The 129,779-nt window shown below is 35.8% G+C and overlaps 17 protein-coding genes and 2 long non-coding RNA genes across 54 annotated transcripts; 9 read left to right on the plus strand and 10 right to left on the minus strand.

Annotated features, from left to right (window-relative positions):
* Positions 1 to 1,095: 1,095 nt before the first annotated feature.
* Positions 1,096 to 2,800, plus strand: LOC7474200 (uncharacterized). Its single transcript, XM_002314655.4, has 3 exons — positions 1,096 to 1,823; positions 1,921 to 2,070; positions 2,221 to 2,800. The coding sequence occupies exons 1-3, from the start codon at positions 1,185 to 1,187 to the stop codon at positions 2,509 to 2,511; spliced, it is 1,080 nt and encodes a 359-aa protein (XP_002314691.1). The 5' UTR covers positions 1,096 to 1,184; the 3' UTR covers positions 2,512 to 2,800.
* Positions 2,708 to 5,433, minus strand: LOC7474201 (pentatricopeptide repeat-containing protein At4g14820). The gene is made up of 2 exons (XM_002315728.4): positions 4,840 to 5,433; positions 2,708 to 4,767 (listed from the first exon to the last, which is right to left on the minus strand). Exons 1-2 carry the CDS (start codon positions 5,403 to 5,405, stop codon positions 3,174 to 3,176), a joined length of 2,160 nt encoding a protein of 719 aa, XP_002315764.3. The 5' UTR covers positions 5,406 to 5,433; the 3' UTR covers positions 2,708 to 3,173.
* A 120-nt stretch (positions 5,434 to 5,553) lies between these two features.
* Positions 5,554 to 9,535, plus strand: LOC7498072 (uncharacterized). Of its 3 annotated transcripts, none has more exons than XR_002984445.2 (7): positions 5,554 to 5,719; positions 6,071 to 6,176; positions 6,394 to 6,438; positions 6,531 to 6,639; positions 7,384 to 7,621; positions 9,009 to 9,375; positions 9,464 to 9,535. XR_002984445.2 is itself a non-coding variant. In XM_002314656.4 (6 exons), the coding sequence occupies exons 1-6, from the start codon at positions 5,672 to 5,674 to the stop codon at positions 9,213 to 9,215; spliced, it is 753 nt and encodes a 250-aa protein (XP_002314692.2). In that variant the 5' UTR covers positions 5,554 to 5,671; the 3' UTR covers positions 9,216 to 9,465. The 3 variants fall into 3 exon arrangements, 1 of the variants encoding a protein (XP_002314692.2); XR_002984446.2 differs by having other exon boundaries at positions 9,469 to 9,535; XM_002314656.4 differs by having other exon boundaries at positions 9,009 to 9,465.
* A 1,628-nt stretch (positions 9,536 to 11,163) lies between these two features.
* LOC7474202 (uncharacterized) lies at positions 11,164 to 14,758 on the plus strand. Of its 5 annotated transcripts, none has more exons than XR_002984517.2 (3): positions 11,174 to 12,250; positions 12,817 to 12,900; positions 14,459 to 14,758. XR_002984517.2 is itself a non-coding variant. In XM_052456330.1 (2 exons), exons 1-2 carry the CDS (start codon positions 11,596 to 11,598, stop codon positions 14,530 to 14,532), a joined length of 726 nt encoding a protein of 241 aa, XP_052312290.1. In that variant the 5' UTR covers positions 11,164 to 11,595; the 3' UTR covers positions 14,533 to 14,758. The 5 variants fall into 5 exon arrangements, 3 of the variants coding, with proteins under 3 accessions (XP_052312290.1, XP_002314693.4, XP_052312291.1); XR_008060310.1 differs by lacking the exon at positions 14,459 to 14,758 and adding an exon at positions 13,022 to 13,334; XM_052456330.1 differs by lacking the exon at positions 12,817 to 12,900 and having other exon boundaries at positions 11,164 to 12,250; positions 14,462 to 14,758.
* A 1,672-nt stretch (positions 14,759 to 16,430) lies between these two features.
* On the minus strand, positions 16,431 to 22,462 carry LOC7474203 (protein OBERON 2). Of its 10 annotated transcripts, none has more exons than XM_024609616.2 (6): positions 22,143 to 22,462; positions 21,169 to 21,303; positions 20,428 to 20,808; positions 18,418 to 18,986; positions 18,228 to 18,294; positions 16,431 to 17,508 (listed from the first exon to the last, which is right to left on the minus strand). In XM_024609616.2, the coding sequence occupies exons 2-6, from the start codon at positions 21,209 to 21,211 to the stop codon at positions 17,069 to 17,071; spliced, it is 1,500 nt and encodes a 499-aa protein (XP_024465384.1). In that variant the 5' UTR covers positions 21,212 to 21,303; positions 22,143 to 22,462; the 3' UTR covers positions 16,431 to 17,068. The 10 variants fall into 10 exon arrangements, with proteins under 10 accessions (XP_024465384.1, XP_024465383.1, XP_024465387.1 ...); XM_024609615.2 differs by having other exon boundaries at positions 21,169 to 21,361; XM_024609619.2 differs by lacking the exon at positions 21,169 to 21,303 and having other exon boundaries at positions 22,143 to 22,461.
* A 1,406-nt stretch (positions 22,463 to 23,868) lies between these two features.
* Positions 23,869 to 27,154, minus strand: LOC7498073 (uncharacterized). 3 transcript variants are annotated; one of them, XM_024609613.2, is made up of 4 exons: positions 26,997 to 27,154; positions 26,767 to 26,901; positions 25,637 to 26,211; positions 23,869 to 25,131 (listed from the first exon to the last, which is right to left on the minus strand). In XM_024609613.2, the coding sequence occupies exons 2-4, from the start codon at positions 26,847 to 26,849 to the stop codon at positions 24,098 to 24,100; spliced, it is 1,692 nt and encodes a 563-aa protein (XP_024465381.1). In that variant the 5' UTR covers positions 26,850 to 26,901; positions 26,997 to 27,154; the 3' UTR covers positions 23,869 to 24,097. The 3 variants fall into 3 exon arrangements, with proteins under 3 accessions (XP_024465381.1, XP_024465382.1, XP_024465380.1); XM_024609614.2 differs by having other exon boundaries at positions 26,767 to 26,891; positions 26,995 to 27,092; XM_024609612.2 differs by having other exon boundaries at positions 26,767 to 27,097.
* A 2,206-nt stretch (positions 27,155 to 29,360) lies between these two features.
* LOC7498074 (uncharacterized) lies at positions 29,361 to 31,077 on the minus strand. The gene is made up of 4 exons (XM_002315731.4): positions 30,659 to 31,077; positions 30,497 to 30,588; positions 29,974 to 30,099; positions 29,361 to 29,653 (listed from the first exon to the last, which is right to left on the minus strand). The coding sequence occupies exons 1-3, from the start codon at positions 30,873 to 30,875 to the stop codon at positions 30,028 to 30,030; spliced, it is 381 nt and encodes a 126-aa protein (XP_002315767.3). The 5' UTR covers positions 30,876 to 31,077; the 3' UTR covers positions 29,361 to 29,653; positions 29,974 to 30,027.
* A 266-nt stretch (positions 31,078 to 31,343) lies between these two features.
* Positions 31,344 to 34,444, plus strand: LOC7498075 (pentatricopeptide repeat-containing protein At4g14850). The gene is made up of 2 exons (XM_002314658.4): positions 31,344 to 32,990; positions 33,937 to 34,444. Exons 1-2 carry the CDS (start codon positions 31,411 to 31,413, stop codon positions 34,400 to 34,402), a joined length of 2,046 nt encoding a protein of 681 aa, XP_002314694.3. The 5' UTR covers positions 31,344 to 31,410; the 3' UTR covers positions 34,403 to 34,444.
* Positions 34,445 to 34,966: 522 nt separating this feature from the next.
* Positions 34,967 to 36,325, plus strand: LOC7474204 (lactoylglutathione lyase). Its single transcript, XM_002314659.3, has 3 exons — positions 34,967 to 35,539; positions 35,934 to 36,009; positions 36,104 to 36,325. The coding sequence occupies exons 1-3, from the start codon at positions 35,228 to 35,230 to the stop codon at positions 36,136 to 36,138; spliced, it is 423 nt and encodes a 140-aa protein (XP_002314695.1). The 5' UTR covers positions 34,967 to 35,227; the 3' UTR covers positions 36,139 to 36,325.
* Positions 36,326 to 41,257: 4,932 nt separating this feature from the next.
* On the plus strand, positions 41,258 to 41,914 carry LOC7474206 (transcription repressor OFP12). Its single transcript, XM_002314661.2, has one exon. The coding sequence runs from the start codon at positions 41,258 to 41,260 to the stop codon at positions 41,912 to 41,914; it is 657 nt and encodes a 218-aa protein (XP_002314697.1).
* A 4,952-nt stretch (positions 41,915 to 46,866) lies between these two features.
* Positions 46,867 to 47,733, plus strand: LOC7474207 (ferredoxin C 1, chloroplastic). The gene has a single exon (XM_002314662.4). It carries the CDS (start codon positions 47,139 to 47,141, stop codon positions 47,571 to 47,573), a length of 435 nt encoding a protein of 144 aa, XP_002314698.1. The 5' UTR covers positions 46,867 to 47,138; the 3' UTR covers positions 47,574 to 47,733.
* Positions 47,734 to 48,488: 755 nt separating this feature from the next.
* On the minus strand, positions 48,489 to 59,572 carry LOC7474208 (uncharacterized). 7 transcript variants are annotated; one of them, XR_002984495.2, is made up of 5 exons: positions 58,610 to 59,572; positions 52,185 to 52,492; positions 49,332 to 49,704; positions 49,202 to 49,257; positions 48,489 to 49,118 (listed from the first exon to the last, which is right to left on the minus strand). XR_002984495.2 is itself a non-coding variant. In XM_024611325.2 (4 exons), the coding sequence occupies exons 1-3, from the start codon at positions 59,431 to 59,433 to the stop codon at positions 49,352 to 49,354; spliced, it is 1,485 nt and encodes a 494-aa protein (XP_024467093.2). In that variant the 5' UTR covers positions 59,434 to 59,572; the 3' UTR covers positions 48,489 to 49,105; positions 49,332 to 49,351. The 7 variants fall into 7 exon arrangements, 3 of the variants coding, with proteins under 3 accessions (XP_024467093.2, XP_002315768.4, XP_052312298.1); XR_008060312.1 differs by having other exon boundaries at positions 48,489 to 49,105; positions 49,255 to 49,704; XR_008060311.1 differs by having other exon boundaries at positions 49,255 to 49,704.
* Positions 59,573 to 59,630: 58 nt separating this feature from the next.
* On the plus strand, positions 59,631 to 60,981 carry LOC112329024 (uncharacterized). The gene is made up of 2 exons (XR_002984496.2): positions 59,631 to 59,795; positions 59,903 to 60,981. It is a non-coding gene; the product is annotated as an uncharacterized LOC112329024 (long non-coding RNA).
* A 359-nt stretch (positions 60,982 to 61,340) lies between these two features.
* LOC7474209 (imidazoleglycerol-phosphate dehydratase 1, chloroplastic) lies at positions 61,341 to 66,100 on the minus strand. The gene is made up of 8 exons (XM_002315734.4): positions 65,774 to 66,100; positions 65,565 to 65,692; positions 65,358 to 65,462; positions 65,022 to 65,114; positions 63,970 to 64,044; positions 63,651 to 63,713; positions 62,539 to 62,648; positions 61,341 to 62,006 (listed from the first exon to the last, which is right to left on the minus strand). Exons 1-8 carry the CDS (start codon positions 66,015 to 66,017, stop codon positions 61,979 to 61,981), a joined length of 846 nt encoding a protein of 281 aa, XP_002315770.2. The 5' UTR covers positions 66,018 to 66,100; the 3' UTR covers positions 61,341 to 61,978.
* An 883-nt stretch (positions 66,101 to 66,983) lies between these two features.
* Positions 66,984 to 76,642, minus strand: LOC7498079 (uncharacterized). Its single transcript, XM_002315736.4, has 8 exons — positions 73,918 to 76,642; positions 72,943 to 73,075; positions 72,759 to 72,847; positions 71,751 to 71,989; positions 69,605 to 69,691; positions 69,105 to 69,204; positions 68,758 to 68,968; positions 66,984 to 68,673 (listed from the first exon to the last, which is right to left on the minus strand). Exons 1-8 carry the CDS (start codon positions 76,183 to 76,185, stop codon positions 67,574 to 67,576), a joined length of 4,227 nt encoding a protein of 1,408 aa, XP_002315772.4. The 5' UTR covers positions 76,186 to 76,642; the 3' UTR covers positions 66,984 to 67,573.
* Positions 76,643 to 80,293: 3,651 nt separating this feature from the next.
* On the minus strand, positions 80,294 to 83,105 carry LOC7498080 (40S ribosomal protein S24-1). Of its 2 annotated transcripts, XM_052456339.1 has the most exons (6): positions 82,849 to 83,105; positions 82,684 to 82,725; positions 82,426 to 82,596; positions 80,822 to 80,905; positions 80,627 to 80,713; positions 80,294 to 80,523 (listed from the first exon to the last, which is right to left on the minus strand). In XM_052456339.1, the coding sequence occupies exons 1-6, from the start codon at positions 82,918 to 82,920 to the stop codon at positions 80,491 to 80,493; spliced, it is 489 nt and encodes a 162-aa protein (XP_052312299.1). In that variant the 5' UTR covers positions 82,921 to 83,105; the 3' UTR covers positions 80,294 to 80,490. The 2 variants fall into 2 exon arrangements, with proteins under 2 accessions (XP_052312299.1, XP_002315773.2); XM_002315737.4 differs by lacking the exon at positions 80,822 to 80,905 and having other exon boundaries at positions 82,849 to 83,104.
* Positions 83,106 to 88,686: 5,581 nt separating this feature from the next.
* Positions 88,687 to 92,117, minus strand: LOC18102518 (probable serine/threonine-protein kinase WNK9). 2 transcript variants are annotated; one of them, XM_006378334.3, is made up of 7 exons: positions 91,896 to 92,117; positions 91,752 to 91,789; positions 91,403 to 91,630; positions 91,048 to 91,268; positions 90,634 to 90,791; positions 90,110 to 90,551; positions 88,687 to 90,026 (listed from the first exon to the last, which is right to left on the minus strand). In XM_006378334.3, exons 1-7 carry the CDS (start codon positions 91,968 to 91,970, stop codon positions 88,969 to 88,971), a joined length of 2,220 nt encoding a protein of 739 aa, XP_006378396.1. In that variant the 5' UTR covers positions 91,971 to 92,117; the 3' UTR covers positions 88,687 to 88,968. The 2 variants fall into 2 exon arrangements, with proteins under 2 accessions (XP_006378396.1, XP_024466798.1); XM_024611030.2 differs by lacking the exon at positions 91,048 to 91,268 and having other exon boundaries at positions 91,416 to 91,630; positions 91,896 to 92,116.
* Positions 92,118 to 99,241: 7,124 nt separating this feature from the next.
* On the plus strand, positions 99,242 to 116,517 carry LOC18102519 (uncharacterized). Of its 11 annotated transcripts, none has more exons than XM_052456345.1 (10): positions 99,242 to 99,721; positions 112,463 to 112,557; positions 113,025 to 113,089; positions 113,270 to 113,313; positions 113,454 to 113,531; positions 113,660 to 113,813; positions 114,604 to 114,780; positions 115,093 to 115,161; positions 115,243 to 115,397; positions 116,285 to 116,517. In XM_052456345.1, exons 1-9 carry the CDS (start codon positions 99,597 to 99,599, stop codon positions 115,351 to 115,353), a joined length of 918 nt encoding a protein of 305 aa, XP_052312305.1. In that variant the 5' UTR covers positions 99,242 to 99,596; the 3' UTR covers positions 115,354 to 115,397; positions 116,285 to 116,517. The 11 variants fall into 11 exon arrangements, 8 of the variants coding, with proteins under 8 accessions (XP_052312305.1, XP_052312302.1, XP_052312304.1 ...); XR_008060316.1 differs by lacking the exons at positions 112,463 to 112,557; positions 113,025 to 113,089; positions 113,270 to 113,313; ... (3 more) ...; positions 115,093 to 115,161; positions 115,243 to 115,397 and adding exons at positions 99,870 to 99,964; positions 100,123 to 100,187; positions 100,368 to 100,411; ... (3 more) ...; positions 102,188 to 102,256; positions 102,340 to 102,501 and having other exon boundaries at positions 99,297 to 99,721; XM_052456342.1 differs by lacking the exons at positions 112,463 to 112,557; positions 113,025 to 113,089; positions 113,270 to 113,313; ... (3 more) ...; positions 115,093 to 115,161; positions 115,243 to 115,397 and adding exons at positions 99,870 to 99,964; positions 100,123 to 100,187; positions 100,368 to 100,411; ... (3 more) ...; positions 102,188 to 102,256; positions 102,340 to 102,494 and having other exon boundaries at positions 99,297 to 99,721; positions 116,276 to 116,517.
* A 1,252-nt stretch (positions 116,518 to 117,769) lies between these two features.
* On the minus strand, positions 117,770 to 119,128 carry LOC7474210 (uncharacterized). Its single transcript, XR_002984233.2, has 2 exons — positions 118,416 to 119,128; positions 117,770 to 118,053 (listed from the first exon to the last, which is right to left on the minus strand). It is a non-coding gene; the product is annotated as an uncharacterized LOC7474210 (long non-coding RNA).
* Between the last annotated feature and the right edge of the window lie 10,651 nt (positions 119,129 to 129,779).

Raw genomic sequence — 129,779 nt, forward strand, 5'->3', positions numbered from 1 at the left:
AAGTCTTTTGTAAGCAATGAAGATGTTTTAATGATATTTAAAAAAAAAAAATCTTTTACGAGTGACGAAGATGTTTTACATGCTTTTTCCATGAAAGAATATATTAAAATATCATAATTATAAAATTAATGACTTTGTTCGAGGCCAGGCCCGATCTTCAAGCCCGCAGAATAAAAAAGCACGTCATCACAAGGGACGAAAAAACATGCTTCTGCATTACGTAAAACATGTAGCCAAATAGTTTATGGGTTATGCAAACAAACAGAAGCTAAGAAGGTTCTTCAAGACCAAACAGGTAACTTAATTTCAAATGCCAGATGTTTGTTTAAGATCCTTAAATCATCAATGATAATCTAACTCCTATGATATCTCCAAAACATATCCCTTTTTAAGGCAAGTTTTTGAGGATTTTTAATCTTTAATTTATTCATATTTTTACTGGCTCTCATCTTACTCTTATCGGCTCATTACTATTTTTAAAATAATATTTTTAAAATATATAAAATTAATATATATATTACCATATCAAAATAATATTAAAATATAAAAATTAATTTTAAATAAAAAATTAATAAATTTTAACCACCTTCTATTTGGACCACAATCGAGCCTAGCTTAGATTCTCAACGTTTACCTTATTTGCTTCCTTTTTTTAGCAGTTATTTTATGTTAATTATGAATGTTGATGAATTATAATTTTCTTAATTTCTGGCTACGGTTGCTTTATATTTTGCAAGATAGCAAGAAGTTATTAAAACTTAAATTACTACCACTGTAAATTGTTTTTATACGTGGATTAATTTGATAGGAGCAAGAACAATAGAGGACAATAACAAATCATGCTTTAACTGTTTGCTTCCAATTATTAGAAATAAAGTAACAATTATTCTTCCTTCCATTAAACAGAGAACCTCTCTCTCTCTCTCTCTGCTTTTCCTTTAGTTATAAAGAAGAAAACAAGAGAATTCAAAAAAGAAAAGAAAAGAAAAGAAAAGAAAATTGGGAACATGAAGTAAAATGAAAGAGAATGGGGGCAATTTCAGTCATTTTGTAAAGCACGTGCGTCAACATAAAAATCTCCCTCACATGACCGTTGTATTCAAATTTCAAACGGTCTCCTAATCTCCTCCTCGCTTAAAACAATTCTACTGACCCAACCAGAAACAGAAACAATCGAGCCGGCCATGAAAGCATACAGTGCATCAACATCACAATCCTCTGTGAAATCAAGCGCCACCAACCCGAACACCACGGCCATGGAAGAGAGAGATAGCTGTTACTTCCCTGGTTGCAGAAAAGATGCCAATTGCAACTGTGATATTTGCTTGGCTAGCATCAATGCTACCCTTGACCTCATGCCAGTCACCATTCAAAAGTCCTCTCTCACCAAGCTTTCTACTTCACGCGCCAACGTGGAATGTACTCCCCCGTCTTTTGATACTTCAATTATCTCCACACCGAGATCAATTTCTCGTCCTAAAATGGATTCTCCAGCACTCAAATCAACAGCAAGATTGACCTTGAATCAAAAGAAAGTAAAGAAGAAAAAAGAAAGGTCTTTTGGTTCTTGCGGTGTTCTTTTTTGGCTGGTTTTGGGATCAAGCTTGCTTTTTAGAGTAGAAACTGGGTTTTCTTGGGGGGTTTACAGGGTTTTAAGGCCTGTGTTTTCATCTGATATGGTTAGGAGTATTGGTGAGAGATCTTGGGCTGTACAAGACTTGAACCGGAGGCTGAGGTTCTTGCAGAGTGAATTAAAAGGTTTTGTTGCAAATGGGAAGGTTTCAAATTGCAGCTTTATGGATTCAATATGGGAAATCAATCAGGTTTCATATGCCTAAATTCTTGAATAATTAAGTATAGCTCAAAGATTTGCTAGGTATTTTTCAATGCAATAATCTAATGAATAAACATGAACTGCAGGATGGGCTGCTTTTGAATTCACGGTGTGTCTTGTACAAGTCCGCAATGGAAGAGGTGAGCATATGGGGCTGGCCTTTGCAAACTGCAGGATTGCTCAAAACAGAATTTTCTTCGCGTTCATTTACAGTGTTGTCAGGCAGAGTTACAGAGGTAAACCCAAAATTTCGTAGCATATGTATGTTCTCTTATTAGTAGCAGTGTATTTCACCTATATCAGAAGATGCTTTACCTTTCTTAATCAAATTCATGATTTTTTTTTTTTTTTTTTTTTCTGGAATCTTGTCCATTTCTCTTTAAAAGTGGTCTGACGGTAGGATTGGGTACTCAATTCGAAAAGCCAACACTTCATGGGTTCACAGGAATTGGGCTGCCTCTGTTGTCCAATTAGATCCCAACACATGGATTCTGGAGTATGAGCGTAGCTTGATATTGAATAGCTCAACACTGTTTTCAGCAGTAGCAGAGATCTTCAAATACAGGATGTCAAGAGCTATGAAAAGTATGAATCCAGTATTCTGGTTGTTCTCTGATTTTGAGCAACAATACAGAGTCTTTACAGCAAAAGACCGTGTCAACATCATCCCAACTTAGTGGATATATAGTTAAAAGACGCAGCACCATAACTACCTCCAGCACTGTTCCAGTTCTCATTGCTTGTGAGAAGGGTTGCAGAAGAAACCTATGGATATCAAGGACCCGTTTTCTTCTTTCAAGATCCTTGCCATGTTTTGGCTTGAAATCATCGTTTCATTGTCTTGGTGCATAGTTCTATTTGGATACTCTAAGATGACAAAAGTCTCAATTTCTAAAATTCTTAATTTAAATTGTACATGATGATGAACTGATACAATATGACAACATAACCCGTGTTTGTACTTTTGCTGGAACGGTTATCTTTAATTGATGTTGGATTTCACATATATTGTAATGGTGAAGCTTGGGGGGCATTGGATGAAGTCCCGAGGTTGAGGATGCCCTTTGTCATACTCCCACCACACCACCGCCTCTCTCCTTAGGAAAGTATACAAGCATTGGATGAAGTCCCGAGGTTGAGGGTGTCCTTTTTCATACTCCCACCACACCACCGCCTCTCTCCTAAGGAGCATACAAGCATTGGATGAAGTCCCGAGTTTGACGGTGTCCTTTTTCATATTCCCACCACACCACCGCCTCTCTCCTAAGGAGTATGCATTTCATGATTGCTGATTGTTTACTGAAACTTTGACTGTTAAGTTACAGATTGGTGAAGAAAATCACCAATAGTCATTACAAGAGCACACGCCAGCTTTGTAATGGTGAAACCGAGTCCTGTCTCTAACAATAATCTCCATCCCATAAACCTTCGAGACCAACTTAATAAAGGTATGGCAATCTTCACAAACTCTCAGATTCTTAACTATTCGGATGCAGGACCCTTTTCCCTCACCCATCAGCCCATAACAAAGGGCCAATTTCTCACTGTGCCATAAAACTACTTCTTTCTTTCCTTCCTCTTCTACATCAACCAAAACACTACTAGTATTAGGAGTATAGCCAACTAGCTTCAACTCCTTAACCACCTCATCTAGCTTCTCATAGATTTTATCTGCTTGCTTATGCTTCTTATCTGCCATTACAAACTCGTATACTTGATTGTTCAATTCTATCCGACTACATCCACGTTCTTTAGATATTCCTCTTTGTTTCATTAAGTTCCTTAGCTCCCCTACATCTTGCCACCTTCTGTCTTTAGCATAAATGTTAGATAATTGCACAAGGGCTCCATCATGGTCTGGCTCCAGCTCAAGGACCTGCTTGGCAGCAAATTCTCCAAGCTCATTCTCTCCATGAATCTGGCAAGCAGCCATTAGGGATCCCCAAATGACAACATTAGGTGCCAAGGGCATGGTCTCCACAAGTTCTAGAGCATCTCTCAGTAGGTTAGCTCGACCAAATAGATCTACCATGCAACCATAGTGCTCGTGTTTGGGTGTGATGTTGTGTTCATTTGTCATTGAGGCAAAGGTTCTCCTGCCCTCCTCAACTAGCCCTGCATGACTACAAGCATAAAGCACACCAACAAATGTAACCCCATTTGGCTTGATGTTTTCATCTTTCATTTGATAGAAGAATTTTAGTGCATTACTGGCATCCCCGTGGATAGCAAAAGCATTAATCATACTTGTCCAAGATATCACATTTCTGCTTTGCATCTTCTCAAAAACTCCTCTCGCTGCTCCCAAATTTCCACATTTGGCATACATATCAATAAGGGCATTGTTGACAGGCAAAGCTCCTCCAAGCCCATTCTTGTCAACATACATATGAATCCATTTAGCTCGATCTAGAACACCAAGACGAGCACAAGCTGAGATTACACTTAGTATAGTAACTTGATCAGGTTTGATTCCGAAAACTTGCATTTCACTAAATAAATTAAGAGCTTCCTGAGGCTTATCACTCTCAGCGTAACCAGAGATCATTGCGCTCCAGCAAACCAAGTCCTTTTCTTCCATTTGGTCAAAGATCAAGCGAGCATCTTCAACTCTCCCAACTCTCGAATACCCGGAAATCATGGCTGTTAAAACAACTAAGTTCCTAGATGAGATCTTAGTAAACAATTTTTGAGCCATTTCCATACAGCCACAGCTTGCATACATGGTAAGAAGTGCACTCTGTAAGTAAGTATCAAGCACAAAATTATTTTCAATAATGAAATCATGTATAGCTTCTCCATAACTTAAATTTCGGGCTCGACCACAAGCCGATATTATGGTTGTCAGAACCATTTCATCTGGCTTCAAATTGGAACTCCTCATCTCTTCAAAAAGCTGCAGCACATCATCATAAAGTCCACTCTGATGATACCTGTTAATAAATTAACATCAATAAAAAGAAATATCTAATTCAACAACCAAAGAATTAAACTTCAATCCGTACCCATCAATCATAATACTCCAGGCAACAACATCCCTATAAGACATTTTATCAAACACCAATCGTGCTTCCGAAATCCGGTCACAAGAAGCGTACATACCCACCAGGCCCGTTTGAACAAACGGGTCTTTGTCAAAACCCAATTTAGTCGCAACCCCATGAATCTCCTTCCCTTCATTTAACCCAGAAGCTCTGGAAGCTGCTTTTAGCAATGGAGGAAAGCTAAACCTGTCAATACCAAGCAAGCCTTCCTTCAACCTTATTTTCTCATATGCTAAAAGAGCAGTTTCAGGCTTGGCGCTGCGAGATAAAGAGCGGAAGAGTTTGTTGGAAAGAGGAGTGTGGCATTTGGGGAGGTGTGTGAAGACGGAGAGGGCGTAGTCGAGGGAAGAAGAGGAGAGAAGGAGTTCGAGGAGGAGTGAAGGAGGGAGGTTGGAGCGGAGGACTTGGGCGTGGATTTGTTTGAGGTGGGGGAGGGAGGTGGGGGTGGAGGTGGAGGAGAGAGCTGCATGTAGGGCGATGGAAGTGAGTGGGACAGGTATTGTGGGCAGTGTGGTCACGGTGGACATTTTGTTTCGGATGGGGAGGAATGGGGTGGGGACTGGGGAGTATAAATTTCATATCTATTTCGTTTGGGCCTATGGATGTAAATAATATTTGGGCTAATTCTTGTAACTGTGGGGCCAGGCCTGATGGTTTTCTCAGACCTCTTCAACTTTAAAGATCTTACCAGTGTCAGCATTCGCAATTTCAAGCCTTGCGAAGAGCGTTGGCATTTTATGCGGGCAATTAAATTAAAAAGAAGAAAAAAATTGAAGGAAGAACTAAAGAGGGAATGGGTGAAGCGTTATTTGATCTTGAACAAGTCCTCAGGTCCCAAAAGGTATGTAAATTTCTCTCTTTCTCTTCTAAGCCTCTTTTATCTCTCCAATACAAATGTTTTTCTTTTTTTCCCTTTCTTTGATTTTTGTTCAGTCGGTAATGAATTTGAAGCTTATAGTTTTTGCTCTTTTCGTAATGGTGAGACGTCTTGATTTTATTTTTCTTAGACCTAGATTTGACTAGCATTCCATTTTAGGCTTTCGACGTATGTAGTATTGCTCGCCTCTTTTTTTAAGGTGAAAACAAATGGTGGCCTTTTCGGATGAGAGTAGAACCTATTTTTACGCTTTTATGGACTAAATCAATAGTGGGTTTTTTTTTCTAATTGTTTTTTTTTTGGTCAATTCTATAGGAGACGTTGACGCATCAAGAAATGAACATACTTCAATCTTGCAAATCGAAGGCTGTTAGGCAATTTACATTCGGTGTTCTTACCGGTGCCACTGTTGCCTGGGCAGGTGTGTATTTTTATTCTTTTTTATGCATATAGATATGCTCAATCAGCACGTCATTGGGGTCAAGACGGAACATCATGCTTGTCTGTTCTTCTTCTGCTGCTTTTCATTTTCCTGCTGTTAAGTTTGTTCTTTTACTCAGTAATCTGAAATCATTGCTGCCGACAGAATCATTTGTCTACTAGTACTGCGTATTTGATTATTTGTAGCATTCTGACAGCAACATGGAAGCTAAGTTGGTTTGCTCGAGCCAACATTTCAGGAGGTAATGCGGACTAACACCTTAATATTGCTGATTTACATGACCACTCCTTCATCTGTGTAGACAAAAATATGTAAGTTTTACCTTATTTGCAGGAGCTGCAATTTTTTTTGGATTCTGGAGATTTGGTAAGTCCTTAGATTCCGGTGTTGATCATATTCTTGCTATGGATGGAAGTCGGATGCAGAAGGAGTTGGCAAACATGTAGGTTCACCTTACCTTGCTTGTTTGTGGTGAACTTCTCAGTTTTTCTACAATGAGTTAGAATATATTGATGTTTTATTATTTGAACGAATTGGCATGTTGTCAAGCCAAAATTGGCTTTCAACGTTCTTTATTAGTTGCATAGTATTTTGGTTTATGTGTCCGGTGATCTAGCACATTCTGATTGTTCTGCAACATACAAGATTGAGATTGATACTAAATCAACTAAAGAGTAAAATCTGTCATTGACTGAATAGAACTTTGCTCATATGGGTGTGCTGAATTTAAACTGTACTAAAAACCTGACAAGTTAACATTGTTAAATAACTCTTTAGCATTAGCGTGTCCAAGATTCTAGCTTTGGCAGCCACTTCTACTGGTACAATTGCTGAGGTGCTTTTGGCCCATTAGGCTAGAACTATATGCTGTTATTTTTTCCTAACAGTTTTACGAGTTAACAAGCTTGGCCTGGCCTTTATGGCTGTCTGAATCTCTACTAAAATTCCTAAGATAAGTATCTGTCACATAAATAGTAGTTCCCCAGACCATGTTGGATCTCTTATCAAATGCTGAGTACTGTCTTTTGTTGTGTAATCAATGTCTCAAATGGTTATCGTTCTCTGTCAAACTTGTCCTGTATATTTCTGATTTTTTCCGTTATATTCCATTTTCCCATCATCTGTTTTCAATTGCTTGAGGAAGCATTATTTATTGATTCGCGATGAATAATGTTTCTATTTACAGAATGGTGAATAAATATCGAGATGATCCTTGGACAATGCAACATTTGAATAGGCGTTTCTATTCAGAGAAAGTTTTTGATGACTCAAACTTGCATAGGCCAATAATAAGCCTTCAATATCGAAATTCATTTGGTGATAATGTTGCTTATGGTCAAAGGACACATGACAGTGATTCTCACGATGACTCCCACAGTGACTCTGATATCAAAAGGGATGATGTGGAGTCCAAGAAAGTTCCTGTAAGTGCACTGACCAAATATTCCTATTTGAACATAGGCATGACTACTTTACTGGTGTTTGCATTCATAATAAAGTCAGTAATGAACATGCAAATAATGGATTTAATTACAGACAAAGACACCCCTAATGTTGCAGCTACGAATTTCATGAATGGACATCCATCTTTTTTATTTTGCTCCTTACATGCAATTTTAATGGTCCTTGGACACTTGTTTTTCATATATTTAATATAGCAGACAGTTCAGCTAAATGTGTAAAGATTACAAAGTTTTTAAAAGCAAAATTCATATATAAAACAATTTTTTTTTTCATTTATGAACTGATTTAACGAAACCTTACTTATTTGGAATTCATTAGGGAATTTATTTTTATTCTTTTCCATCAATATACTGAAGACAGAAACATCTAGAAGTAGAAAATCCGCATCATGTGGGAATAATTCATTTCCATTGGATATCTGATGAATCATTTAGATGCTTCTTATTTCACATTACATGTCTGTTAATGCTATGGGTAGAGTAACTCATAGTTGGCATGGTTTTCTTGGGCAAACAAAAATTTAGGCTATTGGTTAGGCTTCTACATACTGTTACAGAAACTGTAGTGTGAGGATAAGTGCATGTATACACATCCACCAGGCAAGAATTGGCATTTATGCAAAATCTCAGAACCATAGTTTTCAATACAGAGCCATTCAGGGTTTTGCTCGACTTGGAATGAGTAGATGCGCTCCCATGGAAAAGGAGGTAACCTTCTCCCTAGGTTGGACTGATTGTCAGCAGCATCGAACCAAAAATACCAGATTTTCTACTCCTTCCATGAGTCAATACATTCTGTAGTTGGTCCATTGTATACTGTAGTGAACTTGCCTGCTGGATATGGTATGATTTAGAGCAAATTAAGGCTTGAAAATGAAATGCATTTCCAGGGATGTGGTGCCAATTGTGGGATGCATTAGTTACTTGCCATGGTTTAGAAAGTTTTCCCCAGGTAGTTTTGCGATGGAAGGACAGTTGCAATTGAAATTCCTATGAACAAGCAACTGCATCTATTACAGGCTATTGAATTCAACACCTAGCATTATCTTGATGTGGGGTAGCAATATCTTAGAGCATTTTTTAATAGGCGCTAAATCCTTTGATGATGAATCTGCCCTCAAAATTAGCAACCAGTGAAAAAATGCAACCTCTACACTGTATTCCACATCCTTGAAAGAGCAGGCTCTCTCTCTGGTTTTTTTAACAAATGGGAAAAATTAAGAAAAGGGTCTCTTAGTTATCACATTATTAAAATGGTCTATTCTACTTTAGCGTATATTAAATTCTTGCTTGAAATTGTAATGGTTTCTTAGTTATCACATTATTTAATCTAATCATTCTGTTTTAGATGAACCTCGGTGCCAAAGTAATGGAAGACCCTCTAGAGAGTATTTTTGGTTTCATGGCCCCTGTGGAGGAGATCCATCACCTTGATACCTCAGGCAAGCCTGCCAGAGTACTTAATCGTAGCCATAAAAGATCTCATCGTAGGCATCGGATGCGCTATCAAGAAGCTTCTTTGAATTCTGAACGTTTGCAGCCGCAGCAGATTTAAGGTTGGTGATAGAAGACTTTGAGGAAACCGGAGAGAATGCCTATTGAAGATTTGGAAGCCAAACCTTTGTTAATTAGTTATCACATGTGCCATACTGTTGAACTGGAATTGTCAGACAAGTTCTGTAAGCATTGTTCATTTTACTCCATGAGCAACTCTGGTGAGCTTAAATGTCTATGTGGTATGTTGCAATGAATACTCCATACTGGAGAGTAGATAGACATTAATAATCGCATATGCCTTTGCAGCACAGGTGTTGGAACTTTTCTGTGTTTGATCAGGTGCCAAAGCTATGAATTTACCTTGATGGGGCGTTATAATGGTCGAAGGAGAATGATGCATGATGCATTGTGCAGGTGGTGATAGTATCACATTGTTAAGGAGATCATATTGAAATGTTTATAATATAAGATAGCAACATAGCTACCTCAGGTGATGGCTAATTTTTGCGGTCGCTGACCTGAAACATGCTCTTGCCATTTCTTGCATCAATCCCTTTGTTTCTGGGTTGGATCAGATGTCGAAATATTGCGAACTTCAGAAACAGTAGACATGCACCCAGTGATATGACCTATTGTGCCTCAGCTCACATAATTGAAGAGTAGGTGGCATCAGTTTGAATCTACTCCCGTGAAAGGAAAAAGACTCTTAAACATGGTTACAAGACCAGCTTGGCCTACAACTCGAGTTTCAAGTTGGGCAGTTGATTCATGTGCCAACCTTCAAGTTTTGATTTTTAAAAAACCAGAAACAATGTTGTTTTTGTTATAAAAAGAACTACAGTTTTTTTCACTTGCTCAAATTATGATAGGTCTCGGGTTGATAGATCACCGGGTTGTCATGCTAAGCAGGCTGGTCGGGTCTTATAATTAGGCTATAATTGTCTGCCTGAAAGAAGAGGTTACTGTTGGTAGCTGTGTAATTATGGGAGCATTTGGGGACATCGGCGCAAATGCCACCGGCTGAGTATCAAAAAGCTAGAAACTTACAGGCTTACAGCCATCTTGGGACCTTCCGTGCAGACAGGTTTTAGCCAAACGAAAAATGATGGAGAGTTTTATAATCGTTAAAAATTAAAAAATATATTATTTTAATATATTTTTAAATAAAAATACTTTTAAAAAATAACCTTCGTTATAATTTTAATTACAACCATAAAGAAAGTATCATGTAACCTTCATTTTCTTGTGGGCATCAAATTCGCGATCCCTCTTTATCTTTTTTTAAAAGAAAAGCCACCACAAAATGAGTTCGAGATTCATAAGTAACCAATCATTCCAGTAGCTTTTGCAATCCACGATGGAATACATTAATATAGGCAAAAAACTAGTGACCTTTTGCCATATGGCCGCCCCCTGAGTTAGATATACGTGTTTGTCCATGAAATGTGTACGTCGCTGATTGTATGTGCCGTACATTATTAGGTATTCATGGAACAACGTAGAAGCCACGAGTTAATGAAATATTGTGACAATATCATTATTTATGAAGGAGGGAGATGCGTGTATGGCTTCGGTTTAAAAAGGGTGAGCAAGGAGATCATCTTCTTCTTTTCTGCTCGTTGATTAACTAACTGATATATCTCAAGTAATAAAATCATGAAAAACTGAGAATTAAAGAACTTGGCATGCTGTTTCCTTTTCTTCTGTAATAACTCGTTTCATGACTGCAGTTTACCTGTTCTCTAAACACGCGTGTATCTTCGCATGTCACCTTCCTTTTTACCGCGTCCTTGGTAGGAAATCCAGCACCAATCTCTCTCTCCTTTTTTTTTGGTTTCCTGGGCGCTCTTAAACCGCCAAGCAACCTTCGCCTTGTAAATGATTTAGATTTTTCTCGTCACAGTTAGATAAGATCGGAGCAATGACGTAGCATTAACATTATGTAATGCATGCAAGATAGATCTGATTGATAATTGTGGAAAAATTAAACAAATGTTTTCAAAACTATACATTCTTGTTAAAATGGTAATTTACTTGAAGACCAGGGGCAATAAGAAAATTCCATTCTCCTTTATCTGTTCAGGGATTCGTTCTTCTTCTCCACACGCTCCCTGCACACACAAGAAAAGAAAAGGAAAGGAAGATTGATTCGTTTCATAGACAAACGTTTTTTCTTATCGTCGCCTCCCTCCAAACATTTCCCATCCAAATCCATCCTACGAAAATTAATTCTCCCCTTTTAGCACTCAATCAATCTCTCTCTCTCTCTCTCACTCACTCACACATATGTTGCAAAAGGCATAATATAATCCCATTTCTTTCTTTTAGGCCTTAAGGTTTCCCTCTGCTTCTCTCCTCTCCTCTCCTATCAGATACCAAAAGAAAAAGACACCCACAAACTCCAACCATTCTCTCTCTCTCTCTCTCTTTCTTAATATATGATCAACATTTTCTCTCCTTTTCCACTCCACAACCCCAACAAGATTTTGATTCCTATCGAGAAAATCAAGAAATTCTTACTTTCTTTAACCCTTATAGCATCTTTTGTTTCATTATTTATTTATTCTACCCATTTCACCACCAACGCACCAACAAATCGAGAAACCATGAAGGTGCATCCATTACCCAAGAAGAGAAACAACATAACAATCCAATTCTACGATCATAGAGGAGACCCTTTAGTATCATCTTCTGGTGGGTCCCAACACAAGAAACTCAGGAGGCTACCCCACATATTCAGCCGGGTCTTGGAACTCCCCTTCCGGTCAGATGCTGACGTGTCGGTTGAGGAAAATCCTGATTGCTTTCGATTTGTTGCTGAAACAGATAATAACATCGGTGAAGTGAGGGCCCACACCGTTGAAATCTATCCTGGAGTAACTAAAATTGTGATTAGGCCAAATGGGTATCTAGATATATCTCCACTTGATGATTTGGAGTTGGATATGTGGAGGTTCCGGTTGCCGGAAACCACCAGGCCGGAGCTTGCGAGTGCGGTTCTGGCTGACGGAGAGTTGATTGTGACGGTTCCGAAAGGAGAGGTAGTGGAGGAGGAAGGGAATGGTAATAATAACAATGGCGAGTTTAGAGGAGGTATGGGAAATAATAGTAGTAATAATAATAATGCTAGGCTTGTGCTTGTACAGTGATATGATAATGATAAAATCTACTGCTTTCTAGCTGCCTGCTTTTTTGTTATTTAAATGAATTATGTTATGGAACTTGGTTTTTTCCTTCCAAGGTTGGTGGTTGGAACCAGGATTTGTATGCTTACTTTTGTTATTGATGATCAATGAATCAATCAAGGTTTCTCTATTTTCTTGTTTGTGTGTGTGGATAACGAGTATGGTAGCAGTAGCATTGAATATGGAAGTTTGATACTATTGTTAGTTCATTATGTTTTGGCATGCTCAGGTACCAGATGGTTTTTCATTTTGATTTTAGTGTTAGTGTTAACATGAACTTTTGTTGATTGTTTGGTTTTTTAGCATTGTAAACTCCAGGTTTTTTGTTATGTACTCTTATGTCTTGTGTGGTTGCAGAGCAACGGAAATGGATGTTATGTGTTGTCTTCTTTCTTTCTTTCTTTCTTTTTGATAGTTCAGGTTCGAATTGTGTAATCTTTTGGTCTTCTTAACCTCCATATTCTTCTCCCACAGCTTCTGGAAGCTAGTTTCTTAAGGTGGTTGGGACTGGGATTTGTCTGCTTACCGTTGTCATTGATGATTAATAAAATAGTCGAGGTTTCTCTCTCCTTTTCTCTCTGTTTTTTTTTTCCTTGTGTGCATAATGAGTGTGGTAGTAGTAGCATTGAATTTTTAAAGTTTGAGACCTTGTTAGTTTATTATGTTTTGGCATGTTCAGGTACTAGATGGTTTTTCATTTTGATTCAGTGTTGATATTATATGATCGCGGGGAATGGTGCATACACATAGCCGACCTCAACTGGTTTGCGATTGAGGCGTGATTGTTGTTGTTAGTATTAGTGAGAGCTTTGGTTGGGTGTTTGGACTTGGTTTTAAGCATTGTAGCTTCAGTGTCAAATGTGGTTTTAGACAACAAGAGGAGCAGGCAAGAATGCCATGAATGGTACATGTGAAATGGCTTTTTGTTTATGTTAGATTAAGAATTGAATTGAGTATTTCTTTTGGTATTCTTGGCCTCCATGTTCATATAAGATTTTATACCTGTGTTCATGTCTTATAGCCCCTGCTTTGTGATCAGAAGATAGCCCCTTCCATATATGTATTCCTTCCAATTTCTCATATCATTCTCGTTGATTAGCTGGATACAATTCCCAGGCAATGTTTCTTTGATTGGTCTATAAGTCCTAGCACCAATGATGTTAAACATGCTTACAATTTTCTTTTCTTTTTTTGGTCATTGTAAATTAGAAGCATGATTCCATGCTTCACTGAAAACTGCTTCCATCGATCCTGGATGGTTGAGATTTGGGAATAAATGCTCTTCTCATCCACGTAGAGCCGCCTACGCTTGGACCCGGTTCCATTTGTCTTGCAGTTTAGCACTTTTGTATGCTTGCTGCTGTTAGAATTTCAAGTTTCGTAAAGGAATGCTAAATTATGTTGTCTTTCGAGACCTTTTAGTCCACTTCTTTTTTCTGCGTGACAAATCTTTTTTCTCTAACAGTTCTTTTTTTATTCTCTGCATAACTTTTAAGAGTGATGACCACATTTCTCGCACACTATATTCCTGGTTGACAAGGCAATCCACGTTGTAGGATATCTTTATTTGGCTGTTCTAGTGTAAGACTTTCCTATTAGATCAAATGCACTTCCATAGCTTTACACTTCATCATGGTCTTCTTTTAACATTTTTTTAGAGTTGAGCCATAATTACCTTGTTAGACCAAATTAAGTGATGGATTTGGATTTATTATATGACATTCTAAAGCTAACCTTTTCTTTTCGCAAAATGAAGTCTGCCAACTTGGCCTTCCACTGTAAGGATGTGTCAAACTCTAAGAAATCAACTACACTTGTATGAGCAGCAACAAAAACTTGATTTACCATGCATCCTTGTAGAATTTGCCCAGTTAATTTGGCTTAATCTGGCACTTGTTGCTGCACAGCCTTCTCGCTTTAAAACACAAAGAAATGGAGGAGGCTGTGCAGCAATAAGTGCCAGATAATGACCTTCTGGTTGCCTCGCATACCTAAGCAACAATTGGCGCCACTCATGGTGCTCTCCCTCTCTCTCCCCTTTATTATTAGTACACACGCTCATGATGCCCTTTGCTAGAGGATAACGCTGTGTCCCTTTCATTGTTTGTTTGTGCAGTAGATGCATATGCTTCATTTGCACAGTTAGTCATTAGCGGAAATGCAAGCTACATACCTTGCGCCTGGCCCTAGCATACACGATCTTATGTTTGACAATATGACCGAAGAAATGATTGCGTTCTTGAAGGCTAGGTTGGGTGGATCACAATAATTGCACCCACCTCCCCGCGTATATCATTGACTCGTCTTGGCGATTATGGCTCTTGAATTTTTTCTGCATCTTTTCGAAAAGTCGAACATTATGATCGGTTCTTGTAATGTCAATAATTTGTTGAAATGTAAGCTGAAACGTTTATTATTTGCGTTGTATGGTCATCATTGAGAATTCTGGTCACGCAATAGGAAACCAGGAAAGTGCCTGTGAGATATGCCCACGAGCTTCTCCTCCTTAGTCGCCGTATACAAGCCACGGCACAGCTTCGAGCGATCGCTATCAGTATCAGATACCCGACCCTTCATAGCAACTCTTTTCAACCGAAACCAAGTGGTTGTAGTATTCTATCTCAACGGAGGTTATAAATTATAATGGCTTGAGCAATTGTAATTCGAGACGACCACTCGGTGCACCCCTCATTACAGGGACATGCCTATCTAGTTTGAATATTATAGACGCCTTCATGTATAATTTAAAACAGTTAATTCAATTTCACAGAAATTTAGAACGTTGCAGTGTATTGATTTGACCCTAAAAAGATTTTGCAGTAAATCATTAATTAAAAAAAATGTATATTTTTTAAAGACAGATAGTTTTAGATGGATAGATATATCGTTCCCAGAAATTACACGGGTTAAAAAACATGGCGTTCTCCAAAACCAAGAAAAATATTGTTAAAGACCTAATCATATACATTTGCATTACGAGGTGACCCGATTTTGATTAAATAAATTAATTATGAGAATATTTTATATCATAACATACATAGCTTGTGTGTTCTGCTAATTAACGTAGTTTTTTATTTGATGATTTGTAATAATCAATGTAGTTAATTTTATCTATGTTGTTTTTACTCTGTGCGTGTGTGGGTGTAAAATGATAGAAGTGAGCTTTCAAACAATACAGGGGACCTTAAAATTGATTGAATTAGATTATCTCCGGTTTCTCTCTCCTTTGCTCTTCATAATTGTAGATCGATCACGTTATTTATAACTCATTTAAGATACTAATAAACACTAATAGATAATGCTATCATTTTACATATAAAGATAATCGGATAGATAGATTTCTAGTTACTTACCTATTTCGTTTTCTACAGTTTACTACACAATCATGCTGTGATTCATTAAAGACAAGATTTGACCCTGGAATAGAAGGAGTTGGTTCGGTAAAGAATCTATATTGAAATGCGAGGATTTTGCGTAGAACTAAAGGGTAACCTAAGAGATATCTTTCGATCATTAACAAGCTAGTTAGTTAAAACCTAAGATTTCATTAGACTACTTGCAACATACGATCTGGTAATCTAGGAATTCGCGACAGACTGTCTCTGTAATAAATAAAAATATAAATAAATAAAATATGATCCATAATATTTTCTTTTGAAATTTCTTGTACTTATATTTATTTAAAAATAAATTCAAAAAATAACTAATAAAATATCTCTAATTATACTCTGAATACCATAAAATTTTTCTTAAATGCACTGATGAACCAGCAAAAATCTTACATTATTAAGAAAAAAAATTACATGTACAGGAGGATTTTCGTAATTAAGAAATTGGGATTTTTATTAGAAAAGATCACGTTCAAACAAATGGACCGTGTAGAAAGTTAGAAAAGAAGAAAAACTCACTTGCAGTTGAATACTTTTATTGATTTAGTGCTAAATTTCTTTTGTGATGTGGATATGTTTTTCTTCTCATAATAAACAGGCATTACCCGGGGATGGGTGAGGCTAATCTTCATTGGAGAACTGCTGATTGTGTAATTCCCGTTCCTTTGAGCTCCCTTTGGACAAAAAAAAAAAAAGAACTATAATCAAATAAATCGAGCACTCTAGAAACCCACATCATCAAGTGGAGATTCATTTGACAACATATCAAGATGGGATTCAAGCTAAGACTACAGAGATTGAAAAGAAATGTTGGCGCTGGTCATTTCACAACCTGTCTGGCCAATCCTCATATGTACCATACACATGCAGCTTCATCTGCGACAGATTCATGCGTTATTATTCACCAGCTGACGGATAGAACCAACAACAGAATAAAACGGTATTAAAGTTGTAGATAAGTCATCCAATTCCCAATTTCTAGGCCTGTGTGTTGAGTCCTTGTAGGTATTTCCAAATCCTGGTCAAATCTACAAATCTTAACTGTGTTTACTTCTTATTGTGTATCATACTTTGTTTGATTCAGCATTAGCCTGAATCACTGTTGATTCAGCATCAAGGCACCAAGATCACTTGAATCACCCAAATTCCATCCTGTCTTGTTGAGCACCTAAAGTTCCTCCTTGACAGAACTGAATCTCTGCATGTGTGCTCATTCACGTGTCTGCAGATGAAAGTACCACAGCATGTACACTTTGAAAATATACAGCTGATCAGATCAAGAATGAAGGCAGACAGCGCACCATCAAAATTTGATGAACCCCTGACGAAGAAAAACCTCATTTCTCAACTTCCAAACCAAAGTGTTCCTTAAGAATATCTTTTGAGGTCCTTCCAAATCCATTGGCCACTTCTTCCATATCCTTGAGTTTTGTCACTTCCCGCTTTATCTGGTCCACCCTGCTCAACACAGCACTCAGCAAATCATCTGGGTTGGTTATCAACGTGCGACGTGCCAATTCAGACCTCTCTTTGTCCAACTGCTGGTAAAGGTTCTGAAGATATTTCTTTTGAGCATAAAGTCGTTCCTCTGCAATTTTGTACTCAGCTTCCTGTGAAACCTGTAGTGCCTGGAGGACCTGATTGATCTCATCCTCAAGTTTCAGAGATTCAGTCTGGCTATCAGAAGACATGGACACATCTGGTGAGCTCTTTCTAAAGTCCAGAATGTCTTGATGATTACTAACTTCCAGCATTGCATTTCCATTGGGAGAGACGGCTGTGTATGAATGATATAAACATGTTTACAAATGTGAGAGAGAGAGAGTCTGATCCACTGGAAGCAAAACTCGATGACAAGAGAGCTCCCAAATATATTACCCATAAAAATAATAAAAGCTGAAACAAATAAAGAAAAAGATAATTTGAAGTCATGGACACATTGTGTCTTAATGTCTTAAAATTAATGCAACTATCTTTTATGAGAACCATCCATGGAAAACAAGGTATCATTTATGTTTTGTGATACTTGCTAGAGATCTAGACCAGTGATTTGGATTTCTTGTTACTTAGTCATCAGAACTTAAGGCTTTTAACCATGTCCCTCTGTAACTCAATCTGAGATTGCTGTGTACAATAATTGAAACCCAGAAAGTTTGTTCCTGCAACTTCTCCAGTTTTCTCTCCTTTGCCTACCTTACAAAACAAGCACCATTGCACCTCCATTGTGGTTATTTATTCAGGGAATCCTTCATAAATAAATTATTGCCAATCCAATATTTGGAAACAATCATGGAAGGTGATATTGTTCCAAGACCCTACATGAATTACTTGTTAATGCTATCTTTACTGACAGCTCCAGAGTGTTGATTACACCCAATGGAATTGCTCTATCAAAAATCATATCTTAGGAACTGATAAACTATTAACTCAACCAATAGAATGTTGTTGCCAGAAAGAAAAACAGTTTGAATGAAACAGTTTTAAAAAAAACATTACCAGGCAAAATGGCTGAGACTTCCCCTTCCACTTTCCAGATATCTTCAAGAATAGTCCCACATTTAAGCTGGTGCCAATACCAAATCGTCATACTACTAATGGTTATAGCAACCCCAAGGAGGGACAAGGTTAAATTTTCTAAAAATCATAAAAGCCATAAATTCTCTTGCCTAGAGAACACCAGCTTTACCTTCGTGATGGCTACCTCAATGCGTTTCAGCAATCCCTTTGCATCAGCTCTCTGTGAACCTCGCAAAATGCAGAAACCAAGATTTAATATTTTCTCTATTTCATCCTGGGAATCAACAGTTTCGCAAGTTCGCAAAAGCCTTGTAACATGTGGCACTAGGTCTGTCCTTGCATCACAGCGCCGACAGTAATACTCAGCATCCAGACCGATGCTTCCTCCCACAGTGCCAGCCATATAGGTCCGAAGAGCACAATTCATGTGAGCAACATGGCCACATATATGACCCTCACTCACAATTGCTTCACATTTTATGTAGCTGTAACCTCCATGTTTTGAGCTTATAGTTTTGCAACAGAGGATGCAGCAGCAATAACCGCAGAAACCAGGTTCACTGCAACATATATCGCAAGACATGGCAGCCATGGGTTGATTTTCAGTTTGTAACCCAAGACTGGTGCACATCTTATTTCCAGCTTTACAACCCGCACTATCATGCTGGGAATCAGACAGAAAAAGTTCAGCTGTCTCTTCAGAAGGTACAGGGAAAAAAAAGTGCCCCTCGACATTACCTGCATTGTTCAGTTATCAATGAATAAAAACTTTTCCAAGCTTACACGCATTTTAGGAATATTTTAAACAATTAGAACTGAGAAACTATCCTAACCTATCTCAAAGATTGCCAATTCAAATATCAAGTGGCATAACACTAAGGAAGATGATTGAAGATTGGTCTAACATACCACAAAACACCCAGCAACCACATAACCATTTTAGATGTGTACTCGTCAAATAAAGCATGTGCATCACAAATTCAGAACTTCAATATCACCTCCTTTTTTGTCAATTCTTGGTGTTTGGGAGTGTGGTAGCGATTGTTTTTCAAAGTGTTTTTCATTCCAAAACACATTAAAATAATGTTTTTTTTATTTTTTAAAAATCATTTTTGACATCAGTTCATCAAAATGATCTGAAAACATCAAAAATATTTTAATTTAAAGCCAAAAAAAAATAAAAAAATTTCAAAATTGTTTAGAAGCACTTTCCAACTGCAGTGCCAAACACGCGTGCACGGTCTAAAAAACGCAGTTAGGTGTTTGGTAATACATCAAACTGCGTTTTTTACTGTGGGGCCCACCAAAAAAATTGAGTTTGCAACGCAGTTTTTGTAAAGTAGTTTTTACATGCTTTTTTAACTGAGTTTCGTAAAATTTTGTTTGTTTTTACGTTTCAAAAGCACTTTTTTCAAATTTTAAATTTTATTTTATTTTTTTCTTTACTTCAAATTAATTTTTTTTTTTTTGTATTTTCAAATCATTTTGATGAGCTGATATCAAAAGTAATTTTTAAAAAATAAAAAAAATTATTTTGATGCATTTCAAAATAAAAAACACTTTTGAAAAGCCACCACAACCAAACATTTTATGGGCAAGTTGAAATAGTGATATCATACTGAAGGAAAAGAAACAACTTGTCACCATTCAATGTGGTCAAGATAGCATTTCATTTTTAATGGCAGGCTATTTTGTTGGATCATTTTCTTTTGGAGCTTTTAAGTGCCTTTGCCATTTTGGGTGAAGAGAGAAATTTAAAAAAGCCACGTCAAAGCAAAATATGGATAAGGAACTGTTCTCAAAGATAAACCTACTCAACAATTGCACAGCAATTGGATAATTTAAGTTGACATCAAATTCAATTATTGATTCCCAGATAGTGCAACTGGAATTCAGCCTGATCAAATGGAGCAGCAATTTTTTATTTTTTATTTTTTGAAGCAGCAGTTCGAAATTACTATAAGCCATTGACAGGTAGTATTCACAGCCTCAATATGTAAAATCACTAGTTCCACAAAAAGTATCGAAGAAAGAACAACTGAGTGGAATGACTGGTATATATGTTCATGGAAATATGCTGAGAAAAATTTATAGCTCTAATAAAAACAAAAAAACTTATGAAACTCAAGATGGCACATATAGAAAATATGAAGATAAAATAGAATTAATTGTAACTAACCATTTATGGAGGATTGCTTTGATGGGATCTTCCAACTGAATGAAGCAAAAAATTTACCAATGTCTGCATTAGGAAATACAGATCGGATATATCGCTCAACTGAAAGCTTGCTGGCAAAACCATGTTTCTTACGTGTTGTATTCTCAAGATGACAAAGACGAATTGGAAGGTAAAGGTATCTATCCAAATAATGGCCAGTAATGGCAACTCGCCTCCCAACCCTCCAGGTCCACGTATCACCAAGATTTGGCCAATCCTCGGGAGCATATGGCAAACCTTCACCACATTCATCAGGTGCAACTGGCCTTAGATTCAAAATGTTTTCCCTTTCCCTAGGCGTGCTTCTATTACTTTCCTTATCAATCTCCATTAATTCCACTTCTGCTCATAAAGATCAGGCGGCTGAGTGAAATATAATGAATGCAAAATAAGCATGTATCAGAAAATAAAGGATTAACACACACTAAACTGAGAAGGAATTGACGGAGTAGCAATAAATACCCCACCCCAAAAGAAATTCAATGAATTCAACTTTATTGGTTTACTATCAACTTCCACAACCAACTTGAAATTTGAGGAATATATCAAGAAAATATTCTCCAAGGAACTTGTATTTTATGATAGAAGTAACACGTACAAGCCGGAAATCAATTATATTGGAGTGCCACCTTTGGATCCAAATAAGCACCAAACACAGGCAAGTGCATTCAAACATCAAAGCCAATACTCACAACAGCTCACCAAATGGAGTCCCAGATTCTGGTGAGCCATTGGATGGGGACATTTCACTTTGGATTGCTCACATGGATTAGGGAGTCAATTCGATGAGCCACCAGTCAGGGATTTCAATTTATTCTGATCAACATCATAGGATTTCTGTGTGGATTGCAATATCATCAGGTTTCCAAGCAGACCGCTGACGTAGAAATTTAAGCTACCATGTCACAAAATGTAAATTAATCTCTTCCAGGCTCATTTCCCTTTTCTTTTCTTGCCAAACTAAATCCTTAAAGATAGGGATTTCTCCAGCTAATTGCAATCATAGTTATAGTAGACTCACGCAACAAAAGCAACCAAACAATACAAATGCCAAAATTACAATTTAGAAAAACAATATTTAAGTGTTTTTGAACACTACTGATTTTAGAGTAACCAATAATTATTTTCTTTTTTGCATTAAAAAAAAAACAGCAGTCTTAATCAAACGGGAAAAAAAATCATCTAAAACAGCAAAACAAAGTGCTCGGCACCTCAACGGAATTAGCGTGAGATATCAGGGTTTAAACAGCCTAGAGGTCATTTTTTATCCAATACAGTAAGAAATGATATGCATAAATTAATAGAAGGTGGTTACAATACTTCAGGAAATCAAATCTTGAAAACGGAAACAGAATCAAAAGAGAATATTTATTGCTTATAAAAAACAATTTATGATAAAGAGAAGACAGAATGATCAAAAACAGAAAAAGAAAAACAGTTCCATCAGGCATTTCTATTTCTATTATCTGTAGTCACTGTAAAACAGGCATGAAGATGCTTGGTTGTGCACAAATTAAAAATGCAGATTCTTGATTTCACCAAAATGTTTTACTTAGTCAGAATAGAAGTAATTAGTTTTTCATTTGCATCTCTAAATCATGCACTCCTTTAATAGCACAAAAAATGTAAAGAAACCGGGAAAAAAAGAGTAAATATAAAAGGATTCAAAGCTTCACCTAAAAGAAACAGGGCCTCTGTTGGAAGAGAAGAGAGGATTTAGGGTTTGGAGTCCCGTAAAATCACCAGAAGACAGAGATCGGATTCGAGGAGAAGAGAGAACGTAACTTCTTATGCTTATAGGAAAAAACAAAAAAGAATGTAGAGACAGGAACTCGCTGAATGCTTAATAATCAGGGAAACAATTTGATACACAGAATCAATCGAGAGAGGAAAAAAAGCAGAGAGACGGGCCTGGTAAAACCCTAGGAACTACGGGGGAGGGAGAGAGACGGAGAGATAGTTCATAACGTTAACGCAATTGTTCACTCCCTGGTTGACTAGACAGCTGGGCTATCGTAGATTTGTAAATGACAGTTCTACCCTTTTATTTATGTTTATAATGCAATTGTTCACTCCCTGTTAATTGAAATGTATAAAAACTTTTTTGGATTTTTATTTTGACATCAATATATAAAAATTATAAAGAAAAATACTTAAATAAATACAATGTAAAATAATTAATAACTATATATTTTTAGTCATGTTATGCCACAGGATGGGTTAATTTTTTTCTAACAGAAAAAATATTCAAATGGTGATAACTTAAGTGAATTCAGGTTAACTTAACTAACCCATGATTTGAAATAATTCCAAAAAAAAAAAATGAAAAAAAATAGAAAGCTCAAAGCTAAATAACCTTATGTTATAGGATGAAATAAAAAAATATAAATTTAAATCGGGTTAATCTTCAAAACCAGCAACTCTAGTCACGAAATCGAGATAACCATACATAAGATAAAAAAAAATCTTGAATAAAATTCTTAACCATCAAAAAATTAAAAAGAAACAAATAGTAATCAAAACAATGAGGATCAAATCTAATAGAAAAACTAATGAAAAAAAATAATGAGAGACTTAATTGAGAAATAAAAGAAAAGTGAAAAAAGAGCAATTAAACCAAAATTATATAAAAAAAATTGAGGGACAAGATTGAAAGAAAAAAAATTAAGAAAATGATAAAAAAAACAATTAAAAAAATGAAGACTACATCTATAAAAAAAAAGATGAAATAAAATGTTGTGAGACTAAATTAAAAAGAAAAAAAACAAAAAAACAACAGTCGAGATAATGAATATCATGTGTGTGTATGTTTCAAATTGAAAATGATGAAGTTAAAAAAAATCTAGAAAAATCAAAAGAAAGAAAAATCACTTAAAAGAGAGAAGATCATAATTCAATGAATTTTTGCTCTATTATTTTTTTTATTAAAATAATATTATTTTTATTTTTTAAACGAATAAAAAATCAAAATTCATTAATTATTTTTTTGCTATTATTTTTTTATCAAAATAATATTATTTTTTTATCAAAATAATATTATTTTTGCTTAATGCTTTTCACCAACGCAATCAATTAGCCAGATGGTTCGCGCGCACAGATTGGTATTTTTTGGGGTTTTTTTTTTCCTTTTTTAAACACAGTTCATTACTTGCTTTCATTTGCCGAAATCCCCCAAGTTAAAAATTTCGGAGTTTTCTTGGTAACATGCGTTCTCCTTGGACCAAGCTGCAATGTAGTTAAATTGTCTAAAACTAATTCACCATGAGAGATATATATATATATGGGGCTCCAGAAAACGCAGATAAATGATGAAAAACAACCACCTTGTCTACCGTACCGAAGGAATTAGCAGAAAAATATTGAAAATGGCGAAACTTCTTTTGGTCACCCGACATCATATCATCACCTAAACCCAATTCATATTTAACCATAGATGTTACTGTTATAGGATTGTTCCCGTGCAGAAACAAGCAGTACAAAAGGGCATGTAGGGCATCTGCTGCTAAAAGTCTAGATAATTCTATGCAAGTTTCTAGGTGCAAGTCAACAAACACTAACAATATGGAGACATAAGCTTAACGCCATTACCTCGACTCCCATGGTAACCTAAAAAGAAAAAAGACAATGTCTACTACAAAGAAAACCCTTTTAGAGGGGCAAACTTTTCCAGAATTTCAGCTTCACGCTTTTCAGCATTTGTCCTTTTTAGCTCCCATTCTGAGATTTTGGAGTTGGCAACCTGAATATCACGCACAACAGTTGGAATTGAATTTGCCACCATCCCTTGAGCAGAGGCCACCTCAACCTTTGCTGCCTTGTTATTCTCAATTGTACTAACAAGCTCCCCTCGCCAGGTCTGAAGTTGAAAAATTTGATTGTCAATTTCCTGCACAGTCAGTAAGTTGGAATCAACCTGTGACTGGAGCTGGTCTGCTCTTTCCTTCAATTCATTATATTCATTCCTCAGAGAGTTAACCTTCGCCTTGTTTGCCTCAAGGATACCAAACAAATTGTTAACGCGCTCTATTGTTTGCCTACTCTCAACAAAAACCTCGCTGAACGATGGGATTTCCTCAATCAATTTTAACTTAACAAGTTGTTCAGCACTGAGGGTGGGATCCTTCAGTAGTTTGGAAGCTAGACTAGTAAGTTTGGAAATGTTTCTGGAAGAGACCAAAGTGGGAAAATCCATGACTAGAAGGGAACAAAGCTTGCTTCGATCTTTAGCCATATCACTTTCGGTAAGAGGAGTATCAGAGCCTGCAGAGTATGATACTTGGGTTTCAGGGTGAGGTTGGGTAAGAATGTCTTCTAAAGAACTGAGATAGTTATCAAAACCCTCCGGGATCACATTAACTGCAGGTTCAGTCTCAGTTATTCCAATTTCACCACCAGCAGCATGAAACACAGATCGTTTAGAAGAACGTGTAGCTTTTCGCTTAGATGCGGATGCCGATGTAGGTGTATCATGTTTTGCATCCTGTTTTCTTTTCCTCTGGCTGGACCGTGGTGTTTTTTTTTTCTTTTCTTCAGCTTCTTCAGTTAACTCGGGTAAAATCTGCTTCCTTTGCCTCCGACCATAACGGGGATTTTCTACATTCCCTTCTTGAACTTTCAAAGTTCCATCCTCAGGAGGATTCTCAAGAGGAAGAGGAGCAGGTTTTACTGAAACAAAGATGAGAATCAAGCCACTTGGTCAAAGCACCACTGTAGCTGAGCAAAACATTATCCAAAGTAGCATGAAATGGCTAGCCCAATGACATCAACAATCCTAAAAAAAATTTTAAATAATTCAAGCGCTTCATATACTGCAATGGAAGAAAAGAACCAACAAATATGCTTAAGGAATTTGTTTGTCCCTACACTAAAAAATAGCAAAGATGAAGCTAAAAGAAAATGCAGCATAAGAAAGGGCTTGAAAATCTGAAAGCCATGATCTAAGAAGAATATATGAGAATGTGGAGCTTTTAGTTGGGAACTGTAATGGGAGCTTCCTTATTTGAAATTCAGTAAAATTTAAAAGCTTTGCTGTGTTGAGTCTTCTTCTTCCTCATTTAATTTGGGAGAATGCCTTACGCTAATTTCTTGTAAATTTTCAGTTTTTTCATTCTTTTCTATACAAGAAAAATACAAAAGAATAGACAGCATCGGTGTCAAAATTTATGCTCACCTTCTTTTGGAGACTGCACTTTTGCTGGTATCTTCCATGTAAACGATGCAAAGAATGCATCAACATCTGCACTTGGGAATTTGGTTCGAATAAAACTTTCAAGAGCAGGCTTGCTAGCAAACATCTTCTTCCTTTTTCCATGAATGCTTTTTGGAGGGTAAATGAATCTATCCTGGAAGTACCCGGAGGAGTTAACCCTCCTTCCAACTCTCCATTCCCAATTATCACCAGGATTCGGCCAATCTATTGGAGCATATGGCAAACCTTCACCAGTTTCACCTGGCATAACTAGCCTGAGAGAATTGTTCACATCTATCGGGGTCCTGCTACCATCACTCTTGTTGGGGGTATCACTATCCATAAATTGCTCATTCTGCTGACCAGATAAATTGTGCTCATCTATCAGGTGCCCACCCCTATTTCTTTCATGATGGACATCATCGTCCACAAATTCCTCCTTCTGGTGATCGAAATTGTTTTTCTCATCTAGCAGGTGCACGTGACCGTTACTCTCATGGGGGATATCGTTCTCCATGAATTGTTGTTCATTCTGCTGACAGCTTGTTGAGCCATAACTATCATCACAATGACATGAATCCCAACATAACATAAGAATCAACTAATGCAAGGAAATGGCTGAATCATCTCTAGGTTCAAAGAGAAGACGTTAATGTCATCCATACAGTACGGTTTTAAAGAATATCATTTGAGCAATCATATCGTTGCATATCATCTACTATTGCAGAACTTAGAAATTCTGTAGCCCGTACACTTCTTCAAGTCTAAATTTATTCACATTTAAGCTGAACACTTTTAAGGCTCTTTGGTTTTACTATTTTCAAGGGTCATTTGGAAAACATGCAACATTTATACACCAATGGTTTAAGAGTCACAATTTCACTAATTAAGTAAAAAGGAAAAAAACTCTTCACTGGAGGTAGAATCTTGCTTTGCGTGTAGCGAATTGATTGTGCTTGATTTGAATCATCAGGAGGTTAATTTTAGCTCCCCATTTTCGATGCAGACAACATGTAAAGAATAAGAAACGGGATCTCCTGGGTTCTAATAAACAAAAGCAAAGAGAAAAAAAAAAGGAATTGCAAACAAAAAATTAAAGATAAAAAACATACTCTGGACCGAAAATCAAACCAAATGCAGTCCGTGGACCGTGATCGTGAGGTTTATTGGAAGGAGAGTACAGCGGATCTGACATGATTTAATTTATACACCCAATAGACCTTTCTTTCTTTCTTTCTTTCTTTCACCTGCATGGAGAGAAAAGATAACTGAAATCAAATCAAAATCATCAAGTAAAACAAAGAAATCATATGAATCTAAACAACACGTAGTCGAACAGAACTGTCTGAATTGTGATCCCTGTGAGCTAAGATGCTAGAAAAATTAGCAAAACGCCGAGGTCATGCTCTTGCATGTAGAAGATCGGACCTGGGAGGTTCTTTTTAGGAATTGTCGGTAAGTGGAGGGTGGAAATTATATTCCTAACCTTCTGGATAGCGAAAGTTTTGTGCTTTTATGACTATCATCTTGTAAATAAGTGAAATAACAAGGTCCAATTCCTAGTAATAATTTCACTTGTTGATTAGTGCGTGCTATAAACAACCAACAATGAGTGTCTTATTTTTTTTTTTTTGATTTACGTGGGATGTCCGGGCCAGCTTACGCGCACCACGACTATTCTCCACGATTCACTGGACATCCTGCAAGCCCAGGAGCAGGTAAGGCACCGCGGGGGTGACAGGCGTGCACATAGAAGGTCGAACCCGAGACGGGGACGGAACAAGTCACACGATTGACCACAGCAGCTAGACCCTCAAGTACACAATGAGTGTCTTTTAACTCCACAGGCGACGAGTGTCCAAATGCATGAAACGAAGAAAACTCCACTGTCTATGTTACTCCTCTGGAATTAAAGTTAGTAAGAATATATATTAGAATACTAACCAATGATATCGTAACAAAGCACGTTAAATATCCAAAAAATAAAATAAAAAATTCATGAAAAGATTAGAGTTTATATAAATTTAAATATATAAACATGTAAAATAATAATTTATAATAAATATATTTTTAATATAAATATAATAATAGAATATTTACATATATATTGTATTATCGATAAAAATGTATATACTTAAATTAAATCAAATGAGAGTAATTACTTCTTAAAACACCTTAAAATAATAATACTTTTATTGTTGTCAATGATGAATATTTTGTCCTTAAAACTTTATTAGTCTTCACTTGTACAACTAAAATATCTGCAGCATGTCTCACAAGATTTCAACAACACTATATTGGTTTAAATGCATTTTTAAACAAAGTTTTTGAGCCAAAGAATATAAAACTAAAAAAATCTCTTAACAAGATGAACCTAAAATCTAAATTTGAAAAGAGAAAAAAAGAATAAAAAAAAACACTGAAAACAAGATGAGAAAGAGTGCGTAAAATATGAAAAAATCAAGTCATAAGTTCTTTCTTCACTCCCCTTTTTATAGTGAATTTTAAAAGTTAAAAGGTTGAAGAATTAATTATTACCATTATCAATCTTTAATTAGCCGTCATAAATTAAGAATTAAATATAGAAAAACTAAGAATATTTTTGAATAAAAAAATAAAAAATTAATTTCTTATTTATCTATAATTTATTTAATTAAAATAAACTTTCAACAACTCCAACCGAACTAGTTGCCCCAAGTCAAATCATTTATGCCCAAACTAGCACAACTAGAACTAACTCACTCGGCTAAACTAAACTAATTATCAAAACTAAGAAATTAATGTTTTCCTCTGAAGAAAAAGAAAAAAACTGAATGCATGTTGCAAATGTGGTTATTTTTTTTTTTAGTTTAACGTGGGTGTCTGGACCAGCTTGTATGCACCTCGACTAATCTCACGGGCCCTGAAGTTAACGACCATGTAAGCTTCCAGTGGCCATCATATGAGCAACCACATGACTTGAACCTGAAACCACAAACAGAGCAAACCTCTTGGTTCCAAACTTTTATTATTGGACCACCACCTAGATGGGTAGTTAATTTTACTTTTCAATAACATGGTCGATGTTGTTTTCATAGTTCAGTGTGAAATTTTTTTTGGCATTTCTAACATGGCGTGTGCTTATTATATGTTATTTAAATTTCATTGAACATAAAGCAAATACAGCAACAGCTCATGTACCCAATATTGCTCCAGATTGTTTTCAGCTCTGCACCAGCGCTCTGTCCACTGAGGTATGCAAATCAAGCACTACAAGGCTCAAGCACTTGGCTATTCCGGTGCATGCGTTCAGTGCATCTTTCAATCCAACGCATTTTCACTATAAGCTCAGATCAGCGCGTGAAAATGAAATAAACTTGAGCAATGGTTACTTCAAGTGATGGAAGAAAAAACCCACAGCCCTGGCATTGATTGAAGCATGGCAACGGCAATGATTGATCAACTCAATCAAAAGGGATCGATGATCAACATGGCATGGCATGTCGAGGTCTCAAGGAAGATAAGAGATTTAGAAAGAACCCAGTTCTGTGTGGTATATTTAAGAAGATGAGGATTACCAGGAAATGCTTGAGCAAATAAGGATGTTACGCATGCAGACTAACCTGAAAATCACATGTTTGGATGTATCATCGAGGCGTCTACGATCCACTAATTAGCAAAGAGATCATCAAACTATTTACCCAGACACCAATTCTACAGTCTTGCGTTCTCCTTAAATATAGCTTTATCACTTCAATAAAATAAGGATTCTGTAGAGTACTCTCACCAGTGGCTTCTAGTTCTTACATGAATTTCTTAATCATTGCGCCATAAAAAAAAAGATACTAGCACACGCAATATACATAGATGTGAAACCAAATTCGTAGACGTGCACAAGCACTTGTGCGTGGGCAACACTACTGTGAATTATACAACAGAAGTACAAAACAACCCAAATGACGACATAAAAATATATGAAACAAGCTGGCTTGAACATTCCAGGAGAAATGCTTCCTGCAACTGCAAAATATCGAATCATTAGTTCTTAAATAAGCCTCATTCAATTTTCAATAGAAGGAATGTTCACTTGAATCTTTAGACGATAACTTTTAACCAGACACATATTTTATCTCTACTATAACTTAATGCGTCCAATCTGCATTGTGGGCTAGAAGGCTAGAAAGAGTAGTACTATCATGATTATCGAAAAAAAGAACAAGAACTTGATGATGAGTGGTAAGCTTTCAAACAGAGAAACACCACATGCTTGGTTAACCTCGGAGATCATAGCACATTGAGACGTGAAGGACTTTTAGGTTAGTAGATGTAACTCTAGTTACCTGCTCGAACATAATTTCCAAGAAGCTTAGCTTCTATTTACTGAATAACTGGATTCATGCAGAACCTTTTGAGTAATGATTCCTGTTCAAGTATTCTTCATGCATTATCATCAGCTGCTCTGCTACCTGCTTGGGGTTTCAATTATACGATTAGAAGTTATGACCAAGAAGTTATAAACTGCATTTATAACTTTATCAATAGAGTTCTATTGCCAGAATAAAGTAACACCTGATATTGTGGCTAATTATGCAGATCATTGCACTGTCATTTCTCTTATACGCATAGGTTAGGAAATATGAAGTCTAAACAAGAAGAACAATGTGCTGGTGAACGGTGAAGAGAAAGTCTTTTATCCGTGTATGTTTATCTATAAGGGAAGTGTGAATTCATTTTCAATAATCCGTTTGGAAAGGCCTCGAGAATGCTTTACATTAACTCACAAACAGAAGGATTTAGTAATCTATGATCAAAACATGATTCGAATTGTACATTAAGGAATTACCACAAAGAAGCAATTCATACCTCTTCAATGCTGCCATCCTCAATCTCTGTATTGAAAGAAAGCAACAGACTTTCGTGGAGCAAATTCTCTAAATCCTCAGCATAAAGTGTTCCTGCAAATAATTCTTATTAAAATTCAAGCTAGACCCAATTAAGATTTAAGAATAAAAGAATCAATTTGACCTTTAGATTGAGAGAACCAAGAGAAGATATCAAGAACTAGCTGGTGGGATTTCTGAAGGGAATCGTGGCCACCCCACTCATTTTGAACAGCCATTTGTAGACCATTCCATCGAGAAAGAAGCAGCGCAATGCCCTCCCGGAGATGAGAGACAGCAACCTCTGGCTTTTTCAAGGTAGTGGATACCTTGTTATGGCCGTTCTTAACAATGGATTCCATTTTATAGCCTGACTTGGCCTTTGGTTGATCTGCTCCCAGTCTCCTCAACAAATCCGCTCCTTCTCCCTTTTTATTTTGGAGACAGAGAAAGAAATGGCAGAGCAAGGAATGATTCCCCCCTTTTTTCCCGTCGAGGGTTTGTGCGCTAGAGTCTGGGATCAAAAGAGAGGGGCTCGGCGCGCGAGAACGAGGGAGGCGTTATTTTGATCACGTGCCATAAATAGAGGTGTAAACTGTAAAATCTACTCTTTCTCTAAAACTTCTCAAATAATGCAAAAATAATGAAGGTTCAGACGTGAAGAGTTAGATATACAAATTATAAAATAAAATACTTATTTTGTAAATCATCTAAATCAAACAAGTTGAAATTTTAGGTGTAAACATATTTTCCTTTTTAAAGAATAAGGGTCTAAATCGAATTAAATAATAGTATAAGGAGTCCTTTTTAAAAACTCAGCCTTTGTAACTGTACAGTCGATTTAAAACTTTAGACCTTTGGCGCCACCATACCAAACCATGACCACGCCTGCCACCCATGACCTTCCTCACCCCAAATTCACTCGCAACCATTCTCGAAACCGCCGTCTCAACTCACTCTTCTCTTCTCGGCCGAGCCACCCATGCTCAAATCCTCAAGACTCTCCAATGTACAATCCCTCCCTTCCTCTCCATCCACCTCATCAGCATGTATTCCAAACTCGACCTCCCTAACCCAGCCCAACTCCTCCTCCAACTCACCCCAACTCGCTGCGTCGTCACCTGGACCGCCCTCATTTCTGGCTCTGTCCAAAACGGTTATTTCTCCTCTGCTCTCCTTTATTTCTCTAAAATGCGCCGTGAGAACATCAAGCCTAACGATTTCACTTTCCCTTGCGCGTTCAAAGCATCCACTGCGCTTTGCTTGCCTTTTGCAGGGAAACAGATTCATGCGATTGCGTTGAAGTTGGGCCAAATTAATGATAAATTTGTTGGATGCAGCGCGTTTGATATGTACTCAAAAACTGGGCTTAAATTTGAAGCGCAGCGACTGTTTGATGAAATGCCTCCAAGAAATGTTGCTGTGTGGAATGCATATATTTCCAATGCGGTGCTTGATGGGAGGCCAGGGAAAGCGATTGATAAGTTTATAGAGTTCCGCCGGGTGGGTGGAGAGCCCGACTTGATAACATTTTGTGCGTTCTTGAATGCCTGTGCTGACGCAAGGTGTTTGGACCTTGGGAGGCAGTTACATGGGCTTGTGATTCGCAGTGGGTTTGAAGGGGATGTGTCGGTTGCAAATGGGATTATTGATGTTTATGGGAAGTGTAAGGAAGTTGAATTGGCAGAAATGGTTTTTAATGGGATGGGGAGGAGGAATTCAGTTTCATGGTGTACAATGGTTGCTGCTTGTGAGCAGAATGATGAGAAGGAGAAGGCTTGTGTGGTGTTTTTGATGGGTAGGAAGGAAGGGATTGAGCTGACAGATTATATGGTTTCAAGTGTTATCAGTGCGTATGCAGGGATTTCAGGACTTGAATTTGGGAGGTCAGTTCATGCACTAGCTGTGAAAGCATGCGTGGAGGGCGATATTTTTGTCGGCAGTGCCCTTGTTGACATGTATGGTAAATGCGGAAGTATTGAAGATTGTGAGCAGGTCTTTCATGAGATGCCTGAAAGGAATTTGGTTTCTTGGAATGCTATGATTAGTGGGTATGCACACCAAGGGGATGTTGACATGGCCATGACACTGTTTGAAGAAATGCAGTCTGAGGCGGTAGCAAATTATGTAACACTGATCTGTGTGTTATCGGCTTGTAGTAGGGGAGGGGCTGTTAAATTGGGAAACGAGATTTTTGAGTCAATGAGGGACAGGTACAGGATTGAACCGGGAGCAGAGCATTATGCTTGTATTGTGGACATGTTAGGGCGGGCTGGAATGGTAGAGCGTGCTTATGAGTTTGTACAAAAAATGCCAATTCGTCCAACAATTTCAGTTTGGGGTGCTCTTTTAAATGCTTGTAGGGTGTATGGGGAGCCCGAGTTGGGTAAAATTGCAGCTGATAACTTATTCAAACTTGATCCCAAAGATTCAGGCAACCACGTGCTGCTTTCAAATATGTTTGCTGCTGCTGGAAGGTAAGTTAATTGTTTAAAGCAAACCTTATTGTTTTTCAGAAATGCTACAAATTCAGGCTAGCTTTATTAGAAGGTTTTTGTATCTGCTTCCTTGAAGTTCCTGTTATTTTCTGCTGCTGATGTCAATGTACTTCTGTAGTCGGTGTACTGTTTTAACCCCATCATCTTGTGATGCAATGACTGGTTTATTTTGAACTACAGGGCATAAAAAATGGTATGTTTTAGGGTCATCATTGAAGAATGAAAAATTTTCACCTGAATCCATCTTTCTTTCAAATGCTACACCTTATAAATTGTTATGTTCGTGGGGGAATGGTGTTCTCTGTCTCTGGCCCTCATGCTAGACAATGGGAGCAGCCTTCCCCATATGTCGAATAACCACTCACTCATCTCAAGAGTGAAATTTAAAATCTTCAATGTGAAAGATCCAAGTTTAAACACCAGATCCGTTTAGGAACATGGCAACACAGTTCATGGAATCTCTGTAGCTACAAACACGGAAGTTGTCTTTGTCTGGACCTTCAGAATCAGGACTCAGGGATGATGCTGTTCTTGCAGGTAGAAATAATGCTTCACCTGTTGTGACTGTCTTAGTTTCTCTCCATTTATTATCTGAAAAGGTCGAAACTTCCCAGTCAAGTTTGCGGTTATATCTTAGCAAAACCTTGTAGCCCCTTCACCATTACTTGTAACCCAACTACCCTGGCCGATGTTTTTGGTAGCCATTATTTTAGACTTGATTGAGAGGGTCCCTATCCTGCTTGTTTGTTGCACATCTAATGTACTAATAATTGGAGTGGCTGCTTCCCCGTAATATACTAAAGATTGTTCGTTCACCATGCTGTTCTTCCATCTGCTTTAAGTAATTGGTTTTTCAAATTTAGCCTTCTTCTTTGTCTATATTTTCCTTCTGCTTGCCAACCAACTATCTGGGACCGTAATGCAGGTGGGATGAAGCAACCCTTGTGAGAAAAGAAATGAAGGATGTTGGGATCAAGAAGGGTGCCGGTTGTAGTTGGGTTACTGCAAAGAATAAGGTCCATGTCTTCCAAGCAAAGGACACATCCCACGAAAGGAATAGTGAGATTCAGGCAATGCTAGTTAAGCTAAGGACAGAAATGCAGGCGGCTGGCTACATGCCTGACACCAACTATGCTCTCTATGATTTAGAAGAAGAAGAGAAAATGACAGAAGTTGGGTACCACAGCGAGAAGATTGCCCTTGCTTTCGGGCTTATAGCCCTCCCTCCTGGAGTACCTATAAGAATCACAAAAAATCTCAGGATATGTGGTGATTGTCATAGTGCCTTCAAGTTTATCTCAGGCATTGTTGGGAGAGAAATTATTGTCAGAGATAATAATAGATTTCATCGGTTTCGGGATAGTCAATGCTCATGCAGAGATTTTTGGTGATGATCTTTTACTCAATTTACAATATTTTTACAGGTTCGATAATTTTCAGATAAGACCTTAAAAAAACAAAAAAAAACCTTACCCATGACAAACTTGTAACTGTATTTCAAGTTTTGAAGAATATTTAGAAGTGTGGTAGTATTTTTTTTTTCAAAAAAATATTAAAATAATTTTTATTTTTATTTTTTAAATTTATTTTTAACATTAACATATTCAAATCATCCAAAAAAAATAAAAAAATAAAAAATTTTAATTTTAATTTTAATGAGAAGCAAGAAGCAAGTTGAAAATTATTTTCAAATACCCTTCGAATTCAAAGAAATGATTCATAATTTTGGTGATTGATTTTCAATTTTGTTTTTCAACCAACCATCTGCAATTTTAGAGTTTACGTTTTTCTTCTTGTTTAGATGTGAGACTTACTAGTTCATCGACTACTCTGATTCTCTTGTAATTCCTTGCTTCTCTGTTCAGAGTGAGATTCCAGCACACTGGCGTTTCAAAATTCTGGTGAATTTTTTTATGAATATATTTTTTGTCTTTTAAAAATCTTAGATTTAAGAATAATTAACTCGCTAGGGTCACCAGTAATTTTCATGATGCCACAAATTTACAACATTAGCGGTGCAGCCTATTAAGCCACGTAAGCATTAAACGAAGTCGTTTTCCTATCTTCCGCCGTACCCTCTTCTACCTCTCATATCACCAAGGAGGAACCCGGTAGAAGGAAGAACAGACAGAGAGAGGCAATAGACAAGAAAGTGAGAAACTCAAAAGCATCCACCTGACATTAATTGAAGAACAAAAGGAAGAAAAAAGAAAAAAATGGCAGTCGCTAAAGGAGCGTGCCTGAACCACATATCTCGAGAATCATCAGATGTAAGAAGGCTTGCCAATTTCTACAAAGACATATTTGGTTTTGAGGAGATAGAGAGCCCAAAGTTAGAGTTCAAGGTTTTATGGATTAAGATCTCTCCAGATCTCGCTCTCCACTTAATCGAGAGGAGCCCAGATACCAAGCTTCCTGAAGGACCCTACAGTGCATCGTCACCGGTTCTTGATCCTACCCATCTCCCTAGAGGACATCATGTCTGCTTCTCTGTCTCCAATTTTGACTCCTTTGTCCAATCTCTCAAGGTATCACAAAGCTGCTTCTTTTTTTATTTTTTATATTCTTGCTTAATATGTTTGTGTTTGTTTCAATAGCAACGACCACTATCATCAATGAGTGGCATTTACTTCCACTTGACGATTATATCACTTTTAAGAAGTGTCCGTATAAAAGATTTTTTAATAATTATGATTTTTTATTTAAGCCATAATCTAAAAATTACTTTTTGTAAATAATTTATGATAAAATAAGTTAAAATGACTTTAAATTAAAAGTATGTTTGATTAAATTTTGTAGCAAACTTTTAATGTAAATCAAAAGTTACTTCTAGTCAAAATATGCTTATGATTTTTCTTTGAATCAAAAGTTAAACTTAAAATAAACATAGTGAATTGAAGCTAAATTTTATGGTGATTGCAGGACAAGGGAATAGAAACGTTTCAGAGGTCTGCACTTAATAGGCCAATTAGGCAGGTCTTCTTCTTTGATCCAGATGGTGAGCTTTTGCAACCCCTTTTATTAGGTTTGGTGCTCAGTTCGAAGATAAATGGTGTGAAAGACTTGTGCTTCATCTTTCTGATAATGTGCAGGTAATGGATTGGAGGTTGCAAGTCGTGATGAATAGGGTTGCTCTCTACTTGTGAGTATGGTTAAATGCTGGTAGGACTACGAGGGGAAACATAAATAAAATGTAATAAAAGCCCCAAATTTACATGCAGATAGTAGTAACTCTTATGATCATGCATTATTGAAGTTCTGGATCCTTGTAAGTTTTCCTTCCTCTTAAATATGTATCGGTTAGCATTTGAATATGGTTAATGTGCAGCATGCATTTGAATAGGGTTCATATATAGCGTTGTATAGCATTATGCATGCATTAATACATGGAGCAGAAATGGAACATAGTTGCTGATACTGGATTGGATACTTTGTATCATCATTACTCGCTGATATTTCTTCAAAGAGAAATTATGGACGGTCCCAAAGCATTGAAATACCACTATTAGCTTGATCTTTAGGGGGTTACCACCGTTTTTCTTTTCCCAAGTTGTTGAATCACATGAAAGGCTTTTAGTATTATGATTTGAACAATAGGTTTGATATTATCTTTTACATGGTGTTGTGTTTTATTCTTGCTGCTGGAAGTTGGAGCCTTTTTCATCACGGCTATGCTCATTCCTTTCATCTTACAGAACTAAAAACTAAAATTGTCACCAACAAACTTCATGTAAAGCTGCTGAAATCTGATGAATAAGTGATATGGTTTCATAGTGGCATCACCCACCTTTCCACTCTATTATAATCATTTTAGTATATTACTCTGGTACTCCGTAAAAGGACCGATGCGCTCTCTGTTTGCCACTAGCCATTCCACCGGCAATAGGCAAGTTTTAGAATGTTCGGTGGACATACTGATTGAGGATTAGAATCACTTAGGGTTCCAAGTTTGTTAGTGTTATTATACTGAGCACCGTTCATCTTGTGATGCACTTGTTGCAGTGAATAGCTGGAACTTAAGCATTACTTTGAGATGAGTCATCATTGACATCTGTATCAGCAACAACCTTTCAGGAGCCCTTCTAAAAAGTAGTACCAAAATCCTTTTGTTTTGGGATGAATTAGAAGAATTTTAACGACATTCTCTGAATAAAGTTCTTGGAGTTGAAGCCTGTTAGAAATTCAGGCACAGATAGTTTAGATGCGACTTTCATTTCATAAGCTTTGGCATTACTGTCGTTTTCTGCACAATTTGTCCACCATGCTGTACTGTCCCCTCTATGATATTTGAATCCAGCAGATACACGCAATTACTAAAATTTAATCCACTAAGAGAGGGGTCAAAAAGAAAAAGAAAGGAGAAGCAACTTAATATTACGTTGAAGATGAGTCAGGGTCAGCCAAGGAGGCCTCAAGCTGGTGGGCAAGACTACAACACGGTGGGCTTGAGCAAGATCGTCCTTTGAGATATGGCGACGTTTTCAACGTTTCTGGCGAGCTTGCAACCAGGAAAGTAGCACCAGAAGATGCTAACATGATGCAGATCAGTGCGGAAAGCACCGTACTTCGACAGAACCAGAAGGGTGGTCCAGCTGCTACCATGCAATCTGCTGCAACTCGCAATGAGCAAGCTGGTTTTGTTAGTCATTGGCTGGCCAGCGATGCTGCTGCTGACCAAGGTGTTACTGTAACTGAAAATGACATTCCAGGAGCCCGCTTTGTCACAGAAAGTGTTGCTGAACAGGTTCTCTAAACAACCCTAATCTGACTGCTCGTCCTGGTGGCGTTGCCGCGTCCTTGACTGTACCTGCTAGGCTCAATGAGAATGTTAATATGTGATAAAGTGATGCTATGTGATCTATTAGCGTTTTTTGTGTCTTTGTTCAGTGTAAGATAAGCTTGGTTTCTGGCTGCGTGGTTTGTGTACTAATAACTGTAGGTGGTGAAAGTTAGTTTTAATTGCATCCGGAAGGGAGTCGTTTTTTTATAGTGAAGGCAATATACTTTTCTGTAACTAGTCGTGTCTCGTCGAGTATATAGGTTTTGGGGTCCTAGGTGGTCACTATGAACTGAGCAGGCAGCTGGCAGTTGTTTTTCTTAGTTGCTTGCTGCTCGATCTGCAACAATAAACCACCGTTTCCAGTTTTGCTCCTTTTTCGCACAGGTGTACTGGCTCTAAATGTATGGGGCACAAGCTAAATTGATTCAAGCCTGTAAGACCTTGTTGTCTAAACCTCTAAAGCGTTGTAGGCTTGTTTGCATAAACAATCAGTTTTAAGTAAATTGGGACTCAACTTACTGTCCTTGCTGAGCCCGAAGGTCTAAATGCTAAATGCATTTATCACTGGAGAAAGAAAGCACATGGCCCAATGGTTACTGTCCTTGCCGAGCCCGAAGGCGATTGTTAAAGAGTTACTGAAACCCAAACATAATAGGACTCAACTTGTTGGGTATAATAAATGTTTACCAGTATGTATTATATTTTTCGGCATTGTTACCAAAGATGAGCATTCGATAGTGTTCTTGTTTTTGAAATCAAATTGTTGAACGTACCTAGAGGCTACATGATAGCACAGAGCAGGATTTGACTTGGACAAGAGTTTACAATACAATTTTCTAAGAGTATCAATATGATATGGCAGTTTTATATAAATCGACAAAGTTTAACAACTGCAGTCCAACAAGACGAGGGAGCCAACAGGCAACAACCCTAGAAATAGGAAAAGGATACTCGAGTGAGAACACCTTAAACCACTGTTTTTAACTTCTGAAAGACAGAAGCGCCTTTATATTCTGAAAAGCTTCTGGCTTTCACAACGTTATATGTTGGCCTCACAGAAGAGAAAGGACTTTGCCTCGTGAGCCACTTTTGTTTTACGAAAGTACAATCATGTGGCAAACAGGGTTTCGTAAGCTACCATGCAGGAAATAAACTGAAACCCACCTCTATAATGCCCACTATAAGGGCAAGATTTTTTTTTTCTACAGAAAATATGTACCATACCAGTAAGCTTTCGAGGATAAATTTCGTACGCTAGGTAGAGGAGTAGTTTGGCCTTTTGGACTATAATACTCTGCTTCTGAAGACCGCGCCATCAGTATGATCTGAGCTCGTGAATAGGTTTTGACTTTTTTTTGACTTGGTATGTTAGTAATGACAAAAAAGGGAGGTAATGGTGACTTATTTCTGGGCAGAGAACACTGGTTGGTGAGTGAGCAGTAGGGCAAAGTTGAAGAAGAGACACAATTTGCCAGCAGAGGCTGGCAAATAAGGCATAGTTTTGGTGAAAGGCTATACGGAATCGGAAAGCAAATTATCTGTAATGGTGAATATTAATTAATTGTTAGAAATTTGAGTTTTATATTTGTCTTTTAATTATTTTTTTTGCCCTTTTGAGATATCATTTTCTGGTGGTGAATAGGTTTTTTTTTAATTCATATTTTTTCAGATTCATCTTTTAGAATTTATTTAATTGGAGATTTTTCTTATTTTTAAAAAAATACTTATATAGCTTGGACATTTTTTTTTTATGTTAGGATCTAGTATAATATATACTTAGCAGTTGTGACTTCGCTTCTTATTCGAATTTAAAATGGTGATCTCAATATTATCAAAACTTGAATGTATATGTGAGGGAGAGAGAGAGAGAGAGACCATATCAATAAAAATTATTGAATGGAAAGACCAAATAAATAAATAAAAATTAAAGGGTTAATTAAGATGATTTTTTTATTTTTTACTTTTTTGTTCGAGAGGAAGAGGAGAGGCGTAATGTTTTTTTTCCTTCCGTTGTGAGCTACTGAAATATGTTTAATTAGGCCTAACCTTTGGAAAGGAAATGGTAAATTAAGAATATCGTATTTGTTATAATCATTCATCTCTACATTATTGGTTCCATTTTTTTTTATCTTATGAATGGAAAATATTACTGTTGTTCCTTTTTTTTTTTTAAGTACACAGAATATTAACCGTTGGCATTCAAGAGAAATTAACTACAAAACCAACATTAATTACCGTTAAATAATAAAAAAAAGCATTCATGTGGCAGAAAAGTAATAAGCAAGATGTAAGAAATTATGATGAATGCTTTTATTCTATAATATAGATAGATAGATGCTACAAGGCATGCAATGAATCAAGGCTGAGAGAGGGTACGTAATTAAACAGTCAAAATTGACCGATCAGTTAAAAGAACAGATTATCTAAAATCTCTTGTGCATTTAAGATCTGGAAAATAAAGAGAGAAAGGCATTAAATTCCTTGAATGTGATTGAAGCAACTGTAAGGTAATTTTACATGCATCGCTGAGATTGTCAATTATTTGGATGAGAGGTACTGTCATATCATATCATATCAGATCAGATCAGATCAGATCATGATGTTTGTTGGCCCAGAAAGATGTAAATGAGTAGTTGATCATGTTAAAAAAAATACAACAACACACAGAGACACACACAGACCATAAGAATTCTGAGGAAACATGCGCATGTGGTGATGTCTTTTGCAGCAATTTAATCTCAGATCATATATACTCCACAACATTTCAGTGATGGTGTTAAATAATTACCCACTGCAACGGCAACGGCAACGGCAACGGCAACGGCAACGAAACTACCCCCACATCACATAACATTTTCATACGTACGTACGTAGGCATGCACACAATACACAACTCAAATCTACATTACTCTACACAATATTTTAAGTCTAGAGATGTCCCTCTGTATATATATATATATATATATATATATATATACACACATGTAATTATTAAATTTGACTTGACTGGAGACCTGACATAAAAATATTATACGAGTAAAGCATGGTAACTCGAGTAAATATTTTTTAAAAATAAATTAATGTAATTTTGAGTTTTCTTTTTGGACTAATCAAAGTTATAAATCAAATGAGTGTTTAATTGAGTTACTTGATTAACTTGGATAATATTTTTAAAAAAAAACCAAAACCCTATTTAAATTAGGTTTTAGATTGACCAACTACAACTAGACAAGTTTAATAATGGTGAGACTGTATAATCCTCGCTACAAAAGCCTTGAATAAAGATAGGAGTGGAAGACAAAAATAAATGTTGCTTTTCTTACTCCTCCACAACCTTGCACTGTTGCTCTCTCTCTCTCTCTCACCAAATAAAATCTCCACCGTTCAACGTTCCTCTATTTTTATCCCCATTGCCATTATAGCAGACACGTTACAATCTCCCTGTCTGATCTCATCAAGAGGAAAAATGCCCACCATCTTCTGGAAGAACATTCTCAAATGCTTACCCACCATAACCCCGTCCTCACATCCATTGCCCTCAGAGTTGCAAGAGCATAGTGATCCATTACTATCATCCGCTACCGCCGCCGCCCCCACCACATCAGTAATGATCAAGAACTTCAACTCCCTCTATGACCTCTCCTCAGCATCCACCTCCAAATCCCTCAGTACTCCCTCCACCAACTCCTCCTCCTCATCTTACTCCGATCCTGACACCGACTCGACGCCTGATTTTGCCACCATTATCGCCTCACAACGTTTCTTCTCCTCCTCCCCTGGCCGCTCCAATTCCATCATTGAGTCCATGCAAGAGCTTCATACCCCAGTCAGTGGAGGTGTTGCCATTAAAAAGTATTCACTAGATCCTTACATAGATTTTAAAAACTCAATGCAAGAGATGATTGAAGCAAGAGAGATAAGGGACGTTAGGGCTAATTGGGACTACTTGCATGAGTTGATCTCTTGCTATCTTAAATTAAACCCTAAAAACACCCACAAGTTTATCATTAGTGCTTTCGCTGATATAATTGTTTGCCTATTGTCTTCGCCCTCGCCGGAACCCGACACCCACTGGAAACCTGAAGGCCTTCAACAACACAAGGTTTCACGTTTATTGGTGTGAGGTCAATTATGTACTGTGTACATCTTTTAAATTTTGTTTTGTTATTTTAAAAGAAGGGGCATATGTGATGTATGTTAGTGGTGGTACGTTTTTTCGTTGTTTTGTGGAATCACTTTGTATTTGGTGAGGAGGGATCGATGTTATCATGCATGAAGACACAGTAAAGGTCATTTGTAATGGAGGCAAAGTAAATTATAAATAATTTGGAAACCAAGGAATTCGCGTGGGATGTTAATGTCTCGATGATGTTTTAATTTTTAATCTTTGTCTTGTGTTGGGTTATATGCATGTGTTTAAGTTTTTCTTGTTAAGTGTTTCTAGGTACTTTGGATGGATGTTTGATTGGCCAGCAGGTGATTTTCCTAGCTAATTGGCTATGCACGGCTGCAGGCCCAAGTTGGTTTATTTGCCTTGATTTTTGTTGTGGCCCTGCACATCGACAATCAGGAGCTAACCTAGCTAGCTAGTTCTTAGCCAGGGGCGCGTTGCGATGGGATGGACCTTCGGGTAGCTAGGTTTGTGGCCTGTGGTGCGCATATCCCTTGCAACTGTCAACATTTATTTGGGATCTTAAATTACGGGTGAATGTGTGCAGAGGTACAGAACAGAAGACAGATCTTTAAACAAAGTATGTTATCTACGCTAGTTTCAGGATTGGTTTCTGTTTAGTCAAAGCCACTTTCAATTCTGGATATGTCGGGAAATCAGTTAATGCTTTCCCTTTCGGTGAATGATGATATTGTCATCTAACAAATTATCGATCTCTCTTATTAAAGGACTCTAAGAGGAGGTTTTAGATTTGCTTGTCTTTCTTTTTATGCATCCCAGATTGATGATATAATTACTTCTGACTTAGTATTTTGTTTTCCCTCTTGTTATAATGGAGAATCTTCCACTTGGGGCTAAAAATCACCGTTCAACACTTCAACTAGCTATTGCTTATTCACCCTCAAGTCGATTAATTAGTCCCAACCACCGCATAATTAGCTTTTGACTTCACAATTAGCACCGCAAATTAGAAAAATAACATCACCTATATATATATATATATATATATATATATATATATTAACGTGGGTGTTCGGGTCAGTTTGCGTGTATCTTGACTAATTTCACGGGCTTTAAAGTTAACGATCATGTAAGCCTCTACTAATCTCGAGGGAACTCAAATTCGTGACTATTAAAAAATAAACTCAAGACTTGACCAATTAAGTTATCACTTGGAATTATCCTTATATAAATATTAACCGTGAATAATATTATTTTTAGTGATAAAATTAATTAATGTTAGTCAAGCTAATGAGATCTAAAAAATTGCATAATCATTCGTATATATTTTGCGGCGTCTGTATATTAGCATTTAATTAGCACTAAATTTATAAATACTTGAATTTAGCAAATTCTTAATGGTCAAATGAGAGGTTATTGGCTCAATTAATCTTTCTAACCAAGTTAACAGTACATGCTCCGAGCCATCAACACGGTACTGCTCCAGACAAAAAAAAAAAAAAAGATTAACGACTTATCAACTTGATTTTTAATACAACGGAGTCCAAGTTTTGGACTGGCAAACTCGAATGAGTCCATGAAAAGCCCCAAAAAGTGCACTGTGAACCCCCATACGTGCATAGAAGAGAGGAAGAGGGCATGGCATTAAACATTGAGAGCTAGTTTTTTTTCCTCTTTTTTGTATGATAGTACAGTGGGGGAGACAAAGAAGAGGATCCAAAGAGATATATACTAACTATTATCGATAAAAAGAACGAGGGGTGCTACCAACTACGACAAAAGAATGAAATATTTTGATATATCACATATATGCTTGATTAATTAACTAATTCTTACCGTAAAGTTAGTTGGTTTAGGTAAGGTTAACACCGGACCATTTGTCCTTGTGTGCTTCCATTATTATATCTCACTCTTTAGGGCTAATCAGTTATGGCATTTGGAGGGATATGAGAGTACTATATATATAAAAAATTCACATGTTATATATATATGTATAGATAAATCGTGTCAGCTAAAGAGGTAACAATTGGACGGCCTTGATTTGTTTCTAATTATTCACCAGGACATGAAAAGAGATGAAGATGGGCGATCGATCAACGTAGATATTGAGGCCAAATGCAAAGGATAGTTACGTGTCGCAATTAAAACAAGTAGGGCCGAATATAAAAACCGATCCAGAGAATCTGAACGTTGTCTATCGTTATCTTTTTTAAATTCCAATAAATTAAAGACGAAGAGCAGGAGCAAAGTGTGAGGACGGCCTCCAGCATGCCTATAATTAATTATGTGAGTATCTAGACAAAGTTTATCGAATAAATTAGAATCCCTATTAATTAATCTTTTTGGCGGGCTAATTATCCTAGAATAATATGACCTTAAAAGATTAATTAATTACCAGTTCATCACCAAGACAAAAACTTCTATTCATCACCAGTTTGACCAATTCCCGTGTCAAACAAACCATTGAAGCTGTGTTTGTCTTCCCTTTTTTTTTTTCTCCTCTCGTTATTATTTAGCTAAGATGTTAAAATGCTGCGAGTATTTTATCTCTTTGGAAGTGAGAATTATATATATATATATATATATATATATAAGACTCAAGGATTCTTCTCCTCAAGTCAAGTTTAGCAGCTATATATGAAGCTGGGTCCAATATTTATGAGTTATATATGTGGGAGAAAGTAAATCCATATCTTCTTGAAAATGACCCTAGATTGGATTTTTTCAGGATCTTAATTGTATAATGATCTGACATGCCAAACCCCGTGTGTTATACCAGGACATGTGCATCATTAATCAGGGTAAAACTAGCTTACTAACTCCCTTGAATTTGGATGCTGATTTTGTGAAAGTCCTTGGTTAACCATTTACTTAATTATTGGTGTCGATAGAGATTTCCTATTGGAAGATTTGGCAGCAAGATGCATGCATGTGTGTGCGAGGTTCATTGAGATTTGGCTTAGGTGATAAGTAGATTTGTATTACATGCTAGCTATTACTTAGAGTTTGAATCTTAGCACGTAGCTACCACAAGGGGAAAAAAATGAATGACCTACTTAGCATAGCCATACAAGTATAAATGTCAAAGATTATGTAGTCTCGGATCCTGAAAATTAGTCTAAAAATACTTGAACTAGAAAATATGTCATTCTACTCATTATTTATTAGATCCATTATAATTAATTATGCACAGTATGGTTAATCAATGACATTTAATTATAGCACAGCTGTTTATTTTACATGACAGCAATTAATATCACACCGGGAACTGTTTGTGTTTTGCATTAAGCTTTGAGAATCACCCATGTTTTGTAACTCTTTTTTTGTTTTGTTTGTGTTGGCCTGAATAATTGAAAAACAATAATGCAAGTAGAACAGGCATTGATGTTGGAATGATATGTTTCTCAGGTTTTGGATATTTCATCTCTGTCAACTCAAAACTGATCTCCTGGATGTAGAGATCTTCGTTTTTGAGCCAAATCAAAATCCTGTTGATACATCCAAAAGTACCTGGCGTGTCACCGCCACAGCAACCGATCCCCACTATCTTACAAGAACCAGAGATGTGATGGAGGTAAAGCAGGTAAATCAAAACCTCAAACTCCAGAGAGAGACATAGTTTGGGTCTTGGAGAGTATCCCACTTTCCTTTTCCGTGGAAAAACGTGAGGATCGATGAGTCTGCCAAATTTGTTTGCTACCGCATTTAGATTTTGCTGCTTGTCTTCTGCGTCGTGGCTTGAGATAGTCCCGTGGCTTTGTGACTTGGGAATGAGAGGTCTGATGATTTAACAGCATTTCCTGTAGTTCTGGCTTTTGCAGTCCCATCCTTGACCGCATCCACAACATAGAGACAATTCCTTTGCTGTGCCTTCATCTTATATTAAAAAAGAATAAATAACACATTCTAATCCCTCAAGATTATGTGATTATAACACCAAAAATGAAAATTGTATATGATGAGATTCTGCAATCATCTAAACAAATGCAACTACTGGTATCTGCAAAGTCCAAAAGAAAAATAATTTGGTTAATAAATAATGGGGGTGGGTTAATTTGAGCTCGCCACCTGTACCCGTACACAAACCATGAAAACATTATGGGCCTTACGTTGTGAAGCCCAGCCCACACAACCTCCCTAAAGGCTAAACCCTTTCTCTTCCTTGTCCACCCACCTCCAAAAACATCTGTGAATCAAACACCCGAAAAAAAGAAGGGATTTTGAGTAATGTGGTGGTAAACAAGGGGATTTTCATGCCAAAAAGGGATTTTTCTAAAAATCGTTGGGGATCACTGTCCGATTGACCGTTCTTGTAATGTGATGACACCTGGCATAGTTTGTATGTAACTCGATGTTGAATGAGATGTGACCAATATGAGATCTAAGCATTGTTTTGAATATTTTTAGATTTCTGTCGTCGTTTTTATTATTAATGCCAGGAGGAAGAAAAACTAGCTGTTTTTTCCACCACCAAAAACATGGAACGGAAGGGATATAAGTCTTATTGATTACAAGAATAATACGATTTTCAATCCCTTTTAATTTGGGAAAATATGCACTTTACCGTAATCTATTTTTAATTCTGAGATATAAATATTTAGTTTCTGAAAATTAAAACACTCAATACAAGAATTATCAATATCTACCGATGAAGATTTTTTTATGATAATCTTCTTACTCTATTTTTCATAATCTTTACTTATAATCTCGCAATGGCATAAAATAACATAACATCATAAAATATTAGTCTTTGCTGGTTATGTTTGAACTACTCGACATATCAGTAAAATTTTATTTATTTTTCTTCTTTGAAAATATTCTTGGTTTTTGGTTATTGGCAACAGTTATTGGTTATGAGGCAGCACTGTCCATATCTTGTCTGCAGACTGTATATGGGCTGAGGAAGTGTGATTTTGAAATCACGTTTGCAGTAGCTTGAGTACCATGAATCTTTTTCCCTTGAAGGCAGGCGCCTGCAATTCCCAATTCGGAGCACTTTCTTTTTGTTTTTTGTTTTGTTTTTAATTATTATTAGAGCGTTGAGATTTTTGTTGCCACTGCCACTGCCACAGCCTGGGGCAATGCCCACCTAGAATGAAGCAAACAAATTTCCAAAGACAACCTTCACTTCCCAGCAAAACCTTATCCTATCAAACACCACAAATTACCTAAAGACTAACAAAAGCTTCCCACATTTCCCACCTCACAAAAAACCATGGCAGCCCTTCATTTCACCCCATCTCCTTCCTTCATCCTAACCAGACATAAACTACCCACCGAGGTCTCTTCTTTTAAGCTCCACTACAAAGCTGGCAGATCCTTGAAGACTGTAGTTAGGTCCTACAAAGTGGTGATTGAGCATGAAGGTCAATCCACGGAGCTGGAGGTCGAACCGGATGAGACCATACTATCCAAGGCGTTGGACTCTGGATTGACTGTGCCTCATGATTGCAAACTTGGGGTGTGCATGACTTGCCCAGCAAAGCTAATAAGTGGCTCGGTTGATCAGAGTGATGGTATGCTCAGTGATGATGTGGTCGAGCGAGGGTATGCACTGCTCTGCGCAGCCTATCCAAGGTCAGATTGTCAAATTAGGGTTATTCCTGAAGAGGAGCTTCTGTCACTGCAACTAGCAACAGCTAATGACTGAATGTTGTATGCTTAATGTTTAAGTGAAGAACTTTGATGTCACATATTGAATCTCAGTTCAATCTTTATCATTAGCTTATTTTTCAACAGAATGCTGAATAGATTTGCTTCTTGCATGTCCGAGGTATAATGTACAATAAAAATTTGGATCATCTCTGTCATCTCAGTGCCGACCAGCAAATCATACCATCAAATAGTATTGTCCTCTGAATTTCATTCAAATCCTCTGATTTAGAGATCGCCACTTTAGCACAGATGTGGAAGATGGGATTGATGCAACCATGCATTTGGTTGCTAACCATCAAATTCAATGGGGAAAAGAAAAAAAGAATAAACAAAGCAGGCAGTAGGGAGGATGCCATCGTGTCCTCGGCTGCTGGGCCAGTGGCCCGACGTAGAATGTGGTTATTTTTTGAAATATTTTTCACTCGTAAATATTTTAAAATAATATTTTTATTTTAAAAATTATTTTTAATATAAACGTATCAAAATAATTTAAAAATACTAAAAATTATATTAATTTTAAAAAAAAATTAATTTCTTTTAAAAATATTTTTAAAATACAAAAACAATCATAACTTCCGTTAAACTACGGAGCACAGATGCGATCGTGCCCATATTTTCGAGTACCGCATCCTCCTGTCAATCATGTAACTGCCCACTTTTCAGCTACCTCCATTCACCAGTCACCACAGATTCCTATAAAAATGTCATGGCCCAGGAGATCGACTGTGGGAAAGCAAGGTGCGTCCTCCCCTCCCACGCTCATAATGCATAACAGAAGGGCTGGAAACATGAATATTTCAATGGTACTGGTTAGAGAGGACGGGAAGGGCAGACAACAACAAAACAAGATAAGGTCATAAGGGTGTTTCAGGTTTGGAAAGCAGCAAGGACGATGATTGCAAACAAGACAAGTGTTAAGACAACATTGTCATTATCAAGAACCCCAGAAAATAATTGGCCAAGATAAAGGCCTCTTCTCGTACAATTTCTCAGTGCATGGTTATCAGATGTCTTTTCTCCTATTTACTAGCAGTGTCATAAGGATATCAAATCTTCATAACTTTTGAGAGTGCGAGTCAGTGTGCGACCCATCAATCAGGCAGTCATTAACATTACACTCACCACCAGCATAAATAAACGATCTTATGGTCCCACGGAATTTAGGAAGAAAGAAAAAAGAAAATCACCACGATTTTAGAATGGGCGACTTCGCTTAAATTCCAAAGAAGCCAGGCTGCGCTGCGTCCAGTTAAACCATCCAAACCGCTGTGCAAGTTGTCACCCTTCAATTCCAAAGAAAACATCTTCATTTCGGCATCCCGACTTCAACAAGCACACACGTGAAGACTCTTTCCTTGAGAGAGATCTCCCTTTTTCCATGCATTTAATCCTACGTGTAGTTAGCACAGATAAATGGTAGCGTGCATAATCAATGCTTGCAAGTATGATGCCAACTCATGTCTATACATTAGCGGGCGAATAACAGGGGAACATGTAAACAATCAGTGACCTGAACCTGTAAAATTCCTGCGTACCCAAGCTGTCAACACAAACACTGATAAGTTAGCATCCAAACTCCAAGAGGCTGCCTCTTAACTTAAATAGAGTTAGCAAACGGCCTACATGAAGTCAGTCAAAAGAAGGAAAATGAAATGCCTACATGAAGCTCTCCTCACCTTCTGCAGCATAAAATGCCATGAAGGATCAGAGGTTTGCAGATCAAATGACAATACATTAAATTACACCATTGTACCTCATGTCATCATCCATAGTCTACTTGGATGCTTTATGTTCCTGATGGCTCTCAATCACGACCTTCTTCCTTGTCTCAAAATCAACTTTGTATAGATCAGCAACTGTTGCAAGATAACCGTATAGAATCCTGTTTTTCTCCCCACTCCGATCCACCTTCACAAGGTTTGGATTTTTCTCGTCATCCTTGCCAAATGTCAGAGGCTGTATGCAACCCCAAGCTTTGCGTCCACGATTATCCTTCTCGAAGTGGTCTGCCAGCCGTACAGCCTCTTTCAGACCTGATTGATCACCACCAAACTTTACAAGGGTAATGCCTAGATGACCGTCTCTTCCGTACAAGGACTTTGACTTGCCACCCACAAATCCGAGATCTGACCAGAAAAGGTAAAAAAAGAAACAAAAATAAGTGTGCCGAGTTGAGCTACTGCAAATATTGAGCAGATGATGGAGCTCATAAGAATCATCATCAAGTTTTCATCCCAGGATAAACTAAATCAATGGTTCCATATATTGCATTCATAATTAATGATTCAGCTCAAAGAAAAAGAAAATACTCAGCTGAAAACAATAGCAGACACTAGAAATATCAGTTAGCAACTGTAAATCATCCAAAAGAAAATTTGATCACCCTAAATTTGAGACCTGCAGTGGTTAATGGGTAAATAGACTTTGACAATAACAAATTTGCAAAAGAAAATAGAATAAACCAGCCTGTTGTTACAGACTTCAATTAAACTAACATCAAAACAGAAGAGTAAAGAAAAAGCAAACTAATAAATCATGGAAACAAGATGCAAATAAGTAATTTCATGCAAGGAAGCACAAACAAGTCACTGACATGAGGTGTAAGACTAAAGGTCCCATGATTCTGGTATATTGAAGGAATACAAAAGAGATATATGTAGCCTGGTCTGCATAAAACAAATACAAAATGTACAGCCTCAGAAACTGTACGCATAAAGATTGAAACCCAGAGAGTCACTGGAGGCTCAATCTTTGACAAATCTAGAAACACAAACATTCAAGTCACCCACCAGGGCCCTCAGGATATTTTGTTTCTCCTTCAGTAATAGATTTGGATGGACTGAAAATGAAAACTAAAAAGAATATAAAAGGAGTTTATGATCCAAAAAAAAGAAAGAAATCCTTAGTCTCAGACTATGACTGAAATACATGTTCTTCAGCAACATGCAAAGCAAAGAACTAGCAGAGTTCATGATCTAAACTCAACTCAAAAGCATGTTTGTCATTGGATCAAGCAAAGTAATAAAGCCATTGGAAAGCACAATCAGTTGTTGTTTTCATTGGGATCTTTGATTTTGGTGGTTTTGTTTTCTTTCATGAGTCCTTGAGCAACATAACCTTTTATGGTTCACGAGTACCATAATCATTGTGATAAGAAATGCTCAATTTTTCATGTTCTTGCTACAGTTAAGTTCATGAGTACATATTCTTCTAAGAATTTCCAAGTCTCTTACTATCTTTGCACCTCAACTAGTCTTATTGTATTTCTCAAATTACAAATTCTAAACCTCATGGAACCAGAACAAGAAAAAGTCCCAAGAGTCTTTGCAAGTACCTATGTATAAAGAGTTACTTTCTTATACTTTTGATATCAGAATTATGAGTGTTTGGTTTTAGCTTGGAAGCTATGCATGTATGTAATGAGTGCATTATCTATCTCTCTTCCTCTCTTTCCTTGTTCTTTTATATCCACTCCCAACTTCCATCACTGCATTAACTTCTTCTCACATCAAATCAACCCTTATTTCATTTGTAAAACACCCACCCATGATGCAAATCCCGATCCATTCTTCCATCAAGTAGCACCAAAAAATACGAATCTGCAACTCTAGTACTGTTTGGGTCACTGTTCACAGCTTCCAGGCAGTCTCCATATTTCATTCTTTGCTTGCTTTACTAACTCATAATCATGCAACAGCAAACAACATCCACAACAATTATGCAAATGATTGATCCACCAAACTAGATTCTAAACACAACAATTAGTCACTGCACGAGAAAACCTGCAACCTGCATCCCAAATTCTAGCTACTTAAACTTCCCTAAAACAGAATCTATCGAGTCACAAAGCACAAAGAGCATTATATTTAAATCTGCTCAACATCACAAAGTCCTCCACCTACTGCCCAAAACTGCTCAACATCTCTTAGTTGGGTAGGTGAAATTTTATAATAATTTGGTACATTTCTGTGATATTTTCCATGAGCGAGTATCCTTTGGATAGCGGCTAGACTCATGGGGGCTAGTTACTGCAGATGAGCTTCACAGTTGTGGAGAGGCAAAAAGATCATAAAGTTCAAAATGTTGTTTCCTCAATAGTTTTATCTGAGTGAGTATAATGTAAAAGAGAGTGAAGAAGAGAACAAGCACTGCCAATGGCTGGTCTTCTGGTCTGTACAGTATAAATATTCTTCCATTACAGCAACAACAGCCCTTAAATAGTTAAGCAAAGGCCTAACACAACAAACCTCTAGCCCTTAAATAACTTAATTTTAACCATGCAATATACCATAATAAAATAATATGCATAAAAGATACTATAGAAGGAAAAACCTAACTAAAAGAAACCAGCTACAAATGCTAAAGCACCTGCTAAAGTAACCTATTAATTTTGAGCTACTAAGGTTTGCTCCCAAAAAAAAAATATCATCAGTATTCTTAGCAAAAAAATACACCAAAATGAGGTAGTGTACTAGTAACCAGCATCTTTAATAACTGTTGCAAAAAAGCAGGAAGTACATCCTATATAACAGGAGGGTTCTGTTGAGCAGATAAATATCATTGTATATGTTGCAACTACAGAAAGGAACTAAGGGGCACACTATACCTCTCACTTTGCTATCCATTGCTCTGTTTCCCAAACCTTCTATGCGCCCATCTTTACCCTTCCCTGTAATTGTGTTATGAATTATCACCATTGGTGGCCACATAATCAAATCATCCTGGTTTGCTCCTGCTGCATCAGCAGGTAAGAATTGGTAGGCCTTTGAGTTATCAGGAGGCTTTGAATGGTTCCATCCCATTAGAACACAGAGAGCTTTATGTAAGCCCAAGTGATCCACACGCACATCAGCATTATCTGAGCTGTACGTGTGCATTATAAGAGCATGCATGTCTGGGAAGTCTTTGGAAGACCTGTAAGTGTGCATATCAAGGGCATTGAAGAATAATAATTCAGGTTTCTCTCAGATATTGTCAAGTCTACAAGTTCAGATTAAAGAATAACAAAGACGCATTCACCACCAGATTTGAGGTAAGTTCAAGGCACAAACACACAAGTAACACATCAAGTTCACATCATAAAGCCCGCGCCTTGCATGCCTTGATCTGGCTAAACAATAAACATCAAACTTTTGAAGTGTAGCAGGCAGGTAGAGCTGGACTTTGAATCAAAATGAGCCAAGGTGATAGTTCCACCTTTGCTGTCACTTTGACATGGGACTCTCTAAGGTGAACCCCTTGAAATGTTATCCATAAGAAAAATGAACAAAATTTATTTATGTGTGACTTCCAAATAAACCCCAATAAGCATAAATCAAGATCCACAAGACAATATTTTCAAAAAATAAATAAATTCATGACCTCAACCACAATCCTTGTAAGGAAGTTGACACACAGCTAATCACACAAAAAATTTTCATATCACAGAATACCTTTCCAACAAAAATACAGTATCATGTCCAAACAACCTCAAAGGCACTAGCATTAAAGCTCATAGCACATTGTGTAACTGGCAAAACTTAAATGCAGCATTGCAGCATTAATACAGATACACCCCCTTCTTGAGTGACAGAGCATTTACAGAGCCAACACCATAGCTTATTCAGACTAGTTCTCCTTATTCTCAATAATGAAAGAATAAAATACCAATGGACTACTCTACAACCAATAGGCAAGACAAAAACTACAATATTGGAGACATACAAGGAAACAGCCTCATCATGAATAAATAAGTCACAAACTTTCACACTCAAGATGGAAAAGAGCAGAACAGAGCTGAAGAAAACACAGGTTAACAAGATTAAAGCCAGGTTGCTATAATGATAAACCCTGGTAACTCAACAAGAGGCACAGGTGACCAAGAACACCAAATCAATTTCTAAAAGGCTATAACAGTTTTTTATGATAATAACCAAATGTTGTGAACAGGCTATGCACTGCAAATAAAACATATGACAAATGTGCATAGAATGCCATGATTCACACAACACTCGAACATTCTAAGAGATTAGTCAAAAGCACCATATTCTTAAATCTTTATGGCTCCCTTTATCAACAAATGTGCACAAAAACATGATGTTAGGCAATGCCAACAAATAGTAAATATGTAGCTAGCAAAGCCTTTAAGATATAACACTTATAAGCAAAGTTGTCAATTCTGTTTCAGAGAATGTTACGGATTTTATCGGTGTGGGGTGTTTCAGTACTGGTACAGTTTGACATTTTGTTTCAGATTTACTATTTTTTTTTATATATATAATTTGTATTCATATATAAATTTACAATAACATGTTTTATTTCAAAAAATAAGGTCACTCAATTATGAAACTTCTATCTGAAAATGAAATTATGAAAACTTGAAAATCTTTTCAATATAGTAACTTTTCATCAAAATAACTTGAGCAATGTTTATTAATTGAGGCATCTAAGAAAAAAAATGTAAATAAGTTACTATTTCAGATAAAAATCTCGTCATTGGAGGCTATATTTTGAAAGTTATTATAAAAAAAGTAATGTTAATAAAATGATATCAACATAAATACTTGCTTCTATGCTCAAGAAGGGAGAATGATTTCTTGGAAATATAAAATGGGCAAGAAGTTCAATGACTTTAATGAGAGAGAGAGAGAGAGAGAATTACAAGCAAAAACAACCCTTTATGCTTTGAATTATAAAAAGGCAGCTGTCATGTTACTGAATCATGCCTTTTCAGTAGCCACGAGCCTGAACGGACTGATTGGCATCTGACAATCTCGTCTACAAGGGTGATGACACATGGCTGTTCCCATCCCCGCTCGAGGGAGATAGAGCTCCACGCGGCATTGCTTCGTCAAGCTTTCGCCCATTGCAGAAATTTCTCCATTGCTGCCTCTTGCCATGGTAAGGACTATAGATCTTTACCAAGGAGGTAAAAGTTTGCATCAATGTAAGTGAATATGGTCCCTATTAGCCATTGGGATTCCTACGCCGTTGAGTGAGAGTCTGGAGCAAGGCCAACCATTGGGATATGGTTTCTTCACCCATTTTCAGCATGGAACGGAACAGCCCTATTAGCCATTGGGATTCCTACGCCGTTGAGTGAGAGTCTGGAGCAAGGCCAACCATTGGGATATGGTTTCTTCACCCATTTTCAGCATGGAACGGAACAGCTACGAGAAGAGAGAAATATCCTGGCCAGAGTTTCTGAAATGGATCGAAATTTAAGGCTATATGGAATTAGGGGTTTGAAGTTTTGGATTTTAGGGCGGCGCAAGGTATTTCGTCTGTTCTGGTTGGGATGGAACAGAACTCACAAACATGAGTAAACCACAAAAGGGGAAGGGGCTATTATATGTTCCGCCAAGTGTGATGAACTATTCCCAACTACACAAGTATGAGTATACAACTAAAATCAATGAAAAGACAGAATGCAAGTCTATAATGCTCATCACTCTTTCTGGGACCAAACCTTCAATTAAGTACTCTCTTTCTTAACAATCATGGTCAGTTGCATTACAGGTATGTTTGCTATGAGATCAAAGTGATTAAGTGCTACTCCTATAATGGTTAAACCTCTTTTGTAATTTGTCATTGGCTTAAAGGCCAAGGGGTAACATTTAATCCCAAATGAGTTAAATGTTAACACAAAGGACTAGATTAATGGAGTCAAAGGAAGTTAAAGCTATGCTAGACAATTGGCTACCACCACTGTTGCAACTACAACTAACTCCCAAAGTATTGCTCATGTATTTGAGTTTTGCTTACAAGAACACCGTAAGGGTATGGGTATGCAAAACTCAAACCATCTCAAATAAAAACCCAGATTTTACTCAAAACACATTTCAGTTATTTAAAAACTTCACACCTAATCTTGTAACATCCCAATTTTTTTTAATAAAAATTTCAACCATAAGGAGAGTGCTCCTGTCCTGATTCCCATGACTTATCACATCACGAGGGAGGTACTTGATATTTTCCTAGGGAGGAGGAGGGCATGGGAAGTTGTTTACCAGAAAGCCCTGGGAGTTACTTTCAAAATCATACAAAATAGTGAATGAACTATTACAGAATAGAGTTAATGTCAGCTTTGAGCCATAAATAAGTTGATGCAACTTGGGGATTAAAGTGTCGCGTTGGACAAACATGTAAGCAAGGCCAAAACTGTAATTTAATAACTTTACGCAAAACAAGATTGTTGTTCTAACCATAGTTACGTTATAAAAGCATCTTCTAACCATAAAGATAACAAGTTTGTTGATTAGGTTTTACATATTCTAAATACAAAGAGCATTTTTTGGATAGTTCTCCAAAACTAATTAGGACAAGGAATGTTTCAAAACTATAAAAAAGAAAGTAAAGTGCTGCTATGCATTTTCGAAAAGGATAATGAGAAAAACTCAATAAGAACTTCTCTGCTGTGTTGGGTTAATTCAAACCACAGAAAGTGTGATGCTTTCTTCCAAGGAATGATTCCTTAATCTCATTTGTGTGAGGCTAGCAAATTTTTCACTCCCCCCCGTTAAACCCAATTCAGATCTGAAATCACATGTTCAATCGCTAAAGCCTTAAAATTCTTTTTCCCTCTGACTACTTGAATCCAATTGCTCTTCAGCACCTTGTACATCCATAAGTCCATGCTGGACAAGGTTAAAGCACCTTAGACAATCCTTGCTTGAATTAAAGCTAGTACATAGCCAACATGCAAACCTCATAATAATCAACAAAGAGAAATGGTCCACAACCAAAAACAAAATGCAACTTATAGTCATGCAGGCACTTAAAGGGATTGGTAACTCCTCGAGATCATGCAAGAGAGAGAGATCTACATGATAAATGCCTACCATTCAAGATAATCAAAACCCATCTGGAGTAGAGAAGAGAAGAAACAAACAGCTAATCTGTAGATAAATTCTAGGATTATACACCTTAATATAGTACGCAGAAAAGCCAAGATTTGATGTTATAAAGAATACTGCACAAGGATTATACACCTTATTGGTCAGCTGAAGCACCAAACAAGGAAATAGATTCTATTATACATGTGCAACGAAACACAACCAACAAAATTCAACTTTGTTCAGATTTCTCACTCATCAAAATGCTCTTAAATATACATTTTGACTGCTGCTTGAGAATTAAGCAATCCTCAAAGCATAACAAGTCTGCCAGCTTACACAGAAGAGGAACAACTGGAAACCAATTTGAAAAGCTATAAAGACATGGCAGCTAATCTCCTCTTCTACAGAGAGGGCAAAGATAAGGTGAATGCATAAACTTTTTTCCAACTTGAAAGTTGGAATTCAAACAAGGAAACTGCACATGTCTACAATAAATGCACTAAATCTACAACATCGTTAAGACCAATTGTGAACCAAAGGTATACAGGAGTTCTACCACAGAAATTTACCATGTAAGTCCCAATTCTGCAGCCAAGCTGGCATTCATAACCCACAGTGAGGGATTTAATCATTTACTATTCTGAACTGCAAATAAGAAGAATAAAACACAAGGCAAGCTACAACAAAAAAGCCCACCAATCTAAAGTAGAAGAGAAGAGGTGGGGGGGGGGGGGGAATGGCATATAGCTTGTCTATAAATTCAGCTAGTTTGCAGGTAACATATAAATTTTTTACACCCTAGCACAGTATCATAAAAGCCAATAAATCAATCTAATAAAAAATATCACACATGGAAACTGGCACCGACTACCTTCCTTGATTAATTGAAGTGCCAAGCAAGAAACTAAATTATTTTTTTACTTTCCAAATAAGGTATGCATACTAAGACAGATCATAAGCGTCAAAGGTAGTGAACGAACAACCAACTTTTGCAGACAAGTTGACCCAATGACGTAAAAATTTCATCAAGTTAATGAAGTTCATCCAAGTTTAGAAAATTTCACGCGCTAGCATCCAATTAAATGGAGTATGTATTCTCATTATGCATAGAAATTAAAGCAATTATCAAAGGATAACACATCTTCTACTCAACACAGGAAAAAGCATCCATAAACCTATCTGCAAAAGCATAAAAACATGACCATATAATTCCAATTCTACAAAAAGTGCACAGCAAAAGGTGAATACTTAAACTCATTTTGTAACTTGGTTGAAACTCAGACCCGAAACCTGTATTTATCAAATGCACTAAATCTACCATGATGTTAGCACCTGTTGTGAGAACCAAAAGGAATGCATATGTTCTACCACAGAAAATTGCAACTTTAAGTCCAACAGCCAACTTGACATCTATGACAGTAAGAAACTTCCTACTGAATAAGAACAGTAACCACAGAAAAAAATGGCCAGGAAAGTGTTTATATCTATCTAAACTAGTCTAAAAGGAGGAAAGACTCTTTAACTATCATGTACTGGTCGAGAACTTTCCTGTCTTACTACATGCAATAGCAGTTATAATTTGTAAATCAAACGTGACTTCTGCAGTTAGTGCATCGCTATCAAGTATTGCTAGCATCTTGCCAGAGTCGTAAAGTACTCAGTTACACCACTAAATAACTAATAATTTCCCTAAATTGAAAGGAACCATATCCAACATCAATTAGAAACTGGCAGAGAATCAGCCTTCTATGGCATAGAAAAACAGAAATGGCAATTCCTGTCCCAATACTCTAGCAGCATAACATGTATATCACCATACACACGAGCAGGAAAATGTTAAAACCATCAAACTACTAATCCTTGGATAGAAGCGTATACAATCGGCAATAAGCTTAAACACACACAAAAGCATCCCTTATGCGAGGCTTTAGGTGTTGAGCAGTCCTGGAAAGACTGGAAGTGGAGTATCTTCCCTCTCGCAAATACAAACAAAAAACTACAGGATATTTTTAACCAAACCTGGAGCCACCTCTGAAAACACATGAAAAAACCACCCTTTTCGCTCCCATTAAACTCAAAGAAAACATTCTATAACTTCCACACCAACATTTGTATAGTAAAATGAAGAAAATATTCAATAAATCACTCACAAGAAAAGGAAGAAGAAGAAGAAGAAGAAGAAAGAAGAAGAAAATAAAATTGAAAAGTAACAAACCTGCCACAAGCCACACACTGAAGCCGCCCTTGCTTCCCATCCTCCAAATACTTCTTCCTATCAGCCTCATTCTCATTAATCACCTTCACAAAATGCAAAAACGCTTTCTTTAATTCACTCTGGTTCACTTCACCAACATTCCTATTATTATTACTAGTGACAAACCCCACACCATCACCGCTACTAATCCTCATTTGCTTCCCCGCTCTCATTTCATCCCCCGCATTACTAGTCCCGGCACCCCCCAAAGTATAATTTCTCCCATTTGAATTGTTGTTGTTATAGTTACTACTACTACTATTCCCGTGCTTCACTAATTCCTCTTCAAATTTCCTCTTATTCTGATTTTGAAAACCTAGCACATCAGGGCTCCGTGGAGGGAAGCGAGGCCCACCGGGAAGAAATTCGGGGGTGGGCCCACCGTGAAGGAACCGCGGCGGAAGAGGAGGACGAGGGAAGTCTTGGTAATCTGGGGGGAGAGCTAAGTAAGAACGGACGCTGCCGTCGGCGAGCATAATAGTGCGGCGTTCAAGCATGTGAAAGCCGTAGGTAGGTGGTGGAGGAGGGCCGAGGTCTGGGAACGGGAACGGAGGGACTTGTGAAGGTTGGATTGGGCCTGCAGTAGGAGTAGCGGGCTTGGGGGATCGCCCAGTGTTAGGCTTTGGGGAAGGGTTTGGTTTAGGGAGTTTCTGGTTGGATTGAGGTGGTGGTGGATTGTTGTTGTTGTTGGAGGTAGATTCCCAACGGGATTTGCGGTGGGGGGCAGGGGTGGAAGAGGAGGAGGGTTTGTGAGTGGAGGATTTGGGGTGGGAACCTCCTGCCATCCTCTGGAAGAAAGTGAAATTAGGGGTTTAAATTGGATGTCAAGATTTGCAGTAGAGGAGGAGAGAGTGAAGGAGTTTTTATTATGTGGTTTCTGCGTTTACTTGCAGCAGGGACAGGCAGAGGATGGTGAAAACGGTCTGGTCTGGTCTGGTCTATTAGAAAGGATGATCTCAAGGTGAGCTACATGTCGTCTTGATGAAAACGACAAGTCACCTTGATGTTTTTTAAGTCTTTCGCTCGAGGTTTAGAGAAATAGCGGGTGTGTCCTTCTGGATAAATTCATGGGAGTCCGTTCTTTCGAAGAAAAATGAGGAGGAGGGGATTGAAAGCGAAATCTGTGTGTGGAAGAAAAGGAATCAAGGTAAAGCCCATCTACTCTGCATCCAATTCTAGATAGGATTGGGTGTGTTTTCGTTCTTGGTTTTGCACAGAACTCAATTTCCATAATAATTGCTTGTTGGTTCGTAGGATGCTGCGGATTTAACTTCCTCAGCTTGGTTGAGTAAGAGTAAACAGGAACAAGAATGGCTGTGATTGTTGCAGCAAAAAATATGTCCTTTTGTCACTTTCAAGACGATGAACAGAAGCTCTAGACCGGATGTTGACTGTAAGCAGCAGCAACTTCCCTTCCTTCCTTCCTTCCTGTGTATTCTTTCTTTTCTGGATCAGTGCTGACAACGATGCACCATTCATCAACCTTGTTTCTTGATGGTTCTAATGCAACCTAACAGATAAACTGAAATCCAGGTGTGATGCTGTTCTAAATCTCAAGTTGCTTAGCCAAGTCGTCGACATGTCTTGGTATGTAGTGCTTCATTTGTTACAGTTCTGACCTTAAATTGCTTTCTCACACCATTTCAAGTACCGGCTGAAGATAAATCAACAGGAAGAAATGGATGACGTAGTTGTTGGGGCCATCAATTCATTGTTTGATCCTAACGAGAAGACAAAATCCGGGAGATTTTTGCCGAAGGCATACTTAAAAGTCAGCTAGAGATGTTGTGAAGAACCTCCGCGAGTCACTCGAGGAAGATCCCAAGGATGTATTGCCGTGAGATATGCATCTTCAACGTGTTACCGTTTGGAGAGTTGTGGCATTCTGCCACTATTTACTTTCTTGGGGTTCACTTGCAGGAATCATATGTCCAAGACACCCCCTAAGGCTGGTTCATCACCACTCCCGGAAGAGGTCAAGTCTGAGATATTGAATGATTTGAAGAAGAAATTTTGTAGCAGTTGAGGAATTAAGCTCGAGTAACCAGGAGCGCATCACCTAAACTACCCCGATCCCAACTGTTTTCTGGATAAGAAATTCAGGCTGTGCCTGTGATATCTATATGCAATCACCTCCATTTAAGTACGGGAAGAAAACTAGGAACTTGAGAGCAAAATATGCTGAGGCCTTGAAAGTAGGAAATATATAACAAAACTTCTATGGTTACCATGAAATCCTTCACTGTAATTTTGTAGATTCATCATTCATGCAATAAAAACACTTGTAAGGGTTTTTTTTACATCCATCAAGAATACAAGATGGTTTAAGCAAATTCAGTAGCTGTTTTCCCTTTCTCTTGTGAATGTCATCTCTCTTACAGTCCTACATGATATAGCCAATACAAAATTCATTGCCGCGAACCTTTTAGCAAGGCTGTGTAGCATTCAACGGCAACGCATATGCATTGAGCAAATTCAGGGCAACCAAATTTTCATACTATGCACAAATGCATACGGATTTTCTTTCCAAATTGGTTGACATTGACATGATTTAGGTATAGGAATCTCAAAACAAAATAAAAAATTATAACTATGATAAGTCATTGAAAAAAAAAGGTTAGCAATTGCCAATTCATTCTCACATGAATCCCAAAGCCATCAGCATCTGCACTTGGAAAGCAACACCTCATAATGCTTGAAAAGATAATAGTCCCATGTTTAAATAACGTAGGCATTTCATATGACTAGAGCAAAGGTACTGGATCCTATTCAAGACAGACAATTTGTCAAATTCACTTCATGTGCCATAGAATAAAGCGCAGAGTAATAATTTGGCAATCGCTAGAAATCAAGTCCCCACAGGCCACAGTTCAGAGTTCTCAGTGTACAATCGTCAGTGGCCACAACCAAGAAACTTCAGTAAAGTGACAGGTGCTAAAAACAAATAACAAGTATGAGCTCCATTTATTCTTGACAAATACCTCCCCTCCCCGCTGCTCCCTCTTTTTCCCCATGCGTCAGGAGGAAAACAACGTCTGAAATACGATAACATCAATTCATTACAAGTTCATAATACAACTAACCATATGAGCAGTAGTCTATCATTCACAATATCCGTCCCCATATTGGACTGTCATCAGCAGAACAGTAGTATGCCTACCAACACCACTTTTGCTTTATCTTATATATATGGTGCTCAGCTGATTATCAAAACCACAAACTAGTAGAGATCACCAAAATAGATCCCATGGAGGACGCTTGAAGACAATGCATCCACTGTCACAGCACCTTTACACAAATTTCAACCACCCATAAAGTAATAATGAGGCATTACGACCGTGACAGAACCCCTTTTGAGCTGCACATAACAAATCAGACACGCTTTAGAGTTTTTGTTATAAGAAATATTATGTGGTATGTGTAAGAAATCCTTCTAATGCTACATAACTTTACAGTGTGCCGTGAAATAGGCTGCCTAATGGATAGTGAACTGCAAACAGATGATGAGAAATGACTTGTAAGGCTCTACCAGCCAATTTAAGAAAACTTGCTGGGGTAATTTAAAAAAGATTGTGGCTTCTTAACTACAAAACTTTGATGCAATGATTTGCTCAAGAAGAACCAAAGCGGAATCTTATATCAAGATGAAAAAGGAGAAATGATATTAAAGGAGGAACTTTTTGAGATCTACAAACTAGACACTTACCATACCTTTTTGTTAAGGCGGCCTCAAAATCAATGGAAAAATTAAGGAAAAGAGACTAAAGCAGTGTTATTGCACTTATAAGACTGTTTCTCATCTTTAAATCAACTTCAAAATTTAGATAATGTTTACAAGGGGTGATGCTTTTGATGCCAGAGAAGTCACAGATGAAAACAAGAAATCAAACCTTGGCACGGTCCCGAGGCGACGTGGGTCAAATTCTGTAGCTTGTCGAAGTGCCCTGGCAAAAGCTTTGAAGGTTGCCTCAATAATATGATGAGAATTTCTTCCAGCAAGCTGTGCTCAACATTGGAACATTCTTTTATAAATATAAAAGTGACAGCAAACAGGATTAGAAAAGTTTCCTAGCTAATCATTACAAGGAAAATGTAAATTATAAGATTAAAAGGGAAAATTTGTGACAAAAAAATAACATTCAAGCCTACTTCTGAAAGATTTAGGATTGCAACAAAGATCATGGAAAACCTCCAGTACTCCCATTGTACTGTCAACTTAGTACATCTCTAAACCAAATTGTGCAGTGTGTTCAATTAGCCATGTCATATATCGTAACGTAAACCATAAAATCAACACATTTTCAATTATGAGAGTTACCTTAAGATCAAAATCTGCCACCCATTCTACATTCTATGTTTTAAAACCTAGATCTAATTTTAATCCAGATCCCAACACCAAAACGAGATTCACTCCTAGATGCTTTTTTATTGTTTTCATGTCCTTATCCCTTGTTAATTCTTTATAGGATACCAATCGTGAGCTTTGCTACATATCTTGGGTTCTCTACAAGGAAAATAAACCATTCTTGTCCATGGATTCCACTTTGAACCACTTCCAAGTTTGTCTGTTGACTCTGGCAATTGATATCCTTTTGATGCTTGATGGGTAACAGCAGACCATAATTAAAAACATAAACAGAAGTGTTTGAAGAGAGGAGTGAAAAAATCTATTTTATCTTTACAAAATAAAGATACAAAATATATTAGAGAGAGAGAGAGAGAGAGAGAGAGATCAAATGATGTTATTATGCAAATGTTAAACTTACATAAACTGAGTTGGAAAAAATAGATAAGTGACAGGGTTAGCGTGGAGGTGTACCAAGTTAACGGACCAAGGGAGTACTAGAGTTTTCATCTTCTCTTTTTTTTTTCCAGAGACTACAGTGAGAGAATATAGACAATCCAAGCACAAAGATAGTAAAGACTGTTTGTGCATTACAGCCAATAGCACTGGAATGCTTCGGGTTAAACTGAAAATTTTAAGCATAAATTATATTGTTACCTGCCGAATGTGCAGCGTCATCCCAGAAGTATTCACCAATGACTGGAAAAAGTGTTCCACCAACTAAAAACAGAAATTTAAAATTAATCATGAATATCCTTAACAGTCAATCTTAGAAAATGGAAGATTTTCAAAAAAGAAAAAAGAGGGAGAACAATGTTCCATGTTCAAAATAATAAACCAAATTAGAAATTCCAAGGTGTGAACTATATCCACATCAAGTTGTCATCTTGAGACTTTGAACAATATCAAAGAGTTGACAGCAGGCAAAAGAAAACGAAATCGTTGTTGCAAAAGGGAAGAAAGTAAAGTGGAGCACCTGAGTGTCATATTTTCCAACTCTCTGAGTAGGAATTTGCAAATCATAACCTAAATATGGACGGCCAGATAAATCCTGAAAGAAAATAAAACTCAATTCAATACAAATATGCATCAGAAAATTAAAATAATAATAATAATAAATAAAAAATGATATGATGGGAAGCTAATCCTTCTTAAGTAAATACAGCCCATATGATGCACATGCACAGTGATTTTAGTCTTGACTTCCATGAAGCCTCTGCAAACTCAAGCTGTCTGAGTCCATTTCATAATTAAAATGCATTATGATCATAGAACTGAATCTTTGACATGGCTATTCTCCACCTTCAAATGAGCAACGCCAAGCAAAGTGACAGATTATGCAACTGTGCAATTCTTATTGTGCATGTTGCGCACGCACAAATGACAACTGCACAACCAAGAGCTTGAATGTTCAATGTGCAGGATGAAAATGACAAAGTCGCATCACCCACGACTGTGATGACTGATGACTATTTCTCTCCAAAATTCTACCCCCAACCCAGAAACCTCATGTCGTGTACATAGAAAAAAATCATCATAAAACTAAATTTTGTGGATCAATCTCCACTACCAAAATGAGCAATGCTAAGAGGAGTTAATGGTGACATCTGTGTAAATACCCACCATGCATTTTACACACAGGTGTATGAGTCCGCATAACCATGCTCCAAGGCACTCAACAAGCATGTTGACATTGCAGTCATGCCACAACTATGCTTAGTATCTCTCTTCCAAACTTCCACTCAATCCTACCCTAGGGCCTCATTTAGTGCCATTCTTCTCCATTTTCCTAAACGAGACAATCCTTAGCAAAGTTGCAAGTGATGCAACTGTGCAATCTTCACCATGCTTGTTGCATATGTGTGAATGAAGACCGCATACTGATAACTGTGTGATTTGCTTAGAGGGTAGCATGGCGGTGTAAGCTTTCAAAGTGGCGAAACTTTGAAAGTGGGGGGAAAAGGTAGAGGTGTTTGGTTAGTAGCTACAAAGTGATACTCATAATGACAACTACCGTGTATAACTTACCAAAGAAACATGTATTAATGCCTCATCAAGAGGAGCTGAGAAGTCACCAAACCGATTAATCCCTTTCCTATCCCCAAGCGCCTGCAGCAAAGCCTGCAGAGGCAAATTCTCACATATTACCTCTCATTTCCAGAAACATAAACTCGTAGATACCAAAGGGAGAGAGTGTTTTACACAAGCAAGAGCATAATTAAAAAAGAAAAAACAGATGATTAATGCTTAATTCTACAGTTACAAGATACTAAATAAGAAATTAAGTAGCAATAACAATAATAATAATCAAGATGTAAATTAAAAGGAAACTGAGAGAGAGAAAATATAATAATAGTCACATACAGTTCCAACAGCGAGGGCAACATCTTCGTTAGTGTGATGATCATCAATGTGAATATCGCCAGTTGCCCTCACATGCAAATCAAAAAGCCCATGCGAAGAAAGTTGCTAAAAACACAAACCAACCAAATAATTAGAGAGAGCATAACATCTCACAGTAACCAAAAACTAGAGCTAATAAAATCCAAATAAAAAGAAAAGATTACTAACATCTAACATGTGATCGAGGAAGGGGATGCCAGTAGAAGAATCAGCAATTCCAGTTCCATCCAAGTTAATCTTGACAAACACATTTGTCTCTTTAGTAACTCTCTTCACTTCCCCAATCCGAGCGCTTCCTGAAAAAAGGCAATCAAAATTAGCACCGGAAAGAGACTGACTGGAATCAGAGAGTAAATGAAGAAGGGAGAGATTTGTACCGGATTCGATGGGAGAAGAGGTGGTTAGAGAGGAACCGTTGGCCTGAAGTGGAGTGGCAAGTGGTTTTGTGGTGGTAGTAGTATGGAAATCCATTAGTAAAGGAGTTGATGAGAAGATTGGGTTAGGGTAGTGAATGCGCGTGGGCACCAGATTTGTGTGAGAGATGGTGGTTGTGGGTAGCCTTCTTGGTTTTGTTAGTGAAGAAAAAGTAGAGGTGCGGCTTAGGACTCCTGAGACCTCCATTTGTTTTCTTCTACTGGGATTTGCTTGCAAGGTTAAGCGCTGCGCTTTTCCTAACTTCAATCACACACCCAACGCGCCAGCTGCGATCAGAGTCCATTACCGTAACGGCGTCGTTTTATAACCATCGTCTTATTCTTCTTCTCTGTTTTTTTTTTTAAACTCAGATTAAAAACAAAATTTAATAAAATGGTTTGGGATCAGAATTTGTTTAGTGTTTTAAAAGTATTTTAAAAAAAATTTATTTTTATTTTTTTTATTTTTAATTATTTTTAATATACTTTCAGATGTAAAAAATAATTTTAAAAATATAAAAAATAATATTATTTTAATATATTTTTAAATAAAAAAATACTTTAAAAAACAATTACTACGCTATTCTCACCAACTTTTAAATTAACTAAATAACTTATTAATTGATAGATTTATTTCATGAATTTATATTTGTGGTACTTATTACTATAACCCATGGAAAAATGAAGATGCTTTTGAAATTAAGTTAGACCTGTTTTTTTTATTAAAATTAAAAGAAAATATTTCAAATTAATTTTTTTAATACTTTCTAATTATTATGTTAAAAATAAATTTAAAAAATAAACAAAAAAATATTATTTTATTATATTTTAAAAAACATCATTTAACACGCTCACAAACAATCAATGTTCATTTTTTTAATGAAAGAACTCCATTAGTTTACACCGTTTCCAAGTCTTTTTTAAATATTAGAGGGCATGCTTATTTTTAAACAACAAAAAAAGAAAAGCAAAGAAAGCGGTACTATCCCAGCGAAATAACATCATGAATGTTTTATGAACTACTCGTGCAGGCAAAGTAGAAAATTCCCTGCCAGCTTCACAATGGCCATTTTCCCAAGCAAATATAACCTGACCTGCTCCCACACAGAGCAGCACTCCATCGCAAGGCTGAAACGAAGCCTCTAAAACTCTGGTTTCTGTCAAGACCATCTAATGAATAATATGCTATTTTTACCAAACTCAATTAGATGGGCCACTTACAAGAGATATAAAGTTTATGAATAAAGTGCAGGCATTATGGGAAGAAGAAAAAAAAAGTAAGTTATAATTACATGAAAAATAGAATTCAAAATCCTTTTTTCAACAGCCTACGTCATGTGACAAGGTTAACATACATGAAGATGTTGCCACGTAAAAATGAAATGATACAAGACTTGTAAAGAAAGTCCGAACACTCGACAGATCTCCAAAAATCTGCCGTCTATTCTCCATTGCCTACTTTTTACAATAGTAGATTCTCCTCTTGCGTCAAGCAGGTGTGGCACCAGATAATTCCAGCAAGAGATCAAGTTGAAACTCTTGTATCAAAACTTATCTTGATGCTTTTCCAAAGTAAAAACAGAACCTTGAAAATCATACTAAGAAGTGGCTTCAGCACCAAGTACTTCTCAGATGAAGTATAGCTTCTTTATGCCACCACAACATTGCCCTAACAATCATGAACTAGTTGGAGCATTCCAGGTTAAGTATGCATGCAAGTTGAGCACGGAAACACTAAGCAGGAATGCTGAGGAAGTGACACCATCAGATCGAGCCAGATTCAGTTTTCCCTTCACTCGAGTCAATCAGAGAACTCTCCTCAGGCACATGTGAAGCAACTCCTCTGCAACGTGCTGCATCAGAAACAGCCTCTGAAACCACATCTAATTTGGTTCCCCTCTCATGGATGGTTTCACTGTTTGGATCGGAATCAATTTGGACATTATTCTCCTCAGCACCACTGAATCTAGAAACAGATATACCTGAGATCTCATCAACCTTCTCAGCAAAATTTTCTGCAGTTGTCTTCTCTGCAGAAGGGTCAGCTTCAAGAGATACCATATCAACACTAGCTGTAGGAGCATCATCCAAATCACCATCATTACAAGACACATTATTGTTTTCAACAGAGGAATCTGATACCAGCTTAGTTTCCATTACCGCATGGACGTGATTGACTTCACCCTCTTTACAAGAATGATCTTTGCCTTTAGCAAGAGAAACCATTTCTGACATGTTTTCCTCTTGCCGCTCACCAGACACATCCAAGATCATTATAGAAGCAGACTCGGGTATCTTGCCCCCTGATTCAGAATCAGTACATGAAGCCCCATCAAAAGGAACTGCATTTATAAGTTCACAAGAGGCATTGAACGAACCACTCATCACAGAGGCATCGCCTAAGGAAGCACCTGGAACTTGGGAATCGGAATTCATAGCTGCCGTTTCTCCCTTGATACAAGTAAGCGAGGTATCTTCAACAGAAGAATCTGATTTGGATTTAACCATCTCGTGAACATCATGAGTTGTATTGGAGATGCATTCACTTTTCTTATCCACAGGAGATTCAGCCAACTTGTCATCTGATTCTGAATCTGTCTGTACAGTCTCCATAGGTGACGCAGCACTTTTCAGTCCATGAAATGCATCTAAAGAACTATTCATTGTAGAGACATTGTTCAAGGAAGCGTCAGGGCATTGGGAATCAGAACTTGCACTAGCCACTTCATTTTTCCCAATGAAAGATTCCAAACCACCATTATCACAATCGTGAGGATCATACCCAGCTGGAGAATCTGCATCAGATTTATTTGCTACTGCAGTTTTAATACATTCATTGTCTTCAAACTCCATCCGATTTGCAACTGTTGAAAGAAAATTAGATTTATAAAACAAGTCATGAACATAAAGTTTAAGAGGGAAAATTCAACAAAACATTTGACCAAAACCTATGCTGGTAATCCTCTTTCCATCGGCATTTTCTTGCCCTAGCTGCTTCTGTAACATATCTATACCAGGGAACACCAACATATTCATAGACTTCAATTCTTGCTTGAGTGATTCATCAAGAGTTGTGAAACCAAAAACCTCTGTCCATGTATGCATAAGTTCAGAGATTGCTGGGATAATCAGTTTCTCAACCTTCAGAGAACAGAGTGTCTGAGAGGAAAAGAAAAGGTTAATAGCATCTATGGACATACAGCAGGGGAAACCAAACTGAAGGCAAGATAAATAAAAACTGTAGTTTCAGTAGTTTATACATGCAAAAACTAGCAAAATGATTCATATTCCTTACCGATTCAATAGCATAAAAAAGCCGACGGCACATCCCTTGACGCCTGTACATATGGCGAGTTCCAATGAATGGCATTTCTGCCAACCGAGTTCCATGGAACCTAACCAAGCACGGGGAGTGTTATTATCAGAATTCAACTGCATGCAATCTACACTCAAACACACAAGTACATATAAATACCCAAGTTGTATTCAGACCGAACAGGAAGTCCTCCATACCAAAACCTAACTTAGGTGCCCACATAAGTATTTGCTATAGACAGCGGAACCAAAAATGTATGGACTAATAAACTCAAAGTCATCCATAACAAGGAAATCAATGAAAGACAAATGGTAGTTTCAAGAAGAGAATGCTCCCTGCATAACACGTGGTTATCATTTTCCTAACAAGAAAATCTGATTCCAGAAATTGAACTCACTTTTTAACAGAATTTACAAAACTCCATCCAAAAGTTAGAAATTGCACTAGGAGGAGCAAACAAATGACCAAAAATTCCATACCTGATGGATGCAGCAGATATTATTTCATCGCCCCTCTCCAGAATAAGAGCATAAAAGCCGCCAAAATTCAGCCGGTTAAAGTTTGATCTGAAAAAAATAATGACAATTAATGAATGACAGAAAAATTAAGAAAACATCTTATAAAAAGACATGCAGCGTGTTTATGCAAACAAAGTATCTGGGCACATGAATTAAAACGAAAAAAAAAGCTTCCAGGTTAACTAAATATGTTCCTAGGATGCTCAATGATTCATGCAATCAAATGCATATATTCATTATATTCATGGACTTACGTTGTCATGATCCTGATGGACTAACAGAAAAGAGAACTTGAACAATCAGCCAAGCTTAACAACCTCCCAAGGAAAAAGAAAAAAACAACAATCTAAATAGAGCTAATGGGTCACAAATCAATGCGTTTCCATTAAACTAAACATGACCACATACAAGTTGGCACCCAATTTGAGAGAATGGTTTTAAGATGGCTAGACCATGAGCAATGATTGAGATAAGCTGTGGTTTCTAAATTGGTTTATAACATGTGTAGATGATTCACGCAAGGAGCCTTCCTCTCAATTCTCTCTTCTATGAGAGCTGCATAGTGAGAGAGAGGGAAAGACAAGGAAGCTTATCCATTTCTTTGGCTATTCTCCAGTCTCTTCAGCTAATTAAGGAAGGGTATCGCATACCCCAAGACACTACCAGATAACTCTAGTCTAGCACTGCGATCCCTGGACCGTTCCACTTAAGTTGTAGAAGCATTTCCACCTCTAATAGTGTCACATGAAGATACCACTCGGGCATGTGAATGAGTGGACGCACTGCACCAGCATTAATCCAGCAATGCAAAGGCAATTTAAGCTGCTAAGAAAGATTTCAAATTCCCATGCTCCTGCCCCTCCTTTTTTGCTCATTAGCAGCTGTAGGTTTCTTTCTATTTTCCATCCCCTTGTTACCCTCACAAGATATCACAGATGCCTAGGAATCTATTCTTAGACTAAGAACTCTTGCACAAGTTTTTTAACATGATTCAGAATATGAAGTAATGTCTTGCCAGATCATAACCCCATCTTGTTGACTTGGGTTATAATGAATTACGAACCATGTGGCATGATAATAGGACTAGCAGAGATTTAGATGCCCCGGCAAGTAGAGAGAGAGAGACTACATTGAAGTTCAAGAGACAAAAAAAGTCAAGGGGTAGGCTGACAGTGGCTTGGATTGAAGACATAAGAGAATTCTGATTTATGAACATGTTCAAAATAGAGTGCAATGAAAGAAAAAGACTGATATAACTGCCACCAGCTACTGGGATCAGTTTCAAAGGCTTGAATTATTTTTTCTGCAGAAGTTAAGACTAGGACTGATTCCAATACCACTAGTGCGTATGCATGCATCTGCCCTAGCAAATCTCAGCCTGATGCTATTGATAAGACAATACGCATTCAATTCCTTGCAAGTTCGTTTAGAAGTTGCTTTGCTCCAGGTTGGATTGAGTGAGCTTGGGCAGCCAAAAACACCAAACAATCAAGCCAAAGAAGCTCCATGAAAAATCCTTTACATCAGACATGCAAGGAGTTTGTAGCATCTGTGCCATTGCTGGTATAAGTGTAGCAAATTACCACCTCATATAACGGTGCATCTGACTTTCCATTCTATGCAAAAAGAATATACAGCCTGAACATGCAATGCAAGGAAGTTCAGTCTCATTGACAGACATACTTCTTCCGAACAACTAGCGATGCAACTCACTACAATCTTCATATAATAATATCTAATAGCATAGTAATTTCATTAAAAAAAAATTGTCAATGATTGTACATGATAGCTAGACAATATGAGAACTGAGCATTCATTTCCAAGAATGCTACGTGCATGTTACATGAAAACACAAACTTAACTCCATAAATCAACTTTATCTTAAATCAGATGAGAACTGTGACAAAATCCAAAATACTGCATTCAACAAAAACTGTACCTCAAAGACCAAGCCAATTGTCAGTAATCAAGTTTTCTGAGTTTATACTACTTTTACCTGAAAATGCCTCATGCATCCATGCTCGCAAGTGTAATGCCACTATATCCCATCAAAGTAGGATATCTAACAATGTTCATTCCATGTCATTCAAGAATTGAGAACACTTACCCACAGTTGTAAAGAACATTCTGAATTAAATTGATCCCACTCCTCCTATCAACAATTGGCAAAAAGCACTCATCCATGACAGACAGAGAAACAGCCAGCTTTGAATTGCACTCCACCCTTTGAGGAAGTCCTTGGAGAGAAGTGTCTGAATCTGCATCGGTTCTATGAATTAGAGACCAAGAAAACCCTGCTTCTAGTTCATGTTTGACCCCAAGATATTTCTGCAACTGTTCAAAGAGCTGTACAAGCAACAAATGGATTCATCAATATAGTGCATATTAATACAACAATATCATTGAAAACAAGGTAGCAAGGAACAACCAAGAAGAGAATAATTTGTAGCCAACTAACAGAACCAGAACTGTTTTATGAAGAAAAACTAAAAAAAGGTTCCTGTATCAGATGTCCCTAGATTTAATATCTTCCAAGGTCTCAAATTCTATGAAGCTACAAAAAGATTCGAAGAAGAGTAATGTTTCCATAAAACTTTTTTTAAAAGGTTTTACTTAAAATCTGAAAGTTCATTTGCACTGGAAGTTAATTTCCGAAAACAAGAAATGCTCTAGACCAAGCTTAGAGCTGGGAGGCAGTATGCTATAGAATAATGAATTACCAAAACCAAATCTGGCATATCTATCAATAAGGTGCATGATGCAAATCGCCAGAAGGCCTTTCAGAAAACAATGATGTTTCCAAAAAGACTCTCATGATGATTCAAAAATCAGTTATTATCCTTTCAAACAGACAAAGCAAAAAGGAGCGGGATTTTAAAAATAAAAACTCTATAGCTTCCTGATTTACCATTGGTACTGACCAATGCCTTGATAAAGTTGCTGAAATAGTGAAGCCAAAAATCTTAAAACTCATAAAATTACCAGCTAATATTGATTTGCAAAGCTAAAAGTTCTAATAATCATTAAACTCTAAAAAGTCATGAAATTAAAAGGTTAAATTCCTGGAAATTGCTGAAAAAGATTATGAACTCTAAGCAAACCCCTGAAACATTACCTCTCTGCATTTCTTCCCACAAAAGCTAGCAACTGAATTATTGGTATCAATGGAAAGAGTGTTGATCTCCTGCATGCAAGATTTGTGATCTACATAGAAGTGGAAAGTCAATGTCAACAAAAAAAAAACAAAGAAATGCATATAAACAGATGGATGTCAATCCAAAGAAGAAAAGGAAGAATACATTTTTTCACACACAGACTACAAGTGAGAAGCTTGGAGACTGTTGTATCATCTCTCTGGAAATTTTTATCACTCGCTACCCCACAAAATTTGCAACTACAGTTTGGACAATGCCAATCACCTGGGGGGAGCATCTGCAATGAGAAGACAAGTATGAGTGCATTGAGTGCTAAGACCAAAACCATTAGAGAAAAACAAAGCTACTAAGCACAGTATTAAACAAAAATGCTAGTGTCACCAATAAATTCCTGTGTTGTTAGCAAGCTGGATTAAACTCGCTCCCCTACTTTTAAGGTGCAAGTTGCACCCAGCACAGAAGTATAAAGCTAAATGCTGTATGAATTCGTCATTCAGAATACCTTGGTGTGCATATAATAAATCAGGTTTATATCATTCATTTTATGCAACTATTTTTTTTCCAGTTCCCAACCATCTAGTAAGACGGTTTACCATTGCTAGAATTGCCCCAAATGAGTCACCAAAATGGCTGGTGCGACTTCAATGAGGCTCGCAGACAAGTGACAGATCTCAGACGGGCTGTGAGATAAAGAATAGGTGGATCTTCTATCTATGAAATAACAAATACATCTGTAAAGTTCCTGCTAATAGAAAACATATATCATTATTCTTTCTGCACATCCCAGCTATAACTCATAGGATGTAGAGGAGCTTGGAGCCTGCACCTTATTTCAAGAGAGCCATTTATGGGGCACAACCACTGAGGATACTTGAGGATAATTAAGAGTATGAAAAGATTGAGCCTCAACCAAAAACAAAAAAACTTTTGCAGCCAGTATAATTGTAATCCAACTCTAGTCATTTACCTTCCCCCCATCCCTCTCTTTCCATGCGAATCAAAACTAGGGGATGAAATAAGAGGCTACAAGGGGATATCATGGAGAAAACAGAAACACCAACATAATCACAAAGTCAATGTAAAGAATAAGCCAGCATTGCTAAAATAATGTACACATACCTTTATATCTAAGCAGCTCTGATGAAATGTTGACGGACAGCCATCACAACATATCAAATCCCCACCATCTCCACAGAGGCCACATGTATCATCATTTGGATCATTACCATCAACGTCCACAGCTTGAAAACCAAGGCGTTTAACTGGCTCCTGCCTATTCCATGCTTCAATCTGGCAGTCCAAAAGAGATGCACCAGATTCTAGATATATATTTTGAAATGGCTGGCGCAGTTTGCTCCCTGCATGGATCTCAAACTTTGACACAGTGAGGATTTTGCTACAGCAACCACAATGAATTCCATCTCTTGTAACCCACCCTTCCAGCATTACTTTTGTTCGTCGACGGTTCATGTAGCGCACCTTTTCACTCAACTGCACAGTTCCACAGTCAATCAACCAGGAAAGGAGTGTCCTCTTTCCAGAATATGGAACAAAGCCATCACTATCTGAGTTTGTACCCTCATTAGAATTCCGTACCAACAAAGTACATCTGCCAAGTTTTCTACTTTTTCTTCCCTGGTGAGAATTGGACCCAGATGGTGGTTTCTCAATGCTGTCATGTAAATGATGTGTGGAACTCTCACCTTTTGAGTTTATACTGACAGAACCATTACCACCTGTTCTGCTCTTCAATGACTTACTACCCCGCTTTAGAAAGGAACTTAGTTTCTCTTCACGGCTACCACTGTCCAGGCTCTCCTCATCATACCTGGTACTTGAAGACTTTCTTGCAGCAGTTTCTCTTGCATCCTCACTGTCGCTGACATCTCTTTTCTTCCTTTTCATTTCTTTCTCAATCTTCTTTTTTGTCTTCCTTGTTAGTTGGCTGAGCACCTCATCTGCTAAAGGTGTAAATGGAGAACCATCAGCCCTGGATCTTGCCTCATCCTCATCCGTTTGCTTTTGAAGTGCATCATATGCCTTGATGATGGACCAGTAAGCTGTCCCAGTAGGATTTATATAAACTGCATCCAGGTAGTCTCTGTTCCTTCTAGGCCTATAGTCTATTGTCCAGCCTGAATTCAGAAGCATCTCCCTTATCTGTTCACGCAACTTCTGTTTTTCCGTGCCACTACCTCGCTTAACTTTCCCTTCTTTGATTTTAGCATCTGGGAGCTGGCTGCAAGGGGTTTTTTCACCTCCACTACCAGTCCCCTTTGCAGATTTACGAGCCCCAGCATTCTTCGGTCCCAGCTTTAAAGATGTGTCACTGTCATCAGAATCCATATCACGGTCTTTGCTTTTCTTTGTTGACAATGGTGTCTTCATAAGATAACGAGCTTCCCCTTTCTTAGGCCCCGACTTCAACAATGCTTCACTGTCTTCTGAATTCCCATCAGTGACTTTACCACTCTTAGTTGACACTGATTTCTTCGTATTCATTGGATTCTTCTCTGTCCTAGAAACTGAACCAGCTTTGTCAGCACTTTTAGGATCATAGTGGACTGGAGGACGCATTAGAACATTCCTCTTGACAGTATCTTCTGTTCTCACACCCTTTCTGTTTTCCTCAGCTTCCAAACGATCATAACTATTCAAAGACCCACCAACCTTCTTTTTCTTGTTCACCATCACCTTTAAAACACCATTTTTCCCCTGAACCCTAATGGGTTCATCAGAATCATAATTATCCCTTAAAAATGACATAGATGACCGAGCTCCACCCCTGTCACCACCCTGACTTAACCCACCTGACCTTGCAAAATATGAACACTTTCTTCTATCAACAACAGCATGCCTCCTGGACCCTGACTCATATTCCCTCGCAGTGCCACTTCTCCCCGCCATTGTCGGCCCAAAATACCTCCTTCCTTCCATTCCACCATCCTCAAACCGCTGCCTCCTCAACATTTCCACGTCATTCCCATCATACTCATCAAACTCAAACACATCCAACTTATTCCTCTTCCTTTCACTCAAATCCTTCCCATTCCTAACAATCAAACCAACCTCATTACGCCTAATATCCTCCCCCCTGCTTCCCTTCCTACCAATATCACTCTCTTCATAACTACTCAAACCATTACATGCCCTCAATGTTTCAGGACCCACCCTTCTATGCCGTGGCATTAACAACTCATCACTAGACCCTGAATCACTATATTCCACCCTAAGCCTCTTTTTCTCTTTCTTTGACTCGAAAACCTTATGTGAACCAGAAGACCCCACACCATCATTACCTTTCTTTCTCACAATCAAACAACCTGAAGAGCTCTTATTCTTCATTATATATCCAGATGGGTCACCAGATCTCCTTCCCTCTTCCATAAACACAACAAAAACTAACACCCAAAAAACCCTAACTTTCCCGAATTCCCTCCAAAATCATCCCCGAGATATAAAATATTTTCAATAGAAACAGATTGTAAACCCTAATCTCTCCCAAATCACAAAATCAATCCAAAACCCACCAGATCTGATGCTAAAAACTACAGAAAGAAGCCAAGAAATTAGGTTTTCTAACGTATTATCAAGGAAAAGAATAGTAGTACCTTGCGGGATTCTATTAACGGAATTTTAACGGCGGTGTATCAGCAATTGATGACGTAACTTTCCGGTGAAGAAAGCGAGAAGGGGGAGATTTTAATTTGTCTTTTTTCATTACCTGGTTTTTTCAGGAATAGCCTGCTTAACAATATAAGCAAAAAAGCCACGAAGTCATTAGCTTCTTCTCTCTGTCACTGTTATTATGTTATTTCGTTTTTTTTTTTTTTTTCCTCTCTCTCTTTTTTGTGTCTACGTTTCTCTTTGTTGCGTGTATAATTATTTTCCAGTTTTCCCTCCAATTCTTCACGAAGGCATGACCACTATGATTTTGCAAGGTGGAATAGGGCCCGGTATATTACGACGTGGCGAGATCAGAGTGGGTTGACTCAAGCTGGTGGTCTAGTTGTTAGAGACGTGAGGTAGAATTGCGAGGTTAAGCGCGTGGGGAGTGGAAGAGACGACAGTATCTTGGGTGGATTTTAGGTGGAGAGAACCTGGTTTTTTGTTCCCTTTTATGAGTCAGGTTGTTCTGGGTTTAAATTAGTAGAAACTAGTTTTTTTTTTTTTTCTTATATATACACCTTCCCGCATTTTCTTTTCTCCTCATTTTGGTGGGGAAGATTTACCCTCCTGCTCATTTCATCCGTTTCCACCGACTAAACATAAAAATAAATATATACACACACACACACACGTGTGTACTGTGTGAAAAATGAAAGTGCTCCTCACTAAACATCTTTTACTGTTATTTCGCCTTAGAAAGGTTTGACCACAACGATTGTACTTGCTGTCTATTCTGCACCGTTACATCATGAATGTACAAGTAAGGGCTTGTTTGTCACCATAATTTGAAATTAAAAAAATAATAAATATTTTTATATTTTTAAATTGTGTTAATATTGTTGAAAAATCATCTCAATCTAATAGTTTAACCTTTTAGGTGAGGTTTCATGCTTCATTTTTTATCAAATAAATAGGGATGATGAGATTCGAACTCGAGACAACTTAGTTATCAAGGCTCTGATACCATGTCAAAGAATCATCTCAACTCAATAACTTAAGCTTTTAGGTGAAATTTCATGATATGATTTATATTATTCTCTAACAGATATTAAAAATAATTTTTTAAAAATAAAATTATTATTATTTTAAGTATTTCAAAAAAATATATTTTAAAAAACAATTGTTATCACACCTCCAAAATTTGAACTCGAGAAAAAATTTAAGAAAAAGATTTGCCAATTAATTTGTCTGGATATCAATATCATGGAGTATTTGAAAATTAAGTAACGATTATAGCTCAAAATATTTTTTATTTAAAAATACATTAAGATAATATTTTTTTATTTTTAAAAAAATAAGTTTTGTTATCAATATATCAAAATAATATATAAACAAAAAAAATAATAATTATAAACAAAAAAATATATAATTTTAACCACATTTCCAATCATTAAAACATGATTTACCGTTTGAGAATGCTTTGAACCCAGAATAAAAAAAGAAAAAGAAAACGCAAGAACCAGTCTGAACTTCGGAATTTTATCTTGCTTCCTTTTTAAATAAATAATTCTCTTACAAGGTTGTCTCTTTTCACCGTGAGTTCAAACCTGACGTTTTATTTTGAGAGTTTAAATACATTTTTCTAGTGTTAAACAAAATTAGGAACAATTGATAACGACTAGTGCAAAATTGATGCCTCCAATAAGGCCAAACAGCAGCGGGTGTGAAAAGTCTGGAGTGGCCGGCAATATTTTGTGAAGGATTACTTCTATATACTAAAAAAAGCGACAATCACCATGAACAGCATTTTTTTTACTTTCAATTCAACCTCTTTTTTTCCATTTCCTCTCTTTTGTTTATTTTAATTCTATCCTTTTTTAATTTCATTCTTAATTTTTTTTAACAATATTGTTTTTAAAATTGAATCTTGTTGAGGTAAACATGGTTTGATTTTAAATTTGAGCTAAGCAAAAAATCTAATAAAAATTTGTTTTTTTAATTTTGTCATTTATTCAACTCTATTCTCTAACTTTTTCTACTAAGCATGTTATTTTTTAACCAATTAAATTAATTGAGTCACATTAAAACAACTTTTACAGTTTAATTTTAAATTGAGTTGGGCAAGAAGTTAAGTCAATAGGTTTTTTAAGTTAATTTTTTTATTATTTTTTTAATTTTTTCCTCAGGCTTTTTGATCTCATAATGCTTTTGAAAAAACTAAGCTAGTCAGGTCATACCGAGACAATTTTTACATTATTTTATTTTAAACTCGAGCTAAATAAAAAGTTATATAAAAAAAATTAAAAATTGAGTAACTAGGTCAATTTAAATAAAAATATCAAATAATTCCTTATGATCTAGATATTTTTGTTATATTTAAAAAAAAATCATTCACACCGCAATAAAAATAGCACATGCCTATAACTAAATAACCGAGTAGCACAAGTATATTACTAGAATGCATGTGTTTGAGATTGTGGTATAAAATATTTTTTGAAATAGTTTTTCACTTAAAAATCCATAATTTTTTTTCAAATTTTTTTTTTATTTTTTTTTAACATTAATAAATCAAAATTACTATAAAATACTAAAATACTATCAATTTAATATATTTTAAAAACAGAAACATTTTAAAAACACACAAAAAAAACAGAAGCAAATGCAGCGGAAAACACCTCCCTTGTGTATCAACGTAACCCTACAAGTGCTTTGTTAATTGTTCGTGGTCTAATTCTTGAAATTTGTAATTTGGACAAGTGGATAGTCTCATTTCATCTCCGGAAAAAATAAAGGCTTTCCATCGCAGCTTTTTTACGTCGAGCCTCGTCAACCCTGTTTGAAAAACAACTCTGTTTCTGAGAACGGCTTCAGCTCTTTCGTATTTTTTATATAACAACTTGAAAAAAAAAAAAATAGTTTACCTTAAAAGAGCAAAGATGACATACCAAATACAGTCCATGACAAATATTCTAGACTGGATAATGAATGCTTGATTAATCATTCTAGTAGCGTACGATGTAACTAAAAATTGTTGTAATAGAATCTTCCCGGTATACTTGGTCGGCCAACAAACAGCAGGGATGCTTGTTTATTAGGTTGAAACCGTATTTTGTGATTTATTTTATAAAATTAATTAACTCTTTAATGTTTTTAAATTATTTTAATAATTTTAAATATATTAATATTAATATTATTTTTATATATTTCCAAATAAAACATACTCTTAAAAAAAAAACATTGTGAAGCTCATGGAATCACAGGCACTTGACGTGTGAGCATTCGTATAATCGAATAGTAATGCGTATGATACAAAATAGAAACGTACTCATCTTGAAGTTTTATGCCGAATGTCATCATCTTGAAGTCAACTTTATTCCAATTTCTAGCTACAGCTTCCGCACGAGGGAGGCACTGGACACTCTAATTCACCATGCAGCACACATGCGATCCAGCTGCAACGCGTTTGCGTCCGTCCTATGAGTGAATGCGTTTCATGTGATATTTTGTTTTTAGCTGCCACCCACGTTTTGTACAATACGAGACGATGGCGATGGATTGTAAGCCACACTATCCACGTTGGCACCAGGAAAATTCAGATTAGAATTTCACACCCAAGACATGAAACCTTCTACCTTGGGGGGAAATCGGCACGGCGTGAACCAAAGCAGCTCCGCAAATTAACTCCTCTTGCGCTAAATTTGAGTATTGGACCAACACAGGCTCAAAATCAAGAATTGCTAATAGGAAATTGGAAATTTGGGGGGAAAATCTTAATCCTGGATGGAGCATAAGCATTCCAAAAGATCAAAGAATCCAGCAAGAACAAATTGCATCAGTTGCATCAGAATCACAACAAAGCAGACACCACAGTGCAAAATTGTCGCAATTACTTCAACAAATGATTCCTCAAATATTAAAAACCTCTACAGGCACATGTTCAGTCAGCTGGCAAACATAACTAAAAGCAATCTCAAAACAAAATCTTAACAAAACTTCATTGGAGGATAGATAGATAAGATCCGAGGAAGAAACATTCAGGTTTCCAGTCGTATTACTGTGACAGGTAGCTAACTCACTTAGATCTCACTTCTTCTTTGCAGCATCTCCAGCCTTGGTCTGCACATAGAAGAAACACATTGGGCATCAACAGTTTGTATGTGGTGGCTAAGAAAAATCCAACAATAATGAATGTTATTGCCAAAGAAAACCGCTCCGTTACCTTCTTTACACCTCGAACTTTCTTTGCCCTGTTCTTCCTTTCCTTTAGCTGCTTCCTTGATTTTTCCACCTTGGTGGCGAGTCCATTCTATCATCAAAACAACAAATTATTCAGTATAAAAACACAAATTAAAACCGATGCACTAGAGTAATCAGAGCACACATAACAAAACCAAGTTGAACTTTAGAAAACTACACTAGTTTGTTGTATCCCCAACATATGTGGTGGTAGTATGACAAAACATGATTCCAGTCCCAGTGCTAACGAGTAGCATGTATCCTAAGATGCAAACGTTTATGAAGTTAGACTGACAAAATACAAGCAGACATAGTTATTCGAACAAATACACAAAAGGTGCAAGCAAATATCAATTCTGAGTTGTCTGAACACAATCAAAATTCTTCACATGGCATGTGAGATCTCAAATGCTTTTGTGAGACAAGTCTAAAAAGGAATAAAAAAGCCATCCAGCATCTTCACACAGAAGCTTGTCAGTAGCAGCTTCTGTTGCATTGGCAAAAAACACATTCCTTTCACCTAGAATAGTTATTGGTGCTAGAAAACTGGCTATTCTTCATCATTCATCTAGAATAAATTCAGTCATAATATTCGAATTGTATTTAGAAAATGTGCCAAAAAAAACACAAAAGTTGCAAGCAAATGTTGAATCTGGGTCATGTACTTGAACCTAATTGAAATCCTTTATATGGCATGTTTCCTCCGCTTTTGCCTCACAAGAGAACATTTGGACTCTAGATCCATTACACAAGAGATGACTTTCAAGAAAAATGATGAGTTAGTGATCCAAATAGCAAGCAAAGGACTTCTATAGCAGATACTTCAATACTCTTTCAATTAGGTGAAGACTAGATGGATATTTAGGATGAAACTCATCCCATATTCCTCCAACCATCTTCCCGATTGAAATTGATGCTACCCTAGAATCACTAATGCACCTGAACTTCTGCATGAAAAAATGGAGACAATATTCTCCATGAATACTGTGCAAAAAGATATAGGAAAATTAATAAATATGTGCCTTAGAAAAAACAATTACAGGCTCTCAGGATTCTAGCTGATAGTTGAAAGACATTCAAAGGTGAGTTTTAAGGTGTTGGCTTGAAAATTCCCTGGGCTACTTGTATATATATAACACGGATGTAAATAAGAATTGATTTCCCCAAAGTACTTGTAAGACTGAGAAGGGATTGTTGATGTAAATCACAATTGTTTCGGGGTAAATTGAGTAACTTGGATCATGACAAAAGGCTCTGGTATATTCATAGTTTAAAAGCATAGTGAAGGGTCCAGGCCATGTCTATTCTACAATAGATTTTGTTTTTTGTTTGCTTAACGAGTAGGCTTCTAGCAGACATGATTGTGTTGCTAATCTGAATTAACAGGTTATGCTTGTTTACTCTGAGAAACAAATCTCAAGCTAGTACAAAACAATCAGTACACATAATCAGAAACCAAGCAAAAGATCAAATAATGCAGATTTGCCTTTAATCTAACAATGCAGGAAAATCTGACACCTCTTATTCTTGTTCACTCTTTCCTTGAATAAAGGAAAGGTCTAACAAACATACTGCGTGTTAAGCAAAATCATTGCAGCTGCGTAACAACAACTAGACACTAGCAGAGTAAGTATATTAGAAATCATCTACCAAACAAAACAACTAGACAATCAACAAACACACTAAAACACGAAAGATAGGCCATGACTACACAAGCCTCGTGTGTGAAGGCAGCAATCACTCTAAATCAAGAACAATGGAATAAATCAGATTGGAAGTTACCCTGATTAGCCTGTACTTTGGTTCATATTTCTTGGCGCTCTCCACAGAGTCATAAATCAGCCCAAACCCAGTTGATTTCCCACCTCCAAAATGAGTACGGAACTTGAACACAAAAATCGAATTCGGGTCTTTCACTTCATATAAACTTGCCAGTTTCTCCTTCAATTCAGCCTTCATAGAATACCAATGTCAGATGCCAAAAATCATTAGAAAAAAACAGATAAGAAAACATGAAAAAAAGAAACTAACTATATATACCTTAGAAACATTAGCTCTCCCAGGATGCAAAACATCAATGATCTGTTTCAAAAACAATAATTAGATTATAATCCATTTCCTTAGCCTGCATTAAGTTAGAAACCAAACAAACCGGGATGAAAAAGAAAACACAGAAAGAAAGAAAACTGAAGAGACAGAACTCACAAACTGCTTCCTTGAAAGAAGCCTGTTTGTCATAAACTTTCTTGTTCTAATAGTCACAGCCTTGTCTGACATGGTTGTCTGTAACTACCAGGTTTCTCCTCTCCTTGACGCCGCTAAGCTATGATTTTGAGCGAAGCTGCGTTCGGGCACGGAGTGGAAAATGAAGAAATTTTATTATTAGGGTTTTATGCAGTGGCAGTGAAACAGTATGGGCTCTGTTTGGCTCTCGAGGGTTGTATGCGCGAGTGTCTGATTAGAACTATCCGGCTCCGGGTCGTGAAATCTAATATATTGCATCCATGACAATACTAAAAATAAATAAGATATGAAAGAATTTAAAAATCGTTATAATAAAAACAATACATAAAAATCCAAAAAGCTACTTGATTTTTTTTTACAAAAACGATGTTGTTTCAAGCTAAAAGGTCCAATATGATGCTGTTCTATCCACGTAAACCCATTTTGATTTAACTTCTTTATAATATAATAATTATATTCTAAGTATTGTATTATTAATTATTCCTTTGTTGTACCTAGTAGATGTTATTCTTAATAAAAACCTATAAAAAACAGGTTTTCAGTGCAAATCAAAACACAAAAATACTATGAATTATAACAGTGTAATGATATTTGTTTTATTTTTCTCTACAAAAATCAATGAACTTGTTGGTGGGATGAGCAAGATCATTTCCAAATTATTTATTAATCATTACCAAATTAATTGAAATAAATCAATCTTTTCGTATTTTTTCAACACAATAACATTAATTAACTGCCTTAAAAGCAAAATAAAGTACTAGCATCCATGAGCCTATTCTTCTTTTTCTCTGGTATAGGACTTTTGTAGGAAGACGATATATGAGAAATGTTGTTGTAAAAAAAGCACCAGTCTAATATTTATTTGGTAGATGTGCTGTTATTGATGAAGTTAAACTGGTTTCTTATATATATCAATGGTTTTTTACGGTAATACCATTTTGTTGTGAAGTACAGCGGCAAGTTAAAGTTAATCCATGATATATCTCATGCATTGCCAGAAAAGATTTGAAATTGTTGGAAAGATATTCTCCTTGCAGCTGTTGAATTTTAGAATAGAACAAATTTTCAACAAGAGATTTGTGTTCTTGGAAAATAACAAATACATCAAAAAAGATCGCATAGGATACATCCACGAGAATCTAATAAAATCATCGATAAAAAGAACACAACAGCGACAGCTACCAGCAGAATTTATTGGAGACACCCATGCATCAGTGTGAACTAGCTGCAAGGGCTTTATAGATTGTCTACTGAATCAGCAAAAGGAAGTTCTGTAGCTTTACCTAATTGACAAGAGCTGCGGAAACTTATCTGTCTGGAAGGATAAAAAATAGATAAATAATTACGTAGAGGATCGAAGATGGGCTTGGCAGGATGCACCAGGCAATTATGCCAGTGTCCCATTGAAGTTTTTATTCATAGCATGGCAGTGAGGCAACACGGTTTATTAGAGAAGCTCTTGTGACCGGTAAATGGATAAAGTTCGTTTTCAATCGGTCCTTGAAGCAGGATGCGACCCATCTTGTTTTCCTTTACACAAAAAATCAGTATCAGTTGGTACAAAATAACAATCATTATCCAGAATAGTTGGTTAATAGATAGAAAAATTGCAGAGGTATTAGGATAATATAGGACATTAGTGGGTTTGAAAGAGCTATGGTCAAAGCTTAGAGTTGAATTTCAAGCTTGTTTGACAACTAAATCTGAGCCATTGCCAACTTGGAGAGTATCATCACCCTTGTAGGACTGTTGTTTGGTTAAATTTCCTGCATTGGTAGTGATATGAGCATTTGCTCCACTGTCCGTATACCAGACATGTTGGTCATAAGAATTGTTGACTTCAGCAGCCATTGTAGCAATATCACCAGGTGGAAACCGTCCCTAAAAAAAAAGTCAAAACGTCAAGAGCATCATGTCCTTTCTTATCACAAATCTGGCAGATTGATCATCTATCATTTACAGATTGATCATCTATCAAGAGCATCATTTCCCTTTTTGATTTGTTGAAAATGCATAGTGCTGATCAATGACAAGGTTGGTTTATGCGTCAATGAGAGTCTCAAAACTCAAGAGTTCAGCCTGGAAATCACCGAAAGAAAGATCTTTGTCATGACTTGCAAAATTAAAAACTCAAGAGTTCAGACTGATCAGTTGAAACAGCCTTGATATATCGTTAGTCTTGGACTGCTCGCCTGTTAATTTCAGGAGAAATCAGTTGCCAAACACTTGTATAAAAACTCTAAAAGGATTATGATCAGAAAACTAGTGCACACAGGGAAAGTTCCCTTTTTACATTTACTGGTTTGTTGATTTTCAATCTGTTTTCTTTCTTGCTTTATATCTGGTGTTCCATGTTGCGAATTGATCGGGTATTTAACTTGGATAAGGGAGTGCAAGTGTTTTAGTCTGTAGCTTCAAATGGATCAAAAATATGAATAAACCAGGCAGTTGATGATACCCATTATCTGCTGACCATTTTGCTAATATTTCCCCCTTTTGCCATTGTCCTTCTAAGCTATTGCTGACCAACATTCGCCAATTGATCTGCATCAAACACCTGGTGTGATGATTATGATGTAATCTTCTGCATCCTTAAGGATCCATGACATTAAACGGATGCTTATCAGGGAAACGTAAAAGGGACATTAAATTGACTTCCGTCCCCTCCCCCTCCATTTCATGGTCCGGTTGCTACTGGTCCTTCTTGACTCTTATGCGTGGGGATATTTATCAGCTTACCTCTTCTGAATTCATATAATATTTCGAAGATACTAAATATCACTATTTCCATCACTTCTTTTCTTAATTTTGCTCATCTTATTCTCAGGTCACCATCCTTGTGTTTGCTAAAGGTGCACATAAAGTTCCTGCCATCGAAAACACCGTGGAAATTATATATAAAAAAAAAGAAGCCTCACTATCTGCGGATGTTATATCCTCCAGGCTTCTGGTATAACAAAACATATTTAAATATTGGAATCTCAACTATTCATATGTTGTATCCTATATGTATCTTGTTATTTTTCTTTCCTATAAAGCTGTAGAGGTGCAATGGACTCCGCAGGCGGAGAGTGATGCTTTGTCTGTGCAGGGATTTCTAAGAAAGTACTAATTTTTTAGGCCGATGTCAATGACAAGACAAAGCTATCTGTTTCAAAGCTATACAAGAGGCGTTTTGTTAGCTTCAGAAGGAAACGTTTCAACTATGTAGTTTGTAGAATCGGTTACCATATATTCAGCATGGAAGCATATTGCTGGCACGCCTTTTCATGATAAGAAATTGAAATTTTTTAATAGCATATTGAAATCGGTTACCATATATTCAGAAGGAAATGTTTTTCTTCTAACTGTAAAACATTTTTTATTTTTGATGGACTAACTTTTTTTTAATAGCAAACAAGTTTAGAAAAACTTAGAACCACTTGCAATTAAACAAAACAGAGTCTAAAGACCAAAGCCAACAAGGCTTGGAGTTTCAGTTTCAGCATGACGATAGTAAAGGTGAAAGAATTTGAAAACCTAACTACTCTTGCCTCTTTGCTTGCTTCATTTCTGGAAAGATTGACTACTGTAGGAGAATAATATCAGTTTTCAAGCCACACTTGCAGCTCTGTGCCGTGTTCAATGGTGGAAATACTCCGCACTAAATGAAATCATAAAGGATAAAACTAACAGAAGCTTGAGATTGTGCCTGATCTTCTCACGCTAACGGGATCATCAAAATTGAGCTGCAATTCTGGTTTCTGTTAACTAGTGGAAATGTGACAGATGCACTGAAGGCACCTTCCCTGAAAGATCGATATTTAGTGGCGGACGCTCAATTATGTGTTAAGAATGTAGCAGATTCCAAATAAAGTGCGACTAAAACACACACCAGCAAATTTGGCACCTTGTAGACTTCATAGTCAGACAGCCTTGTCTGAACTCAATAAAAAGTCATAGAGCCATCAGTGACAAGGTGGGAGTTGGGGTGTCGCATTATTGTTCAATGCAAGCTTATACATACAAGTGATTATGCACTGCTGTTCTGTGCCTGCTTGCACGGTAACTTCTACTTTTTCCCTTCCTTTATGGTGTCTACATGGGAATTGGAATTTTTTAAAAATTAGCAGGAAAATTAAAAAAAAATTGATGGGATTGATGTGAGTTAAAAAAAAAAGAAGAGAAATAACATAATTTAATTATTTCATGATTTAGAAGGGTGATATAATAAAGTCCAATTTTTTATCTAAATTCGGTTGGATTTAGTTATATTACTCGTTTAATTATTTTACATAAAAACTATAATTTTATGAAAAAAAATTTCAAATATGTTTTATGATTCAAGATATATATCTTTGTTCAATTTGTTGAATCGTGATTAGACTCTAGTCAAAATCTCAAAAAGTTATTGTTTATACAGTAGTGATACATAATCAGATATGAGTCTATCATAACTAGATAATAATTTGCCTCAAACAGATTATATGGATGACCTAGCAGATGCATTCATGGACTAGTGGGGTAGATCTAGGCTCAAGAGGAAGTCTGGTTGGTGCCAAACCAGAATAACAGCTCAAAATAACCATAATTTTGATCCGACTGTTGGATCGTGCTTAAATTTTTTCTAAAAGCTATTTTTCCTATAATAGTCATTGTGTCGTTACGCGGATCGTCGAATCTTTAGATATCAAAAATTTCATTGAGGCCTTCTAATTTTAATAATTTTGAGATTTTTCCAGTTATTTTTAAAATTAGTTGAGCCATAAATAGCACAATTTGACCATGTAATGTTTCAAAAACATAATATTTATTAAATATCATTATTTCTAAGTATGATAACTATTTTATTATGCTTTAAAATAGCAATTTTTATCATGATAAAACCGTAGTATTTTGGCAAATCTTTTTAAATCTACGTCACTTCACCGTGTTTTTTTTTTAACTTACCCCTTTATCAAAAGTTAGCTTGCAAAGACGCTTTTAGAAAAGATCAGCAGTGAAGAGTAATAATGGAATCTGTGTACGTGTTGGATTACTTTTCTATTGCTTAACTTTTTCCGTGCTTCATTTGCAGCCATGATAAGTTTCCAAAAGCGATAGTTGAAAGTTATACTTCATAATCAAACATTGATGAACAATAATGGAGTAGGAAAAAGCATGCAGAGATGCAAGAACCTCTCTCTTTCTCCATCCACCACTCATTCAACCCATCCCCTTATCCCCCAGTAATAATCCCTCCATAATTTAAACTATAGTCAGTCAAAGTGGGCTCTATTAGACGTGAAAAACTGGCTTTGCTTGTAATTAAAATCGCCAGTCAAAGTGCCATGCTCCATTTCCTTCCCTTTGAATGGGATTTTCTTATCAAATCTTTTTTTTCTTTGTAATGGATTCCAACGTCATTAGCTGCTTCATTGAAGTGAAAAAATGACTGGGGGAAAAGTGCAGAAATCTACCATTTACTTCAGCCCATTTGCACTTATGGTGACTGTGATTTCCTCCGTTAGCTTTTGTCCTTTTTGCATCAGTAAAGTTGCCTATACAAGTCCTCAAACTGTTTAATTTGCTGTAATTGAGTACCAATCCTTTAATGTCTGAAAATTGGTCTAATTATGTTATTTTAGCCTAGAAAATAGAATTGGCTGATGGCAAATAGCCTGGCAGTGCAGGTACAAGTTAGCATAAATGCTTATCCAAAGCACTCTGCTGATAATATCAACAAGACAACTAATCCTAACTATGACAGGCAATCGCTGTAATTGCAAATCCAGATCATCCAAAAGGGATAATATGGGAAATCACAATTTTTCTACCAGATGAGGGGTAAAACTTTGGAAAACTTTTTTACTACTTTACTTGCATATGTTAGTTGGTAATGTACAATAAAGTGTTTTCCCAAGGGAAGTGATCCCGCATAGGATGGACCCTGTAAGCTGTAAAACTACATCTCTGCTTGTACAGCTAATAATCATCGCCTCTTGTGAGCTATAGTAGACTAAAATGAAGTGGACTGTTGATAATGACTAATGAAGAAGTGGGGGAGGGGGGGACGTGGACGTAGTGCATATTTGGTGATCTGGGTAGAAAATTATGCTGCATTTAGACATCTACAGCATCAACTGGAAGGGAAGTTGCCCTGTGAAGTGAATGTGGAAGCAAAGCTCCTGTGTAGAAACTCTTAGCCGTGACCATTGGCTCGGGACTGCAAGCCATATTGATTGCCTCACAATTTTGGACCTTTCTTTTTCCTGAATCAACCCACCTTTTATCAGCATCTGTAGGAAAACATGAAGCAAAATTCTTAGCAGAGGAGAGAAACTTCAGGGCAGCTTCATTGTTGCCTCTCTTTGCTTTACGCAAAATCAAAGGCAGAGAAGGCACATTATCTTTCTGGTGCTCCATGTTATCTGAATTAGGACTCAGGCTTGAAGATTTCGATTTGACTCCCAACTGTTGGTCTTTGAGCTCCCTTAACTGCATCTGATACTTGGCTTTAAGCCATCTTAATTCTTGCCTAATTTCGTTCTCATAATCATCCCAGTGAGCGCAATAAACTGCCGAAGGGTTCTCGCAGGTAGATTTTCTTGCATTGGATTCACAAAGACTGTCCATGTTTATGATTCTTTCTTCCTCCTCAAAGATTGATTGGTTTGTTATGCTCAGACCCTGATCACAATGAATCTCTTTTGATCCTCGTGTACTTGGTGCATCTCGCTGAGCAGTGATGTCAGTATAAGTGATGTTTGTAGATTGGCTTGGTGAAACAGGTGCGCAATCTGTGCTAGCACATTGCTCAGGCCCTTCGACTTGATATGTAATTTCCTCAAACCGGCCATGGACAGCAGCACATTCATGTATAGAACATTGAAGGACTTGCAGGTTCCTGGCACCTGGACTATCTGGTGAAAAATAATCCAGTAGGTGACCATGTGAAGCACAATTCTGACAGAAACTTGCATATGTGCTCTGTGGACTTTCCTCTATGCCCCGTCCCCTCTTCCATTCCGGTACCAAGGTTGAGATTTCATCATCAATCATTTTCGCTACCTTCAAAACATCTTGCTCTGTAATATCAAGCTCATCAATCATTTCAGTTGCGACACTTATTGCAGTGTCAGTCTCAATGTCAAATGAGAAGTAGATGTTTCGTATTCGGCCTGCATGGAGAAGTAACAGTATCGATATGCAAAAATCGATGTCTAACCACAATAATGGACTAGAAATTTGGAACTTCTCTTACCTTCCTTGTCTGCAATCCTGAGCCTTAAGAAGATGCTGTCATCCTCTATCCGCCTCCCTTTAATTGCAATGGCAACATTTTCCAAATTCTCATCCTCTTGACAGGTGAAGAGATCAATTGGGCTTGTCTCAAGCTCGAGTTGATGGTATTCTATTTCATTCTCAAGATCATAACCCATATAATTGGTGTAACCATCGGTCAAAGAGCTGTTACTGCGATGAATTCCATGGAGAGGTTGTCTCACAAGAGGACCTACTCCATTCAAATCTCCTTGGTAATAATCTATTGGTTTCAGATCACATCCAGAATCATCAATTTGAAGAAAAGGGTCATTCAAAAGCTCTCTGGCTGAGAGCCTAGTGGACACAGTAGCTAGACATTTCTCAACAAATTTTTGCAACTCGGGATCTTTTACTTTGTACAAAGCATCTGGTTTTTTCCCCTGCATGAAAATATGCAATTGTAAAATGAAGTCATCAAGATTAATTGGATTAGTAGAAAAATTGAGAGTTTGTGGTTCCTACAGATGTAACTTTCTTGTAAATCTGAGCCGCGTGGTTGCATTCACTATATGGATACTCAAAGGTGACCATCTCCAAGACACACATCCCAAAAGAATAAATGTCAACTAATTCATTATACTCCTCCTCATACACCTCTGGGGCCATGAACTCTGGTGTTCCTGAGTATTAAAATAAGCAACAAGAGAACTCAAAAACTCAAAAATGTACTCATTGAAAAGGCTGAATTTTTTTAGTTTAATTTAAGCATTCTGGATCAGAAAAATCAACTACAAGCATTTCTAATTGAAAAGAGGTTACGTGTGCATGGTGAAAGTGTAAAATGGCATAAACCATGTGCAAATATTCAGTTTGAGAAATGATCTTGGATAAGATTAGAGCTTAGAAGGGATTTGAGGAAGCTAGAGCTGAACTTGCCAACACAACGAGCAGCATGGGATTTTTTAAGGATAGCAGCAAGGCCAAGATCACCAATTTTGATCTCTCCTTGGTTACCATTAACAAAAATGTTGTCACACTTGAGATCCCTGTGGATTACAGGGGGGTCATGGCTGTGAAGATAGAGAAGCCCCTCCAATATCTGCCTACACCAATGCTTGACTGCTCTAATATTTACTCTCCTGTGTTTTAGCCTATACCTACGCCAAAAAATTGAAATTTTAAAAAGAACGAAACGTGCCCACATTGAATAGTCAACGAATTTCAATCACCCATATAAGCAAACCAACAAGAATGGAAGACTAAAATTTCTTGAAACTTGTACAATGCTTACTGTCTTAATGTACCAGAGGTGAACATCTCAGTGACAAAGTTGATGTTCCTGTTAGAAGTATCAACCCAAGAAGTATAAAACTTCATGATGTTTTCATGGTTTAAGGTCTTGAGCAGGTGAATTTCACAGTAGAGCCTCTCAAGATCTTCAGAAGTCTGCAAGGAATCGTAAAGCTTCACCTGATTCCAAGCCACCTCAATCCCTTCATACTCATCAAAGGCTTTGTAACTGCAACACAACAAGAAATAAGACCCTCGCATTCACAAAAATTGAAATCACATTTAAATGGAAAACCACCCACGAATTAATTAGACCAATAAAAAAAGAAAAAGACAGAAAACATCAATACACAGTCTTCGAAGCTCCCTTGCCAAGAATTTCATTGTACTGCAGAGATCATAACGAAAAGGCATACATATGAGATTCAAAACTCAAGTTTTCAAATGCGGATGGGAAAATGCAATGAAGAGGGCATGCGTAAATGTTAGTTTACCCTTCCATATCTGCCAGTAGGATCAACCTCAACAAACTCGTAGGAATCTGGTTCAAGGCTTGTAGGACCATTCATTCTATCGTCAAAGCTCTACAGAATCTGTATGCAGATTCGAGAACGAGAGAAAGAAGGAAGTATAACTTGCTGGTTCGCCACGATATTAATAGTAGAAGAAGAAAAACTGAAGTACAGAAAAATTATTGAGTCTTTTTCTTTTTCTTGAAGGAAATAATAGAGGAGGAAAAAATAAACATTTATTAGTAACTGAAAAAAAAAACACAAGTAAGTAAAGTTAGGTAGTGTTTGTCCGTTGTTCTTTTAGGTATTTTTTATTTTAAAATATATTAAAATAATAGTTCCTTATTTTTTAAAAACAATATAAAAAATCACGATCACCCCCATAAACTATCAGGTTCTGGCAGTGCCTCGAGGAGTCCATCAAGAGAACAAGGTAAATAGCCAACCACTCAGAGGCTAAAGAAATCACAATGTTGGACCCACCTAGGGCAGAACCGACAAAACAACCTCTCTTTTTTCTATGGAAATGCATGATATGCCTTTTTTCTCCCATCTCCATCTCATCACGAGCTGTAAAACCAAAACTCTCTCTACCCTGCAACAGCTTGCATAACACGGACCCACCATGCTTTCCCTCTTCCATGTATTATTTTTAGTAGGTTTCTTCGTCGAAGAAGAGTTGGGAACTTGAATTTTGCTTTTTTGGGTGAAAAGTTTTTTTTTTTTTTCCGCTGGTATTCGGGTTAATTTACATGTATTTTTATTAGTAGTTCTGATATTTATAATACTCGAACTAATAATCTTTGAAAAATAAATCTAAAATCTGACCAATTCAACTATACTTCTTAATAAAAAGTATTTTTATGTCATAGAAATCTTGAGAAACTTTCTACTTTACCCTATTTTTTTTTTTATTACCCTCTTTGATTGCGATATAGCGACCAAAATGCCTGAGTTTCATGTTAACACAGATTGAGAATTAGGAAAGCCAACTACATATATAATCACAAAGCTTAATAAATCTTGAATTACACGATAGAAATAGTTTTTTCCTATCTTTTAAGTCCTTCACTTTTTATGATTTAAATTCCAGAGAGTTTTAGGTTGCAATTGATGGACTGTCGGCCCTTTTCATAAAGAAGAAACGGGTACAACTCGGCTTATATTAAATGAAAAAAATACAATGATATGACACATATATAAAATCCTTTAGCCTCGATTGATGTCCTCTTTAACACCTAAGCTTGCCTCGGATTATCTGCCAAATAAATTAGTTATTAATTTAGGACAACGAGATGTCTTGTTGTCGGAGAGTTTGGCCTGGGATAAACATGTATGCCACTGTGGGATCGGTCACGTGGAACTTCGTAAAAAGTATCATGTGACTATTACTGCTTCAATACTAAAACACTTTGGAGTCAATATTGAGCTTCGATATTGTTATGAACGGATTAATTCTTTTTCTTTTTTTTTATCTATAATTTTTTTAATAGTAATCCAAATTATTTTTTAATTGATAAAGTACCGGATCACTAGTAGATAATTCCTACAAATGCAAAAGTTTTTTTTCTCGATTTTTTTCTTAGACCATTTTATATTGATGAACAAGATTGTTTTTTTTTTACTATTCAAGTTGGGTAAGTCATGTTATTGTAATTTTATATAATTTAATTTTAAATTTAGATTATACAAGAAGTTATGTAGAAAAGTTTTTTTATATATATATTTTTAAATTTCATTCTTAAATCTCCGGGGATGTTTGTAAACTGATTAAGTTGGTTAGATCATATTAAAACAACTTCCATATAATTTAATCTAAAATCCAAGTTAGACAAGAAGTTAGATAAAAAGAGTTCAATATTGACCTGTTAAATTAAATTTAATAAAAATATCAAATAATTATCTATAATTTTTATATTTTTTAATACTTTAAAAAATTAATCCAACATACAACATAATTCACGATATAAAACATACTAGTTCTTAATTTATTTGTTTCGTAAACCAAAGGTTATGTACTCCTTTGAGCATTAACGACAACGACTGTAGTGTCATTGCACAAGCGTGACATGGTTGATGATGATTCTTCAATTGTTCAAGTTCACAGTGTCTCCGTAAAAGGGTGCCGATGCCCTGCCTCTGCGTGTACAGGAAGCGCATGGCTATTGTATTTTGAACTTTATCAGAACAATCGTGACATCTCTCTCTTTGAAATCTCACTATCTTCCCCTCTTCCTCTGTCTTTCCTGTGACCCCTCCCTCCTCCATCGGGCTTGTTATTTTTTTTATATAATTTTACGTTATGTATATGAGTGACTGACTACGTTAATTTAGGTGGAAAATGTTAATAAAATGATAAATTACAAAACTAATAATTTTATGATGATAAAATTGACTTGATGAAGAATACAGAGATAGATTGACAATGTGAAGATATAATGGGTCATTTCCCATGTGTTTTTTTTTTTATTATTTTAAATATGGATATTCGAATCACCTTACATGGACTTTAACTAATTTTACGAGTATTGAAGTTAACGACTATGTAGGCTTTCAATGGCCGTGAGATTTATAGAACTTGAATTGATAATCTCTGGGAAACAAACTCCGGATCTGACCAGCTAAGTTAAATATCTCATGTTCATTTTTCATATGTTTTATTACTACTAAAGTTTTTTTTCCCATAAAGAAGAAGAAGGAGAGATGCTACATATATGCAACCTAAAATTGTTATCTTCTATCTATAAAATACATGATTCATCAGATAAAAAATTTTAAAAGTTGTAGTTTAAGAGCAAGTTACTTTGAATTTGATTTTATTTACAGAAAGATCCTACAATCTTATAAGATACAGATTTATATAGAATATCATTATAAAATCTAATTAAAATGATAAACAAATAACTTAATTCTAAATAGCTCTGCAAGAAAGCAACCTGCTTAATTTTATACTTCATTTTCAAATGAATTATTTTTTTTTCCCCGCTTACATTCACTGAAATTATCGATTCTCGCCTGTGAGTTTCAGAGCCCTTGAAACATCAAAGTCCTCACTGTTAGGTACATGTAGTTGCGTTTCGATCTTTGTCAGCAATGAGAGCAACTGAGCAAGCCAACACGACACACTGACATAAAAGGCAAAGCACGCCCCTAGTGGAAGGCAAGGAGACACATGCATTTTGCGTGACAGCCCCAGTCTAAGGCATCCACGAAATCATTTCGGCCTAGAGGTTCCGGTGGACCACGCATCTGATTCGTTTGCATCAGAGTGGTCTGGTTGCCTTTGTAGGGTCCATTAAAGACGAAAGAGGTCCCTCTAACTTCACGAGGCCGAATTCGAACCAACTCCACTCATGTGCTATGGCAATGATATATAGTCGGTGCATGTTCTTTGTTTTTTAAAATAAAAAATAAAAATCAAAGGTTAATTTGATGAGAAAAAGGGATAAAGTCCAGACATTGGAAGTATCATGACCTAATAAAGATTATATCCCATCCTCGAAGGACACTAACCTGCCTTGATATGTTATCATAATCATAGTTTCTGTGGTTAGATTATGATATGGTGGGCTATATATAATTCTTCTGATTAAAAATTGAGAAAAATCAATTGTGCTCTTGACAGAATCTCTCCTAGTGTTTGAGACTTTGAGATTCACCTAAACCCCCCCCGGACGTCAAAAACCGATTAAAACCCATTACAGGTTTTTATCTGTTAAGTATTGCGTTTTAAAAGGGTTGGTTAAATTTTAAAATTATTTTAATTATTTTTTATATATAATTTTAAATTGTTTTAATGTCCTGATATTAAAATTAATTTTTAAAAAAATATATTATTTTAATATATTTTCAAACGAAAAATACTTTGAGTGGTAATTCTTAAAAGTAGTTTAACTGGACAGGTTTTGAGTTTGCTTTTTAATAATCATGAGTCCGAGTCTTTTCAGAGTCACTAGAAATTTAGATAATTATTAATTTTATAATTTATAAAATTAATTAAAATATATGTGAATTAACTAGCTGAAAATTCATGTTAATAATAATAAAAAAAATAGTCAGGTGGTTAACAGTAATGCATTGATTGAATCATGGAAAAGGGAAAATTTTCTCCGGACCTCTCTACGGTCATGTGTCCTATGGTGAAGGGTTCAGATGTTCATAGCTTCATAGTTCATACTATATAATCCATGCCCATCGCTTATAGTCTGGAGCTCTAGAAATCGCCAATCTGATTCTGCCGATTCCTTGAAATTGATGTTGCTCCCCGCATCTTCTTTAGCCTTTTCTTCTTTTTATCCCATGCACCGACAAAAAAGAAAAAATAGCTGTGCATCCTGTCAAGAACAATGAACATGGTGTCTGCTGACATCTCGTCAGAATTGTTTTGAAGGTGAATCACAATCCACAAACATTATCCTAAGAAAACTCGATGAGTGGATAAATTAAAAACTAATGTTGATGTGCGTGGTACGAACTATAAATAATCGTTCTGTCCTCTTGTTTTCTTCATTAAAACCAGGGATTTATTTATTATTTATATATTTGTAAATTTTAGAATTTACTTGCAACAACACACGTAGAAATTATCTAGTGTAGATGGACCGATATGCGATATGGTTCTGCGTTTTGTTTCAGTGATATTTGTTGACTTTTTAATTGCGAATTCAAATAGTTCTTACTTGTTATTTGAATTTGAAATGTGTTTTTTTACAAGGAATCGAAGCCGGGTATGTGGAGCGTTTCCATCTGGATAAGTAAATGGGGACGAGGGAGAGGAACATATATATATATATATATATATATATATATATATATATATATATATATATATATATATATATATATATATGCGCGCGCGTGTTTTTCATCATATATATTTCTTGAATAATTGATCAAATTAAATTAAATTTGTTCTTGGATTTATATTATGATTATTTATATTTAACTATGTACGAGAGTTATGATAAAATTTAATATTTATAGACTTAATATTTATTTTTTAATGAGCTTTAACTATTAAACATTAATTGTAAATATAGAAAATTATATTTTTTATTAATTAGGAATCCCTTAACTTGTCCCAAACTGCTTGTAATAATCTGCTTTATTGCCATCCCTAAAATTTGATATACTAAAAAAATGAAAATAAAAATTTTCAAAAATCTATCATCGCTTGGGACATTATACTCCCTCCTTCGCTATAATGTCCCTCTCAAAATAACTCACGTACAGAAGCAATTGTATGAGAAGGCAAAACCAGGCATTTTTTACATAAATGTCCGTATAGTATTAATTTGATATAAAGCGAACTAATATGTTTTTTTATTAATAATAAAACAGGTGATTTAAATATGGTGAAAAAAATTTAACCATGATTAGTTTTTTATTTTTCATTTTTAAATTTTAAATTTTGTAATCTTAGTTAAATCAGATTTTGAAAACCAATAAAAAAACAATAGTAGCTCATGTATATTAAAACATGAAAGATAATTATTGTTATCAAGTCCAATAAATTGATCTGGGGATTCAAATAACTCGGGACTCTAATCGAGTCTAAATTTATTAAAACTAGGGCCTGTAATAATTTTTTTAAAAAAATATTTAACTTGCCATTCAATCTAGAATTCTGGTGACATGACAATATCATAGAAAGATGTTTTTTTTTTCATGTAAACTTTCTTTTGAATGCAAAAGTTCTGTTTGTTTTTTGTGTTTCAAAAACGCTTTTGAAAAAAATTAAAATTTATTTTTATTTTTTTATTTGCTTCAAATTAATATGTTTTGGTGTTTTTAGATCATTTTAATACACTGATATCAAAAATAATTTTTTAAAAATAAAAAAAATATTAATTTGATATATTTATAAATAAAAAACATTTTAAAAAGTAATCATAACCACACTTTTAAAAAATTAACTAACGTGTACCCGGGAATGTGGACATTCTTTCCATGCCAACTTTTTCTTTAACAAACTGAAAAATTAAACCTACAGGTATTTTTAGATAAGCAAATGGTTTTAGCTGGGGACATCAATAAAAAATAGTGGTTTAATGGAGGGACAAATTATTAATGTTGATAAAAGGCTAATTAAAAAAGCATATGTGTTCCCTCACGTGTAGTGTATGTATATGGGAGCAATTAGAGGATTTTTTCTATTGGCTTAACTTCATGTGCGTGAATTTATTACCTTTTCCTTATTAATTACTATTATTTTAAATACAATAATAATCTTGTAAATAAATATATATTTTTATTAAAAAATTTGGCATCAACTTCTTATTAAAATGTTATTTATTAACCATCTAGGTGGTGACCCAGTGGTAAAAGCTTGAGATTAAAAGGTTTGCTCTCTCTGTGGTCTCAGGTTCGAACCCTGTGGTTGCTCATATAATGGCCACTGGAGGCTTACATAATCGTTAACTTTAAAGCTCGTGGGATTAGTCGAGGTGCGCGCAAACTGGTCCGGACACCCACATTAAACTAAAAAAAAATGTTATTTATTTAAACTTTAGCTCATATCACAGTCATAATTTTTATTTTAATAAGATTTATAGTTAAATAATGGGCAACATCATTTGTAGTTATTTTAATATACAACCCTTGATAATTTTTAGCAACATTCAACAGGGATGTAAGACAAAAATGGAAGCAATTTTACCCATCGAGAGCCAACTGATCTGCTTGAAGGCGACGAACTAACTAACAAGTGCGTTGCCCACATTAATAATTTTTTATTTTTAGTTTTATTTATTTATTAAATCACTACATTACTCTGAGGATCAAATAATTAATCAAAAAAAATTATTAATGTGTGAAGCTGGTCTCAAATAATTAATCATTCTAATCTCAGGTTCGAGCCTTGTACTTGCTAATATGATGGCCACTGGAAATTTATATAATCGTTAACTTTAGGGCCCTTGGAAATACCCACGTTAATCAAACAAATAAAAAAAATTAATATGAAAAAACATCTACAAAATTATGAAAAAACCCTTGAAGTGAAGTTTGATTTTCGAACAATTAAATCATTACAATGGTCTTTAAAAGCAAAGGCCTGTTGATTTATTTTTTTTAAAAAAATATTCAAGTAACTTTACTGTATAAAAAAACCAAAATACTCTAGAAAGACAAATAGATCAATGTGATTCACCTGTAAGGCTAGTTAAACCTTTTTTTCAAGAGCAAGAAGGAAATTCAACGTGAATCATACATCTGTTATAGTACTCTTGCAACAATTTTTTTTTTTTTGTTAATAAAAAAATCATTCAAAGCTATCTGCCGAGCCTATTTAACGGCTTTGCAGATCAACGCTGGCAGAAATCAATGTCAGTCTAGGATGGATGGACCAACATAAGCCAAGTCGATATTGAGTACCAATTATTAGGCAGCCGTCCATGGAGGAACGAGAAAGCAATATTTCCAAGAATTTTAACAAAAAGAAAACACCAGCATAAAACAAACCACCCTGCTTGAATTATTCTTCTTATTCTTTCTTCTTTTTTCCCAATTTGAAAGAATATTCCGTTACCAATAACCGTAACTTGGAGAGAACAAAAACGCAACCAGCCATCGAAAAACATCGGCTTGCTTATATTCGGTTATTTTCTCATCAACAGTTACACTTACATCACTATAAAGGAAAAACTCATTTCTCTTCTCACCTTCGCCGTCATTTCGACAAAAATGGAAAACCAGCCGACGATCATGGTGACCAACGATGACGGTATCGACGCACCAGGACTGCGAGCGCTGGTTCAGGTCTTGGTCTCTACCCGGCGATTCCAGGTCCTTGTTTGCGCTCCGGACTCGTGCGTTCTCTCTATCTCCGAAATTATATAAGCTCTTTCTTGAATTGTAAAGTGTGGGAAGTTATTTTATTATTTGGTGAAAGAAATCGTTTTTTGCATGAGTTGATCGTGAATTTAGAATTAATTTTTTTATTGAATTAATTTGAAGGGAGAAATCAGCTATGAGCCATAGTATTACATGGCGTGATCCAATTGCTGCTCGACGAGTGGAAATTGAAGGAGCTACTGCCTATGCAATTGCTGGTTTGCTTGCTTCTTTCTTGTCATTCATAGAAAACATTTTCATTTCCATTTTTTATTCACTTTTAATTTTTTTCAACAACAATATTTGTTTTTAGATTAATTGCAAGAACTTAAAGAAATTAAAAAGTTTCGCGTTTTTTTTTTATGTTATTGTGCAGGAACTCCAGCTGATTGTACTTCTTTAGGAATCTCCAAATCACTCTTTCCTTTAATTCCTGACCTGGTAACTCTCTCTTAATTCTATTTAACTGTAGCTATAAAAATGTTGATAATCTTCTCTTTTTTTTCGGTCATGAAAAATAATGCATTTGGATTTGCATCGCAATGACAAATCAATAATTTGATCACTCTTTGATGTTAGCTATAGAAATGTTTGATTATGTAGTTTGGATTTTGTAAACAGGTAATTAGCGGCATAAACATGGGGAGCAACTGTGGTTATCACATGTTAGTGTTAATTATATATTTTTGTTCTTTTCTTTTTTAAATAAATGTAGAATCTACATCTTTGGATATCTTGTCATTCATATATTGTTGGTCTACTTACCCATTTATAAGTAAGAGTTTTTCTTTGGAGTTGCAGTGTTTACTCAGGAACAGTCGCTGGTGCTCGAGAGGCCTTCTTTAATGAGATACCTGCAATCTCTGTATCATATAATTGGTATACAGACATCTTTTTCAGGCTACATAGCTAGATCAGTGATACTGTTAATGTTGCTTAGAATCTTTCTACGTATCATGTGAATAGCAATTTGTTTCTCCCATATAACTGCTTGTTTGGTTGTACAGGTTTGGAGGTCAGAGCAAAGTTGAGAACTTCACTCTTTCTGCTGAGGCTTGCATACCAATAATAACTGCAGTACTCGTTGAGATCAAGAATAAAACTTATCCTTTAAGGTGTTTTTTGAATATTGATCTTCCAACAGATGTTGCTAATAATAAGGTAAATTGATAAATCTGAGACCAGGTTCTCAGCATATCACAGTTGCATATGAAATGATGAAACATTTTGGCATTTTTGTTTATTTTGGATGCATCTTCTAGATTGAGCTACTTTGGTGTGTTTTCCAGAGAAGGGGTCGTGTCATTTTAAAGGATTTCGTCCTGATTTTTGGCTGGATTCGGCCTTCCATTTATTGATATTCCTTCAATGTTACAGCTGACCTAATTGCGCACACGCACACTTGTGTTTAGTGAAAGTATATCGCTCTAGTCTTTCATCTGAAATATGCACAAATGCCGCATGAATTTTTTCTGATTGATATTAGCAGATATCGAACATCATATCTCTTATATCAGGTTAACTTTTTTTTTTCCTTCATCATTTGTTGAAGTAATGAGTTTTTTCTCTCTTAATCTTTTCTTCTTTTAATCTCATGTTAGACGATGAATTTTTAGCCCAGACAGGTTTAAGGTTAAAGCTACGCTGCATAAAGATCCTAAGGTGTTGTATGCTGTATGGTCCCCTGTATGTGGTTATCATGATAATATCAAAAATCTGATTTGCACGTGATTCCTTCTAATTCCGTGAATGAATTACTGTAACATGCCTAAGGAGGGCAAGGGAGGCACTGATTTTATAACTCATTTTCATTTTGTTCTTTATTGTGTTTGTTAATCGAAGTTTAGGACTTGCATGTTTTCTAGTTTTATCGTTGATTTACTAATTCTTCCATGCTTTTAAATGAAAATTTAGATGTGCTATTTTTAATTGTTTCTTGTGCCTCCAAAAGGGGTATAAGCTGACCAAGCAGGGTAAAAGCATATATAAAATGGGGTGGAGCCAAGTTACTTCTGACATGCAAGGAGGGAAAATGTTATCAACAATGACAATGGATACGGATTCAACTGCACCAATAGAGACTGGTGCATTAAATTTATCACAAGACCATCTTTTGTTCAAGAGAGAAGTGAGTCTTTTTCCTTATTGCCTCTCCCCCCCTTTATTAAAAATCTTTTATTTGTGTTTCTACGTTGATATTCTTATAATTTTATTTGATCTTAACACTTTGAGTAAGCTATGATCTGTTGCCGCTTCAAGAGGAGATGGAAATAAACTTGATGGTAGGCTGCTGATTATGCATAAGCTGGAAATTATTGTGCTTTGTAAAGGAGTTGAAGATGGAAGGATATTGCTGTTAAAAATCATTTGTTTTACTCAGAAAAGTTTTTTGTTCTTAGATTCCAAATTTAAATGTAATATGGTCTTTTCAATTCTTTTAGGTATTAGGAGGGAAACTTGATGAAGGTGACATCGATGATGCAGACTTCAAATTTCTTCAGCAAGGATATGTGGGCATCTCTTTACTTGTTTGAATCTTTCTGAGTAGAGAAGCACATGATTAACACGACTCTTTCATTTCATTTCATTTCAGATTACTGTAACTCCCCTTGGTGCCCTCTCCCATGCAGAGATAGGCTGCCACTCATACTTTAAAGATTGGCTGCCAAGTGTTGGAGAACACCCGTCTGCGTCGTCCTTATAATCCTTGGAATCCCTGCCCAGTGAGAACAGCACAACACAAGCCTTGTAAGTTGTAAGTAAGGATGGCAAAACATTGATATCAGAAATTTACTCCCTAATGTCATTCCTAAAACACGAATTGTTTCTATCTCTTTGCATGACCAGAACATTGCTTCAACATTTGAAAACTTATTCTTTATGCCGTTCTACTTGGAAGCTTGGAACTTAATTGTACCCCCCCCCCCCCCCCCCCCCCCCCCCCCCCCGACATTGAGTATCCTCTGTTAACTGACAGGAAAAATACCTACTTTTTATTTAGCAATAGGTTTATTGGTTTTCTTGAAGGGCTAAATTGCATCTGGCCCCTATAACCATTTATCATCTTTACTAATTAGGAATCTTGAATAATTAGTGAGTTATGTGTTACGGTAACGGATCCTTTTTATTATCCCCCCCAAACAATCTTTTTCTCTCTGCTATAATTTGCTTATAAGAAATGCCTATAAACTGTACTTGTGTTTAATCTGCAATTATTATTTTAAAGAGTAATTATGCTCTGGCCCTTCTTCAATTTGTCCCTGTTGCTTGTTGTACATGGCCAAAATGTCTGTATGTTTGATATGTTGTTGGCAGTAATTTGTGGTATAACCTGAATTGATCTTGTCCGGGAAAGAATTCGGTGTCTAGCCAAGAAATTTGCCAAGTGTTTTGACATGTCTAGGAGAGTACACTTCTAATGTCTAGTGATAGGCGGTCTGTAGATTCAGCTTATTGGGTCCGAAGGTTATGTAATGCGAGCTTGCTGAATTCAATGCTACAAATGTCCATGATTGATCCTTTCCCTTCATCACTGAATTCCTTTGTTCGATACTTTTTGCAAGAGCTCCATTTTGTTTAGCATCGCTTGTAATATTTTGGTGCTGTCTGTTGACTGAAAAGTGGCAGTTCATGCAGGGCTGTTGCTTTTCAGCGGATCAAAAGGGCATTTCAACAGCAAGAGCGGAGGAAATGATTCTTTGGGCTCCTTGCGTATCTGATGCAATTTTTCACCTGCCTCCAGCTTACGAGGTTTTACATGCAATTGCACTCTTTTCCAATAAAGAATGTCATAAATGCTTTGAAAACTTTATTTAGCAAGAAGAGCCCGTACTATCTGTTCCAAACCCGTTGGTCAAAATAGTAATAACTTGTGTGTTTGCTTCAAGTTACTATGAGAATTTAGGGATTTGATTTTTTTTTCCCTTTACTTTTTGTTAGGTGGTGTTAGCTACCAACGTTGCCTATATGTTTAGGACTGTGAAATATAGTTGACCAAACTATGCGACAATGTGGTGCTTTTAACGTCCTAAGCCGAAATCTTCCCGTAAATGAAACAACATTTCAAGGAATAAATGCCTAGAATCTAAAAGTTTCAATTTCGATGACCCCCAGAATGGTTTGGAATTGTTTTTAAATGCTGGCAATATTTTCTAGATACCAGAAACTTGTGCTTCCCTCCTGAAGAAATGTAGAAATGAACTAAAGATAGCACAAATTCAGTCAACCTGTATCCTTTCACTTCTTGGAAGGACATGGAGTTGCTCGCCAATAGCAACTTTACCACCAAATAGATCTTGTGCCGATGATAACCAAGTGGTTATGATGGTGCATTATTTACTAGTTTGACTGATATCTAAAAGAATGTTTACTAAATTTTAAGTGGTTGATTTGATGATAATTTTATTTTTATTTAATGAACTCAAATCTTGGAGCTAGCGTTTGGAAAAAAATGTTAAATTTTTATGAATTCTTTATCCAAGGTGTATTTTTAAAATTATCTAAAAAAATATATTGTTACAATGATATTTTTATATGGATTAAAAAAAAAACTTAATTTAATCTTCTAAAATAAATTCAACATGTTGCATGTTAAAAACCGAGGAATTCCCCAGTATTGTCAATTAAGAAGGAATTTTACGGTGTTTATTCTATTAGTTACATCTTAAATCCATTTTAAATTTTATGGTGTTCCGGTGGACTACTCCTATCACTCACGCATCTGATTCGTTTGCATCCGAGTGGTCTGGTTGCCTTTGTAAGGTCCATTAAGGATGAAAGAGGTCCCTATAACTTGACGAGGCCGAATTCGAACCAACTCCACTCATGTGCTATGGCAATGATATATAGTCGGTGCATGTTCTTTGTTTTTTAAAATAAAAAATAAAAATCAAAGGTTAATTTGATGAGAAAAAGGGATAAAGTCCAGACATTGGAAGTATCATGACCTAATAAAGATTATATCCCATCCTCGAAGGACACTTACCTGCCTTGATATGTTATCATAATCATAGTTTCTGTGGTTAGATTATGATATGGTGGGCTATATATAATTCTTCTGATTAAAAATTGAGAAAAATCAATTGTGCTCTTGACAGAATCTCTCCTAGTGTTTGAGACTTCGAGATTCACCTAAACCCCCCCGGACGTCAAAAACCGATTAAAACCCATTACAGGTTTTTATCTGTTAAGTATTGCGTTTTAAAGGGTTGGTTAAATTTTAAAATTATTTTAATTATTTTTTATATATAATTTTAAATTGTTTTAATGTCCTGATATTAAAATTAATTTTTTTAAAAAATATATTTTTAATATATTTCCAAGCCAAAAATACTTTGAGTGGTAATCTTTAAGATTAGCTCAACTAGTCAGGTCTTGAGTTTGCTTCTCAATAATCACGAGTTGGAGTCCTCTCAGAGTCATTGAAGATTTAGATGATCATTAATTTCATGATCGTTAATTTCAGGGCTCGTAAAATTAATCGAGAGGTATATAAACTGACGGAACATCTATATTAATAATAGTAAAAAATTAATCAGGTGGTTAACAGTAATGCATTGATTGAATCATGGAAAAAGGAAAATTTTCTCCGGACCTCTCTACGGTCATGTGTCCTATGGTGAAGGGTTCAGATGTTCATAGCTTCATAGTTCATACTATATAATCCATGCCCATCGCTTATAGTCTGGAAGCTCTAGAAATCGCCAATCTGATTCTGCCGATTCCTTGAAATTGATGTTGCTCCCCGCATCTTCTTTAGCCTTTTCTTGTTTTTATCCCATGCACCGACAAAAAAGAAAAAATAGCTGTGCATCCTGTCAAGAACAATGAACATGGTGTCTGCTGACATCTTGTCAGAATTGTTTTGAAGGTTGTCGTAATTTAATTTTGAATTATTTTTTTAAAATTAATTTTTTTAAAAATAAAAATAAAATAATAAAATAAAAGCTAGCAATATGGAGAAAGCAGATCAAGAAGAACTACAAAAATAGGAAAATATAAAGCTGCAATTTTGGAGGAAATTCAAGGCCTAATTGTACCCCATTATGCCCAAAAATGGAGAAAAGATGCAAATTCAAGGTTAAATTAAATGATTATTGGACGAATTCGCATAAAAATTAAGTCCAAGGACATAATTAAATTTTTAATAGGCCAATTTGATTTAATCATGGGCCAAATTGAATTTTAATTATGTTTAAAAATTAATTTGGGTCCAATTGAAGAATTTAATTAAGTGCAAGGACTTAATTATACTTTAAATGGGTCAAATTAATTTTATTTGGGGCTTAATTGGTGAAACATTAAGTTTGGGGGCCTAATTTGGGCTTAATTGAGAATATTGGAATTTTAAGAGACCAAATTTAATTTTTACCAAGTTAACTGATTGAAATTAGGGGCCAAATTGCAAGAAAATTGAAGTTTTGAGGTCCATTAGGAGTTAAATTGAAGAAATTGACAGCCAAGGACCAATCGGCAAAAGACGCCAGACTTTAGGGGCTTAATTGACAAAAACCGGGGGTGAAATTGAAGAAATTAAAAGTTTAATGGTCAATTAGTGGTTAAATTGAAACAATCCGAGATCAAGGACTAAAGTGCAATAGGCGCGTAACTTTGGGGTTCTAATTGAAGTTCATAAGGGGCTTAATTGCATTAAATCCAAAATTTAGCATCAATTAGGAGTTCAATTGAAAGCAATTGAAAGATGAAGAATTAAATTGGAAATCAGTTTAAATCCCTAATTCAAACCAAAACGGCGCCGTTTTGAGAGAGAAAAAAGAGAGGACTAGACGACGTGTTGTTTGTTCACTATGCATTATCTTTTTTTTTTTCCTGAAAGAACTAGTTCAGTCACCTACTTCGCAGGTGCATTTAGTGTACCTAACGTCCACCAAAGTTTCCAAACATTGCACGAAACTGATCACCAGACATCCCTCTACGTCTGGGTATGGTCTTCAGCAGTTCATTGGCAAATAAATGGACGTGGAACCACCCCAAAGAGGCAACCTCAGGCAGCCTGCAGCTGCAGATTTAATAGTTCACAATGCCTACTTTGAATCAATGGTTGGGATCCTTCCCAACTGAATCAAGAGCTGAAATTTTTCCTCATTGTAGAAAAGATTTCCCTCTTCCACTGCATATAAATAGAGGTGGATTTGATGTCCTGGAGGAGGAGAAAATCGGGTCCAAAGTAAGCCAAAAAACCAGCCTTCCTCCCTATCCCAGCTGCAGATTTTCTTCTTCTTTCTTCCTCCGCCACAGGAAACCAACACCGTCACCATTTCTTCCTCCAGCTCCTCCTTGAGCAACCAGCACCACCAAGCGTTGCCAAGACCACCGGCCAGCCACTACCGCGTCTGTAATAAGCCGCCGTGAACGTCTTTCTCTCCTCTGCAAGACGTTTCTTCCCTCTTTCTCTCCACCGTGGCCTTCGGCCACCACCATTCCTACCCCGAACACCAGCTCCACCACAGGAAGCCAGCACAACCACCAACCGGCCACCAAGCAGCCACCGCGACTCTCTCCCTCCGCTCCTTCCAGCCTTTCTCTCTCCTCTGCAACCTTTTCTTCTTCCTCCCATAGCCGACGCCGGCCTCCACCGCTGCAACCACCGGCAGCACACCGTCATCCTCAGCCAGTCCACCGCCACGCCAGGTTGTCCACCCTCTCTCCCCTTCCCCTTCTTCTTCTTCTTCGCTGCCCCTGTTCACTGAGTGAACAGTGGACGTGAATTATAATTCACGTCCACTGTTCATGCAGTGGACTATATTTATTTTTTAAAAAAAAAAACTCCAAAAATTTTCAAGAAAAATCATTCAAAAAAACATGTGATTTTCTCAAATATTGTTATACCAATTTTGCATAATATCGGGTTGTATATTTACACTATAAAATATAAATCCGGTATTAAAATACCTGATTTTCTCCGAAATTATTAAAAAAAATTCAAAACATTTTAAAAAAAAAATCTCAAAAAAATTTTAAATTAATTTCCCTTTTCAAAAACAAAAAAAAATTATTTTCATGCATACGGTCAAATCCTAAAATTTTCCAAGCATATTTTCATTAAAAGATTGCATCTTTCTCATGTTTTGAAAATCTAAAAAATAGATATCATAACCAGTTTATGATCATCCATTAGGGTTTGACTAAAATATCAAAAACTTTTTTCCGACCTCTTTTTTTAGGGTCTAGATGTAGACTTTAATATCTGTAGGGTGTAAAATTACACGATAAAGTACACCCTCAGGTATTAAAGATACAAGGTGTAAATAAATGCGATGCTAAATTTTAGATTTTAGAATGGTTAGGATTTAACCCAGTAAGGCAGAGACTTTCTCATGAAGAGAGATCTGCCTTGAACCTTAGAAAAGACCAACAAATAGAAACCCGACTTAGAAAAAAAAAACATTCAAACAACAATGTAGCTTACCTTAGGTAGGGTGTACTGGGGTGATGCGTCTTCCACTTGCACAACCAGTTCCTTACCCAGACTCTCACAGACCATAGGTTTCTAATGATCATAATACTAAGTGGCGACTCCTGAACCTTAATCATAATTTTATAATTAAAACCCTTTTAAATACACAATACCTCACATAAAAAACACGATAAAAAGCCTCCATAGTCACCGGATAACGTCGCGTCGGCTCGCGCACCCCGCAACAAAGGTGAATCACAATCCACAAATATTATCCTAAGAAAACTCGATGAGTGGATAAATTTAAAACTACTGTTGCTGGGCGTAGTACGAAGTACGAACTATAAATAATCGTTCTGTCCTCTTGTTTTCTTCATTAAATGGACGTACAATTATCTAGTGTAGATGGACCGATATGCGATATGGTTCTGCGTTTGGTTTCAGTGATATTTGTTGACTTTTTAATTGCGAATTCAAATAGTTCTTACTTGTTATTTGAATTTGAAATGTGTTTTTTTACAAGGAATCGAAGCCGGGTATGTGGAGCGTTTCCATCTGGATAAGTAAACGGGGACGAGGGAGAGGAACATTTATATATATATATATATATATATATGCGCGCGTGTTTTTCATCATATATATTTCTTGAATAATTGATCAAATTAAATTAAATTTGTTCTTGGATTTATATTATGATTATTTATATTTAACTATGTACGAGAGTTATGATAAAATTTAATATTTATAGACTTAATATTTATTTTTTAATGAGCTTTAACTATTAAACATTAACTGTAAATATAGAAAATTATATTTTTTATTAATTAGGAATCCCTTAACTTGTCCCAAACTGCTTGTAATAATCTGCTTTATTGCCATCCCTAAAATTTGATATACTAAAAAAATAAAAATAAAATTTTTCAAAAATCTATCATCGCTTGGGACATTATAATCCCTCCTTCGCTATAATGTCCCTCTCAAAATAACTCACGTACAGAAGCAATTGTATGGGAAGGCAAAACCAGGCATTTTTTACATAAATGTCCGTATAGTATTAATTTGATATAAAGCGAACTAATATGTTTTTTTATTAATAATAAAACAGGTGATTTAAATATGGTGAAAAAAATTTAACCATGATTAGTTTTTCATTTTTCATTTTTAAATTTTAAATTTTGTAATCTTAGTTAAATCAGATTTTGAAAATCAATAAAAAAACAAAAATACCTCATGGATATTAAAACATGAAAGATAATGATTGTTATCAAGTCCAATCAATTAATCTGGGGATTCAAATAACTCGGGACTCTAATCGAGTCTAAATTTATTAATTAAAACTAGGGCTGCAATTAATAAATTAAAAAAAAATATTGAAGCTGCCAGTTAATCTAGAATTCTGTGACCTGGCAATATCATAAAGAGACTCTTCATGTCAACTTTTTTTTGTAAGGCAAATACCCTTCTCCCTTTTTTTTCACATGTACCTGGGAATGTGGACATACTGATTTTTCCATGCCAACTTTTTCTTTAACAAACTGAAAAATTAAACCTACAGGTATTTTTAGATAAGCAAATGGTTTTAGCTGGGGACATCAATAAAAAATAGTGGTTTAATGGAGGGACAAATTATCAATGTTGATAAAAGGCTAATTAAAAAATTGGCATCAACTTAGTAATATCTCATATCGGCGGGTGATGATTTTATAGTTGGTTTTATTAGTAGTGCTGGTTGCTAACTTGTCAGACATTTTTTGGGGTCATGCGTGGTCACAGAACAAATCCGTGAGGACGGTAAGGTCCAAAGCGGATAATATCTGACAGGTTGGGCTGGGCTGTTACATTTGGTATCAGAGCTGGTCTCACTAGCTGTCCGGTTGTGCTGACGGGGTCGTCAGGCTCCTTAAAGGGATGGATTGTAATATCCCACATTGGCGGGTGAGGATTAGGTAGCTAGTCTTATTAGTAATATTGGTTGCTAACTTGTCAGATATATTTTGGGGTCATGCGTGGTCATCAAGAAGAAATCCGTGAGGACGGTAAGGCCCAAAGCAGATAATATATAGCAGGTTGGGCCGGACTGTTATAAACTTTTTATGAAGTAAAATGTTATTTATCTAAACTTTAGCACATATCACAATCATAATTTTTAAAAATTATAATTAAGTAATGGACAACATCATCAGTAGTTCTTCTAATATACAACACTTGATAGTTTTTAGCAACTCTTAACAAGGATGTCAAGACGAACAAAACTACATGATAGAAGAATAATTTTACCCACCGGAGAGCCACCTGCTTTGCTTGAAGGTGTTGTGGTAGTTTTTGTGGTTGTGATTTGAAAAAAATTGTTTTATAAAAAGTACTTTTAGTTGAGGTTAATATGATATTTATATATGTTTGGTTAAAACTGTGGTTAAAATTGAGGTTGAACAAAAAGTAGTTTAATATGTTGGTTAATAATGCTTTTTAAATTGAGTTTAAAATAAGTAATATATATATATATATATATATATATGTGATTTTAAATTTAAATATTGTAGAATTAATTACTACTATTACATCATGAAATAAATAATACTTTATATAAAATATTTTTTATTATTCCATTAAACCATCTATAATTTCATTACGTACAAAATTCATCCGATAAGAACTACAGTTTCCATAATTTTTTGAGCGTGTAATAAAATTAGATAAAATATCATCAGGTATAAAATTGATATTACAGTGCGAGTGAATTTAATTCACTCAAAACTAGGTTTTTTTTAAGAAAAACTGCTAAAAAAATTAACATACTGAAAAAAAAAACCTAAAACTGTTCACGTGAACAATGCATGTGAATTGCACTGTTCACTGAAACACTGTTTGAAGAAAAGCAGCTTGGAGCTGCTTCGGCAAAATCGTGTTTCAAACGTGAATTATAGTGGACCTCACAAAAAATAAATTGCATTTTTTAGGTAACCAAACATTAGTTTTGCTGTGGTTGCTTCAAACGCAGAAGTAACCACGTAAACAAACAGTAGTAGTTGTAGCGTGCATTGCATATGTAAATAATTTTTTATTTTTTGTTTAATTTATTTATTAAATTACCATATTATTCATAGGATCAAATAATTAATACGAAAAAACATTTATAAAATTATGAAAAAACCCCTGAAGTGAAGTTTGATTTCAAGAAAAATTAAATCATTACAATGGTCTTTAAAAGAGGCATGTTAATTTTTTTTTAATTTTTAAAAATTTTCAAGTAATTTTACTGTATAAAAAAATTATAAGAAAAACCAAAATGCTATAAAAAGACAAATAGATCAATGTGATTCACCTGCAAGGCTAGTTAAACCTTTTTTTCAAGAGCAAGAAGTAATTTCAAAGTGAATCATACATCTGTTATATTACTCTTGCAACATTTTTATTTTATTTTTTGTTAATAAAAAAATCATTCAAAGCTATCCGCCGAACCTTCTTAAATTTTAACGGCTTTGCAGATCAAAGCTGGCAGAAATTAATGTCAGTCTAGGATGGACGGACATGGACCAACATAAGCGAAGTTGTTATTGAGAATCAATTGTTAGGCAGCCGTCCATGGAAGTAACGAGTTGGACTGTTTGGAAACGTTATACTGTTGGTAATTTAAGGTGTTTTTTTATTTAAAAATAATTTAAAATAATTTTTTTTTTATTTTTTAAAATTAATTTTAATACACCACATTAAAATAATCTAAAAATATATTAAAAAATTCAAATTTTTTACAAACAAACCAAGTTTCTAAACACCAATAATTTTAACGGAAAAAAAAACCCCAGCATAAAACAAACCACCCTGCTTGAATTATTCTTCTTATTCTTTCTTCTTTTTTTCCCAATTTGAAAGAATATTCCGTTACCAATAACCGTAACTTGGAGAGAACAAACGCAACCAGCCATCGGAAAAACATCGGCTTGCTTAAATTCGGTTATTTTCTCATCAACAGTTACACTTACACCACTATAAAGGAAAAACTCATTTCTCTTCTCACCTTCGCCATCATTTCGACAAAAATGGAACACCAGCCGACGATCATGGTGACCAACGATGACGGTATCGACGCACCAGGACTGCGAGCGCTGGTTCAGGTCTTGGTCTCTACCCGGCGATTCCAGGTCCTTGTTTGCGCTCCGGACTCGTGCGTTCTCTCTATCTCCGAAATTATATAAGCTTTGTAAAGTGTGGGAAGTTATTTTATTATTTGATGAAAGAAATCCTTTTTCGAATGAGTTCATCGTGAATTTAGAATTAATTTTTTTATTGGATTGATTTGAAGGGAGAAATCAGCTATGAGCCATAGTATTAAATGGCCTGATCCAATTGCTGCTCGACGAGTGGAAATTGAAGGAGCTACTGCCTATGCAATTGCTGGTTTGCTTGCTTCGTTCTTGTCATTCATTGAAACAAAACACTTCTTAAAAAAAATAATATAAATTATATATTCTAACCAACCTTAAATTATATATTCTAACCTCACCAAACAGTCTAACAGTTTAAAATTTTTAGTTAAGATAATTTTTTAACATAATATTAAAATTTTAATCACCAAGCGATCATGAGTTTAAATTTTACCATTTCTATTTATTTGATAAAAATTAAATATAAAATAACATAGACCCGTGTAAATTTCAAAATCAAAGAATTTTCAATTAAAAAAATACATTAAAAAATAATATAAATTATATATTACAACCTTACCTACTAAAAAGGTTCTTTGATAATATTTTTATTTTAATTTTTAAATCACTTTTAATTTTTTGTAACAACAATATTTGTTTTTAGATTAATTGGCAAGAACTTAAAGCAAATTAAAAAAAGTTTCGCCTTTTATTGTGCAGGAACTCCAGCTGATTGTACTTCTTTAGGAGTCTCCAAATCACTCTTTCCTAAAATTCCTGACCTGGTAACTCTCTCTTAATTCTATTTAACTGTAGCTATAAAAATGTTGATAATCTTCTACTTTTTTTGGGTCATGAAAAATAATGCATTTGGATTTGCATCGCAATGACAAATCAATAATTTGATCACTCTTTGATGTTAGCTATAGAAATTTTTGATTATGTAGATTGGATTTTGTAAACAGGTAATTAGCGGCATAAACATGGGGAGCAACTGTGGTTATAACATGTTAGTATTAATTATATATTTTTGTTCTTTTCTTTTTTAAATAAATGTAGAATCTACATCGTTTGATATCTTGTCATTAATGTATTGTTGGTCTACTCAACTGCCCATTTATAAGTAAGAGTTTTTCTTTGGAGTTGCAGTGTTTACTCAGGAACAGTCGCTGGTGCTCGAGAGGCCTTCTTTAATGACATACCTGCAATCTCTGTATCATATAATTGGTATACAGACATCTTTTTCAGGCTACATAGCTAGATCAGTGATACTGTTATTGTTGCTTAGTATCTTACTACGTATCATGTGAATGGCAATTTGTTTCTCCCATATGACTGCTTGCTTGGTTGTACAGGTTTCGACGTCAGGGCAAAGTTGAGAACTTAACTCCTTCTGCTGAGGCTTGCATACCAATAATAACTGCAGTACTCGTTGAGATCAAGAATAAAACTTATCCTTTAAGGTGTTTTTTGAATATTGGTCTTCCAACAGATGTTGCTAATAATAAGGTAAATTGATAAATCCGAGACCAGGTTCTCAACATATCACAGTTGCATATGAAATCATGAAACATTTTGGCATTTTTTTTTATTTTGGATGCATCTTCTAGATTGAGCTACTTTGGTGTGTTTTCCAGAGAAGGGGTCGTGTCATTTTAAAGGATTTCGTCCTGATTTTTGGCTGGATTCGGCCTTCCATTTATTGATATTCCTTCAATGTTACAGCTGACCTAATTGCGCACACGCACACTTGTGTTTAGCGAAAGTATATCGCTCTAGTCTTTCATCTGAAATATGCACAAATGCCGCATGAATTTTTTCTGATTGATAGTAGCAGATATCGAACATCATATCTCTTATATCAGGTTAACTTTTTTTTTTTCTTCATCATTTGCTGAAGTAATGAGTTTTTTTTCTCTTAATCTTTTCTTCTTTTAATCTCATGTTAGACGATGAATTTTTAGCCCATACAGGTTTAAGGTTAAAGCTACGCTGCATAAAGATCCTAAGGTGTTGTATGCTGTATGGTCCCCTGTATGTGGTTATCATGATAATATCAAAAATCTGATTTGCACGTGATTCCTTCTAATTCCGTGAATGAATTACTGTAGCATGCCTAAGGAGGGCAAGGGAGGCACTGATTTTATAACTCATTTTCATTTTGTTCTTTATTGTGTTTGTTAATCGAAGTTTAGGACTTGCATGTTTTCTAGTTTTATCATTGATTTACTAATTCTTCCATGCTTTTAAATGAAAATTTAGATGTGCTATTTTTAATTGTTTCTTGTGCCTCCAAAAGGGGTATAAGCTGACCAAGCAGGGTAAAAGCATATATGAAATGGCGTGGAGCCAAGTTACTTCTGACATGCAAGGAGGGAAAATGTTATCAACAATGACAATGGATACGGATTCAACTGCACCAATAGAGACTGGTGCATTAAATTTATCACAAGACCATCTTTTGTTCAAGAGAGAAGTGAGTCTTTTTCCTTATTGCCTCTCCCCCCCTTTATTAAAAATCTTTTATTTGTGTTTCTACGTTGATATTCTTATAATTTTATTTGATCTAAACACTTTGAGTAAGCTATGATCTGTTGCCGCTTCAAGAGGAGATGGAAATAAACTTGATGGTAGGCTGCTGATTATGCATAAGCTGGAAATTATTGTGCTTTGTAAAGGAGTTGAAGATGGAAGGATATTGCTGTTAATAATCATTTGTTTTACTCAGAAAAGTTTTTTGTTCTTAGATTCCAAATTTAAATGTAATATGGTCTTTTCAATTCTTTAGGTATTAGGAGTGAAACTTAATGAAGGTGACATCGATGATGCGGACTTCAAATTTCTTCGGCAAGGATATGTGGGCATCTTTTCTTTACTTGTTTGAATCTTTCTGAGTAGAGAAGCACATGATTAACACGACTCTTTCATTTCATTTCAGATTACTGTAACTCCCCTTGGTGCCCTCTCCCATGCAGAGATAGGCTGCCACTCATACTTTAAAGATTGGCTGCCAAGTGTTGGAGAACACCCGTCTGAGTCATCCTTATAATCCTTGGAATCCCTGCCCAGTGAGAACAGCACAACACAAGCCTTGTAAGTAAGGATGGCAACACAATGATATCAGAAATTTACTCCCTAATGTCATTCCTAAAACACGAATTGTTTCTATCTCTTTGCATGACCAGAACATTGCTTCAACATTTGAAAACTTATTCTTTAATTATGCCGTTCTACTTGGAAGTTTGGAACTTACTTGTACTCCCCCCCCCCCCCCCCCCCGACATTGAGTATCCTCTGTTAACTGACAGGAAAAATACCTACTTTTTATTTAGCAATAGGTTTATTGGTTTTCTTGAAGGGCTAAATTGCATCTGGCCCCTATAACCATTTATCATCTTTACTAATTAGGAATCTTGAATAATTAGTGAGTTATGTGTTACGGTAACGGATCCTTTTTATTATTCCCCCCAAACAATCTTTTTCTCTCTGCTATAATTTGCTTATAAGAAATGCCTATAAACTGTACTTGTGTTTAATCTGCAATTATTATTTTAAAGAATAATTATGCTCTGGCCCTTCTTCAATTTGTCCCTGTATATATATCCTGTTGCTTGTTGTACATGGCCAAAATGTCTGTATGTTTGATATGTTGTTGGCAGTAATTTGTGGTATAACCTGAATTGATCTTGTCCGGGAAAGAATTCGGTGTCTAGCCAAGAAATTTGCCAAGTGTTTTGACATGTCTAGGAGAGTACACTTCTAATGTCTAGTGATAGGCGGTCTGTAGATTCAGCTTATTGGGTCCGAAGGTTATGTAATGCGAGCTTGCTGAATTCAATGCTACAAATGTCCATGATTGATCCTTTCCCTTCATCACTGAATTCCTTTGTTCGATACTTTTTGCAAGAGCTCCATTTTGTTTAGCATCGCTTCTAATATTTTGGTGCTGTCTGTTGACTGAAAAGTGGTAGTTCATGCAGGGCTGTTGGCTTTTTCAACAGCAAGAGCGGACGAACTGATTCTTTGGGCTCCTTGCGTATCTGATGCAATTTTTTTTACCTGCCTCCAGCTTACGAGATTTTACATGCAATTGCACTCTTTTCCAATAAAGAATGTCATAAATGCTCTGAAAACTTTATTTAGCAATAAGAGCCCGTACTATCTGTTCCAAACCCGTTGGTCAAAATGGTAATAATTTGTGTGTTTGCTTCAAGTTACTATGAGAATTTTATGAACTCAAATCGTGGAGCTATGGCGTTTCAAAAAAGAAATGTTAATTTTTTATGAATTCTTTATCCAAGGTGTATTTTTAAAATTATCTAAAAATATATATATTGTCAAGATGATATTTTTACATGGATTTAAAAAAAAAATACTTAATCTAATCTTCTAAAATAAATTCAACATGTTGCATGTTAAAAACAAAGGAATTCCCCGGCGTTATCGATTTAGAAGATATTTTACGGTGCTTAATGAGTAACTAATGGTATTCTAGTAGTTACTCGTTGAATTTTTTTAAAAGGAAAACAAATTGATACCTGAAACCACTTTAAATGGAAAAAAATGATACAATTAAAAGAGAAAAATTCTAAATGAAGATATTATTATTCTTTTTTATAGATTATGAGTTTTTTTTTTCTTTTTTTTTTGTGTCTTAAAGTGAATTAAAAAATTAACTAATAGGATACCATTAATTATTAATTAAGTATCATAAATTTTTTTCGTAACTCATTTGCAATCTTTTGTTTAAAGAAACTATCATGAAAATGAAAAATAATTTTCAATTATTAGGTACTTACACGCACAACCGACCTTTCTTCCCTCCAAGGTTCATGTCCTTTTTTTATATATATATATATGAAAAGCAATTCGGATTCAGCTATATTATCTTGGTAGACAAATTAAGATTGTTAATCTGTATTGGCTTTTTAGTTTAGTCAAAGCCATATGTACATGTTATATTTAAAATATAATGCACAATTGAATTTAAAAAAGGTTCCATGTGCCACGTGTAAATCTAACTCAAATTAATATAAAGCAGTTTTGAGTTTCCCCAACGATTTCCTAGACAAATTGAATGAACAGAATACCGGCGGGATTGATAGCTAGGAATAATAATAATAATAATAATAATAATAATTGAAGAAGAATTTATTATAGAGTTGAAAATCATGCAGGTTAACCCATCCATTCTATAGTTTTCCAAAGTCAACTTCAGGTTGATATGAAAAGAAGAAACAAACTGCTACACCCAACTGCTGAAACCGACAAAGCAACAATAACAAAGCAAATTGAAGAGAAATAGAGCCATCTTTCACCCAATGCCTCTTAATTTAATGTCTTTCACTGACTAAGATTGTTTATATTCTTCGAATTAAGACTCTTTCAGAGTCGGTGTTAACCATCTGCATATAGTTTTTGTTTTTTTTTTTGTTTTTTAACAAAGAAAAGAAAACGAGCATGAATTTTGCGGAAAAAGCTATGTTCTAATATATAGCTCAGATGACAAGGAATTCAATAAGCAAACTACAAAAACAAAAATCCTTTCAAGAGATTATAGAACAAGATAAATATCTTATGTACATGAGTGGACATCTCTTAGTTCTTTGGGAACTCTGTACTTGTGTAGGCCTTCATTGTTTTGATGGCAAAGAAGGGGTATTTGACTCCACTAGTATTGACCATAGGACATGCACATCTTCATACTGGCAGGATTTTACATCCTCGTACAGGATGTATATTCCTCTTCCTGAAAAAAAATGCAAACAAATTGCACTTAAGTACTTGTATAATCAAGGATGGTCGAAGCATTATGAATTGCAGCAAATCAAGCAAATATTTTGAGGGAGTCTTTGGTGGCAAGTTAAAAAGAAATTTACAAATGGGTTCTTATACAAACTAGAAGAGGAGATTGGTTTTGGATGAGTGAATCTCCTGAGTAATTTGGGACTGGTTTTAAATTCATGAGAAAAGAAATAAAAAGAAAGTTAATGCCAGAAGAAAGATGCATGGATGGAACATGCAATTAGACGAACTAAAACCATGCAGAAACCTAGCTATAGCACAGAGAAGACAGTATGATAGATGCAGTTATAGGTGTGAAGAACATACTATTCTTTGGAGTTGAGTGTAGACGAAACCACAGCTTCTTCAATGGAGAGAGGAGGGATTGCAGCCACCCCATTTGGAGAAGTGGGCGTGTCTCATCTACAGGTGAGAGAACGGGAGGGAAAAAAAACAAGACAGGAGAACTGTATATATGGTTTGCTTAGACAAGGGTGAAGTACTTAAGGCCAAAACTGTTGCTAGCCAAGACACATTCTTGAATCCCCAATCATGCATTTCTCATTTTGCTCTCGGTGCAATGTCGTTGTCAAACCCTTTTTCCCTTGTAGCAGAAGAAGCCACCTCACCAATCAGCAGTGCTTTGTACACCTCCATGAACTCTCTTGATCCCTAGCCCATATCTTCTCTTACTTCACTTAAGCCCCAAGCCTCTCTTCTGAAGTCTTTTGATCTATTGTTTTATAACAAGTTTTTGGATAGCACAGTACACTCGTGTGGGGTTTCTTTGTGTTTCAAGTAAACACAAGCTCCTTTCAAGAGTCTACTACAAGAATCTCATCCCGTATCTCCACTTGTCCATTGGGTGCCTTTAAAGTGCAACTGTGCCTTCAAAGTGTTACTTTCCTCTGGCTGACTGGAAAGTGAGATTTGTAGGAGACGAGTTAACCAGAAATGCTAAGCTTTGTCCATGAAATTGATATTTTCCAACATCTCATCAGTTAAATGCTTATAGAAGAGATATCTGGAGAGTGAATAACTGGTCACTGTTGCAGCATCGAGCTTAATTAGCTGACGTCCCTTGAGGTATGAGAGCCAATGGTTGTGACAATGAAGACTCTCTTGCGTCTCAAAATGGAAAAATAAACTCTCTTAGTCTTCCACTCAGATGAGACATTTATGCCAATATGCTGAGAATCTTTACTTACATACATACATACATACATATAATTTTGCCATGTAGCGCAGGCCAGGCGAAGCCATTTTTGAGGTCTCGGCGCTGGTTTTAATCTATAAGCCCATCTCGGTAAAAGTTGGGCAGTCAAGTATGGGCTAACCGATTAAAGAGCCTTAATATTTTCTGAGGCCTCCAATTTCTTCCTCCATTATATACAGAACATGTTGGAATGGGCCTGCTTGGTATAGTGCAGGTTTGCCCATCTGGGACTGGAATACCGCGACGGGAGTGTAATCATTGCCTAGTTTTCTAGGCGGATATGCGCCACCTCCCAACAATTATTTAGGAGGAATACTATTAACTTTCCCTTCCAAATTCGTGATCTTTTTTAATATTTGTTTGGTAATGCCAGTCTTTTTTAATTAAAAATATATAAAGATAAATTCTTAGAAATTATGTTGAATAATTTCCCCAACTCGTTTATTTTCCTCCACCCGATCTCTTCCTGCGCGCTGCTATTGAGGTGTTGATCATCGTGACCCCGTCACTGTGTTTTCACTCTGCAGCAAGATTTTGTAGGAATAAAAACTAGGCATAGAGTTAGAATACATACAAGATGCTAGCATACAAAGATACGATGGAAGCGTTTAACGGTGGCAATTCTGGCGACTGCATTCCCACGGGAAAACTGCACAAGGAGGCACTGTATTAACCAGGATGTAATAATCTAAGTGAGTGTACAATTGAAGTAACCAGGCAACATCAAATCCAAAAGAATCAATATCGCATTATGTTGCAGGCGAAAAGGAGCTTAATGCCATCGAACATGGCCCATAATTTGGGTCCTGGATATTGCACCCTGCAGAATCTTGTACTCGTTAATTATGTGATCGATATGTGAGCCAATATCTCAATGTGCTCGGACTTGATTTAAAGATTATGTACTGGTAACTTCCTTTACTAAAGCAGTTTTTTTTTGCTGTTGATAGGTTTAGTAAAGCAGTTTTGTTTTTTGCTGTTGATAGGTTTGATAGGTTTAGTAAAGCAGTTTTCTGCTGTTGATAGGTTTAGTAAAGCAGTTTTAAGTATGAATAACTCCATTTTCCCCTCAGTTGTAAATGGTAAAGGCAAAAGAAATGGTGAATGCACCTTCCCAGGTCTCCATGCTAGCTTTCATATAAATGGAGCCCTTTATTCAATTTGTTTTTCAAATCATGCTATTGTCGATAATTTAATTCTAACATGTATAATGGATAATAAATATTTATAGAATATTTGAAATTCAATGAATAATTTATAATTATTTAAATTTTTTATATAATAATTAATGGATATGATATGAATATCAAAAAATCTGACTAGGATATTTGTTATCATCCCTAGTTCCCGTGCTTTTTTTCATGAAAAAATGCCATTCAACCAACAAAATCTAAAAATTAATTTTGAAAGCAAAAGATTTTCTTGGTATGAACTCATGTCATGACTCGCAAATAAACTCATGTGATGACTTTCACGTAAGAGTTTAACACGTGCAGCTGTTAAGAGAAACTAGTAAAATTAGAATTATTTTTTTAAAAAAAATCCTCAGATCCTAATTATATCATGTACAGGTCAAGCAACCATGAACTTTTTATAATGAGTTGGAATCAATCAACCAATGAATTAATTAGCATATTATTTTCAAACTATTTCTACTTCTACGTAGAGACACTCCTTTAAAATTAATCATACAGTACTAAGACAAAAAAGGATTTCAAATAAAGAAATTCAATGAGTTTTTAGTGTGAAAAAAGGAAAAAAAATTTTAAAAAAATTAGTTTAAAACGTATGTTTCTTTAGCTTCTTCTTCTTCTTTTTTACCTTGGGCTAGAGAAATCGTCCTCCATCACATACTAGAAGGGGAAACTACACAGTGATTGAGTTTAAACAAGCTTCACTTAAGAAAATTATCAGATATTACATCAAACCTGTATCCATGTATGCTTGTTTAGTTGAAAAGGAAAAATGCAAATGATCGCCGGAGTTGGGATCCTCCACCCTTTGAATGGTTATATTAAATAGGCGTATGCTTGTTTGACCTCTGCATGCAAGGTTGTGCTAGGCCATCTACTGCTCAATGTATGCTCTGTGTATGGAGAGGGTCGACCTACGGGATTGAGCGGCGTTGGATTTGTGTGACGGAAAAGGGACCAGCTGGAAATGAAGAAGCCAAGCTCAAGCCAGTGAGTGAGGATGTGTTTAGCTTAATTAGTCTAATACTAACATCTCCCACGGCCAGCTCGGCGCTTCAATCACAATTACTTGCTCATAGTAAGTGTTAATTCAGTGTAGGTTAACGAGTATCGACATCTTTTATTCTGTTAAAGAGATCTCTAATTCTTTCTTTTTTAATATAACTGAAAAAAAAATCATATCGGTGGCTGTGAAATTTGAAGTAACAAAGAATTCAGAGCCCTCGGAAGAATATTAGATTTTTTTTTGTCGAGATCGGAGCACAACTTTTTTAACAAAAGCTAAAAAGAGAGCCTAGCTACAGTTGAGGACTATAACGTGTAGAAACTTCTCCCGATTAATATCCTGTTTATTATTTTTTAAAAGTATTTTTTTATTTAAAAATATATTAAAATAATATTTATTTTTATTTTTTTAAATTTATTTTTGATATTATCACATTAAAATAATATAAAAATATTTAAAAATTAATTTGAAATAAAAAAAATAATTTTTTTTAAAACACTAGTTAAAAAACAAAAACAAATGGAATCTGAGATATCCTCCCTTTGCTTCTTTTACCATGTGGGTGTTTTTGTATTTCTTTTATGATGGAACTTAAAACAAGCAGGGGATGGAACGTAATGGGAGACTTTTTCTTATAGTGGAGGGTCCTGGCCTGGCCATGGTGCAGTCACAAAGGCATATGGGTCCCGTAAACCATGTGAAAATCCATATGAGCTGTGGTCAACAAGAAAGCCCACAAATTGCAGAGGTCATGCATGAAATCACATCATAAAAGCTCTTTGTGTATTTATTTATCTTTTGTAACGGTTCCTTGAAACCCAGAAACGGTCCTTCACCTGGGTCACCAGCTCCAATCTGCATGATCATTTCTTCCATTTCTCCCATGACACTTCAGCTTTGCCTTTTACAACGTTAGAAAACACATGGCTTCACCCTTTCCACTGCAATTCAGAGAGCTATAATGAAGAAAAAGAAAAAAAGGAGAGAAAATATGGGCCAATTCCATCAGAAGGATCACAGATATACGTCTATAATTTTCACGAACACCATGTAGCTGGTTATAAATACTGTATTAGATGGAAGTGGTCATTTTTTTCTCTCTCTCTCTCTTGAGCCATGCATGGAAGTGGGTCTGTCATTTGGGGAGATTTATCGACTTTTTGCAGGGGTGATTGCTTGTCATGTTTGTTTGTTTGTTAGTCGGTGGAAAAGCTTGAGTAACTTTTTATTTTTCACTAGGAGGTTTTACAATTAAAACTTTGGGTAAATCTTAAAAATCGCTTTCAATCACATCAGTATTTTTAATTTTGTCCTCACAGGTTCTTCTATCGATTTTGTAATTTGTCCTTTAAGTTTGAAAAATTTTCAATAAAATTTTGTTATCTATATTTAATCATAGACTCCATCCAAATTACGCATTTCTAAGAAGGAAAAAAAAACGTCATTTTATAGAGAAATTGTTTTTTTTTTTATTATTTGTCAAGGAACTCTGATAGAAGGCCCCAATCGAGTGATTAAGATTATTTAAAGATAAAATTGATATAAAATTTGTTTGGTGACAAAATTGATACTAATCCAGTTATTGGAAAACATTTTTGAGGTTTGCATAACATTACAGTGATTCAATGTGATAATCCTCATTTTCTTTTAATTCTAACCTAAAATCCAAGCCAGCTAAAACTCATTAATTTTAATATTTATTTTTGTATTTCAAAAATATTTTAAAAATATTTTAAATTTTATTTTCTTTGTTTTAATTTTTTTCAAATCTTTTTAATATATTAATATCAAAAATAAATTTTTTTAAATAAAAAATATATTATTTTAATATATTTTTAAATAAAAATACTTTAAAAAACACGCACTTCAAAATATACTCCAGCCATATATATATATATCTTATCTTAGCATATATTTTTACTCATGTATAGCATATAGCTAAACAGACTCTGATAACCTTTCACGTTAAGTTTGCTGGTTCTGGAGCCTTGTTAATAGACTTCACTCTAAAAGTGTGTTTGATATTACGGTAGTTTTTATAGTTATAATTTTTTAAAAATTATTTTATAAAAAGTATTTTTATTGAGTTTGGTTTGATATTTATATATGTTTGGTTAAAACTATAGTTGAAATTGAGATTAAACAAAAAGTAGTTTAATATGTCTGGTTAAAAATACTTTTCAAATTGAGGTTATAAAATAACTAAAAAAGATATATATTAATATGGATGATTTTTAATTTAAATATTGTAAATTTAACTATTGCTATTACATTATGAAATAAATAATACTTTATATAAAATATTTTTTATTGTTCCATTAAACTATCTACATTTCCATCATATACGAAATTCATCCAACAAGGATTACGGTTTTCATGGTTTCTTAAGCGTGCAACAACATCAGATAAAATATCATCAAGAATAAAATTGAGATTGCGATCAAATTCTGCAAATACTACGTCATCATGCGATCTCCTTCTAATTTATGTAGTGTTAAACACTAATTTTTTGAATAAAACACAATTAAAAATAAAAAAAGTAGATTTTTTATTTATTTTACTGGGTCGGACTTAGTTCAACGCATTTAGATCAGGTCCGGCCGGAACAATAGAAAGTGAATTAATTTACTCTTCATTGTGCGGAGACGGCAGAAGAAGAGGAGAAGTAGCTTGGAGCCGCTTTCGGTTGCCCTGCGTTTTAAACGTAAATTATACTGGGTCTCACAAACAGTAAATTATATTTTATCCATTATCAAACAGTTGTTTTTTATGATTTGTCTTAAAAACATAAAGAAAAAACACTCTCTAAAAAAACAAAAAATATACACGGTCCATTTATTTCTTTAGCAGAAAAAATCACTAGCTTTCGTTATATCTCCGGCCTAAAACTCTAAATTCCGATCTTCTTGCATGACTTGTTAGGAACAAAAAAAAACTAGATTACCTTTCAGATTGGATTTTTTTAAGCTATCGGTCAAGAGTATTTAAGTTTTTTAAATTTTAAAATATAATAAAAAAAAATTTTCCCTTGGAGTAAAAACAATAAAACATGCACGGGTCCTTTTTATCTTTTCACATACGTTTTTCGTTAATTTGAGAACCACCAGTAGTAATTTGATTTTTTAAAGTTAATTAATTAATATTAAGATTCAAAAAGTTACCCGGTGTCCACGGGCAACTGCCCTTTGGGTTGCATGCGCAGTGCCTCTTGGTGTGTGTCGGCGGAGATGGGGTAGTTTATTTCTGATAGAATTTTTTTTTTCTGCCTCTAAAAAAATACAATTTAGTTCTTTTTGTTTTTGATATTTTAGTTTATGTCATTATTTTTTTGATCTCTAATTTTTATTCTTAACCCTCTTATAATTTTTTTTTGTTTTTTATTTAGCCCTTCAATTTCAATTTGTTATGTATTATTTTTTCCAATCAAGTCCTTGTTCTTTTGATTTTTTTATTTTTTTCCTTAACTCTTTTGTAAAAGTTTATTGATTTTCAATTTTATCATTCAATCCAAGTTTATATTCTATTGTTTTTTTTAATTTGGTCTTTATACTTTTGATTTTTTTTCTTGTTGAAGTTATTTTTCTTTTCAATTTAACCCTCCAATCAAGAATTTTGAGTTGTCCTCTAATTTATTTTTTATTTTGGTTTTCACCCTTATTTTTTTAATTGCTATTTTTTTAATCTTAAACCCTTTTGTGCAATTGATTTTTTTTCCCTATATTTTCACCCTTCAACATTTGATTTGTTAAAAATTGGGCTTCGTGGCTTCTCCATTTACGATTCTTCTAGTCTAGTGATCCAGGTCACGGGTTTGAAAAATTAAAGCAAGTTGATAGTTTTTGGCTTATTTTCTTTCTTTTTTATTCTTTGACATCGTTTTTTTTTTAAGATTGGCTTTGTGGGTTTTTTCAGTTTCTTTTCTATCAGATTATCCTAATTTTATGATTTGGACCATGAGTTTTACGAGTTAACCCGAGTTGGCTCACCCATTATTACCTAATTGATATGTCTATCGTGCTATCTCGAGTTGAATCGGGCTAATTTTTCTATCACCTTTTATTATCCAATTTTGTACTTTCCATTTTTTATGTAACAAAAAACGTTTCAGAAAAGCTTGCATATCCATTTTTTTTTTGCTAAAATAAATACACGACCTGTAGTGAAACACGTGTCAAACATGTAGTTAACAAAACACTAAAAGAGATGGCGCTTTCTCCATGCACTACCTCTCAAAGCATTATTTATTAAAATAGTGTGTTGACAATTTATTTTTATTTTGCCTGTTTAATCTTCATTTAACAACTCTTTGTTGATTGAGAATATTGCTTTATAAAGCAATAGATCAACATGTTTGACTACTTGTTGATCTATTTCTTTATAATTTGTTTTGATTTGTTTTATATGAGGTTATTTTAATCTCATGACTCGGGTCACAACTTTAATAGATCAACATGGTTTATTTTTTTAGCTAGTTTTTTATGAGATTTTCTCGATATCATGATTCGTGTAACGAGTTTAACAGGTTATAATGAGTTGATTTAAGTTATTTTTTCATTATATTTTTTTAATTTTTTTTAAGAATAAAATTATAACCAGCGGCAAAATCACGGATTAAATAGCAAGCATATCTCCGCTTGTTGTTTCGTTTCCTGAATTTTTTCTGCCGAAGGGACATCATGGGTCAGAACGTGTTTTCATGTTCGGCCATTGCAAATTTCAAAACCAAAATAATGCTCTCACACTCACACACTCCCTCTACTGTAGTTGATTTGAATAAAGACCCCGTACTGTTTCTGTGCATTGATTTGCTTCCTCCGTAAGATGAAAACAATGAAAAACTTTTAATAGACCCTTTCTATAATTTTTCATACACTTAACACACATCTCTGCATTAACATTTATAATCAAGGAATTGCCTCGATTTATGCCCAACAATCTCTATAGTTATACATACATACATACATATTCATCCCTCATCAAACCAGTTAATTTCTAGCCAAATTAGTTGTCTAAAACTCTTCCCAAGTGAGTATTTGTGAGCATGTAAGGGTCAGTTCAATGGTGTTTTTATTAGTTTAAGGATGATTTCAAATGACAATTAAGTGCTCACTTGAGCACTCAACACACTAAAGATAGATGAAACGGGGGCTTGTGGTCTTTATCCAAACTGTCTACAAGTTCAGGGAATGAATGTTATAATTTTTTTTAAAAAATAATAATACCCTGTGCATATAAATTTTATTAGAAATAAAATCCCCACTTCGTTCGGCCTAGGAAACAAACAGGACCCGTCCAATGTCCGTGCTGTCCAGATCAAACATATCAGAGGACAGAAAGGCCCTAGCAATAAATCTGGCTAGTGGCCATTCTTGATCTGCTACACTGTTTTCCTTTTCACCTTGGACCATTCTTAATATATATATTTGCTAACATTGTAGAGAGGTTCGTGACTGTGTTTTAAATAGTGTTTTATTAAATTCTGAATTTTTTTACTTGAATTTTTTTATTGTTTTGATATACTAATGTTAAAAATATTTTTTTTAATAAAAATATATTATTTTAATAAATATCAAAGAAAAAATAATTTTAAAAAACAATTGGTACTACACTTTCAAATAATACCATATGAATCGGCATTCATGTGGACAAAGAAAGAGTAGATAGAAGCCAGAGAGGGAAGCACTATTGTATAACATGTCGTTTGAATTTAAAAGGTGCAATGATTCATCCATGATAAAAACGTATCTATATTGGTTGGGGTCGTGAGGGAGGGAGGGTATGGCGTTTCAAAATTTGAAATCCCACACAAAGTAGGTGAATGAAAAACAAGGATTAAGGAAGCAACTTTAGGACAATAGGGCCACGTGGGATGGGTATGAAGGCTACAAAATCATATCCCAAAGTCATCATGCCCCATGTAGCCAACCACACAAGTACTTTAATATTATGCAAACACAACTGGTTTTACTTTAAAATAATGGGAGAGAAAAAGGCCTTAATTAGGTGGTAGGGAGTGAGCAGTGGAATCTCTCCCATATTTGAATGTAGACAAACGAAAACGAAACAAATCTCTCACTAAATAACACTTTGATATTTAATTAGCACCATAAAGCTTACACTTTACTTTGGAAAGCCCAATTTACCAGCCTAAACTACGCTTTGGCTATCTTAAGCCCCACATCCCCACCCTCCTTCTCTGTTTAAGACGACTGCTTGCCTTTTCTTGTGGAGTCGCATGTTTCAACAGCTAGCTAGTTCCTTTCTTTCCATTTTTTTTTTTCTAGTAGAAACTCTTGTAATGTAACGACAAGGACTAATTTTGGTTGATTAAGTTAGCTAATTAACGTCGCCCTCCCTTTTCAAACCTTTTATTTTATGCATGCACTCGCTCGGTCTTATTCTCTACTGTCAACATATTTTCTGAAGGGTCAAGATAGAAAAATCTTAGATATATTTTGTGATTATTTAAGTTCTTGTTGTATTAGAAATATTGCTGTAGTGCAGAACCATATATAGTGGATCGAGGGGATTAAATAACGGTTCATTAATGCGACGGGGAACTGGCAACCAAAGTCTTCTACCTCGTGTGGGTAAGGTGATATCCTACATGCTCAAATAAAACAAAACCATGTCGTTTTATGCATGTAGGATATCAGAAATTTAGTATGGAGGGGTAATAAACTGAGTGCTTCTTCATGTTTTGTTGTTTCATATGTTCAGTACTTCTCATTTGCATTTAACTCCGCAATCATATCTGTATCTAAGGGTTTTAATCTCTTGTTTACATGTTAGAGAATAATCATCATCTATATGTATCAAGATTCGTGGCATAATTTTTATTCTACTATTTTAATTAAATGGAAGAAAGATCATCATCTTCATTCGCTCTATGTTAATTCTTGGAGTTGAAATAAAAGCTTGATCAAACATGAACATGGGCAATTGCTAGTGTTTGTGCCGTTTTTATCATCATTTCTGTTCTCTTGGAAAAACATTCTTCACAAAATTGGAATAATAAGTTTTTATGTGTCCGTGTAAATGTTGTTTTTAATGCTTTTCTTTAAATTTTTTTATAGTAGAAAGTTCATGTTCTTAATATTAATTTTTTTATTATAAACTGAAAATCATTGACAGAATTGCCAACAATTTTTTTTTGTTTCTCCAGCTATTCCATCTGTATTTCTATAAATTCTTAGTCGGTATTTTTAATTATTGACAAAATTGCTGCCTGAATGACAATCTCTAACAAGCAACTTGTTGACAATAGAATTTCATCGGAAAATTCGTTGGCATTTAAATTGCTGATATAACTCTGGCCTAAACATCGAGAAAATATCCCGTATATGTTTTTTTATTTATTTTCTAGCAGTGTAACATGTTTTTTAATATATCAGGTAAAAAAGATTAGAGACTTGGAGAATTTTCAGGATTTAGTAGTACTTGTCTTGACTCTAGAGGCAAAATGTATAAAATTAATTAGGTCTCCGCCGTAACAAAAACGGACTTAGCTATTGTTTCATTAATTTGTTGCTATTTATGGACGACAAATATCAAGGTTTTGACTTGTGGAATTATGTGCTTAATTAATTACTTGCATTGGATTGTATAATAAATCTTGGACTCGACGCCTCGTCGTGTCTGGTCACTTAAATAACAGCTCGATCAATTCCATCTTACAAATATCAAATTTGTTCGATGTATATCTTCATTGATAAGAGCTGCATGAAACCTTCACGAACATTATACTAACATCGCTTGAGTGCAACACACAATTATTCGCAAAAGAAATAACTCAATCTGAAACAACAACTAGTTTGCATCTCTCGCAACAAAATATAGAACACAAGGTTAAACGTCCGATTCTGTCGAGGACACAAGCATGGCTTGCCGACCCAAATTTCTACGCGGCAATAGTTCAAAGAGGACCCCCCCACCTGCTTATATTGATCGATGAGACGAATGATAAGGAAGCAATATTTTTCTTGTCTCCCATCAACGACAATAGCCCGTCAATCAATACTACCACTTGCTCGTCCTTTCAAAATAACAGGCCAAATTGCCACGTCTGGTTTATCGCTAAAACAACAAAACATGTATATCCCTCACTTTCTTTCCATGTTTTCTGCCGAACAATGCTAGATCAATGCATGCCCTCTACACTCGAAAAAGAGAGAAGAAATTAAACAGAACTAAGCTGTTCTATTACCCAGAAGTGGCAATTTTGTGCCAACAATAATGTTCTCCATGGACCAAAACATGCATCCAACCACTTGAAA

Source organism: Populus trichocarpa, chromosome 10, assembly GCF_000002775.5.
Source record: "Populus trichocarpa isolate Nisqually-1 chromosome 10, P.trichocarpa_v4.1, whole genome shotgun sequence".
NCBI lineage: Eukaryota > Viridiplantae > Streptophyta > Magnoliopsida > Malpighiales > Salicaceae > Populus > Populus trichocarpa.

What these genes read in the sequence shown, in the direction of transcription:
- LOC7474208 (XM_024611325.2), bottom strand. Translation starts at nt 59,433, where the DNA reads ATGGCAGGAGGTTCCCACCCCAAATCCTCCACTCACAAACCCTCCTCC. An exon ending in CAGTGTGTGGCTTGTGGCAG is followed by an intron (nt 52,493 to 58,609) that starts GTTTGTTACTTT and finishes GCACACTTACAG; the next exon opens with GTCTTCCAAAGACTTCCCAG. An exon ending in AATGGATAGCAAAGTGAGAG is followed by an intron (nt 49,705 to 52,184) that starts GTATAGTGTGCC and finishes TTTTCTGGTCAG; the next exon opens with ATCTCGGATTTGTGGGTGGC.
- LOC7474206 (XM_002314661.2), top strand. Translation starts at nt 41,258, where the DNA reads ATGCCCACCATCTTCTGGAAGAACATTCTCAAATGCTTACCCACCATA.
- LOC7474200 (XM_002314655.4), top strand. Translation starts at nt 1,185, where the DNA reads ATGAAAGCATACAGTGCATCAACATCACAATCCTCTGTGAAATCAAGC. An exon ending in CAATATGGGAAATCAATCAG is followed by an intron (nt 1,824 to 1,920) that starts GTTTCATATGCC and finishes CATGAACTGCAG; the next exon opens with GATGGGCTGCTTTTGAATTC. An exon ending in TGTCAGGCAGAGTTACAGAG is followed by an intron (nt 2,071 to 2,220) that starts GTAAACCCAAAA and finishes TCTCTTTAAAAG; the next exon opens with TGGTCTGACGGTAGGATTGG.
- LOC7474207 (XM_002314662.4), top strand. Translation starts at nt 47,139, where the DNA reads ATGGCAGCCCTTCATTTCACCCCATCTCCTTCCTTCATCCTAACCAGA.
- LOC7474202 (XM_002314657.4), top strand. Translation starts at nt 11,596, where the DNA reads ATGATCAACATTTTCTCTCCTTTTCCACTCCACAACCCCAACAAGATT. An exon ending in CAATGGCGAGTTTAGAGGAG is followed by an intron (nt 12,251 to 14,458) that starts GTATGGGAAATA and finishes TTGTTTGTGCAG; the next exon opens with TAGATGCATATGCTTCATTT.
- LOC7474203 (XM_024609616.2), bottom strand. Translation starts at nt 21,211, where the DNA reads ATGTCCCCATCCAATGGCTCACCAGAATCTGGGACTCCATTTG. An exon ending in TTGAGGTAGCCATCACGAAG is followed by an intron (nt 18,295 to 18,417) that starts GTAAAGCTGGTG and finishes TATTGGCACCAG; the next exon opens with CTTAAATGTGGGACTATTCT. An exon ending in AGTCTCAGCCATTTTGCCTG is followed by an intron (nt 17,509 to 18,227) that starts GTAATGTTTTTT and finishes ATTCATACACAG; the next exon opens with CCGTCTCTCCCAATGGAAAT.
- LOC7498075 (XM_002314658.4), top strand. Translation starts at nt 31,411, where the DNA reads ATGACCTTCCTCACCCCAAATTCACTCGCAACCATTCTCGAAACCGCC. An exon ending in ATGTTTGCTGCTGCTGGAAG is followed by an intron (nt 32,991 to 33,936) that starts GTAAGTTAATTG and finishes ACCGTAATGCAG; the next exon opens with GTGGGATGAAGCAACCCTTG.
- LOC18102519 (XM_052456345.1), top strand. Translation starts at nt 99,597, where the DNA reads ATGGAAAACCAGCCGACGATCATGGTGACCAACGATGACGGTATCGAC. An exon ending in TTCCTAAAATTCCTGACCTG is followed by an intron (nt 113,090 to 113,269) that starts GTAACTCTCTCT and finishes TTTTGTAAACAG; the next exon opens with GTAATTAGCGGCATAAACAT. An exon ending in AATTTCTTCGGCAAGGATAT is followed by an intron (nt 115,162 to 115,242) that starts GTGGGCATCTTT and finishes ATTTCATTTCAG; the next exon opens with ATTACTGTAACTCCCCTTGG.
- LOC7474204 (XM_002314659.3), top strand. Translation starts at nt 35,228, where the DNA reads ATGGCAGTCGCTAAAGGAGCGTGCCTGAACCACATATCTCGAGAATCA. An exon ending in CCTTTGTCCAATCTCTCAAG is followed by an intron (nt 35,540 to 35,933) that starts GTATCACAAAGC and finishes TGGTGATTGCAG; the next exon opens with GACAAGGGAATAGAAACGTT. An exon ending in CTTCTTCTTTGATCCAGATG is followed by an intron (nt 36,010 to 36,103) that starts GTGAGCTTTTGC and finishes GATAATGTGCAG; the next exon opens with GTAATGGATTGGAGGTTGCA.
- LOC7498080 (XM_052456339.1), bottom strand. Translation starts at nt 82,920, where the DNA reads ATGTCAGACAAGGCTGTGACTATTAGAACAAGAAAGTTTATGACAAAC. An exon ending in TTCTTTCAAGGAAGCAGTTT is followed by an intron (nt 82,726 to 82,848) that starts GTGAGTTCTGTC and finishes TTTTTGAAACAG; the next exon opens with ATCATTGATGTTTTGCATCC. An exon ending in GGAGAGCTAATGTTTCTAAG is followed by an intron (nt 82,597 to 82,683) that starts GTATATATAGTT and finishes TATTCTATGAAG; the next exon opens with GCTGAATTGAAGGAGAAACT.
- LOC7498079 (XM_002315736.4), bottom strand. Translation starts at nt 76,185, where the DNA reads ATGGAAGAGGGAAGGAGATCTGGTGACCCATCTGGATATATAATGAAG. An exon ending in AGAGCTGCTTAGATATAAAG is followed by an intron (nt 73,076 to 73,917) that starts GTATGTGTACAT and finishes TTCTCATTGCAG; the next exon opens with ATGCTCCCCCCAGGTGATTG. An exon ending in AAAGAGGATTACCAGCATAG is followed by an intron (nt 68,674 to 68,757) that starts GTTTTGGTCAAA and finishes TTCTTTCAACAG; the next exon opens with TTGCAAATCGGATGGAGTTT.
- LOC7474209 (XM_002315734.4), bottom strand. Translation starts at nt 66,017, where the DNA reads ATGGAGGTCTCAGGAGTCCTAAGCCGCACCTCTACTTTTTCTTCACTA. An exon ending in TTGCCCTCGCTGTTGGAACT is followed by an intron (nt 65,115 to 65,357) that starts GTATGTGACTAT and finishes TTGCCTCTGCAG; the next exon opens with GCTTTGCTGCAGGCGCTTGG. An exon ending in TTGGAAAATATGACACTCAG is followed by an intron (nt 63,714 to 63,969) that starts GTGCTCCACTTT and finishes TTCTGTTTTTAG; the next exon opens with TTGGTGGAACACTTTTTCCA.
- LOC18102518 (XM_006378334.3), bottom strand. Translation starts at nt 91,970, where the DNA reads ATGAATGGTCCTACAAGCCTTGAACCAGATTCCTACGAGTTTGTTGAG. An exon ending in AAGGGAGCTTCGAAGACTGT is followed by an intron (nt 91,631 to 91,751) that starts GTATTGATGTTT and finishes GTTGTGTTGCAG; the next exon opens with TTACAAAGCCTTTGATGAGT. An exon ending in CCATGCTGCTCGTTGTGTTG is followed by an intron (nt 90,792 to 91,047) that starts GCAAGTTCAGCT and finishes TTTAATACTCAG; the next exon opens with GAACACCAGAGTTCATGGCC.
- LOC7498074 (XM_002315731.4), bottom strand. Translation starts at nt 30,875, where the DNA reads ATGGAATCCATTGTTAAGAACGGCCATAACAAGGTATCCACTACCTTG. An exon ending in TTGGTTCTCTCAATCTAAAG is followed by an intron (nt 30,589 to 30,658) that starts GTCAAATTGATT and finishes AATTATTTGCAG; the next exon opens with GAACACTTTATGCTGAGGAT. An exon ending in AGGATGGCAGCATTGAAGAG is followed by an intron (nt 30,100 to 30,496) that starts GTATGAATTGCT and finishes AACCCCAAGCAG; the next exon opens with GTAGCAGAGCAGCTGATGAT.
- LOC7474201 (XM_002315728.4), bottom strand. Translation starts at nt 5,405, where the DNA reads ATGTCCACCGTGACCACACTGCCCACAATACCTGTCCCACTCACTTCC. An exon ending in TGGAGTATTATGATTGATGG is followed by an intron (nt 4,768 to 4,839) that starts GTACGGATTGAA and finishes ATTTATTAACAG; the next exon opens with GTATCATCAGAGTGGACTTT.
- LOC7498073 (XM_024609613.2), bottom strand. Translation starts at nt 26,849, where the DNA reads ATGTCAGATCCGCTGTACTCTCCTTCCAATAAACCTCACGATCACGGT. An exon ending in GGTTTGATTTTCGGTCCAGA is followed by an intron (nt 26,212 to 26,766) that starts GTATGTTTTTTA and finishes TTGTGATGATAG; the next exon opens with TTATGGCTCAACAAGCTGTC. An exon ending in AGTGCAGTCTCCAAAAGAAG is followed by an intron (nt 25,132 to 25,636) that starts GTGAGCATAAAT and finishes TCTTTGTTTCAG; the next exon opens with TAAAACCTGCTCCTCTTCCT.
- LOC7498072 (XM_002314656.4), top strand. Translation starts at nt 5,672, where the DNA reads ATGGGTGAAGCGTTATTTGATCTTGAACAAGTCCTCAGGTCCCAAAAG. An exon ending in AAGTCCTCAGGTCCCAAAAG is followed by an intron (nt 5,720 to 6,070) that starts GTATGTAAATTT and finishes TCAATTCTATAG; the next exon opens with GAGACGTTGACGCATCAAGA. An exon ending in TGGAGTCCAAGAAAGTTCCT is followed by an intron (nt 7,622 to 9,008) that starts GTAAGTGCACTG and finishes ATTCTGTTTTAG; the next exon opens with ATGAACCTCGGTGCCAAAGT.